General features: G+C 39.8%; 6 protein-coding genes and 1 long non-coding RNA gene across 18 annotated transcripts; 2 read left to right on the top strand and 5 right to left on the bottom strand.

Moving 5' to 3' along the window:
• Positions 1–26,390: 26,390 nt before the first annotated feature.
• Positions 26,391–40,196, top strand: LOC306821798 (intestinal mucin-like protein; the record flags this gene model as incomplete). Its single annotated transcript, XM_079340371.1, has 9 exons — positions 26,391–26,502; positions 26,584–26,615; positions 26,700–26,871; positions 35,099–35,394; positions 37,749–37,847; positions 38,060–38,188; positions 38,275–38,314; positions 38,428–38,548; positions 39,784–40,196. 9 exons carry the CDS (start codon positions 26,391–26,393, stop codon positions 39,986–39,988), a joined length of 1,206 nt encoding a protein of 401 aa, XP_079196497.1. The 3' UTR covers positions 39,989–40,196.
• Positions 40,197–40,730: 534 nt separating this feature from the next.
• Positions 40,731–48,901, bottom strand: tollip (toll interacting protein). Its single transcript, XM_079339248.1, has 6 exons — positions 48,647–48,901; positions 46,869–47,018; positions 45,967–46,149; positions 45,480–45,632; positions 44,775–44,859; positions 40,731–43,657 (listed from the first exon to the last, which is right to left on the bottom strand). Exons 1-6 carry the CDS (start codon positions 48,677–48,679, stop codon positions 43,434–43,436), a joined length of 828 nt encoding a protein of 275 aa, XP_079195374.1. The 5' UTR covers positions 48,680–48,901; the 3' UTR covers positions 40,731–43,433.
• A 1,779-nt stretch (positions 48,902–50,680) lies between these two features.
• LOC306821524 lies at positions 50,681–52,228 on the top strand. The gene is made up of 2 exons (XR_013778804.1): positions 50,681–50,874; positions 50,929–52,228. It is a non-coding gene; the product is annotated as an uncharacterized lncRNA (long non-coding RNA).
• Positions 52,229–52,553: 325 nt separating this feature from the next.
• On the bottom strand, positions 52,554–86,031 carry celf1 (cugbp, Elav-like family member 1). 9 transcript variants are annotated; one of them, XM_079339980.1, is made up of 16 exons: positions 85,797–86,031; positions 80,177–80,293; positions 71,550–71,654; positions 69,539–69,726; positions 69,359–69,441; positions 69,173–69,221; positions 66,700–66,831; positions 65,499–65,578; positions 64,398–64,559; positions 64,223–64,292; positions 63,833–63,955; positions 59,558–59,671; positions 57,924–58,109; positions 56,687–56,707; positions 55,790–55,933; positions 52,554–54,567 (listed from the first exon to the last, which is right to left on the bottom strand). In XM_079339980.1, the coding sequence occupies exons 2-16, from the start codon at positions 80,278–80,280 to the stop codon at positions 54,440–54,442; spliced, it is 1,689 nt and encodes a 562-aa protein (XP_079196106.1). In that variant the 5' UTR covers positions 80,281–80,293; positions 85,797–86,031; the 3' UTR covers positions 52,554–54,439. The 9 variants fall into 9 exon arrangements, with proteins under 9 accessions (XP_079196106.1, XP_079196105.1, XP_079196108.1 ...); XM_079339979.1 differs by having other exon boundaries at positions 66,700–66,834; positions 85,797–86,030; XM_079339982.1 differs by lacking the exon at positions 56,687–56,707 and having other exon boundaries at positions 85,797–86,030.
• A 712-nt stretch (positions 86,032–86,743) lies between these two features.
• On the bottom strand, positions 86,744–92,908 carry mtfmt (mitochondrial methionyl-tRNA formyltransferase). Of its 3 annotated transcripts, none has more exons than XM_079339997.1 (9): positions 91,769–92,908; positions 90,973–91,170; positions 89,233–89,355; positions 89,046–89,148; positions 88,515–88,590; positions 88,333–88,424; positions 88,159–88,237; positions 87,242–87,315; positions 86,744–87,052 (listed from the first exon to the last, which is right to left on the bottom strand). In XM_079339997.1, exons 1-9 carry the CDS (start codon positions 91,990–91,992, stop codon positions 86,900–86,902), a joined length of 1,122 nt encoding a protein of 373 aa, XP_079196123.1. In that variant the 5' UTR covers positions 91,993–92,908; the 3' UTR covers positions 86,744–86,899. The 3 variants fall into 3 exon arrangements, with proteins under 3 accessions (XP_079196123.1, XP_079196124.1, XP_079196125.1); XM_079339998.1 differs by having other exon boundaries at positions 88,527–88,590; XM_079339999.1 differs by lacking the exon at positions 90,973–91,170.
• A 136-nt stretch (positions 92,909–93,044) lies between these two features.
• cUnh16orf87 (chromosome Un C16orf87 homolog) lies at positions 93,045–99,991 on the bottom strand. The gene is made up of 4 exons (XM_079340009.1): positions 99,724–99,991; positions 96,744–96,843; positions 96,275–96,454; positions 93,045–94,251 (listed from the first exon to the last, which is right to left on the bottom strand). The coding sequence occupies exons 1-4, from the start codon at positions 99,787–99,789 to the stop codon at positions 94,133–94,135; spliced, it is 465 nt and encodes a 154-aa protein (XP_079196135.1). The 5' UTR covers positions 99,790–99,991; the 3' UTR covers positions 93,045–94,132.
• A 629-nt stretch (positions 99,992–100,620) lies between these two features.
• Positions 100,621–125,111, bottom strand: vps35 (VPS35 retromer complex component). 2 transcript variants are annotated; one of them, XM_079339975.1, is made up of 17 exons: positions 124,962–125,111; positions 122,169–122,267; positions 119,940–120,036; positions 115,763–115,886; positions 113,624–113,806; positions 110,713–110,932; positions 110,308–110,391; positions 109,242–109,351; positions 108,939–109,035; positions 107,701–107,849; positions 106,230–106,437; positions 105,593–105,748; positions 105,246–105,368; positions 104,975–105,154; positions 103,862–104,101; positions 102,819–102,962; positions 100,621–101,883 (listed from the first exon to the last, which is right to left on the bottom strand). In XM_079339975.1, exons 1-17 carry the CDS (start codon positions 124,962–124,964, stop codon positions 101,704–101,706), a joined length of 2,397 nt encoding a protein of 798 aa, XP_079196101.1. In that variant the 5' UTR covers positions 124,965–125,111; the 3' UTR covers positions 100,621–101,703. The 2 variants fall into 2 exon arrangements, with proteins under 2 accessions (XP_079196101.1, XP_079196102.1); XM_079339976.1 differs by lacking the exon at positions 124,962–125,111 and adding an exon at positions 124,760–124,924.
• Positions 125,112–144,179: the final 19,068 nt, after the last annotated feature.

Genomic DNA, 144,179 nt, shown 5'->3' with positions numbered 1-144,179 from the left:
ATGTTAGAGGATTAAAGGAGCTTTTTTGTCTCTTGATGCTTTTGTGAATAGTAGTACCGGGACTCCATTAATGTTGGCTTTTTTTTGTTGTTGTTGTTGTGGGGGGGCACAAGCTAGACTACAAGTAAAACTACTTAAAGTAAACAGAACAATCTCTAATAAGTTTTTCTTGAACCAGAAACTCAGAGTCTATCATCTTAGGGTAAATCAACTCAGAATTTAGAGTATTATACAAAAACACAGTATAAACTTGTCTCCTGTTGCACATTGGGGTCACTGAGTGGAGAGGAGTCTGGGCGGGGCCGAGTCTTGTGTTGATTGTCTCGTAGCTTTAACTTAAGCTGAGCAACCAGCAGGCGGTGGTCTGTATTGCTGAACTCCTGCTCCTCTGTACACGCGTTTGTGACAAACGACTTCCTGCGTTGAAAAATGAGGATGTGGTCCAGCACCTTTCGGGTTCTGCCATCTTGGCTGTACCATGTCCAGTGATGGATGAGTTTCTGAGGAAACCAGGTATCAGCGGTGCAGAGGTTGTGATATTGGCAGAGAAGGAGAACATTTGTAGACCTATCGGCAAATCTAGTGCTCACAGATGAGCCGGAAGGCTGATTGCTGCTTGATATAGTGGCAATGGCATCAGTGAGAATGATGGTAATGTCATGCGGTGGGGCCTGTTCAGCAGCCTGATGGAGGAGGTCAAAGAAAACATCCTTCGCATCCTAATCAGCGACATCGGTGGAAGCATAGGCAACAATGATTGTCATCTTGCTGTGTTGGTGGAGTTGGTTAGTTGGTTGAGTCTGTCACTCAAGGGTGTCCAGCTGATGAGGGACCTATGGATGGCCTTTGGAATGGCAAATGCCACACCATAAAGGCCTGTCCGTTTATCGGGCCACTCCAGATGTAGCAAAGGTCACCACCTACTGTTGTCTCACCATTGCCTTGCCATCGCACTTCACAAAGCCCTGCCAAAGTGATGTTATAGCGGGAGAGCTCTCGAGGTAGCTGGGTGGCAGCTCCGGGATGGAGGAGTATCTGAACATTCCTTGTGGCTATACAGGTCTTATGACGGAGATTGATCAGTACTCGTTGGTTGGGCTCTGTTACCGTGGTCAGTCCGGTTTCTTAATCTGTTTGGTTTCGTAACATTGTGGTTTCTCCTGGGTGGGTTTTAGCCCTCCAAAGGATACTTGGATGGTGGGGCCGCCACCTTCCAGCATACCGACACATTGTAGGTCTTTGTTTGTCTGGAACCTCACCAGAAGACAAGCATGCCAACGATGACTCTACCAGACGTTAATGCTCTCTGGATCATTGGAACACACAAGCCCCCTCGTCATGCCAAGGCCAGACCCACATCTCTGCCGTCCGTCTGCTAATAGAGAAGACCTATGAATTTTGTAAAGATTGCCATCTCTACATCAGGTTCATAGATCTGTAGGCCGCCTTTGACACCGTCTGCCACACCTCACTGTAGAGCATCCTACAGACCCTTGGAGCACCACACAAGATAACTACCCTGTTCAAACTACTCTACAGCAACCCACAGAGCTGTGTCCATGTTAATGGCACAGACTCCGACTGGTTTCCCATCTCCAGTAGCATTCAGCAGGGTAGCCCCTGACCTCTTCAACTGCATCATTGATCATCTAATGTCCAAGGTTTGCAAACAGGTGCCTGGAGTGTTCTTCGGCAGCTACCATCTGACTGACCTGGAGTATGCTGACGACACCATCCTGCTCAGCTCATCCTACAGCCAGTTAAGGAACGCCCTGGACATATACAGTGAAGAGGCCGAGAAGCTTGGCCTTCAAATGAGCTGGACAAAGCAATGTTGTTGAGCTTTTTTATATCTTGGCTCCACAAAGACAGACAATGGGGACCTAAAATCAGAAATCACTTGCAGAAGAGCCCTGGCAGCTTTAGCTCTGGAAACCACTCTGGCGGCATTGCTCCATCTCTCCAAAATGAAGTTTCGCATTTACCACTCTGCAGTACTCTATATCCTCTATGGCTCGGAGACATGGCCCTTGACCAAGACTCTGGCTGCAAGAATAGATGGTTTTGATTGTAGGGCTCCCAGAACCATTGAAAATATCAGGTGGCCCCAGCGGGTTTCCAACAAAGTGCTAAGAGCCCACACTTGTCAGCCCAGATCTGCACAGCGACGCACCAGCTGGTTTGGCTATGTCTTCTACCTGCCTCCTGACTGTCGGACAAAAGCCATTATCCAGTTCAACCCAAAGACCACAAGGCCACAAGACAAGCCCCCCCACGCGCTGGGTCAACATCATCGCGGGTGACCTCAGACAACACAGAGTTGCCATGGAGGACACAGAGCTGCTGGCACTAGACCGCCAGTACTGGTTGGCTCAACACAAGGGGACGGGGGACCGTCCTCTACCAGTGGTAGTAATACTGTTACACATGAGAGTCACCCTTCAACAAGGGTGTCTTTAATGAATATTTTGAATTGACTTTTTTTTTCACCTCTGCTTTGTTTTTGTCTTTGATTTGTAAGGGTGCTTAGGCTTATCTTTTTCTAATTAAAATATAAATAGTATAGTTTTTGTGTTTTGTAATTTTTAAGTATCAACATATTGGATAACAACTACATATAATTTATTTTATTTCACAGTCCTTGTACTAGCAATGGAATAGAGTGTAGCTACAATATGGCCTGTAAGTACACATACTACTTCTATTTATCGATTTATTAATTTATGCTAGATATTTTCTCTCTTTGCATATGGATTTTTGAGACAGAGTGCTCAAATGAGAGAAGAGATCTTCTTGTTTGAGCTCTCTGTCTCAAAAATCCATATACACAGACACAAACACACACAGACATATTCTAATAAATAAACAAATCTGCAAAACTGAACACATTGAACAATTGTACTCTTTATCTGCAGATTGTAAATGCTATTTTAATGGACAATTCTACAATTATTGGGACGTCATCTACAACACCAATGATGGGATAGGAGGCTGCATGAGAGCTGTATGTGGAGCCAATGGGACAATTGACAGAACCGCATACACGTGCATAACCACAACTACAGGCCCAACATCAACCCCCTTCACATTCATCACTGAAACTTCTACCTCAGGTAAAGAAATCTACTGCGCATTACAAGTTACTTGATTTCAATGCAACAATAAACTAAGAACAATCCTTTTATTCAGATTTAGAAACAACAACAGAAGAAACAGAGACAACTAAAGTTACCACAATATCTGCCCCTCCTTCAACTACAACAACCCCCCCAACCACAACAACAACTGAAGTCACAACCCCTCCTTCTTCTTCTACGCTGGCTACAACAACCTCCCCAACCACAACAACCACAGAAATCACAACCTCTCCCTTTCCTTCTACTACAACAACTTCCCCAACCACAACAACCACAGAAATCCCAACCCCACCCTCTACATCTACTACAACAACCTCCTCAACCTCAACAACCACAGAAATTACAACCCCTTCCCCTCCCTCTCCTTCTACTATAACTACTCCAACAAGCACAACAACCACAGAAATCACAACCCCTCCCTTTCCTTCTACGACTACGACAACTACAACAACAGGTTTAATAACAACCACAGAAATCACAACCCCTCCCTCTCCTTCTACTACAACTCCCACAACCACAACAACCAAAGTAACCACAGAAATCACAACCACTCCCTCTTATTCTACTATGAGTGCTACAACCATAACAACCACAGAAATCACAACATCTCCCCCTCCCTCTCCTTCTACTACAACAACTCCAATAACCACACTAAGCACAGAAATCACAACCCTTTCGTCTCCTTTAACTACTACGACAACAGGTACAACATCAACTACAGAAATCACAACCCCTCCCCCTCCGTCTACTACAACAACCTCCTCAACCACAGCAACCAAAGAAATCACAACCCCTCCCCCTCCATCTACTACAACAACCACCACAGAAATCACAACGTCTCCCCCTCTGTCTACTACAACAACCTCATCAACAACAACCACAGAAATCAACACCCCTCCCCCTCCGTCTACTACAACAACATCATTAACCACAACAACCACAGTAACCACAGAAGTCACAACCCCTCTCCCTCCTTCTACTTTAACAACTATAAAAACATTCCCAACCACAACAATCACAGACAAAACAACCTCACCATCTACCATTACAACAACAAATGGAACATCTACCATATCTACAATAACCCAAGCAAACACAGCAACTGCATCTACTGGTGTTGTCACATATACACCAGAAAAAACAACTGTTATTACACAACCTCAAGTAAATGGAACAACAATTACTTCACCAGTAACTTCAGCTTCAACTTTCAGTTCAACAACATCAACTGTGTCAGGTAGCACAACTGTTTTCACAACTGGTGCATCCACTACATTGGTTTCAACCAAATCACCTTTTTCAACTACAATATGTGTGTGCACTGCCAACGGAACAATATACCAACCTGGTAGGTGATCTTCTACTTTCATTATACATTTCCATTATTATATATTTTATAATTAGATAATAGGCTTGATAATTTTGGGCATTTTCATGTATTTTATTTCAATTGTTGTTTTTTCTATCCTTCCTTTGGAGATTCCTAGCCCAAGCTTAAGCCAATCTGTTTTTTACTCAAAAACAAGTTGGTTTTTTTTATTTATTTAAAACGCAACTGTGCACATTAATAAACATTAACATTTCCATCTGTAGTCTCTTGGCAGGTTAGTGGTAAAATACATTCAATATAACCACAATGAAAAGCAAATACCAATTCAACAAATATTGAGCAAACAACAATAATTAAAGAGCATATTGCAGGTTAAAGACAAAACTTAACTAATCATAGGAAAATACGTTAACAATACTGTTTTTAAAGAAATTCTGAAATTAATAACCCACAGGGTCTCCTGGAGACGTTTTAGTACGTTTTCGCACGTCTTTGCTTTTTACTTCCGCATTCGGCTGTGACGTAACATAAGGGAGTCCCGCTGAATCCCTGCCTGTTTAACATTGAAAATCATGGATCAGAGTGTCACTCCCGTCAATAAATAGGAAGAAAATATGTATTCCTTTACATATAATGGTCCACTGGCTTATTATTCTGAACCTGTTAGATGTGATAGAGAGCAGAAACAGGCAGGATTAGAGGAATAACGGCCTCAGGAGAGAGGTGAAGATGTGGTGTGAGGAGAGATCCGGAGCAGGCGTCCTGCTGAGTGACAGGTGTCAGCTCGCCATATATGGGCTCGTGCTGTGTACACATCAGCTTATGTAAAGTATATAATCACATTCAATCCATTAAAAAACAATTTGTAGAAGGTGCGAGTGCCGATCATTCACCTTTACATTGTATGGGAGTTAATCGTCAAAACTGCAAATCTGTACAACGTATTACGGTGCCGCGCTGTGTGCGCGCGCGAGAGAGAACCCGATTACACGGCCTTTGCAAATGCAGCACGATGTCTTTATTGTTTATTCCTGATGCAGCCCAGTGCTCACGTTGTTATAGAAAATACAGTTTATGTTGCAGGATTGTCCTGACGTGAGTTCACAGCGCACGTAATCCACACAAATATGCACAACAGCGCACACACTCCACAGTTTAATACGTGCACATATATTAGGCTACTACAAAAAGTTTAAAGTTTTAATGGGATAGACGACCGACAGACGTAAAGCTTGTGTTTCTGTTTGTTTCCAAACCGCGCGTGCCGTCTTTCCCCACTGCGCACACACACGCGCGCGCTCTCTTGCAACAGAGTTGGATTTATAATAAATCGTATGACTACATATATTAAAACAGACTGTCCGGTGTCTATTACGCTCACACTAGAGAATATAACAGAGGATTCCAGCAGATCAAATCATTAAATGCTTGTCTGCGTATATAATATTTTATGTTAAACACCCAGAGATTTAAATCATTAATAAGGAAACGCTTTTGTGTCTGATGCCGAAATATTCAACGTTTCTGTTCGATCGTTTCTGAGGTTGTGGGAATAATTCACCAAAACACACTATGAATAATCAAGCCACTTACACTATGCACCTGAATGTGCACCGCGCAAGTTACACACTATGGCAGTGAAGAGTGTGTGCTGCAGAGAGGCATCTGTTCTCACTCACTACCACGTATCATCACACCTCTTTAATCATGTTTTAGCCTGTTTTTTGTACTTTAATTCTTTTGTGCTGCCTTCTAAATGTTTGTTTGTAAAGTGTTTCATGCTCTCGGTGCAAGACAAGTTCCCCCAGGGGCAATAAAGGCTTCATTCATTCATTCATACACGTACGCATAAAGCCGATCAAAGCAGAGTAACAGAACGCGACTCCCTTATGTTACGCCATATGACGCATTGTTGAAAAAAAAGCGAGTTCGAAACAGCGACCTAAAAACAGCCACTTTGTCCTCTAAATTAGAGCACTTATGTGTTGAAGAATATACAGAAAATTGATGTACTTATTCTACAGCCCTTATCTGACAACATGAAGTGTTAATTTCAACTTTTTTTTAACCTGCAATATGCTCTTTAAAATGGACTTGAGTTTAAAATGGTAAACGGACTTGAGTTTATATGGCGCTTCTTTAGTCTTCTGACTACTCAAAGCGCTACCCATTCACACACTGATGGCACTTGCTATGTACTGTATATTGACCAACAACATAAACATCTATCCTCAACTCTGAATCAGTAAACCAATTCATTTTATGTTACTTCATTATAACACTCACTTGATGTATTCAGTCTCTCTTTCACCACACAAACAACACAAGGCTAGTTACGAACATAAAATCTCAAAATCTTGAATGAAAAGGATGAATTAATTTCAAAAAGAGCAGTGGGCATGTTTGAAATTGTGTGATTATATGCATGTTTGACATTAATTGATCGAATAGCAAGCAACTTTGATAGTTCAGTTGTGTAGAAAATGTGTCCAAAAAATTGACAAAATGTGTCTATTTTACTTCTCTAAACAGCCAACAACAAACCCCACATATACACATGACATAACTCTGTCATTAGTGACGTACTTTGAGTGTGGGCCTAAGTCCCTGCAGACTGAGTTACTGCTGCCCTCATTGATCTGAACTCTGATTTCACAGGGGATTTGGTGTACAATGTGACTGATGGTTCAGAGTGGTGTTATGCTGCATATTGTAATGCATCTTGTGAAATTGAGAACCAAATTATTCAATGTCCCACAACCATCACCACAACTTCTGGCCCCTTTATGACTACAACCATCACTTCACCCAAAGACTGCATCTATATGACTGAAACAAGACCGGTATGAAACATCTTTTTTTATAAGTGATCATGTTGACAAAAGACCTTAATGACTGTATACCAGGAGCTGCCCTGTGTGAAGGAAATAATCAAGTACAAATGGTTTTGCCAATGCATTACACTCTAATAGATGCAACTTTCTGCTCCCCCACACTTACCCAGCATGGAGAGTCCTGGTTTGTTGACAACTGCATGAACTATACCTGCAATAATGGCAAAATAATAAAGACGCCATATACCTGTCCACAAGTAGATCAACTCATATGTGCCAATGGGCGCTTGCTTATTAAGATCTATGATGAAAGTGGATGCTGCTACCACTACGATTGTCAATGTAAGTTGTAAATATAACCTTTTTATAATCATAACAATTTTGACTGTATTTAAAAGATGAAAAGCAAACATTTATGTTTTTTGCGTTCCTTTTTCCCTTGAGCCTTTAAATCATTGATTTTGTGTGAAAGAATAACTATCACATTTTAAACTTCAAGAACACAAATATGTTGTTTGTAATATTAACATTTTTACCCTGGTACAAACATGATTAATTTTTAAGTAGTGTAAAAAGTAGTGTATATGTATACATATACGTAACATACAGTGAGTTCGAAGACTGGTTCTTGGAAAAGGTGGTGGTTCCCCCCTAATTGGCCCAGACATTCATTAACATTATGTGATTAAGAATTTATCTTCAATCAATCAATCAATCTTTATTTGTATAGCGTCAATTCAAAACAGGCGTTATCTCGAGACACTTTACAAAAGCAGGTAAAGGACCTTACTGTTTGTCTGTTAACATTAACGAAAGAGCAGGTAACAAGACCTTGCTCATTGTTATGTTTACAAAAAGCAGGTAAAGGACCTTACTTATGGCTATATTACAAGAGCCCAGCTTAATCAGTCATAGCGTGGCAAGAAAAAACGTCCTTTTAACAGGACTTACTCCTATCCACCTCACCCTGTCTTAACACACAAAGTGGGAAACAATTTTTTAAAATACAACAGTTCTACAGTACATTGTGGAAAACAAAAAAGAAAAAGGCATCATGCTTTATATGATCACTGCGGGCCTGATTCATAAAAAGAAGGCACAGCTTTTGCACAATAAACTTGTAAGACAAAAATACATCTTCTAATTGAAAAAACACAAGCAAAGTTTTTAAATCCAATCCTAACAGAAAAGCAGGATCTATGCAGGATCAATGATAGCTGATGGCCCTCTTTCAATACAAACAACTTCATTGTTAAAAACTTCTTGTTCATAAATGCATCCATGTGATGTAGTCGTATACAATCAGCAGCAGGAAAAGTAGCTCTGAAGAAAACCAATTAAAACTAGCTAATTACTAAAGCAAAACAGTGTAAAGTAAGCAAAAACCACTGGAAAAAATGAATCAACAAACAGTCTATGGCAAATGTGGTTAAGATGGGGAGGCCAGTTGGAGAGGACGGCGAAGAAGTAAGCTGTACAGAGTCAGTGGAAGGGCCGAGCCCAGGGATGGAGCATCTAGAACCGGCTAGCAAAGAACTTGACTCGTTTGTATTAATGCAGCTGCACAAATTAAGGCAAGAGCATGCTGAAACAGCAAGTGACAACAAGAGAGCAATGGCTAGATTCGAAACAAACATGAAAGAGCTTAATGGATAGAACGGCATCCCTGGAGCAAAGAGCGGGGCACATGGAGGACAGAATTGGAGTAAGCCAGGACCACATGACTGGAGCGCTCTGCCGCCTTCCTACTCCAGCAAACGGCCAAACTATCTGTTAAGTGCGATGACTTGGAGTCAAGATTGAGACGCAAAAATTTACGGATTCACGGCGTTCCAGAGGGCGCGGAGAAGAACGATACCATAGACTTCATAACAGGACTGATTAAGTCCAAAATCCAAATCGCAGACGACCTGGAAATATGCATCGAGAGGGTGCACCAGTCACTGATGGCTAAACCCAAGGACAGAGCGGCCCCGCCGAGAGAGATCATTGTACGCTTTTTGGATTACAAAGTTAAGGAAAGTGTGTTAAGGAGAATGATGACGCAGAGCAGCTGTACCACGGGGACGGGATAGAGAGGGAAGCAGAGATGGCCTGATGGAGTAAAGCCGATACTCACCACCTCTACTTGTATCGTAAGAATAAAACATAACTGTAACTAAATGGATAAATAAAACGACAGTAAGTGTAAAAAATTAATAGTTAAAAATCTGCCCTCAGTATGTGAATGAGTGAGCATTAGAAAAGATAGGTTAGACACCACTTATTTAACTGACAGAAATATTGGTTTTATGAAGAGTGAATTTAAAACGTTAAGTTCTTAACAAGCTAGGTTGTGATAGCACATAGTGCTTTTTCCCCAGAGAAAACGCCACAACTCTCTGAAGATGGGACTTTTAGAAGACAAGTTTATGTTCTTGTTTTATATTGGTTCTGGTTCTGATGGAGATGTACTTTTTTTTTTTTTTTTCATTCAACGGGTTTAAATGTCTTTCTTTTTTCTTCTGTAGGTGTAGAGCTTATGGGTCATATTTAGAAATAATATGAATAAGCTTAATCTTGTGTCATATAATGTCCATGGTCTGAATCATCCCATAAAGAGAAGATACTGATCCAACTCAAAAAATTACAATGTTCAACAGCCTTACTCCAAGAGACTCATCTGACAGACACTGAGCATAAGAAATTGAAAAGGGAATGGGTGAACCAGGTTAATTATTCCTAGGAGAGGGGTAGCTATTTTAATTGGTAAGCAATTGCAGCATCAATCAAAGTGGAGAAAGAAACTAAAGATAATGCTGGATGATATGTAATGATCTATAGGAGACGTGGTTATCTCAGAACTGAATGTATATGCTCTAAATGAAGAGAAAGAGACATTCTTTAAACAGATAGCAAAAATAATAATTAGCGAAGCAAAGGGGATGATGTTAATAAGGGGCGATTTTAATACAATACAAAACATGACTGAAGAGCTGCGTCTTAAAGCTCCATGGAGGTATACTATACATTTTACTCAAATCCCCACGGTAGTTATTCAAGGATAGATTGTTTTTACGTATCACGGCAACATTTACACAAAGTATTGAATTGCGGAATAGAAAGTATTACTATAAGTGACCTGTTACCCTAACCTGTTACCCTAACCTTTCAGATACTGGAGGATGAATGTATCTATTCTGTCGAATGATAGTATAGTTAAAGAAGCAATACTTTCAATTAAATGATATTGGTGAGGTAACACCATCAATATTATGGGAAACAGGGAAAGCTGTGATACGAGGGAAAATAATAGAAACATCATCTCGACTGAAGAAAGCTCAAGTAAATTAACAAAGGGAACTGGAGAATAAGATCAAAGAATTAGAGACAGAACATAAAAAGACATCAGATGAATCCATATTTTGTGACTTAAAAACAGTAGAGGGAAATTAGATGAACTCCTTCCATTTAAAGGAGAAGGATCCCTTCGTTTTACAGGCCAGAAATACTACGAGATGGGTAATAGAACCAGTCGCTTATTAGCATTCCAACTTAGAAAGGCCCAAACAAGTAGAACAGTATCAAAAATAAAACATCCCACATCTAATCAAACTACAAGAAACCTAAAGAAATTGCAGGGGCCTTTGCTGAGTATTATAGAGGCCTGAATGATGACTCTAACTCTGTCCATGACGATTATGATACAAAAGCCTTTCTTAAGAAATTACATTTACCAACACTGTCAAGTGAAGAGGCAGCTGAAATGATTCAGCCAATTTCTACACAGGAAATAGTGGATGTTATAAAAACTCTTAAGATTTATAAATCACCGGGGTCCAATGGCATTCCAGGAGAGTTTTATAAAAGTCTTAGAGAAGAGATGACCCCTGTGCTAAATAAAGTATTTAATTATGTTCTAACATCGGGTGACCCGCCTAAGTCATGGTCGGAAGCCACCATATCGGTTATATATAAATAAGGAAAAGATCCAACTCTGTGTGAAGGGTATAGACCTGTGAGCTTACTCTGCAATGATGTAAAGATTCTTACAAGCATGATGGCAAGACGAATGTAAAAATACATAACTAAATTAATTGAAAGAGATCAGACTGGGACAGACTTCCCATACCCAGGAGACAGGGCGCAAATATCATTAGGAGAATATTAAATGTCATTTCAAACACAAAAAAAAAATCTCAGGCCTCTATGTTGATTAGTCTGGATGCCCAGAAAGCTTTTGACAGGGTGAAATGGAGTTTTATATACCAGACTTTATCAGCTTTTGGATTTCCCTGGAACTTTATAGAATGGGTAAACATAATTTGCAAAGATCTTATATCACGGACCAGAATTAATGGATATTGCTCAATTTCTTCTACCTCAAAAGAGGAGTCAGACAAGGTGACTGTCAGAGTCCGTTGTTGTTTGCATTGAGTATTGAACCATTGGCCGAATCAATAAGACAAAACAATCAAATACTGGGAATAAGGGACAAAGGGGAGGTGGAACACAAAATATCATTGTTTGCAGATGATTTATTGATACTTTTGAGTGACCCATCCTTGTCAATACCAGCCCTGCTGGAGAATCTTACAGAATACGGAAACATTTCTGGATATTTGACTAATGAAAATAAATCCATGGCGATGATGATTTCAGGTAATTATCTGGCGGAGCTAAAAGAAAAGGTTGGGTTTAAATGGACAGACAAAGGGTTTAGATACCTGGGCGTTATTATTACTCCAAATATCTCACAACTCTACGATGCAAATTATGGAAAACTGATAAAGGAAATTGGATAGATGGGCAATTTTACCTTTGACTCTCATGGGGAGGTAGAAATAATTAGATAAATCTCTTGCTGAGATTATTGTTTCTGTTTCAGTCACTTCCAGTTATGATTTCTGGTACCACTTTTAGAATGCTAAACAGAAACTTGACAACATTTCTGTGGCAAAACAAGAAAGCGAGAATGAAATACAAGACACTTTGGGCCCCCAAAGATAAAGGAGGGCTAAATTTACCAAATCTGAAGAACTACTACTGGGCTGCTCAGCTAAGAGCTCTTATATTTTGGATAACGAAAGACAAAGATGCAATATGGGTGGAGATGGAGCAAAGAGGCTGCCCTAATCAGTCCTTCCAGGAATTCGCAGAATTTTTTGGGGATTGTTGCGGCCTAAAATGCCTGATTTCGCAGCAGCTTTTCCAAAAAATTGCAATGTATGTTGCGATGTTTTTTGCAATTAAATTGCAGCAGGAAGCAAAAATTGCAAAATTCTTTTTCATGTCATTTGCTTTTTTATACACACACTTTGATGTGATTGAGTGATATTTTAACCCGAGCAGTACGAGTTATTTTGTGAAGCATATTCATCTGCCTCACTCAGTGACGTCTCCCTCTCACATACGCACGCGCACACGCGCACTCCGTGTCTGCTGGGTTAAAAAATGATCTCAAATATTAAACATGCAGTAAAAAGTGACGGAGCAGTGTCAGCTACACAGCGGCACTTTGTCAACAAACAGTTGTCATGGAGACAGAACGGCCATGCAGCGCTTTTCTTTGCGGCGCACAGATGCTTCATGCTCACTCTCCTGAGTGCATATAAACAAGTGTGTTAGGTCGTGGTCATTGAACTTTGGTGACGTATAACTCGCCATTTTCGTGGGGGACTACTCTGATTGGTGAAAGTTGCGGGGAAAATTATTTTGATTGTACAAATTTGCAGAAAAGTTGCGGCGATTGGACAAAATTGCAAGGTCGCCCAGAAATCGCGGGGATTGGTTGAATTTGCGTGAATTGTTGTGATCGCAACATCGCGACTTCCTGGAGGGACTACCTAATGAGCCTTTGGAATCACTACCATTTATACCCAGGCCAATACCTTAAGAGGAAGCCGTAGGGGTCGGGTGCAGTGTGGATCGGGCGGCAGTCGACGGCGGGGGCCTCGGCGACCCGATCCCCGGATGCAGCTTCTGGCGTTTGGGACGTAGAACGTCACCTCACTGGGGGGGAAGGAGCCTGAGCTTGTGCAGGAGGTTGAGAGGTACCGGCTAGATATAGTCGGGCTCACCTCCACGCACTGCTTGGGCTCTGGAACCCAGCTCCTTGAGAGGGGCTGGACTCTCTACTTCTCTGGAGTTGCCCGCGGTGAGAGGCGGCGGGCTGGTGTGGGCTTGCTCATAGCCCCACAGCTCAGCCGCCAGGTGCTGGAGTTCACCCCGGTGAACGAGAGGGTCGTGTCCCTACGCCTTCGGGTAGGGGACAGGTCTCTAACAGTCGTTTCGGCCTACGGCCCGAACGGCAGTGTGGAGTACCCGGCCTTCTTGGAGTCCCTGGGAGGGGTGCTGGACAGTGCTCCGACTGGGGACTCCATTGTTCTACTGGGGGACTTCAATGCTCACGTGGGCAGTGACAGTGAGATCTGGAGTGGGGTGATTGGGAGGAACGGCCTGGACTTCTGTGCTAGTCACAGTTTGTCCATAACGAACACCATGTTCGAGCACAGGGATGTTCATAAGTGCACGTGGCACCAGGACTCCCTAGGCCGGATGTCGATGATAGACTTTGTGGTCGTGTCATCTGACCTCCGGCCGTGTGTCTCGGACACTCGGGTGAAGAGAGGGGCTGAGCTGTCAACTGATCACCACCTGGTGGTGAGTTGGATGCGCTGGCAGGGGAGGAAGCCGGTCAGACTCGGCAGGCCCAAACGTGTAGTGAGGGTCTGCTGGGAACGTCTGGCTGAACCCTCTGTTAACGAGGTCTTCAACTCCCACCTCCGGACGAGCTTTTCACAGATCCCGGGGGAGGCTGGGTGCATTGAGTCCGAGTGGACCATGTTCTCCACCTCCATTGTCAAAGCAGCTGCTCTGAGCTGTGGTCGCAGGGTCTCTGGTGCCTGACGTGGCGGCAATCCCCGAACCCGGTGGTGGACACCGGAAGTAAGGGAGGCCGTCAAGCTGAAGAAGGAGTCCTATCGGGCGTTGCTAGCGCATAGGACTCCTGAGGCAGCTGACGGGTACCGGCAGGCCAGGCGTTCTGCAGCCCGGGCGGTCGTGGAGGCAAAAACTCGGGCTTGGGAGGAGTTCGGGGAGGCCATGGAGGAGGACTTTCGGTCGGCCTCGAGGAAATTCTGGCAAACCATCCGTCGCCTCAGGAGGGGGAAGCAGTGCTTCACCAACACTGTTTACAGTGGAGGTGGGGAGCTGCTGACCTCAACTGGGGATGTAGTCGGACGGTGGAAGCAGAGGCTGAGTGCTCAGAGGTGGATTCGTCCATCACCCAAGCCGAAGTCACCGAGGTAGTTGGCAAGCTCCTTGGTGGCAAGGCACCAGGGGTGGATGAGATTCGCCCTGAGTATCTGAAGTCTCTGGATTTGCAGGGGCTGTCATGGTTGACACGCCTCTGTAATATCGCGTGGAGGTCGGGGACAGTGCCTCTGGACTGGCAGACCGGGGTGGTGGTCCCTCTTTTCAATAAGGGGGACCGGAGGGTGTGTTCCAACTACCGGGGAATCACACTCCTCAGCCTCCCTGGGAAAGTCTATTCCAGGGTACTGGAGAGGAGGTACCGGCTGTTAGTCGAACCTCGGATTCAAGAGGAACAATGCGGTTTTCGTCCTGGCCGAGGAACACTGGACCAGCTCTACACTCTCCAGCGGGTGCTCAAGGGTTCATGGGAGTTTGCCCAACCAGTCCACATGTGCTTTGTGGATTTGGAGAAGGCATTCGACCGTGTCCCTCGCGGCGCCCTCTGGGGGGTGCTCCGTGAGTATGGGGTTCGGGGCCCTTTGCTAAGGGCGGTCCGGTCCTTGTACGACCGGAGCAGGAGTATGGTTCGCATTGCCGGTATTAAGTCGGACCTGTTCCCGGTGCGCGTTGGCCTCCGGCAGGGCTGCCCTTTGTCACCGGTTCTGTTCATTACTTTTATGGACAGAATTTCTAGGCGCAGTCAGGGGCCGGAGGGGGTCCGGTTCGGGGACCACAGGATCTCGTCTCTGCTTTTTGCAGATGATGTGGTCTTGTTGGCTCCATCGAACCCGGACCTTCAGTGCGCACTGGGGCGGTTCGCTACCGAGTGTGAGGCGGCTGGGATGAGGATCAGCACCTCTAAATCTGAGGCCATGGTTCTCGACCGGAAAAAGGTGGTTTGCCCCATTCGGGTCGGTGGGGAGTCCTTGCCCCAGGTGGAGGAGTTTAAGTATCTCGGGGTCTTGTTCACAAGTGGGGGGAAGATGGAGCGTGAGATCGACAGACGGATCGGTGCGGCGTCTGCAGTCATGCGGTCGCTGTATCGGTCCGTCGTGGTGAAGAAGGAGCTAAGCCGAAAGGCGAGGCTCTTGATTTACCGGTTGATCTTTGTTCCTACCCTCACCTATGGTCATGAGCTTTGGGTCATGACCGAAAGAACGAGATCTCGGATACAAGCTTGAGAAGTGGGCTTCCTCCGTAGGGTGGCTGGGCGCACCCTTAGAGATAGGGTGAGGAGCTCGGTCACCAGGGAGGAGCTCAGAGTAGAGCCGTTACTCCTCCACATCGAGAGGAGTCAGTTGAGGTGGTTCGGGCATCTGGTCCGGATGCCCCCTGGACGCCTCCCTAGGGAGGTATTCCGGGCATGTCCCTCCGGGAGGAGGCCTCGGGGTAGACCCAGGACACGCTGGAGAGACTATGTCTCTCGGCTGGCCTGGGAACGCCTTGGGGTCCCACCGGACGAGCTGGAGGAGGTGTCTGGGGTGAGGGAAGTCTGGGTGTCTCTGCTTAGACTGCTGCCCCCGCGACCCGGCCCCGGATAAGCGGTAGAAAATGGATGGATGGATGGACAATACCTTAAGATTAAAATAATAATTTATACATAATTTAAATGTATCAGCATCTGTGAGTGAAGCTACAAAAATAGGTAAAAACCCAGACTTTGTACTGGGGACTATGGATACAGGATTTGAGAAATGGACAAACAAAGGGCTGATATATATATAGCACAATTTTTTACAGGGCGAATTTTAAAATCATTTGAACAACTCAAATAGGAATTTGATCTACCAAATAAGGATTTTTATAAATATTTGCAATTGCGACACTATCTACAGACTCATAATGAATGGGAAAGAATTAGTAAAGACCCAACCAAGGTTGAAGAACTGCTCATTTTCTTTCGCAGAGGAAAAAATCTAAGAAAGGGCTGATTTCAACAATATATAAAGCATTGCTTTTTTAATCTAACGACAACAATATCGATAATGAATAATAATAATAATAACAGATGATGATTGGTAGGAAATGTTCAGGTCGGGACATACATTTACTAACAGTCCTACATGGAGGGAGTTTTATTGGAAAGTACACACCCCATCTATCATCACAAAATATAACAAAACATCAGATTTGTGTTGGAGAAACTGCGGTATGGTGGGTGACTTTACTCATATATTTTGGGACTGCCCGAAGGTCATAGACTTTTGGAGGGGGGTGAAAACAGAGATAAAAAAGATTCTGGGTATTGATGTACATCTTGATCCAACCTTGTATGTACTTGGGATATTACCTGAAGATCTGGTTGACAGGGATAGTAGCTACCTATTGAAGGTGCTGCTCTTGATATATATAAAATGATCACATTCAATTGGTTGAAGCCTACTTCCCCTAATATAATACAGTGGACTGACAGAGTATAAAAGGTTTTTATTATGGAAAAAACTACAGTAAGATTACATCTGAAACTAGAAACATTTGAGAGAAGATGGAAACCAATAATACAAGCTATACCTAACTCTACATTTATTTTAATTTTATTTTTTTGCGTTGTTTTTTCATTGCTTACTAAATTGTACCAGTGTATATGAAAGAGATGTCAGGACTGTTTGAATCTGTGTAAAATAGGTAATCTTGAATTATGTTGGACTGGTACGAGGTGGAAGTATTTTATGTAGGCCTATTTGTGGGTGGGGATAATGTGTTGTGGACTGATTTATGTACATATTCATGTGTTTACATGTGTGACTTGTGTGATATAAATAAAAAGTTCAAAAAAAAATACTTTGACTTTTTTTCTGGGGGATTTTTCTGTACAAGCTGCCCTTGCTTGCCACAAAAACTAGCTCCATCTAACCACTCAACTTGTGAGGGTGAAACTTCTGCTCATACATTAAACAAACAGTTTCTTTGTGGAAGAATTATGTGATGTTTGTTATGTTTTCTTTCTTACCATGTTTTATTTTGCAGGTGTTTGCAGTGTCTGGCATACACTGCACTACAATACATTTGATGGAAAAGATTACATTTTACAGCAGGACTGTGATTTATACCTGGTCAAAGAGATAATTACAAAATACAACCTGACTATTATAGTGGATAATCAGGCATGTAATCCTGCAGACAGCATGTTCTGTCCCCAGGCCGTTGTTGTTCTTTACCAGTCATTCAAGATCGTTTTGAATCAGTCGAGGTTTGAAGGCCTTCTGGTAAGCACAATTTAAAAATGTCAATAAGAAATTTGTTGTTGAAATGTCAATATCCAACTGGATCCGTCAGTGATAATGGTGTGACTTGTTGTTGTGTTGGAGTTATAAATTACCCTTTTGTCCGTCTTTTTTCTCCCTGACCTACAGGTATACTTGGGTGAAAAAAGAATCTATCCTGCCTTTAGTAATTCCCACATGTCCTTCACTAGCACAAACATGGAGATCACATTGACTATACCAGTGATTGGTCTAACAGTCGTCTATAGAACCAATTCATTCAGTGTTCACCTTCCTTATAATCTCTTTGGTGGGAATACTGAGGGACAGTGTGGTGAGTAACCAGAACATGTATTGCCATTGCCTTTTTTTTTCTTCAGCTTTACAGTAATATAAATAAGCCACTCATTTATTAAAATTAAATTCTTGCTATACCCACCTTGCAGTTAGGATATAATTTAAGATTACTTGAGTAATGAATATAAAACATAAAAAGAGCAATAGCATCGTCATAATTTCACTTCTCATGCTAAGCTATATGTTTTATATACTTTAAATTACTGTAAATTGTATCCACTTCTAGATTACTTGTTGCCACTATTTCCTGAGGTTGTGCATACATTTCATATCAGTAAGAGTCCAACTGTATTTATATTTAGATATAAACTTCGGAAAATGTTGAGGAGGTGCATGTGATTCCCTTCCTGTACTTTTATGTCATGGGACCCCCTCCCACTCCTCTCTAACAGTGAAGAATGAAGGTTTTTACACTTGCAGAAAACTTCTAAAAACACTCCTGTTGCTTCCAGAAGGAGCTGTATGTGTGAACACAAGCCACATTTTTCACTCGGTTCTTGTTCTTGTTCTCCTGCCAGACCCCTAGCAGTATATTCTCTGGTGAATTCACCACTTGCCAATCATAGGAAAGAGTGACATTTATTTTCTCTGACTGCTGCACACAGTGGATAGAGTGTATGCATAAGACAATATCCGAGGACATAATTAAACCTCTGCATTACGTTTTCCTTTTTCAGTATGTTGTTCTGCGCTCTTTTTGTCACGAATGGAAATAGGGAACTGTACCCAATTGCAGTAGAACCAAAAATCAACTATTTGTTTTCTTAAACAAAAACTTATACAAACCAATCCAAAAGAAGAAAACACAGTGAGCCATGAGGAATCACAAGGACTAGAAAAAACTGACAACTAACATGGACTCACAAACGACGATGACCTGACCACAGAAGGGAAGAAACACAGAGACTAAATAGATACAGGGGTAATAAACATGGGTGAGACAAGTTACACAGGTGCAGACAATCCGGGCAATCAGACAGGAGGAAAACACACAGAGAGGCAGCAATGAACACAAGACCGGAAACATTATGGACAACTATTAAGTAAATCTTGACTACTAAAGACACAGAACTCAAGAATGTAACAAGACGAACATAAAATGACCAAATAAAACTGGAAACAAACAAGTGAATCTACAAACTAAGACATGTAACACAAAAAAAGTTGGAAACTGGGGAAAAAAATAACACAAGGTAAACAAGGAACACTATGGAAGAATGGAGATCTTAAACTATGGAGTTAGATTTGTGTCTTTACACATGCACAAAAAAATGATCTGAGAGAAAAACATGTTTGAGAAAAAAGGTTTTCCCACTAATGGCAAAAAGAAACATTTTATGAGGGGAAAAATATATATTTCAGAGAAAGAAAATTCAAACCAATAGCAAAAAAAATTATTTGAGTTTCAAAAATCTTACTGAAAATACTTTTTAACTCTCAAATATATATTTTTGTTGCTATCAGTGTAAAAACATTTTCTCTCTAAAAATTTTTTTTTTTCTCTCAAATGTTTTTCTTCTCTCTCAAAACAAAGCTCTCAATGCGATTTCTTGCTCTTGAGTCAGGATTTCGCTCTCAGGGCCACGTTGCTATTGGCCATTCGGGAGAATCGTCTTGGGAGTCAAACAGAATCCTTACACCCTTGTCTGTGTGATGCAAGCGGAACGCAGAGACTCCAATATTTGGGTTAGATGATGACACACATGGACCAACTTGACATACAAAACAACCACTAATAGGTCAACATATTTTCAGACTTTGACTGACCGTGTGTCAGTCAAAGTCTGAACAAATAACTCCAACAAATAGCATTAGCATGCTGCCATTGCTAAACCAGGGGACCATAATGTTATTCTGCTATTCTGCTATTAGAATGTTTGTGGTGATACAACACTATAACTATCATGCAAAGACAATCATTTTGAAACAAGTTACTCACCAATCCTCAGCATCACAGAAATTCTTCTTTGATGTTTACTGGAGATGCTTTGCTGTTATTTGATGTTGATTTTTTTTTTAAAACTTGTTATATAATACCTTGTTAATAAAATAGAAAAGGGGTGCAGATAATGGAAGTTACCGTTGCAATAATTTTCCTGAAACAACGTTGAACAATCTTAAACCCAGAGATGAACTCTGAACGTGATGCTTATTGTCAAGAGTTACGGGCAGAAAACAGGGGAGGGGACCCAATTGCATGTTAAGCACTACTTTGAGACATTGTACACAGCTAAAGAATGTTAAATAAAAATTTGGTGGTAAAAAAGGTTTTTTGTGCTAATTTAAGAGCAGTTATAACAGACCAGTCAATTTTGACTGGGAACACGAAAGTAAGGGGCGGGAGGTGAACGCGACAGGAGGGTTAAATTTACAAACTAAGAAATGTAACACAAAAAAGTAGGAAACTAGGAAAAATTGACACACAAGGTAAACAAGGAACACTATGGAAGAATGGAGAACTTAAAATATGGAGTTAGATTTGTGTCTTCACCACAAAAAAATGATCTGACGGAAAAACATGTTTGAGGAAAAAGGTTTTCCCACTGATGGCAAAAAAAAATCATTTTATGAGGGGGAAAAAATATATATTTCAGAGAAAAAATGTTCAAACCAAAATGTTCAAACCCCATGATAACCCCACATTATCATGGGGTTAAGGTAAAGTGGATGAAAGTAAGCACACAGACGGACTAACGAATTAGCCACCTCATAGCCTAAGTGCTCCTAACTGCAGTAGTGCCGTAAAGCGGCTGGTACTTCTCTCAAGAGTTGCACAGGACGGGGCCATAATCTTATATAGTGTGGGTTTGAGGTGAGAGGACCACTGTGCGGACCTTAGAGAGTCAACGTTCTCTCCGCTGAAAGCTGTTGCGCTCTTAGATCGATTTTGAAACCACATATACTATAAGTCAAAAAGTTACATATTGTTGCTTTAAGAAAATAACAATTAAAATGTGCAGATAAAATACAGAGTTGTGAATGACAGATTGCAATTTAGAAACACCCAGCATTGTTCGATTGTCTCACGTCTTTTGTTCACTAAGATTGAGCCAAAGGCTGCAAGCGAAATATGATCTGCCATTTTCAAGTCATTCCAAGCAGAGGGAGCAGCAAAACAAAACACTCTGTTTCCCAGCTCAGTGCAGACACGAGGAACAGACCATTAAAAAATATCACAGGAACAGGGGTTGCCGGTGGCGCAGCGGCAGTGTGCGCGATCCCATGTATTGAGGCTCAGTCCTCGCGCGGGCAGCCCGGGTTCGCGTCCGGCCTGTGGCCCATTTCCCGCATGTCTCTCCCCACTCTCTCTCCCTGATTTCCGACTCTGTCCACTTTCCTCCCTCTATAATAAAGGCATAAAGGCCAAAAAAAAATCTTAAGAGATCCAAAGAGCTTCTGGCTCTTTGGAGGTATACATATAAATAAGAAGGAACTAAACCAAGAAGAGCTTTATAAATTAGACTCAGCCCGTGTAAATACCTTCACACCTAAAAGATGGCCAATCAGATTTAATATACAGGTTACAGTGATGAGTAAGGTGTCTACAACCAATATAAAATGACTGTAAACCCATATACAGCACATCTCCATAATCCAACAAAGTAAGAAAGGTTGATGAAACGAAAAGTTTTCTCGCTCTGAGGGAGAAGCAGGATTCATTTCTATAATAAAATCCCAACTTCACTGTGAGTTTAAAAAACAATTTGGTGACATGTCCTTTATAAGAGACCTCACAGTCAGTAAGAAAACACATGTATTTGAAGCTTTTGTCAAGCTCCATTGGATTTCCTTTGGAAGTTTAAATTGAAGGAACATGTGTTGGTACTTTACTTGAATGTGAAAACAGCCTGAGCTGTTTGGTCAAAGTTTAAGACAGGACTAGACAGCATTGAAGATGCTGACTGCATAAACTCAAAAGCATGTGCAACAGATTTTTAAAAACAATAGATGTCATCGGCATAAAAGTGATACATGGCAACCGACCCATTTTTACAAAGATATGGAAAATAAAATAGGTCCTAATATCGAATCCCGGGGCACCCCCTTTGGGACCTCTAAAAAGAAAGTGGTGGATCCTGCAATTTGCAAGCACTGCATTCTATTTGACAGATAGTTACCAAACCATTGTGTTGTTTGCTTTGATAAACCTATTTGATGTAAGTTGTGATCAATAATCTTTGGTCAACTGTACAATAGGTCCATAAAAATGGCTTCAGTGATGTCATTGATATTTACATAGGACCCTGTCATCCAAAAAGTCCTACAGTTGATCACTTTTTCAGTTGAGCAATTTTTTTAAACATAGTTTTTCACAAAGTTTTGAAATTGACCTTTAATTATTTAAATTAGAAGGGTCAAAAGTAGGGGAAGGAAAAAGTAGATTTCCTTTGGAATTTCATTACTTAAGACATAGACATAAGTTTCAGAATTTTTATCAGACTTTTCTAATCCAGGTTACAAGGAGTCAAAAAAATATATAATTGAGAATAAATGTTCATTAAAACAATTAAGCGTGGCTGATTTGTCAGTCAGGATGCAAGAGTCTTTGACTGTGTGGCACATCAGTGGCTTACAAATGGCCAGAAGAGGATAAAGTGTCATTTTGGTTTAGACCATCCCATAAAACATTTTCAAACAATACAACCATGAAGGTGGATTAAATTGTGGATTCTGTAGACCATCCAGTTTTTCTTCGCCAACAAACACCAACAGCAGTCATAATCCTAAAGCGTATATCAGTCAAAACAGGTCGAGGTCATATTTGTTGTGACTTTACCTAAATAACCCAAAGAAGACCAAAATCTGAGTATCAGCGATATTCACTGAGTATTCTCTGCAGTTATTGTTATTCTTCACTTGACACTGCAGTTGTTTCTGGGGTGATTTAAATTAAACCTATAAACTTATAAACTTAAATTAAAATTACTGATTTTAAATACGATCGAAAAAGTACACAAAAACTGCTCAATTACAGAAATGTGAAATGTAATTTGCTACTTTTCACCTCTGGCTACTGCTACTTCTCGTACTCCAGGAACCTGTGACAACTCCCAGGCCAATGACTGCCGTTCTCCAAATGGGATGATGTTAAGCTGCTCAGCCTGTTATGGCCACTGGCTCGTCCCAGATACACCCTGCGAAATTTCCACACCTCCCCCATTTCCAACGACAACACCAGAGACCACAACACAGCTCTCCTGTAGACCAGCCATCTGTGAAATCCTAATCAGCAGGTGAGGCGGACAGGCAGCTGAAGTAGCTGCTGGACTATTTACTGTATGAATTAAAAGTAGTTTTCTAACTTGAAAAAAAAAAAGAAGAACTTTAAATAAACACAAAATTCAACAAAATTTGCCTTGGTCTCAATTAAAAGGCAGGTCAGTTACAACATTGTTGTTTTCAGAATTATGTTCAGTTTTATAGAAAATAAAATCATCAAGCAAAATCGAAACCAAAATTCTTTAGGATCCTAACAGTTCACTTCACTGTTCACCAATCTAAGTCAATTTAAGAGTCAGTCAATTTCAACTTATTAAATAAGTGTAACAATATAAAAATGTAACCCTGAATTGCTCCCCCTGCTCTGTCAGGGTGTATGCAGTTCGCTGCTCCTGTGGTCGAATGCTTGGTGCGCTAATTGCCCCACGGGGATAAATAGAGTTTCGAAAAAAAAGAAGAAAAAAAATGTATCCACTAGATTAGAGTGGCTACATAAAGTTATTTGTGTTGCCTTGAAAAGTCTTTCAATAACGTCATTGTAGTGGCACTCCGTCTCTTTCTTTCAGATTACATAATTTACATATTAAGCAATACTACAGTTCTGTTGGGCAGTGGGCCCATCAGAGATTAAACCTTCATAGAGGCAAATAAGGTGGTGAACAAACACGTTAGAACTCTTTTTTCGTCCTAACGCAAGGTCAAAAAACTGTGTAGCTTCCATAAATATCCGATTTCAAACAGTTTACGTTACGTCTATCACAAATTTAACCACGCAATAAAGTCATAACAGAAACACAGAGACACATGAAAATAAAATGCTTTTTTAATAACTAATGCTTTTAAAACAATTTTAAACATTATGAATTTATATGAAATTAATGTTATCAGATTGAAATCATCTTTAACTAGATATCAGTTGGCTCTTACAATCATGAATATAAAGATATTAGTTGGTTGAAGCAAAATTTTGTATTGTATTTTGTAAAAAGAACATGCTGCATGATGCAAAGTAATGGAAGTACTTGGATTAGCAAGGCTAATGCAAATGCAATGATATAAAGACTACACTGGCAGCTGATTTTGAATATTTATATGCAGTTGTTACAAAATCAGTGTCAACTTTCAAATGCATGAAGTGCAAATTAAGCAACAATGTATTTTGTTGAAGAGGATGATTCAAATATATTCTGAAACAATATCAGTGAGTATCACCCTGAATCAAGATAAAATGTCAACTTATATTGATACACAGTTTCCCATCATAAGCTTAAACCACAGACTATTAGAAATTATTAGTGACTGTGCCATCATCCATTGGTTTGTCTAGTAAACGGCACATAAATAGCGAAGGGATGTTGTTCTGTCTCCGACTGGTCCTATGACAAAGTAATGCTTGCAAAAGGTATGTATTGAAAATGCATCAACCGGCAATGGAGAAATACGAACGCTATTTTGGCTGCATTTCTTTCTTTTGTGTTCTCACCAATAGTGACAGGGCCCTGGCCAAGTGGGCCCCCCTTCCAATAAGATAATAATAATAAAAAATTACAATTACTAACGAATCAAATGAACAGCCTCTATCACACAGCCTCTGTCCTTACACATGCACAAATCCTCCACTCCTCCTGGTCACACACACATTATTGTATTATAGTATGTTCATATCACCACAGTAAATTATCGATCTGTATAATATGTACATATTCTGTATATTATCTGTACACTAGTATAAGCATTTTCTCTGCACCTTAATCTGTATATTTAATCCTCTGAATACACTTATATTTATAGCATTTATTTATATTTATAGCATCCCAATAATCCATCCAGCCATATATACCTAATAATTCACTTTTTCTTTAACCACATCTGTAAATTTTGTAATCACTGTACATAGAACGAACTCTTGCACTTTCTGCTTATTTGCACTTCTGGTGAGATGCCAAACCTCATTTCGTTACCGTATACTTGTATATGTGTAATGACAATAAAGTTGAATCTCATCTCATCATCTCATATCTCAAATCCATTAAGAGAATGTGTAGATAATGTTAAACTTGACGGAAAATAGTCTTAATTCAATACTGATGCGTCGTTATAAACTTCAACAGCAGCCCATCACCTATAAGATTCATTTTATAGAAGTTATTCTGTATATCTGGCTTTCCCAATAAATCAGATATGTGCAGAATTGTTTCACTATCTGTGACCTGAAAAACATTAACTTTTTCCGCTCCAGTCCATTACTAAACCCTATTTACTGTTTAAACCTCAAACACTGTAAAAATTGACACATAAAGACCAAAACACCACATAGATGCTAAACGTTGAGTGTCTGTTTTATTGCTATGATATAACCATGTGTTTTGGCTTGTTTCTAGTGTATTTCAGATGTGCCATTTTGCCATATCCCCAGCGCCATACATTGCAGCATGTCGCAATGACATCTGTACTACTGGCAATATCACCTGCAGCAGCCTGGAGACCTATGCTGCTGAGTGTTCTGACAAAGGGATCTGTATTGACTGGAGGGATGCTACTGATGGGCTGTGTGGTGAGATATATGTCCTATTGTGTAAATATCAAACTTGTTTTGTGAAGTGTTCAAAAATGTGTATATACATTTATATACACTGAGTTTATATTTTACAGAGCACAAGTGTCCAAGTGACAAAGTATACAAGGCCTGTGGCCCTGCTGTAGAGCCCACGTGCAATCACAGGTAATGTAAATAGTAAATTTCCTGATATTTGTGACCCTCTTTCTTTGTTAGCAAACAAAGTAATTAATTTCTGCACCTTTATTTAAACATTTTCCTCATCAAAAGAAGAGTATAAACTGTGGATTGTTCTAGTTCTGCTCCATGAGTTAATGTGATAAATATTTATTTGCTACACTCTTAATCAGTGTTTTCTTTTACGAAACCCTATTGTATGGGTAGACAAACTAAAACGTATCCAGTTGATGATATAGCTTTGCAAAGAAGGTTTTAACGGTGTTAGTGAGGATTTACTGTATTTGTTAAACTACTGGAACAATAATTAATCTAATTTCTGACATCAGATACAACAACATGTACGTTGCGGGATCTGCTCCATCTACAAAGGACATGAAGGAGGGTTGCTTCTGTCCTGATGGCACCACCATGTTTAACCAAGTTTATGACACATGTGTCCCCTCTTGTGGTAAGAAGACACCCTTTAGGAGACATACTTTGAGTGGGTCACAGATCTTTTGCAGTTCAATCGTTTCTGTTTGAATTTCAGATTGTACTGGACCTGATGGGAAACCAAAAATGGTGAGAACTCACATATTAGAGTATATCATTGTGCAAGACAGCAAAAGTAAAGCTGGTTCTCAATTTTTGTTGTCTGTTAATTAGCCCGGTGAGACATGGACAAGTGGCTGTGACCTTTGTGTCTGCGACAACAACACCATGAGTGTCCGGTGTGATCCTGTTCCATGCCCAACAATGGGGTTCCCTGACTGCAGCCTGGAGCCTGGAGAGAAGCTGGTCACCAGGACAGACGGCTGCTGTTCCCAACATTCATGTGGTCAGTTTTAGTTTTGTAAACGTATGTCATTATGTCACTTTGTATTTGTCGAATCCTCTCCAACTTCGTCTTTGCCACCTGTTATTGATGGATCCATTGTTTCCTCAGCATTTATACTTTTCAGTCCCTCGAGGAAGTCGCAATGTTGCGATCACAACAATTCACGCAAATTCAACCAATCCCCGGGATTTCTGGGCGAGCATGCAATTTTGTCCAATCACCACAACTTTTCTGCAAATTTGTACTATCAAAATAACTTTCCCCGCAACTTTCACCAATCAGAGTAGTCCCCTGCGAAAATGGCCAGCTATACGTCACCAAAGTTTAGTGACCACGAACCAAATAGTAAGGGCATATTGCAAAAATCTGGGAATAAATTCCTTACCAATAGATTTCTTCACAAACGTGTTCATAAAGGTGTCTTATAACACATAAAAAAAAACATTTAAATCCAACTCCCATAGGAAAATCTGTGAGAGCGGCTCAAAGTCGGGGTACCTGGAATAGTACTTTCTTGGTACTATATACTTATTGGTGAAAATTTGAAAATGTTAACCTTTGCTTTTGTTAGCTTGTGAGGGGTCAAACTAGGGGTTCTTTAGGATTCTGGATACATTGCAAACATTTGTTTTCCAAAAAAAATCCACTCCTTGGTTTACTTTTACATGTAAATTTACAATAGCTCTATATGTTGATTTTAATATCTCGAATACTAGTTAAAAAATATACTGCACCACATAGATCAATGTATTTGGGGTCCAGGTCTGAGCTTTCTTCACACTCTACTGTTCTTAAAGTGGGGACTGGGGCCCCCTGGGGGCTTATGAGACACTGAGAGGGGGTTCACGAGATGCTTTCCATCACTAAATACAAAAGTTGAATGATCTATAATTTAATATCTTACCCATTATGGTGGAAAAATACCCCATTCAAATATTAGTTGAATTTTAACTAATGGTTCAAAAATGGTTAGCAGTGGCAAAGTAATTTATGCTTCCCATAAGTGAAACAATGCAGGTGTCTGCTGCTCCCTATGAATGACATTTGACACCTCCATAAACTGAGTGTCTGTTAAGGAAATTCTGAATGTCCACACAGTCCTACAGTTTATACATTATATTATTATACAGCATTTCTTACATTACGCTGCTGAAATAGGGACAGTCGGGTTCCCCAGTCTTTAGCACAGTTATTGTGGGGGTCCAAAGCTGAAATGTATGGTAACCTCTGCTCTATATCATCATTGATACAGTTCTTGCAAGTCACACCTTTGTCATAGCTTACACTATGCCCAACTGACCTGAGCCAATGCAGGTTTTCTCTGAGCCCAGTCTGTCCTTTCAACTGTATTTATGGGCTGAGCCTGACCAAAACCATACAAGGTGACTTTTATAATTTGAGTTTGCACTTTTCGAATCAGATATCTGTTTAGATGAGATCTTAATAAGCACAAAAAAAGAAGCATCTATTATATAGAAAACAGCATATTTATAAGGTTCCCTTAGAAACACCTATCAAAACACAACAACATACTATTTTTACAAACTGTATGCTCTTCTCCGAGTTTCTAAGCAGTAATCTAATAGTGTGAGTGTACCTGCACATTTAGCTCTGGATCACTGTGGTCCTGTGTCTCTGCTTGTGTTGTTACTATTGGCTGTAGTGTAAATATGAATGGCAGAAGCCTGAGTGACGTCACATCACCTATCTGTTACTGCAGGGGGCTTTGGAAGCCGATCGTTTCTATGCTCGAAATCCTGTCTCAATCTAACTTTGAGTTAACCTAACTTTGAGTTAACCTAACTTTGAGTTAAACTAACTTTTAGTCAACCTAATAACAGGATAAGAGCTGGGGCTGAGGCAGGTTTTTTGAGCATTTTGACACCAGCTACACCACACCTGCCAATCAATCAGCTCAGAATGTGAATAACTCTTATCCTTCATCCAATCAAAACTGATGAGTCATCAACCCCCCCCCCCCCCCCCCCCCCCCCGCCCTCCCCTCCCCCCCTTCTTGGTTTTAATAGTGAACTTTTTGCAAGTTACTATAGCCATTAAAGAACTGGTATCCACATTTTCCAGTACACATATCATGTACCATCTGTTACTCTATACCTGGTGTCAGTGTGTCTGGTTTGATACAGGTTCTTATGGAAGGCGGTGGCTGAGTTAATCTAACTCGAAACTGTACCTCCAACAGATAGAGGGCGAAGCTGCAAAGCAAACTTACCAGGCCTATATCAAAACCTGGGACTGGAAGGTTTAGCAGAGTCTTTTGGACCTCAGTGACTATTGATGGGTGGGAGGAGTTTATGGTTATAAGCTGGTTCAAACACAGGACCCAATGGCTCCTGAGAAGCTTTAATTGTATGGAGAAAGGTGTTGAATGTATCTTGGCATGCAGAAATGGTAAAGGTACAGCGTGCAAGAACTGTATCAATGATGATGCAGAGCGGAGGTTACCATACATTTCAGCTTTGGACCCCCACAATAACTGTGCTAAAGACAGTGGGGAACCCCACTGTCTCTATTTCAGCAGAGTAATGTAAGAAATGCTGTATAATAACATAATGTATAAACAGTAGGACTGTGTGGACATTCAGAATTTCCTTAACAGACACCCAGTTTATGTAGGTGTCAAATGTCATTCATAGGGAGCAGATGTGATGGAAAACATCTCGCAACCTCCCTATCAGTGTCTCATAAGCCCCCAGGGGGCCCCAGTCCCCACTTTAAGAACAGTAGAGTGTGAAGAAAGCTCAGACCTGGACCCCAAATACATTTATCTATGTGGTGCAGTATATTTTTTAACTAGTATTCAAGATATTAAAATCAACATATAGAGCTATTGTAAATTTACATGTAAAAGTGGGCGTGGCCATTTCTCCACCAAGGAGTGGATTATTTGGAAAACAAATGTTTGCAATGTATCCAGAATCCTAAAGAACCCCTAGTTTGACCCCTCACAAGCTACCAAAAGCAAAGGTTAACATTTTCAAATTTTCACCAATAAGTATATAGTACCAAGAAAGTACTATTCCAGGTACCCCGACTTTGAGCCGCTCTCACGGATTTTCCTATGGGAGTTGGATTTAAATGTTTTTTTATGTGTTATAAGACACCTTTATGAACACGTTTGTGAAGAAATCTATTGGTAAGGAATTTATTCCCAGCTTGGCCAAATAGCTGATTAAACACCCTTACTAAAACTCACTTCCTTGTTTATATGCTCTCAGGAGAGTGAATGAAGCGTTTGTGTGCTGAAAAGAAAAGCGTTGCAGGTCCGTCCTGTCTCCATGACAACAGCTTGTTGACAAAGTGCCGCTGTGTAGCTGACACTGCTCCATCACTTTTTACTGCATGTTTAATATTTGAGATAATTTTTTAACCCAGCAGACATGGAGCGTGTGTCAGTGAGTGAGGCAGATGAATATGCTTCACAAAGTAAATTGTTCTGCTCAGGTTAAAATATCACTCAATCACATCAAATTGTGAGCAAGAAAATAATTGACATGAAAAAGGAATCGCAACTATTTTGCAAATGTTGCTTCCTGCCGCAATTTCATTGCAATTTTTTTTTGGAAAAGCTGCCACGAAATCAGGGATTTTAGGCTGCAACAATCCGGAGGGACTGACTTGTCTGTTACAGGATATAAGCTGGCTCCTGAGCTGTAGCCTGCTAAAATGGACACTACTTCCTTTAGATCTTTGATCTGAACAAAAAATATCAGCATAGCATTTGTAAATTCTACCAATGCTTTCTGTTTGTGTGAAATGCTTTAAGAAAATAGCTTTCAGACAACTAAATGAATTATTGAAACAATACAATGTTGTTCATGTTATATCTTCTGTCCACATGCAGGCTTGCTCTCTGTCTTGTTTATCTCTCTCATTGTATTTATTGATGTATTTCCTTTTGCAGTAAAATAAAGGAACAGGAGCTTTTTATGGATGGGTAATTTAGAAAGAAAAAAGTAAACTGTAGTTACGTAAGGTTCACTTGTTTTGGAAATTATTGATACATAAGCTTTTTGCATTCTTTTTGCTTTCCAAAGCAAAGAGAACATGTTTTGAGTTAAAATATGTTTTATGATATGTTTTTATCATTGAGTAAGACAAATTTGTCTCCAAATCAGACCAGTCACACTGTAATATTTAATTTAATATTTAATTAAATGCATGCCTGTTACTCAACTGATTCTTAATTGATAACTTGTTATAAAGAGTAAACATTAAAGTACATTTAAAGAGCATATTGCAGGTTAAAAAAAAAACGTGCAGTTTTTACGAGCAACTCCCATACAATGTAAAGGTGAATGATCGGCACTTGCACCTTCTACAAATTGTTTTTTAATTGATTGAATGTGATTAAAAACTTTACATATGCTGGAGTGAACACAGCACTCGCCCATATATCGCTAGCTGACACCTGTCACTCAGTAGGACGCCTGCTCCGGGTCTCTCCTCACACCACAACTTCACTTCTCTCCTGAGGCTGTTGGTCCACTGGTTTATTATTATGAACCTGTTAGATGTGATGGAGAGCAGAAACAGGCAGGATTAGAGGAATATTATGTAAAGGAATACATATTTTCTTCCTCTTTATTGACGGGAGTGACACTCGGATCCATGATTTTCAATGTTAAACAGTTGGGGATTCAGCGGGACTCCCTTATGTTACGTCACAGCTAAATGCGGAAGTAAAGAGCAAAGACGTGCGAAAACGTACTAAAACGTTTCCAGGAGACCCTGTGGGTTATTAATTTCTGAATTTCTTTAAAAACAGTATTGTTAACGTATTTTCCTATGATTAGTTAAGTTTTGTCTTTAACCTGCAATATGCTCTTTAAAACACAAACTCATACTCATCCTATCTTCTTATCCAAAACAGAATGCGATGTTGCCTTGTGTCCCGCTCCAATGACCTGCTCGCTTGGCTTCCGTCTCACCTACACAAATAGCACCTGCTGTAAATCCTACCACTGTGGTATGAGACTTTATCAATGTGCATCTGTCAACAGAGAATAAAAGAATCATCTGATTTATAATGTGATAAATGTGCAGATAAAACATGCTTCAGTCATCTTATACAGATGTTAGAGTTATTTTCTAAAATAACTTAACTGCAGATGCCAAGAAGAATTCAATGGGATGGAAAAAACAGAAATGTTTTCAGTAGCGGGGACAGCTGGTTTTTCCAGGGCAATGTTTTTTTTTTGTTGTTGTTTTTTAAACATGTATTAATGTTGATCTGATTCAAGCCTTATTTGTTTTTGCAGAACCAATTGGCGTGTGTGTGTTTGAAGGTACTATGTACACGGTAAGTGTACAGCTCAATACTAATAACTCAATATTAATAATCCAATATATCAGTGGTTAGGTACACAGACAGGCAGGGCATGCTGAGTTACAGGTTGTTGACTTTGCTACAGTAAAAAGCTTCAGCATACAGGTGAAAATGCTAATAAGTTTTGCATGTCAAGCTAAAGGGGTAACTGTTACCTGTCACTTCTCACCTATGTGCCAACGCGAGTGGCCACAAGTTCAGTAGTTATAATCACCCTAATTATGTCTGGTTTCACCCTATTGTATTGTTATGCTCCACCTGTAATGTAATGATCTCTGTGCATCCGTTAAATACCGTTCATAGCATGCGTCATAAATTCCTTCCAGCTTTAGATTCCTCTATACATGGTGCGGAGAATCATATTACCTTTACTCTAAGAATGTCAAGCATCTATTTAGAACAATCTCTTATTACACTGCTGATCAAGTCAGTATATTTTGCTTCAGAGACATTACATGTGATATACGTTTCTTCAAGTATGGTCATAGCTCCTCAGAATAGATTGTAGTCTGCTGATATCAAGATCACTTCTTCAGTGTACCCATACTGAACGAATACAGGAAGATTTGTACTATCAGATACTTAATGCTGGTTTTACTTTATTGTTTTAGATACTTAATCATTGCTCCTTTATTTTTCTGGGCACTCTAATGACTCAGCCTGCACTTTAATCTGCATCCCTACTGTCTGCATTGACTGTTTAATGCCTGTTCTCACACCTGGCCATACCTCCACCTGAAACACCACTGTACATGCACAAACAACACTAACTTCTAGAAGGTTAGCACTTTGTTTCTGAGGCTCTTTAACTGTTTACAGGTCTCTTTTAATTAGCACATATGTTATATAAGCATAAGTCTAATGTTAATTGCACATGTTTAATCTGTAATTATTTTTACTCTTAGTCACATCGGGTGCTGCTGAATCTTTTTTGGGGCTTATTGTATACAGAAGGGTGGGGGGATAGCGGTTGTGTATTGTAACAAATGTCTTGTGTCCTGCATGTCTTGTATACTGCTACTGGATGCCTTGAATTTCCCTCGGGATCAATAAAGTATCTGCCCGTCCATCCGTCCGTCTGTCCATTTTCTGTCGCTTATCCGGGGCCAGGTCGTGGGGGCAACAGTCTAAACAGTGACGCCCAGACTTCCCTCGCCTATGGTCATGAGTTTTAGGTCGTGACCAAAAGAACGAGATCCCGGCTACAAGTGGCCGAAATGGGCTTCCTCCGTAGGCGCTGGGCGCACCCTTAGAGATAGGGTGAGGAGCTTGGTCACCAGGGAGGAGCTCAGAGTAGAGCCACTACTCCTTCACATCGAGAGGAGTCAGTTGAGGTGGTTTGGGCATCTGTCCGGATGCCCCCTGGACGCCTTCCTAGGGAGGTGTTCCGGGCATGTCCGTCCAGGAGGAGGCCTCGGGGTCGACCCAGGACATGCTGGAGAGACTATGTCTTTCGGCTGGCTTGGGAACGCCTTGTGGTCCCACCGGATGAGCTGGAGGAGGTGTCTGGGGTGAGGGTAGGAACAAAGATTGACCAGTAAATCGAGAGCTTCGCCTCTCGGCTTAGCTCCTTCTTCACCACGACGGACCGATACAGTGGCCGCATGACTGCGGACGCCGCAACGATCCGTCTGTCGATTTCTCCATCTTTCCCCACTCGTGAACAAGACCCCAAGATACTTGAACTCCTCCACCTGGGGCAAAGACTCTCCACCGACCTGGAGAGGGCAAGCCACCTTTTTCCGGTCGAGAACCATGGCCTCAGATTTAGAGGTGCTGATCCTCATCCCAGCCGCCTCACACTCGGTAGCGAACCGCCCCAGTGCGTGCTGAAGGTCTGGGTTCGATGGAGCCAACAAGACCACATCATCCGCAAAAAGCAGAGACAAGATCCTGTGGTCCCCGAACCGGTGACATAGGGCAGCCCTGCTGGAGTCCAACGCGCTCCGGGAACAGGTCCGAGTTACTGCCGGCAATGCGAACCAGACTCCTGCTCTGGTCGTACAGGGACTGGACCGCCCTTAGCAAAGGGCCCTGAACCCCATACTCTTGGAGCACCCACCACAGGATGCCACGAGGGACATGGTTGAACGACTTCTCCAGATCCACAAAGCACATGTGGACTGGTTGTGCAAACTCCCATGAACCCTCGAACACCCTGTACATCCAGAGACTTAGGTACTCAGGACGAATCTCATCCACCCCCGGTGCCTTGCCACCAAGGAGCTTGCCAATCACTCCTTCAGCTTGACGGTCTCCCTTACTTTCGGTGTCCACCACCGGGTTCGGGGAGTGCCGCCACGACAGGCACCAGAGACCCAACAACCACAGCTCTGAGCAGCTGCTTTGACAATGGAGGTGGAGAACATGGTCCACTCGGACTCGATGTCTCCAGCCTCCCCCGGGATCTGTGAAAAGCTTGTCCGGAGGTGAGAGTTGAAGACCTCGCTAACAGAGGGTTCAGCCAGACATTCCCAGCAGACCCTCGCTACCCATTTGGGCCAATCTACTAAACTGCGCTGGGCTGAAAATGGGATGGGGAGCGATAGGATAAAATGCAGAAAGAAGGATAGGATAGTAAAGGAGGGCAGGGATTTGGTTATTTTGGGCCGGCTACCCTCACCAACAGTCTCGAAGAACCTAATAGAGCGCAGGAGCTCAAAAAAAGGAGTGGTTAGTAAATGAAATGTAATTCTTTGGAAGTGTGGAGGGAGTTATATCATAATGTATATTTTTACCTTTTTTTACGTATCTTACGGATGAAGTCTACTTATTGTCTATTATAAAAACACTTGTATCTTCTATTTTACAACATTAATCAATCTTCTTTTTATTTTTTAAAGCCTGGTGCCGAGATACCAATCCCTGATTCACCATCAGGATCAACTACAACACCAGGACAACCAATACAAACAACAGTAGGATCTGGAGAACCATCAGGAACAACTGGAGGAGCTGGACCACCATCAGGAACAACTAATGGAGGAGCTGGACCACCATCAGGAACAACTGAAGAAGGAGCAGGGCAACCATCAGGAACAACAAGTGCAGGAATTGGAGAGCCTTTTGTACCTGGGTCCTGCCAGAAGTGTTACTGTGGCCCAAAAATTGATCCAGTCACCAAGCTGAACACATTTGAATGCAAGCCCATTGTTTGCAACACCAACTGCTCTAAAGTAAGATGATTAATTGGTTTTACAAGAAATAGTTTAGGAGTCATTTAGGATTGTTGTCAGAGCAACTCTGAGTGAGGAAGGGACAGAAAACATTTAGCTAAGTAAGGAGGTATGATAAACGGTACACCGTTGTTAGGTATGACACATATTTTCAGAAACTGATGCGACTGGTTGATAAAACCTTTTTTAAAGCACTCTTTAAGCAATAAAGGGCATAGACAGGGAAATCGATTGGGCCTGATCATAGAATCTTATTGACCTTGTGTAAGTATGAATATGTTCAATTACCGTCTCTGTTAAATATCGATGGCTGTATAAAAACTTACTTCTGCCAAAGGATATTGGAGACAAAGATGGTTAGGTGATAAATTAAATCCATTATTCTAAAACGATGCCTTTGGCACATTTTATTGAATTCAATTTCAAATAATAATGTTAATCCAGTATAATCTGTGTCATTTTAAGCACAATGTTTTGAGGGCAGGAATACGTGGTAAGGAGGGAAAAATTATATAATTTTAACAATATCTTATAACACTGAATAAGAGTGTAGCAAATAGCAATATCTATTGTGTGCTTACAATGTTAGTATTCATGTAGGATAAGACTAATCAAAAGAAAATGTGTTCAAGGACCACAAGGAAAATGTTGCTACATAATTAAAAGAATAGAATATTAGGGACAAGCAGTAACAAGTAGAACTAAGCAAACCTGGTTTGTTATTACAAACCAGTATTTGTAATAACATAATTAACTAAAGAATAACAACCAAATTAAATAATGGCAACAGAAAAAAACAATATAAAGAAGAAATAATGTAAGACAGTGGTTCTTAAACTTTTCACAATGAGAACCATCTCAAAGACGTTCTGGCTCCCCAAGTATCACCATTATGACCAACATTTAAAGCCCCCCCTCCCCCCCAAACCTATCCTATCCTATTTTTCTTTCTGCATCTTGTCCCATCTCCCCCATCCCATTTCAAGCCCAGCACAGTTTAGCAGATGGCTGTTCCGTCATGAGCCCGGGTCTGCTGAAGATTTCTGCCTGTTAAAAGGAAGTTTTTTCTTGCCACGCTATGACGGATTAAGTTGGGCTCTTGTAATATAGCCATAAGTAAGGTCCTTTACCTGCTTTTTGTAAACATAACAATGAGCATGGTCTTGTTACCTGCTCTTTTGTTAATGCTAACAGACAAACAGTAAGGTCCTTTACCTGCTCTTGTAAAGTGTCTCGAGATAACGCCTGTTATGAATTGATGCTATACAAATAAAGATTGATTGATTGATAGTTTATTATTATTTACTATTGACCAGACACCACACACTGAGGCCTGAGCTTAGAGCCTCAAATGCAAAATAAAATAATATTGGTCATATTTGCTTCCTCTACTTGCCATCACAGCATTCATCCATTTGATTTGTACATCTTTATTTAAAAATAAATAAAATCAGAGACACCTAAAAGAGGGATCCTGAGTACCACCTGTGGTACTCATACCACAGTTTGAGAATGAAATATTTAAGAAAAGGAGGATGAGAACAGTTTTAGTAGGTGATGTTTAAGACATGAGTTTCAAGGGATTTCTTGAAGATGGAGAGTGAGGGTGAGTCTCCTGATATTTTTTAGAAGTGAGTTCCAGAAGGTGGGTGTGGCAACGGAGAAGGTCCTGTCCAGGACCAAAAGTTGGTCCTGCACCGCAGGGGATGGACAGGAGCAGACCTGAGAGTGCAAGTGGGAGTGTGCTGTTGGGGGAGCTTGACAGGTAGAGAAGAGCATAGTTATGGGGGCTTTAAAGGAGACAATGAGGAGTTTTTAGTGGCTATGCTAAGAAATGGGGGCTCAGTAGAGATTACGAAGGACGGTGGTCACAGATGTGGGAGTGTGAGCGAAGACAAGCAGGAAAGGCCTGGATATAGTATAGTGCATAGATTGTAGTTGAGTGTTTTGAATGATGAATTGTGGATCAGACTGTTGCTGTAATCTAGTGTGGAAGTGATGAACGCCTGGATGAGTGAGGAATGAGTGAGTGGTAGAAGTGATGGCTTTGGTGTGGATGTGGAGGTGAATATAATCTGTAAAGCAGTGAAACTGAAATCCATGGCAGAGAGAGAGAGAGAGAAAGAGAGAGAGAGAGAGAGAGAGAGAGAGAGAGAGAGAGAGAGAGAGAGAGAGAGAGAGCGTAAAATGAGGACTGCTCCAGAATGGGTAGTGGGGGTTCAACCTCCAGAGCTGTGGGGGGGACAGGGGTGTCACTGATGTTTTGAAATGTATCATTATTGATAACCATTAATGATAACCTCATTGCTACGAAACCTGTAAAAGTCCTTTCTTTCTTCTTACTGTGTCTCTAGGGTTTTGAATACCAGGAAGTACCTGAAAAGTGTTGTGGGAAGTGTGTTCAGAAGAGCTGTTTCCTCATCGCACCCGACAACTCAACACAGATAATTGAGGTTAGTTATGTTAAATAGTAAGCCTTTTTACACATATTTTAAAGTTATATAAAGCTATTCATATGACCTTTCTTAAATGTCATTGCTTTGAGTAGTTAGTAAAATGTCTTTGATTGTAGTTGTTTAGCCCAAGTTGGATTGACATACGAGCAGAAAACTTTAAAGAGGATTAATTTACTAGCTGAAATTGTTTCTTCTCTTCCTTCATGTAGGTCAATGAAACGTTTACACTGCCTGATAATAAGTGTGTGCAGTATGCCTGTGAGAATATCAACGGGCAGCTTGTGACAAAGGAGATCAAGACTGTTTGTACAACCTTTAATCCCTTGGACTGTGAACCTGTAAGTTAGTCAAACCTCTGCAGCACTGCACTGTCTCACCAAATAATGTTTATATCTCACACATAACGCATGGTTTCCTTTTCCAGGGTACAGAGACAATTGACGATAGTGGATGCTGCAGAATCTGTAAGTTAGATGTTTTTTTAATTTCATATAAATATTGAGACATAACTAACTCTGTTGTTTAATGTTAGTAAAAGTGTAAGAACCATTCAAATGACAGTTGTTTTGTCTTACAGGCACATTGCGGAGCGTCTGTGAAGTCCTAAGTAAGCAGGAAGTCATCAAGGTGAATGACTGTAAGAGCCCAGGGCCGGTCAACATTACGTACTGTGCTGGGCACTGTGGAAGCATGTCCATGTAAGTGAATTTATTCCCAAATAATGAAATTTAACATAATCAACAAAACAACGTCAAACTAGCTTTGATTTATTAATTTCCATTAATATAAGTTTAAAAAAAAATTGTGTTTGTATTCAAAATCTCTGATGTTACCAAGAATACATATAACCAGGTGATAACCAGCTCAGGAGTGCCTCCGGGGGCCACTCCCTCACTCTGACATCTCTCAATTAGTGCATGTCGATAGGATGTTGTTTGTGCATGAGGATGGTGGTAACAATAACATGTAAACCAAGGGGAGAAGGTGTAACTAAGTATAAGCAAATAACATTATAACAAGACATTATTCACAAACTATGGAAAAAAGTATAAACTCTAAATAAGATGATCCATTATTTAATAAGGTCTAAACACTATAAACTAGATTAAAACAACGAATCACCAAGGCCTTGGAGAACACATCTTCCTTCCACAAAATGAGTAAACATTGTGCATTGACAAGTAGCATGTTATTTGTGTTTCATTAAGTCCACTACTTATCTGGAGCTCTTTGTTGAAGCTTAATGCAGAGGGTGATCTGTCATAGTGTTTTAACCTACGTGAGCCATAAACAGACTGCATCTATAGATTTTAATTACTCAGTTTTGTGGCAATAGATCCTCAATTTAGTTGTTTTTTCAAGCTCTTATCTTATCTCCCAAGAATTGCAAACGCCTAAAACTAGCATATAAGTAATATGAACCTACCTTGTGGGCAAAAGCAGCATGGCATGTTTTGCTCTGGTCTACCACAGTGAGACCTTTATCCTCATCTTATTAGAAACTGTTGTTATCAAGATGATTAGCATGGACATAAGCTATTCTTACACTAACTTTACACTCATAACCTGGTCCGCACCAAGTTATGGTCAGTGTGAGTGATGGTGAACTAGGTGGGTTAAAAAAAGGTCCAGCTTGGCTGAACAGACCAGGATTACCCTTTAATCTTGCTTCTTGGTACAACCCTCACCTACAGTTTCAGCACTACAATAAATCAACAAAGCAAAATGAATGAATGAAAGCTTTGAAACAATGACATATTGACAAACTCTCCATCAAACTATAGTTTTGGTCTTTATTCATATCTGTACTCTATAGAGTTTGATAATAACGTAATATTCACCCAGGAATTGTGTAAAGATACTTCAGAGATTGACTGGAAATATTCTTCCGCTGTATATGTAGCAGATATGATGCTGTTTTATGTCTGTGCAGGTATTCTGCTGCAGTTAACATGATGATGCACCAGTGCGAGTGTTGCCAAGAAGCCGTCACAAGTGAGGGTCAAGCAGAACTCAAATGTACAAATGGCACAACGATCCAGCACAACTACACCAAAGTGGAGAGCTGTCTGTGCAACAGAGCAGAATGTGTGGAAGGAACTACAATTGCTCCAGTGGGGCGCGGCAGGAGACGCTGATCAGTCACTCCCTGGTTTACGCAAGTCTTGACCCCTTCAGACACCTTTCAGGACAGAACATTATAGCATCTTATCCTTGTATGTTTCATGATTTGTGGCCAAAATGTACTCTCTTATAAGTGTCACATGACATTTTGATGCAAACTTCTTTCCTTCAAATCAATCAAAAATAAAGTTATAAATATCTGCAGAAAGCATAACTACTAGTGTGGACATATTTTAGATTCAGGTTTGTGATAGCTCTTGTTGGGGATATGCTGAAGAAAAGATGAAGACCAAAACATTAAGATATTTGGCAATTGGAAATATGCAACATTGCATCATTGACTACTTGCGTAGGTCTGTTGCAACTGTCGATCACTAATATCAGTTACATTAAGAATTAATTTTGCCAAACTGCCAATAAAATACTGTAACCACCATTCTGTAGAGAGGACACTGTGTAGGCTTTATAATGTAAAATGATAAATTATAAGTTAAATTAATTAAGTTCTGACATTAGTCTACGATTAGGCAGATTGATTTCACTGCTCGTCAATGCCATTTTCCAACCGATCAACGCTTTGGGAAAAATGTGTCATATTTATGTAGCAAACTGGGTCAGCCATGCCTCCCCACTATGTGGGATATACGGGTTATATCTCTTTCTGCTAGATTCACTCTGAGAATATTAAATAACTTCTAAACAATCTCTTAAACTATGCCGCTTGTTTAGCTCTCAGAGAGAGAAAGAGAGAGAGTGTTTGTGGATTTAGCTCCTGGACTTTTATTCAAATTCAGGTCTTTAAATGGCATAATGAATCACATGAGAAAGATTTAAATAACTTAGATCAAAGGATTTCAACAAAGTAGGTTTCAAAGTTTTAGTCACAACATACAATGCTTCTTAGATGAAGCCTTTGGCCCGAAAAATTTACAACAAAACTTCCTATTCATTTACAGACACTAATGGAAAAGCACAACAAAAACTCAAGCTAAACATGTTAGAGCTCTGCTTAAATCAGTCCACCTGGTCCACACTGCATACCTGAGCAGTGCTGTTGAGGGTGCCAGAGTAGAGAAATGATGTCATCAAAACTTCCCAAAGCAAGTCCCTGGGGGCCATTAACATCCAAAGCACATTCCACGGAAGAGGTCAGACGTCTGTGCAGGGGCAGAATCTCCAGATGTGACAGCTGTGTACTCTTTGCAACTTTAATTGACTGTTTCAGGCTTGCAGACTCAATAATTCAATAGTTCAATAATATGTGACCTCACATATTATTGAACATCATAAATTGGACAATTTCATTATTAAAAATTGGTGTACCATAACACTTTGCAGTTATATTTTGCATCTCTGAATACCTTAATGTTGTAGAAGGATACTTCTTCCAAGCATAATTGCCTGAACTGTTGCTCTGTCCCCAGGTTAAATAATTACATTTTTAAGCGCATCCATAATCTAATTAAAGATCACAAAACATCTTACAGCTTTTGAGCAGCTAACTGCAGGAACTCCACATATCATTAAAAACATCATCCAGGTGAAAAAAATGTGTAATATACATGACTCATCCAGTGTTAATGAAATCCTGGCTTCAGGTGTGTGTGTGTGTGTGTGTGTGTGTGTGTGTGTGTGTGTGTGTGTGTGTGTGGGAGGGGGAACATACGTGTCTATGTAGCAAGGTTGCAGTGAAGGATCATGTCGAATAATAAATGAGTTGGTCTGGTAAAATTTGCTGAACCCATCAAGTGACACTCTTACAAGCTCAATATTTTGTGTATACTTTGGTGACAACAACGTTAGTGATTATGCCAAGACAAACAATCTTTCACACTAATCTGCAAATTTTTCAGCCTCGGCCCTGTTTACACCCTGTTCATTGTAGGACAGATTTAAGGAGTGTAAATACAGCCTAGACATATTAAGGGCACATTGAAGTCGCAAAGACAGAATGAATGCGACGTGTACATACATTATGTCCAGAGCTGCATTACAAGACTGCTTAGTCCCTGTAACCCCATGACATTGTCTCACCATCATTGAATAATAGTTTAACTGTCCATGTCATTATTCCTGATTATTCTATTGAACTTATTTTCTTTTTCTGGATGGTTCAAACCAAAGTGAGGCAAATTTCAGATCATTTATGTACATTTGACTCATTTAACACAACCCAGGAAATATTTGAACTCTATATATCTACTAATATGTTTCGCTTGGCAATATGTTTCGCAACTCCCTGACTGAGTTGCACCTTTCTACAGTAGATACATTTTCCCTCCTCCTGTGTTTATATGCACTTTCCTGCTGCTTCCAGCTACTTGGGGCTAACCAGGTCCCAGTTTGATGACATGTTAGTTAGTATCCGTACCAACATTTCTCTGAGAGACACCATCAACCAGCGTTCCGTTTTTCCTGTCGAGGGCCTGTGTATTTGTTTTCACTGAGCGACAGTTTCACTGTATACAACCAGTCAGAGGTTGGCTGAAATGAACCCAAAATAAACCTATTTACTATATTTTCATTACAATTAACAGGTTAAAAGAATGCTGACATAACTACACCATGATGCAGATTTATAAAGAAAGAAAATCCAGCTTTTCAGTTCTGTCTGCAAACAAGAGAAGCAAACAACTATTAAAACGTTTTCTGTTTTGATTGACAATTTCAAAAGTAATCTAGGATAGGGTAGGATGTCAAAGAGTTTATAGGATTTAAAGATACAGCTTACACTAATTTCAAGAATACGTATAAGACTGTGTAAGTGACAGAAACTATGCAAATCTGCACAATAGATAGAATTAATTTGCTTTTGTTCTGAACACACCTTTAACGTTGAATTATTTCTTATGTTACTCATAGCATGTGGTAGTTTCTTTAAAGGCAAAGCAGTGAGGATACAGTTGTTTCATGGTATAAATGCAGACTTATCAATCTCTTGCCTAACAGAGACTGCAGCCATCCGTGCACTTCATTCATAAATCACTCAACTTTAAAGCAACATTAGGTACCATGAACAAACAGATGTTTGTATCATGTCAAATCTTGTATCCATATTCACTGTCTGCTGTGACTCTGACTCATACATTCTCAAATGAATGTATGCATTTCTTAAATTGTACATATCATGCAAATGATATGCGTTACATGTTGAAAAGTGGAGACTGATTTTGAGAACGCATTTGGAGCTCTACTAATAAGGGAAGCAGGACACACGTTACTGCCAGGTGTAAACAGGGCCTTGGATAACGGCCTCCAAACACCCAAATAGAACACATTTGTTGCTTTCATGGTCCAGTATCAGTCTGATAAACAGCTGTATGTCATCTGAAACAACCAAGCTCCATACATGCATTTGTGTGTGTGTGTGTGTGTGTGTGTGTGAGTGTGTGTGTGAGCGTGCGTGAGCATGAGTCACTAAGTGTGTTGGCATGTCTGCTACAAGCTTTTGTTCTGCTTTTAGAGCTCCTCAGCCATCTGCAGCAGAGAGTTAATGGCAGCGTCCTTGTTGCCCTGCTGTGCATCAAGCACAGTGCGGACCACCTCCTTATCAAGGTTTGGGAACATGTCCTGCAGGGCCTTCAGGTCCTCTTCACTGCACACTGGTCCCTGGACTCCAACAGCTGGCATGGCTGCTGGCATTCCCATTGGTACCATACCCTGGTTATAGACTGCAGGCACTCCTAGAAACAAAGACGTGCAGCTTTTATTGTAGTGAATAAAAGATTTACAGTGGGGTAAAAAAGTATTTAGTCAGCCACTGATTGGGCAAATTCACGGGGAAAAAATTACTGTCATAGTATGCTTATTGATGCTTTTATACATGTATCAGCTTGTTTTCACTGCAAACATGTACATATAAAGAGGACATATTGAAAATAATGCTTCTGCCCTCAATTAACCCTCAGCAACAGTTGCAGACAACAATCTATTACCACAGAACGAACCTTAAGCCCTGTTTCCACCACGCAGTTTAGTTCGGTTCGCCTCTGTACGGCATGCATTTTGTGACGTTTCCATAGACTAAAGCCAGGAAAGATCCCCAAATAACCGACCCGTACCGTCCTACTTTTTGGGACCCTTCCGTTGGGGTGCCAAAAATATCTGAATTAGCTGTTAACAATTAGCTGCTATCATGTGACGTTATTACGTACAGTAGCTGAAAGAAATTCCAGCTATCTGCATCCGGCTTACACAACGCCTACCAAATTTATTCATTATTATTTATTCATTTATGGCTGTAATTGATTAAAGTGACTCAAAATAAGACACACAGTCAGTAAAGTAGGCGTCATGTTCTCTGTGTTGTTCTCCGATGTGCAGACACAGATCAAACTGCGCGTTCCTTTTTGTTAATATTTTTCTTGAGTCCGCCTGTTTGTAAACTGAGCATGCTTCATATAACATAAAGCCATGCATGTGTTTTATTATGACGTTATGTACGAGAGTTATTCGTGCAGGCCATTGGGGGAATGGGGGGCCTTAAAGACCACTAGGCTAATATATATGATTCAGTTAAAAAAATACAAAGATTAAGGTTAGGTACAGTAAAATCGATTCCTGCTTCAGCGTCTCAACTGAAGTCAGAAAGCACAGGACAAAATCTCTGCTCCAAGGCCACAAATGAAAGAAGTGCCAGGAAAACTAAGGCCCAATGTATTTAACATGCAACCTGCATAATAAAACTGATATTTTTATTTTATCTCAAAACAGCAGGCAAAAGACCTTAATGAGTGATTGAGTGTGTTAGCATTTGTGTGTGTGTGTGTGTGTGTGTGTGTGTGTGTGTGTGTGTCTCACCTGCAATGGGCACATATCCTACACCTTGCTGGTACACAGAGGGCATCAGGACAACAGGCTGAGTCATCATTCCGGCTGGTAAGGACTGACAAAGACAGATTCATGATTAAGAGCTTAACTATCAGTCCTCTTAGTCAATGATTCCTTGCTCCTTATTTGAACCAGGGGTTAATCCGGTCCACCATCCGAAATTCCCAAAGCTTGTCATCAGAAACAGACACCGTCTCATGTGAGACTAAATATGAGGTAAACACAAGGTGCTTTTGCCCTAATAAAAGGATAAACATTCATGCCTACTCACTGAATAACATCATCCTAATAAGAATAAATATCCTTCTGTTCTCTGATATCTCTGGTTTCTAGTTAAAAAGAAAGCGTGTTTACCGGGCTGCATCACACCAAATAAATGACCTTCAGTATGTGTTTTCTCTATTCAGTAAAAATTCAATATTAAACAAAAACAGAACTTACAAAAAAACAGGAACAGCAAATATGTACCGGTATTTAGATTTTCATGTTTAGATAATTAAGGTGAACTTTATTTGACTTTCACTCATCATCCCCACGTCCAGATGATGTGATGGTTGTTTAACAGAATTTTCTTTTCTTTTCTTTCTTCCCCCAAAGAATGTCATGCGTGGAGCATCTATTTATGTCTTTAAACAAGTATACACTGTTTATCGAGGTGTCAGTAAATTTACTCACGGCAAAGGACATGACTAGGTTGATCATGCCCTCCTTGTCGTCCCCCTGCCTGCCGCTGAGGCTGAACCACTCATCCACAACGCTACCTTCTCTCAGGCCCTCTGGGATAGTGACATGAGTCCATGCTATCCTGTCGTCCATGGAGAACGCTCTCTGGATGGCACAACAGCAGAATTATTTTTTTTAAATGAATGCTCAAACTGCATTTCCTAAAAGGAAGACACACATTGGATGTGTCTCACTCTAAAGCAAAGTGTTAAGACTGCAATTTTAGTAATTTAATAACAGAGACTGAGAAAGAGAAAAAGAAAGACAAGGCATGGTTCAGCTGCTGCCTGCAGTTAGGTTGATTTGTGTGTGTGAACTGAAATAAAGCAAGCCGATTGAAGTAGTACAACATATGAACATGAGATAAAACAAAGTGATAAATAGTGTAAAAATATTTAAGTGCCCCTTCGTTGCAGCAGTCCACTTGAATCCTTCTCACCTCATCAAAGATCTCCAGGTAGAAGGAGTCCACCCCTGGAGGCACAGTGCACTGGATCACCTTGTTCCATCGTGGGTTCTTGGCACCATTGTGAGCTGTTGGTGTCTCGTAGACTGCATAGCCAAGTCGAACTCTACAGTATGGATCCATCCGGGTCATACCGTAGTTCTTTGCCAGCTTGGCCTGTTTAGAAATACAAAAAAAGGCGGCTTCAGTTAGGCGAAAAAGAGCCTCTTGTTTGAGTTCATTTCAGTAGATTTGGTTTGACTTATTCTTTGACTCGTCTTTCCTTTAATTTGTGCGTTTATTCTACCATTTTTTGTTGTGTTTGAAAGTGATTCACTTTTCCTATTCTTGCTCCTTATAATACGAGTGATCGCCTATAATTTGACCCTTAGAACAGCTTTGCTCAGGTGCACATTGCGTTAATACTAATGTTTTTTTTGTTCTCACCACTAGGTCACTCTGTGACCATAACTTATTATTTGAATGTAGATTTGTTAAGGTCTAGACTCTTAGCATATATACTAGCAGACTGGAGTTAGACTACTAACACTAATTTCTGGAAAAACACTAGGTTTCAAAACACTGCTAAGCCTGATTTTGGCAAACTGCTACGTTCAAAGAAAAACTCTCAATTTGAACCACTTTTCCTGGTTAAACTCTTCTCTAAACAATTACAGTTTAAGGTAGATTGGCAAAAACAAAAATACAATTCACAAGACTGTGGCTAGTAATAAGTCAAAATGTGTAATATTGTCTACACAATGTAAGGTGCTTTGGTCTGGAAGACACAATAGAGTTCTTCCCATGCTCATAACACAGGCCCTTCCTACGTATACCTACTAGTATCATTAAATGAGACAGTTGTTTATCTTACAGCAAAGCAACTATACGTTTACCTGGACCACAGTGATGCTGAGTCGCCCCACAGTACCTATAGAGCCTCCATACTGCAGCTGCCGGGCTGCCTGAGCATCCATCTGGACCTGGTGCTGTTGCTGAGTCGGAGTAATGCGCAGGAAGTCCTGCGGAAGCTCACCAATATAAACCTGAATATACAAACATATAATCAAAGATAAAGACTGACAATTTAAAGATATAGCCGACAACTGAGACATTAGAAAACTAGTTGACATACCATGATGGATGCACATATTTTCCATGTTATGTAATTCATGTGATCAAAAGCATAAAGGCCTATATTTGCTTAAAAATATCTGTCCACATCTGCTTTCATACATGACCTGTATTCAATAAAAGCTCTATAGATAACACTTAAACATTTTTTTAGGATATTTCAAAAATAAATAAATAGATGAATGCATGTCTGTTAAAACCCACGAAAACATTGGTGATTAAATTCAGAAAGAAATGTATTGCTTGAAGTTAAATATTCTAAACCAGTATCGGTGTTGTTATTAAAAACACATACATTCTATTTGAGGCATGCGCTAAATGAATATTTACTGTCTATAGCTTAAATAAGCACCTTGAAAGTAGAGAGCATGCTGTGTTAATGTATTACATAATTTGTAATCTGACATGAGAACAATCTGCTCATGTTTAATTAAATGGATCATCAGTATACTGTATGGTCAATGTGTTGTTAAAGTGTGGGGCTTTCATGAGCTTGGACAGTAAAAGTTAAGGAAAATACGTTTACTTTAATGAGTCATTGGCCATTGGCATCGTTAAATGAGCTTCAGAAAAGTCATGTATTCCTTCTTTACTCATGTCCCTTCTCATCAGATGTCTGTAATGAAAAACTACACAAAATAGCCTTCGCCTTCAGCCTATAATTAAGACAACCAAAAACCTCATACGACTGAGAGCCGCCGGTTAAAATGGTCTCTCACACTCTCTCTCTCTCTCTCACACTCACTCTCTCTCACACACACACTCTCACTCTCTCTCACACACACACACACTCTCTCTCTCTCTCTCACACACACTCTCACTCTCTCTCTCTCACACACTCTCTCTCTCTCACACTCTCTCTCTCTCTCTCTCTCTCACACACTCTCTCTCTCTCTCTCTCTCACACACACACTCTCTCTCTCTCACACACTCTCTCTCTCTCTCACACACACACTCTCACTCTCTCTCACACACACACTCTCACTCTCTCTCTCACACTCACTCTCTCACACACACACTCTCTCTCACACACACACACACTCTCTCTCTCTCTCTCGCACACGCGAACACACACACACACACACACACACACACACAGGTTAAAAATCCCCTTGGTGTCATTTTTTTTTAATCATTTCTTGTCTTTTCCACCGTCACATCAAAAGAACGACAAAAACACTAATTTAGAAAGGAATTTAAGTGACAGTAGTTGAATTAGCATACACATCCACACACTTCTGGGTGTATACCACCAAGTGTTAATTTAAGTATAGTTATTTCGAATCAGACAAGTTGTTTACAAGGCAGTTTATAAGCTGCTGTAGCGGGTCATTAATCCCGTTATATAACGTTAACACAACTGAACGTTTACTCGCTATGGTAATGTCGTTGTCACTGTGTGTAACTATATAGGATGTTGCTGTTTAATGCATAGAAGAGGTGAACTGTCAGAGATGTTGATAAACTTAAGTTTAGCTAGTTCCGCAGTGCTGTCTGTCTGTGATTGTCATGACAACATTGAGTCTGACCCGCAGTCTACCTGTCCCCGCTGAGTGCTGATGGTGGTCGTCATCTTGTTTCGTCAATTTACGTTGAAGTAAATTCTTGCAAATCCTCTCGAGTTACAGATGTTTCTCGAAAAACAAGTAGCCCTCAGAGCCTCTGCTTGGATTACCGTTAACCTGGAAGTGTTTCCTTTTTCCTCTTCTTCGTTGGTCTGAATCAAATCCAACTAAAATGCGCGAGCTCCCCCTTCCGGCCTTGACAGACATGACTAAAACAACCGCAGGTAATCTACGCTTGATAAACATTTTTTACAGAAAGATACTCTTAACTCAAAATTTGATTAACCTCGAAAACAATACTGTTTAACTTTTTACTGTTTAACAATACAATACTGTTTAACATAGTTTAAACTATTAAGTTTTAAATATCTACACGTTTTAGACATGTTTGACCTTTTATGAATTGTCAGTGTTGTTGTCCTATGGCCCATTTAACTTTTTTCTTCTCAATTTGCCTTTACATGTATTTATTAATGATTATTTAAACAGCCTACATTTTTATGGACCTAACAATTAAAATGGTTTTGTAGGTTTTTTTGTTTGTTTTTTTACTGTACTATCAACTATTATTTCTGGAAAATTCTGACATTATTGTACATAACTGTTTAATGCTGAACTTTAACTTATGAAATACTGTCAAAGTGTGGTACTTTAATAACCATCCCTTCTAGCATTACACGAAGGGTAACAGCTTTCACCTCAAACAGCTTTTTCATAATCTTACATCTTTCAAAGAAAACCTCATAGTGTTTATTATATTATGAAACTCTACAGACCTAACTTTCTCAGGCAAGATGATCATTATCTTGTAAACTCTATGGCCTCACTCCCCTCGTGTTCCAGATATAGTCGATCACACAGCTGCTCCCTGTTTTCTATCTGGCAGTGCCACACACTCCTTCCCCAACTGCTCCTGCGTGACAGTGGGGCAGGGATAGCAGTTGAGGATAGCAGACCAGGTCTACTGCAAGGACTGCAGTCAGACAAGCTTACATATTATGATTTTTTTTTGTGTCAAGAATATCTTTATCTACTCCTCTCAGTTCCACTAATTCCCCCCTCTCCAACAAATGACCAGATCTCATTTATTCAGTCTGGCTTTCATGTAGTACTTTATTGTTGTTTGGTTATTTATATTTTCTTAGATGACATGGTGAAATGATATAAGAATTGACCAGAAGTGAGCAAGCAATCATAGACTGTATGTGGTCCGTCGATTGATTTAATTTCTGTGCATGTAATGAACTGCTTCATTAAGTTTTCACTATGTATGCTAGTATATAATTTTGTTGATATTGATATTGTCAGCCTGTTGCTTCTGCAAGCACTTTCAACATGTCCTTTCTCCTGTGACTCCTCACAGTCCCCCAACCAACATAAATACAGTATAGTCTCCCACTGTGAGCTTCCTGAGTTGCTCACAGTGGGAAGACAGTGTGCCTGAAATGTTTCAACTGTGCATGTGTGAAAACAGCGTTAGTATCCAAACCCTTGATAACATTCAACTTTTGTCAATCACTTGTCTGCTTGCCTGTAAAGCACTTTGAACTAAAATTAAATGTGTCCTAAGATGCTTCATAAATAAAGTTTGATTGACTTTCTAAAACAACTGTTTTCAATGATAGATGATGGGCATGTACTACAGCATGAGCTTTCAATAAATAAAACATTGAAGAGTGACTGGAGTTGAACCCTTTTCTGATACAGTATGTGAAATCATGTTGACATTTTTTCATCTCCACTAGTTGTTTAATATTTAATTTTATATACTTTATTAATCCCCAAGGGGATTATTTTAGAGACATGCGTCTCACACACACAGGCACAAGCAGGACCTGGGGACATGCATTAATGGAGAGATGCCCCCACTTCAGTGCCTTGCTCATGGGCAACTCGGCAGTGCACAATAAGTGGTCTGGCACCTCTCCAGCTACTTTGGTCTGCATCGGGACCCAACCCAAGTCCCTACGGACTGAGATACTGCTACTGAGCGACTTGTGTAAAATTATTGTATTTTAAGAACTCTTTCTTACTTCATCCATCCACCCACCCATGTATCCATTGTCTCACCAGTGAAATTAGTCCAATCAGAGTGGAAAATACTGATTCTGCAAAACATTTGGCACCAGTTTATTCATATTTTTATGACATTTTTATGACATTTTTGCCAAGAACTTCAGTGCAGTTGTAAAAAAAACAAAACGTGCATCCTAAATAGTGACATAAGTCTTTGTGTCTTATTCCTCCACAAAAAAAGCAGAACTGCATGGTGTTCTTGTGGCTTTGAGGCAAAAAGTAAAAACTACTTTTATTTACACAGACAATCAACAAGGCTGCCTCTTCGTTTACATCACCCAAATTGTGAAATTAAAAGGATGACCCTTCAGCTAGAACAAAAATAAATTGCAAGTGTTGAACAATGAAAGATCAGCAAGTTGCATGAAAACTCAATCAACAGACAACACACTCATTTACCAAACATTGCCTAGAAAGTCAATAGCTGCATTCACAAAGAAGAGGGAAAAAGGATAGGGCCTTGTGAAAAGAGAAGTGAAGGTTAGACTTGTGTCAAATAGATTTTTTAAAAACCTAGTAGTCATGTCAGTCAGTCCTACCAAAAAAATGATTCTATCTAATATTTCTAACTTTCCAAAATGTTTGATGGCAGTCTTTCTAGTGCCCAAGGTTTCAACACAGATAGCAAATGGGAACCAACAAAAAAGCACTTCTGGTTATTAAAGTCAAAACCGACAAGGTCAAGGTGAATATGGAACATCAGATAAGTGTAGGAGATAAAGATTGGATGATGAACTGTGACACCACATCAACATGTTAGGGTAGATATCTAGAGAAAACAAACACAAAAAGCACAACAGGGAAACAAACTTGGGTTAAACAGCAATGGATCACAGACAGGAGAGGAGAGTAAAGACAATCACCTTACACTCAACCATTGGTGTCAAGTATTGAGTGAGGACATGCCACATGCTAATGTGTCACAAAATAATGTGAAATACACAACATGCACAGCAAACCAGGCTTTGATTTAGGACGTAGCTGTTGCAGTCCAACACAATATATTACAGCTAACAACGCTAAAATAGCTGCAATTGATTGTCAGCATAACTTTAGCTTCCCTGCTCTGGCCTCCAGTGTCTTTCAGGATTTATTTTAACATTATTACTCATTTATAAAGCTCTTTTGCATATTCCAAGTTTGGGTCGGACTGCAAATACTTATCAGTGGATAAAGTAAAAGTCTTCTGACCTGTCTTTTAAGTCTTAAGCTGTGCTTTGGTATGCTGATGGAACTTTTCAACCACTCAAGGCGTTAACTAGTTTCCTAATATCTGTAGGTTTTAGACATAAAAACCTCTATTTACAGACTGACAGTTTAAAAAAATAAAATAAAGATTGGCTGAATAAAACAAAACATAACTGACAGAGAACAATGTAAACTTGCTATTGCCTTGGAAGAAGGAAATAATTTCAGCAACAATTATTTTGAAGCATTAAATAAATAGATTGAGAGTAATGGCTAACTGTAACAGAGTAAAATTTGTTTGAGAAATGTTGAGTAATATTGCCGTTTTTTACACATGCATGGTAAGTATTTTTTGCGGGGGAAGATTCTTAAACAATTTACGATTTCCAATGGATAGTTAACATTATTCTACAATTTTAATCATTCTGCTGTTATTCCCCAACTTGTGCTGACATTTCTGAGAGGATTTAAAACTTTGGAATCAGGGAAGAGCTCTGCATCAAAATCCAACAAGTTTAAAGAGTGAATGTCTAAAACAGCCCAGGCATTGGTTTTTGCATTAAAATGTTCCGTTCAAATACTTTTCATATTGGCACACAAGTTTTGGATACAAATGTATCAGTTGGGCTTTCATGAAGTTTATTTAAGAGATACAGAGATTGGCTTTCCAATTACATGTATATAATGTCAATCTTACAATGTATGTGCCCTTTGCCTGTCTAAAAGCCTCCAGAATTTCAAAGCACAATAGTCAACAAATCATTGATAAAAAGCTTGAAAAACAACAACAATAAACCACATCCTACTAGTTGACCAGAGAGGGGATTTTTATAATGTCTGTAGCAGCACTGATGGATCCTACACTCCTACACACACAACCCATGCAGCAATGACACAAACTACACTTCACTGAAAGGAAAAACACTTAACAAGCAAGAGCGAACATATACCAGGATATCAAACAGTGTTGTTAGACTTTACATTTGTCTGTCAAAATAGTTTTAATTCAGATAAATAATTTAGGCAATAAATAGTTCCCCAACACAAGGGGAAGTATAAAACCTATATAAAAATAGAAAAGGCATCATAGTTTAAATAAACATTTCATTATCTTGCTTCTAAGCTCTTAAAAAAAACAGGTGTTTCTATGCAGCTAACAGTTTTGTCTCGAGCAATTTGGCATGCATCTGAGATCTTCAATCATAGAAGATGTGGCTGTGGGATGTTGTTATTGCCAATTTGCATCTTAAAAATCAGTTAGGGCTGATAGTTTGTCTTCATAGCCACCTTAGGGCCCAGACCTGTTACTCAACCTGTGGGAGGCGCACCGTCAAGTCTAGGTTTGTTTAGTTGGGACTTATTGAGGAATTGTGTGAGCCTGAGTGTGTGGGCATGATAGGGGTTTGAGTCAATTTACACATTAACTTTAACGTTTATAATGTTTACATATTCTGGTTTGACAGGAGGAACAGCATCTTCCAGAGAGAAGGAGAAAGCTCTCCTGTGACTGTCAAGATCTTATTTAAGCATAAACGGCTGTCATTAAAAACATAACCTGTTTAAAATGAGTCTCCTGCTAAGTCCAACAATTATTACCTTCTAATTCTAACAATTCCTTTGTTTCAGTGTATTAGAAATGTGTGTCCTACTAGCCCTTACAATGTTTATATTCAACATAACCCAAATGTGTACCATCCACATGAGCCATATCTTTAAACTTATCTAAACATATGCCTGAGAAAAGTAAATGGAAACAGCAATCCAAGCACAACAGCTTTTCCCTTTCTTCATCTGACAGGATGTGTTCTGCAAACACAGAATGAGGCCAAACATGTGCCTGTGCATGATTTGGTGGGGCTCCTCCTTATAAAAAATACTTTTTCTGCTTCTTCACTTTTCCTTACCCTGAACAATCCAACACAGTACCACATCCATTGGCTCCCTTTCACAAGGTATTATAGATACCTAATACATAAAAAGCAGTCACACAGATTTTGTTTTGTGACAATGCAAAGGAAAACCTATGAGTTATTCTGATTTCCTTATCTTTGAAAGCTCTGTATTATACAGACTTTCATTCAGAGTCTGGGTGGTGCACGGGATGGTCAACACGAAGAACAACAAAAAGGTATAAATTTGACTCCTGAATGTCAATATGCAACACATCCTAACAATCAACTAATATGTGCATTATGTACCACAGCAAACTGATTACATTTCAACTTAAATAAAATACACCTGTTTGTCATTTTTTGTTCAAACAATAACAAAGTGCATAAACCACACAAAACACAGAAGGAATCCAGTATAGCTTGAAAAATCTTGCATATAGCTTCAAGTGTCTCTTTTCCTGGACATGTTAAAATCATGACCAGGGGAGGCAGCGCAGCCTCATCACCTTAATGCACAGACTCATTCTGACTGACTGGTCTCAGTTAATTAATCATACTCCACTTACCATAACACCACCCTGCCTAACTAAGTCTGCAATGCCTCGCCCACTTTCAGTAGGGCTTGCTGTCGTTCTTTGAGCGCTTCAGCTGCACCTTCAGCCTCTTCATACCGATCTGGAAACCATTCATTGATTGAATGGCTGCCTGGGATGACACAGGGTTGTCATAGCTCACAAATCCTGAAGAAGGAATGACAACACTCAGAATGGAAAAGAGAAAATGTAATGTTTAAATGTATATTTAAATAGAACATCTTAGCACAGAAACTTTTTTTAAGGACTTGCAAACATTGATTATACAGACTAAACCCACATTTGGTTATATAATATATAGTTTACCATTTCAGGTGTAATCCTTCATAATAGAAGTGAAACCTAGTAAAGGGATTTTTATATACATATGACTAATTGTCCAAATCTCTGGATCTATAGACTACAGTGGACAAGCAAGAAACTGCAGGTAAGGCGAGAAATGTAATTGTTTTGAACTAGGTGCACACAAGCACATGACGGCTGCTGTGGCTGTAGAGGTTCTCAAAAAAGTCCCAATTTTAATGACTTACAATTAATTGGTGCATACTGCATGAGAAGTAGAGGAACTGTAGATGCTGAAAGGATGTGATGGGTCAAGACAGCAGCACAACAACAGCAATAGCAATTATCAACATCAGTCTGATTTGTCATTATCACTGCTCAGAGACACGCATGCTTGTCAAAGCAGTTGGTGAAAAATCCTTTCTGTTTTGGAGGAACTCCCCCTAAACAACAAACCCAGCGCCTCCGCGTGGGCGTCCCCACTGCCGGCAATCAGCGTCATGGGCTACCTGGTTGATCCTGCCAGTAGCATATGCTTGTCTCAAAGATTAAGCCATGCAAGTCTAAGTAAACACGGCTGGTGGAGTTAAACTGCGAATGGCTCGTTAAATCAGAATCGGAAGCTTTAAGTTTAAGGAATGACCCTGTAAACTGGCGATTTTCAACTAAATACATTGCCCAACTGATACATTTGTATCCAACATTTGTTTTTCACTTGATACATTTCTGGTGAGTATATTTTGACAAGTGTAATAAAAACTAAACAAAGAGGCATTCGCGTCACTTACCCTAAGAAAATACCCGATTTCACCAATAGATATAAATATATGAGACGTGTTATTTGATTAATAATGTCCATGTCCCATCTGATAACTGTCAGTCGACATGGGCAGCTCTGAATCTTTTGGCTTCACTTAAGGTGAGGTATCCTGTTGTAGATACTTTATAGCACAGTATTTAAAATTGAGCCATTAAAAAAATAGAAGCTGCAGTTTCATTAATTTTAACAGTACTCCAAGATCACATGAGGTTTGTGGGGAATTGATCTAAACAAGGCTTATTTTTCACATTATTTGAGTGAACTCACCAAAACACTTGCTCAGGTTTGTCTGTTTGTCAATGAAGACTTTAGCAGATATTACATTTCCGAAAGGCATAAACATCTGGAGCAGATCCTGGTCTCCAAACTCCTGGGGCAGATGGTAAATGAACAAGTTGGCACCCTCTGGACCTGCCAAAGAATGAGCCATTTTACCAAATACACATACATTGAAAACAGTTAAAACAATTTAAAGAATTTATTGATCCATTTAATTAATTACATGTTCCAAACTATGATCCTGTGGCTTGCTGCACCAGTTACCTGTAAGTTCTGTTTTAAGCTATCGTTTAAAGTCTACAATGATGTCGCTTAACTCCATGTAGAAACATGCATGGTAAGTTTGTGTCATAATTCATTTGCCCCAATGAGACTCAAGGTTCACCTTAATTCAGAGAGCGTGATGTCCAAAGTACTAACCAAATTATTGTGGCAGAAATGTCACTTTAACTTCATGTGACCAATCAGTAAAAAGCAGTGCATGGTAATGCACATTTGTTATATTGTTTCCTCTCGTGTCTAATTGTCTGTGAACAGACTGACCTCAGAAATGTCTTCAGTTAACTGAACTTTAGCCACAAACAAAAATGCATTTATATATGACAAAGCAATATGATGAGGTTAGACTAAAGCCCACATCCTAAATCAATTGTTAGGGTAAAAATATTTACACTATTGATATTTGTTGACATTAAGTGGTAAAATCATCAACCACAACTAACGTTATGTATTGGTATTCTTATTCTAAATAACTACCTACTGATGAATGCAACAAAATAAAATCACCAGGACAAACCCCCCAACTCTGTGTAGATGCTGTTTCAGAGAGAGGCCACTGACATGATTGTCTGAAGATTTGTCATTGAGAAGGTTGTGATGTCTTACCAGTGCTGTAACTGTCCCCAGCTGATGCAGCAGATTGAAAATGAGACATTATTCTTAGCAGAAGGTGAGACCAACACACAACAAAAAACATCTTTACCATCCTGTCACAATAGTTCTCAAACAAGACACACAGTGCGAGGCTATCCCTGTCAGATAATGGTGGGGGATGTCAGAAGGCAAGACATGACGTAAAACTTTATCAGTACTTTTTGTAGTTAGACATTGTAGCGATATCAACAAAAAGTAGAAATAATGATGATTAGAAGAAACAATGAGACTCTATTTTGTGCATGGAGATGCACTGATGCTCTGACACTTAAAAAGAAAAAAATAGTTTGGTTTATTTTTTCTGAAAGCGTTTCATGTACTCATTCATAGCCTTTTAATGAAATTTAATTATTTTTGTAGCAGGTGGTGTTTGACTATTCTCCAATGATTTAATACATCACTCTTTTAATTAAGGAAACTCCTTGTTTTATTTTCCTGCATGATCATTTTCTGTTTAAGTGAAAAGAGAAAAATGGCCTTGTAATGATACACTCAACTGATATTATGTTATATACAATATAAAATTATTAGTCATATAATATATTACCATTATTATTATTATTATTTCATCATGACTTTTTTATTTTTATTTATTTATTTTTAACAGCATTTACATGGAAGTCAATTTAAGTAAAGATATGATTCCAAGGCAAAGAAAACTTTTATAAAGATACTGCTGACCATCTGGTGACCTGGTGCAGCAAAAAAACCCTAAAACTTAATACTCTGAAGACAGTGGAGACGGTTGTGGACTTTAGGAAAAACTGCGGCTGCAAAGTTTCACTTTCTGGGGACCATCATCGCCCAGGACCTCAACTGGGAGCTGAACATCACCTCCCTCAACAAGAAACCACAGCATAGGATGTACCCTCCTGCAGCAGCTGAAACTCAGCCTCATGAACAATGTCCCTGCCCTCCATCCTCGCCCAACAAACTCATCAGCCCCACAGTCAGAAAACATCACAGTATTGTGAAGGCTCAAACTGATTTTTGAATTACATTACTGGAGTTTAAATTTTATTTCTTACAATCACCCTATTGCATCTTTCGAACATTTTGTGTTTTTGTATTATTTCTAATATTTGACATATTTGTCTTACCTTATGCCTGAGATTCTAATAAGACCTTATCCTGCTTGTTTGATGTTTTAAATGAAATTTAAACCCCACCCCCAGTTCTCAGAACTCACCTTCTTTTTGGCTGCCTGCTGCTGAGACGCTCTGCTGGGACAGCAGGCTCTGGTTATACAGGCTGGGTAGGGCAGCAGCAGCGTACTGCTGGATGCCTGAGTAGGCCTGGCTGAGCGCCTCCATGGTGCTTCCTGAGCCATTGGACAGGCCTCCAGAGCCAAGACTTCCATTCAGAGCTGCCATGCCTGCAAAGTTATCAATAAAACAAACATGTAAAGTGTTCATTGTAAGCTCTTACCACGTTGGGTTTCTCTCCATCTCTGTGTATTAAAAAGGAATGAACAATGGAAAAAAAGAAGTCGGCTGTAATTAAGTGAGTAGTAAGCTGTTTGGATGACAGCCTTGAAGAAAGACCTGCACTTGTTTGAATTCTAGCTGCTGTATTGACAGCATTACACTGTGAGAAACTTTCAGTAGCAGCAGGATGAAGACAGATGGGTCATTAACTATTATCGAATACTGTCACAAGGGCCATATCTATTCTGTAAGTCTTCAAGAAAACATCTAGTTCTTCCTCACAGCCCTTTAATAAATGGGAATTCTCACTCCAATAACAGGAAAGTTTAACTTAAAGTAGTAAGTTATTTTCTTTTGAAGATACACATTTAATGTCCAATGAGTTGTTTTGTAATTCTATTGTCTGGATTATTTTGTGTAAAGTTTCATGAAACTGTCATTCATTAAGTCTGTGTCTTTCTCATTTTGACATTCTGATAAAAAAACTCATTTAAATAGTTCAATTCAGGGAACACTATTAATTAATGTGTGCACTCCCTTCAGCACCAAACAGGAAGCAATAATGCAGTTGGTAAGTAAACTTGGGGAACTCAGCTCTCAGTGTGTTCTCACTTTATGTGTCACACTAACGATGGATGCTTGCTAGTCGTCTGACTCTATGCACAGCGGCTATAAGATCTGGAGAAAAGCAACAAAAAGTTGGATTAAAAGGTGAAAAATTCCTGAAATAAAAGTTGATTTCCATTTAATCCTCAGTCACCTAGATAACACAAACTGATATCTGGTTAAGGTAATTTTGTCTCTATGAGTGTGTCAAACAAGTCACAGTAGACAGGAATATTTAAACTGTCTTTCCAGAACTTGCATAGATCAGGAGAAGGCATCCTTTGGTATGGGCCAGTGTGTGGTTTTCTTGTGGACACACACACACACACACACACACACACACACACACACACACACACACACACACACACACACACACACACACACACACACACACACACACACACACACACACACACACACACACACACACACACACACACACACACACACACACACACACACACACACACACACACACGGAACAAAAGAATGGTCCAGGAGAAATTCAAAAAATAACTAGTGCACTGATCAGCAAATGATGAAAGGGGGAGAATTTTGTGCTAGGCATAGTAGTGGCATAGTAGTGTGTGTGTGTGTGTGTGTGTGTGTGTGCGTGCGTATGTCGATGGATTGCTCCTGGACCATTCAGATCTAAAAAACTTACATGGACTGAATTAAAGTAATCTGAAATTTGACAGGAGGTGTCACACATAAATCTTTAAACGTCTTTTGGATGATTTTGAATTCATGTTACATGTTGGTGTATTGTAGACATAGGGATTGGTACCTGCCAGGGAGCCCATGTTAAGACCTGCTCCAGCACCAGCAACCAGAGACTGCAGCGCCCCCAGGGAAGCAATGGTGTTTACTGAGGAGTTGCTGCTGGAGGTGGGGGACGACCCTGCAGGTAAAATATTTAATTCAATTGTTTTTATTTGTAAAGGAACCATGTACAACAAGAAAGATAAATGTTGCCATTTAATGCAGTGTATCTGATTATGTTTAAAGCTAGTTTATACCTGCAGTCCCTTAGAAGGTCACAATTAAAACATTACATAAAATGCTTTAACACTGGCACAGAATCCTGTGAGCTGCAAGTGTGAACCAAACATGAACATTTATTCCTGGGTCTCTCGTACCAGCACCCCCAAAATACACAACTCAAACTAGAATATTGATATTGTTATTTACATGAGTTCTTTATCTATTTCTTTATTTTTTAATGAAATAAATAATAGTTCCCTTTGATATTGCTATTAATAAATGACAAGAAGCACTATTTTCATCATTTTCGTGCAATATTTATTAGCCTTACAATTTAGACAATAACAAAGATAGCCACAAATAACCAAAATTGACAAAGTCCATAGCCGACGTTTCCAACATTTGGTACAATGACAGCGATGTCATAGCATTGTCATAACCATCATAGCCTCATGATGTTGTTCTGACGTAATACGTTTCATTCCTCCGCAAGTGCTACACGCAGTTCTGCCAGGTCAGGTGGGGCTGGGGTACAAGCATCCAGTCGCAGCTTCAGTTGGTCCCAGACGTGCTCTATGGGGTTCATTGCTGGCCATATCATATGAGGAACTCCAACTCCCTGAAGTCGAGCATTATCATCCATGAACAGAAAATTGGAGGTGTGCTGGCAAAATGGGGGATGATGATGGGTTCTATGATGTCTCAGTGGTAAGAATGTGCAGTGACTGAGCCATCTACAATCACCAAATCTGTTTTGCGCTGACTGGTGATGCCTGCCCAGACTGTTGCACCTCCTCCAACAATGCCAACCATGGGGACCATGTTGACCTCGGAGTATCGCTCACCTTGCCTTCTCCAGCAATGCTGACAACCATCGTTCCTGTGCAAGGTGGCCTGACACTCGTCAGTGAACAGGACATTAGACCACTGCTGCAATGTCCAGTTCACATGGTCATGTGCCCACTGAAAACGGTCACAGCTGTGTCCCCTCACTTCTGGTAAACAGGCCTGCAGCTGTGTAGCAGTAGCATAATGGGGTCTGAGTGCAATAGGTCCTTAGGTGCTTGTCATCATTGCGGTCCATCACTCGTTAGGCTTCACTCCTGGCTCTGTCACGAACAGTGACAGTAGTCTTGTGTCTTGCTGCAAGTCTGCTGACGACACTTTGAGACACGAGCAACATCTGACTGCCTGGTACTGACCTGAAGGCGTGCTATGGCCAGGGGGCGCTTCTCGTCCGTTAAGTGACGTTGTGTGTTCATGGCTGCTTGAATGATGAACTGGGAATAACTTACTGACAATAAAAGTTTTTTTTATATCACCAGAATGTTGAAACTGATGCCACATTGATAAGGGTTGTCTTTTTTTTTGTATCTTGTTTTTTTGGTATTGGCCCCAATATGTAAGGCGCACTGTACACAGTAAGACCATTACGTGAAAGACACAAAATGAGGTGTTTCTATCACCCTAATACAATTGCCTCCCTATCCTCGTTTATTTATTTATTTGAACAGGGGCAGTGTACAATATACTGTACATTAACCTCAAAAGGGAGAGATGCATTGTACCAGGTTGCAGCACTTGTGCTAATTTCCACCTGCATTCCCTGGGCAGGCTGTTGTCATGTACATTGCATTTAAAACTATCACATACACACTAATTACATAACATTGTGGGAGCAGGCTTGTTTTAAAAGAAGCCATTTTTTGGCCTGGTGTGAAAAAGTGTTAAAATGTACACATGTTGTCAGCTCTGTTGGCAACTTATTCCACTGGAGAAAGCTGAGCTGCCGAATGCTGTTTTACACTGAGGAATCCTTCACTGGCCTCAAACAGTCGACCGAGTGGTTCGAGATGTAATTTCTGAGCTGAGTGAGATCAACTTTTTTAACGGAGGAGCTACCACACCATTAACTATCTTGAACAACAGGCAAAGATTTGAATATATGATTATATTTTCAAAAATTAACATACTATATTTATTAAGAATATGACAGTGGTGATATAGCCGCGATTTCTTGTCATGGACCTTAAGAGAGCTTTTGTATAATGATTCCAGGGGCCTTAGTGCTGTTTTACATGCCTGTGACCAACTCGTAATACAGTAACGAAAGTGCGGAATTATCATCGCATTTAAATATAAATTGGAGGCATCTAGAGTAAGAGAGTTCCTAATATATCTAAAATTTGACATGTTAAATTTCAACGTATTGGCTAACTTGTTGGTCCAGTCACAGCATAAAAAGATGGATCTTTGTTAGCCTAATCTGACACAGTTACCTTTGTTACAGACAAAAAGATTGTGTCTGACCTTCCACAACAGTGACAATATTGCTAGTGATTAGAGCAGGGCATGGCCAACATTCGGATCCTGAGCCACATGCGGCTCTTTGCCCAGTCTAATGTGGCTCCTCAGGTCATATCAAATTGTGTCTTTTTGCGAAAGTATTCGGCCCCCTTGAACTTTTCGACCTTTTGCCACATTTCAGGCATTAAACATAAAGATATAAAACTGTAATTTTTTGTGAAGAATCAACAACAAGTGGGACACAATCATGGAGTGGAACGAAATGTATTGGATATCTAAAACTGTATTAACAAATAAAGAACTGAAAATTGGGCATGCAAAATTATTCAGCCCCTTTACTTTTAGTGCAGCAAACTCTCTCCAAAAGTTCAGTGAGGATCTCTGAATGATCCAATGTTGACCTAAATGACTAATAAGGATAAATAGAATCCACCTGTGTGTAATCAAGTCTCCGTATAAATGCACCTGCTCTGTGATAGTCTCAGAGGTCAGTTTAAAGCGCAGAGAGCATCATGAAGAACAAGGAACACACCAGGCAGGTCTGAGATACTGTTGTGGAGAAGTTTAAAGCTGGATTTGGATACAAAAAGATTTCCCAAGCTTTAAACATCCCAAGGAGCACTGTGCAAGCGATAATATTGAAATGGAAAGAGTATCACACCACTGCAAATCTACAAAGACCCATCCGTCCCTCTAAACTTTCAGCTCATACAAGGAGAAAACTGATCAGAGATGCTGCCAAGAGGCCCATGATCACTCTGGATGAACTGCAGAAATGTACAGCTGCGGTGGGAGACTCTGTCCACAGGACAACAATCAGTCGTATACTGCACAACTCTGGCCTTTATGGAAGAGTGGCAAGAAGAAAGCCATTTCTTAAAGATATCCATAAAAAGTGTTGTTTAAAGTTTGCCACAAGCCCCCTGGGACACACACCAAACATGTGGAAGAAGGTGCTCTGGTCAGACGAAACCAAAAATGAACTTTTTGGCAGCAATGCAAAATGTTATGTTTGGCGTAAACGCAACACAGCTCATCACCATGAACACACCATCCCCACTGTCAAACATGGTGGTGGCAGCATCATGGTTTGGGCCTGCTTTTCTTCAGCAGGGTCAGGGAAGCTGGTTAAAATTGATCGGAAGATGGATGGAGCCAAATACAGGACCATTCTGGAAGAAAACCTGATTGAGTCTGCAAAAGACCTGAGACTGGGACGGAGATTTGTCTTCCAACAAGACAATGATCCAAAACATAAAGCAAAATCTACAATGGAGTGGTTCACAAATAAACATATCCAGGTGTTAGAATGGCCAAGTCAAAGTCCAGACCTGAATCCTATCGAGAATCTGTGGAAACAACTGAAAACTGCTGTTCACAAACGCTGTCCATCCAACGTCACTGAGCTCGAGCTGTTTTGCAAGGAGGAATGGGCAAATATTCCAGTCTCTCAATGTACAAAACTGATAGAGACATACCCCAAGCAACTTACAGCAGTAATCGCAGTAAAAGGTGGCGCTACAAAGTATTAACTTAAGGGGGCTGAATAATTTTGCACGCCCAATTTATCAGTTTTTTATTTGTTAAAAATGTTTGAAATATCCAATAACTTTCGTTTCACTTCATGATTGTGTCCCACTTGTTGTTGATTCTTCACAGAAAATTACAGTTTTAAATCTTTATGTTTGAAGCCTGAAATGTAGCATGTTGTGTGAACTCATTGACTGTTTGTACCTGTCCGAAACTGTACAGTCGCTGTAAAAACATTTACCTGAACTTGTTAGTGCACTTAGAGGGCTACTTGATGTTGTCATGGTGTTGGTTCCTGTGGGTGTGGCTTGTGTGGCAGTTGCTGCTGCTGCTAAAGCTGCCAGGTTCTGCATAGCATGAAGACCTGAAAACAGATAAAGGATAAAAATGAAGACTTCAGTCACACCCTACTCAGGATAGCTCACTAGTTTACAGTTGCTTTAATGATGTAAAAGTCTGTATATTATAGTATATTATGGTTGTTGTATAGATATATACAGTTGCCAGGTATTCAGAGAAAAGTTTAAGCCATTCAACACAATATCAAAATTCACATATTTATATCATAATCTTACCTGACTACATGATATTTCATGGTGGTTTTTCTACTTAAATAGATTATGGTGTTTACCTGAAACAGGGTGCAAGTTGTTGAGTGCGTTCCCTGAGGAAGCTGACTGCTGCAGCAACTGTAGGTAGAGCTAATGCCAGGAGAAGGTATGAAAAAAATCATGGCTTTTAACAGGTTAAATGGCTGTAATAATATTTGCACAAAAAACATTTGGAGGCTCAATAAACAAACTCACTGCTAGGTACTGTGGACCAAGGCTGTTGAGTCCAGTGAGGTTTCCCCACATTGAAGCAGCACTAAGTTGTTGCATCTGCTGCTGCAGCTGTTGGGCCATGCGCTTCTGTTCCTTGTCCTTCTGAGTGTCTGCAAACTTCACCACAATGGGCGATGAACATCCCTAAAGACAAAAAAGTTTGTATTCTAGAAATGTAAATATTTGTGAAAAAGGTAATGAACATGTAACTTGCAGTCTAATTACACTATTTAACATATTTCAGGTTCCCTGTGACAGCTGTCTGAAAATTTTGGAAGTTGATGCAATCTATAGCATCAGCCATGCACTAGAAATATCATTTTTGTAATCTTGTCAAACACAAGAACAAGTGCAAGTCTGGTAGTTGTAAAAACAGACACTTTGAATGGACAAGTGTTTGTGTTTTAGCAGTAACAGCCCATTTTGCAGTTGTCCTCCCTTGTAGTAGAGTAGTGATTAATCGGTGTTGGAAACTCCACACTAAGTGCAACCCATATAGTCTAATTGGTTTATCTTTAAATGTTCTGTTGGTTTTGGGTAATGTTATTCCAAAGCAAATATATTTGACCAATTCTGGTTAGAACTTAACAATTTCATCTTAAGCGTTGGCCCCCAGACCTTCCTGGTAAGCCCTTAGACCCTCCTGAGGGTCTGGGGGCTGATATTGCAGGACTCGACCAAAGAAAAATAATAGCATCACCCTCTCCCTCAATCTTATCTTCAAATCAACAGCAGTGGATCACACCACATTTATACACACAACAACATATTCAACACGTAACATAGACCCTTTGCATTTCCCTGTTCTCCTTCTCAAGTTCACTTTACAAAACACCATCTCTACTTCCCCCTCTCTCTTTTCAGTCTTGTATCCTTTTTCATGTATTTTGTATTGTTTTATAATATCTTTGCTGGTTGAAGTCCATGTCAGTTGACGCCTCAGTATTTTTTTGTGTATTTGCTGTCCGATACTCTGTTTGTTTTTTTGCATTGTTCCGTTTGTATCAACTATTACTCATTCTGATTTTACAATTGCACAATTAAAAAAATAATATTAATAATAAGTGTGACGCTGATGTTCACCTCCATAGTCTGGGACTGATGCAAGGACTTGATGGCAGATTGGGCCATTTGTCTCGCTGTGAAAGTCACAAATGCACACCCTGAAAGAGAAAAAGAGTATGTCATTTATATGTTAAAATGACATACTATGAAATACATCATACTTCGTGACTGACAGCTCTGTTGAAAAATGTGAGGCTGTTTGCACCAGATTAGCAGAGTAGAGGAATGGTGAGAGGAAACAAACACTATTCACAAGAGCAATTGACCTTCGTTAACTGTGAGTGTCTGCCTAAAATCAACACAATTATCTGATCTACTGTGTTACACTCGCTCCAAAATGCATAACTTGCACAAATCTGTAGCCAATCTCTAGCCATTCCCTTTCTCCAGCAGTGTGCTTTATGGATTACAACAAGCATTATTCTCAAGCGGTGCTGCTCGAGTGACCATCTTTTCTAAATTATATATTTTATACCACTATTCGATGACTGTATTTGAGGGATCAACCCAAAAAATGTTGTGCATGTCTTCATATATTTATCTCTAAAGATGTTGGTCAATATATTGGTATCAGATTTTTCTCTCTCCCCAATATCGATATTGAACCAAAAAAAAGCCCGCATCTGTCAGTTCCTAGCATTTTTGGCTTCATCTCTTTTTTTTTTTAACAGGGGGAGGCGGGGACATACTTTCCATTATTTATTTTGTCTATGGGCCAAAATGGCATGAACAATAAAATGCTATTTGTAGTCCATTTATGGTACACAAGAACAGTTATGTATGAGGTTGTGCCGAAGATAAAGTGATGACACTTTATCTTCTGCACTGAACGACAAGTGTAGGTAGGTAGGTAGGTAGGTAGGTAGGTAGGTAGGTAGGTAGGCTTTATTGTCAAATATGCTCAATGTTAAACATACAGCACAGTGTGATGTTGAATCATGTCTTCATCTGATGTACAGTATAAGCTTTCATCAATGTAAGCCATCTGAGTCTAAGAAGTCTTATTGTATGGAGTCAAGTCTTGATAATTTCCTCGACATTGACACCTTATCATGTTTTGTCCTGTCCTGTAATTTGTATGTAATAAAAGATGTTTGACTCCCTCACTGTAAACCCATTTAATCACTATCTACAAATAAAGTTATCTTACCTTTACTTACAACTATCTTTCCTGACAGATTATTTCTGTGTCTGTGTATACCAGCAGAATTGGTCATACCTCGGCTGAGTCCATCAGGGCCTCGAAGTATTCGGCACTCCTCTATCTGTCCGTATGGGGAGAACATCAGTCGGATGTCGTTCTCATTACACTTCTTTGAGATCATTCCAATAAACAGCTTTCTGTCCTCCACTGCTGCATTGGCCACAAGAAAACATCAAACACACCTGCTCTATGTCAAGGTAAATGACTTAATGCAACATTAAACACACACACACACACACACATATATATATATATATATATATATATATAAAACTTATAAATAAAAGATCTTCAGCAAATGAAAACGTCCTCAAAGAGACATACTAGATTAAATAAGGACAGTAGGTTTCATTAGTTCTGCTCAGCTCCATGCCACAAGACATTTGAGACAAGTATAAAAAATGAAACATTGTGTCCATAAACCTTTATTTAACGTTTGCTTAGTGTAATAATTCCTGTTATTGCTTTATATGGTAGTTTTGTGTGCTTCTATAAATCTTGTTTTTCGAGGGGGAGGAGACTTCTGCAAAAAAATAGGCTCACAATTAAATAATTTTTAACAATTAACTCTGAAAGAATCCCAAAACTAAGAAACATAGCTCTTCAAACAAACAACTAATCTGGAGCTCATTTGCAGTTCCTCCAGACATAAGAATGAACACTGGAGGATCGATTTGAGTCTTCACATGTTAAGTCTTAATTTCTCAATAATGCTGCAACTGCAATGATCTCTTTATATTGATATGCAAGAATTCAGATATTTGGGAATCAGCTTAAGGTCATGAAAATTATTTAAATAATTGAGACAGCCCATTTTGACCATTTTAAGTCGGGCTGGGATCAAAACCTATTAAGATTGAAGCACGATGAAGGACCCTGTTTAATAACGTTATAACAAATCAAATCACAAAATTTAAAACAAATCACTGGTGCACAAATACCTACAGTTTTTCCTGTCAGCTTGTTGGTACATTTTCCTATGAAATATGGGTGAGCTGATGTGAGAAATGAGCAGGAAATATTAAACAAATTCCTTGCAAGCGACCAAGAGGGAATGACAGTGTTTATAACCCGTGACTAGTGCACGACAAGACTGGTGTAATCTCTGTGTGCAATGAAATAAAGGTTACAAAGGTAATCACAAAGCCCTGTCGAACTCCTAGGGACATTCTTTCTCACTGGGTATCTCTATCTCACACAGTACTTCACATCACCAAGTTACATGTGACCTCTGATGACACCCGGACAGGTGTAACTACAGTTCTCATCTGAGCACTCATTCCAGCCTGTGGTTGCCAATAGTGTGGCCATCAACTTTTCGTTTCTTTGAGAACATTTCCACTGTGCATATTATTAAACTTGAGTGAGAGCAAATACAATCCATCAGGGATTAAAAAAACTATAGGCACAGGCATTGTACTTGGTTGAAATTTCAAACTGTATACAAGTCAGAGAACAACTTTAACCAGTTTTGATTCTGCAGGTGAGTTGATGACACGCATTCAAGTGAAAGCTATTCAACCATTCTTTGGGCATAGCAATAGTATACAGGTACATCTCAAAAAGTTAGAATATCATACAAAAGTTCAATATTTTTTGTCACTCATTTCAGAAAGTAAAAACCAATTCATGCAAAAAGAGGCCCAACCAAGTACTTAGTGCATAGAAATTTGTCACACTTGTCAGAAACCTGACATCTCTGTTTAAAATAAATTTTTGTTTTATTAATCTTATGCAATATTACAATTTTATGAGGCGCTGATTTTTTGGATGTAAACCATAACCATCAAAATTGCAAGAAATAAAAGGCCTGAAATATTTACTCTTTTTGTAATGAAATATAAATATATATAATGTATGGTTTTCACTTTCTAAAATGAGTGGGGAAAAGAAATTGAACTTTTTCATTTTAAATCAGATTTTTTGAGATGTACCTGTACATGGGGTAGAACAGTTGACAACTATGCTGCACCCCTTTGAAATCAAGGCAGAAGGTTAAGGATGTTGTCCATGCACTGCTGTGATGGACAGGCCATTATATCATATGTATTAAGTGTTTGCCCTGGAATGCAAAACACAGGAAACATTTTTTGCAGACGGAAATTAGCAAACTGCTATAATCTGGTACGAAGCATCTTTTCTCTGTGAGATTAATGTTATTGTTTGTACATGGTCCCTGACAACTAAACAAATAAACTAAACTAAACTAAACTGATGAGGCACAATGGGAACATTAAAATAAGTGTCCTTTGCACCTACTGAAGTGAACCATTCCTTCCATACCTTTGTTCTGGGTAAGGGTTTTTGACAAGTAAAATGACTATTTGGTAAAGGTAAATAAAACATCATCATAATGGGTTAAAATGTAAGGTCAAGACAAAGAAAATTTAGATTTGGCAAGAAAATGTAAGTTATCCTAGCATTATAGTGAGTTGCATACCAGTATCAAAAGACAGTAAAGACAAACAGAACTGATCAAAAATCTTACCATTGTTTTTCTCACTGTCAGCTGGCTTCATTTGGATTGGGTGGTGCATCTGAACAGGACATAAAAAACACACCATTCATAATGGTGAAATAGGCATGTCCATATTGTGGGATGGATTTGCAGAACAAAAACACGTCTTTATAATCTAGCATGCATTAATTAGTGTTTAAGGAGGCAGTCCCCTACCCCTGGAAGAATCTTCATGTTGTGTAGAGCATTCTGTGCTTCCAAGGCTGACTTGCGAGTATAGTAAGTTATAAAACAGCAGCCTGTGGAGGGATAAAAAAACCAAAAAAAAACCCAACATGTTTGCCATCAGATTGCTATAGATTCAAATGATGTGTTCTATGTGCATGATATGCTGACCTTTGCTCTGTGGAGGATTCTGGCTGCGGTCTCGAAGAACATTGATCTCATAGACTGCTCCGTAAGGCTCAAATAGCTCCCGAAGCTGCTCTTCAGACCAGGACCTTGGGATCTGTCCGACAAACATCTTAATAGCATCAATGTCTGGTTGGTCGGGGTGCTCCAGAGACCCATTCATCTTCTTCCCACTGGAAAGACATAAATATTACACAGAAGCTTCAAACAGACATGATGATTTCCTGCTCATTCAATTGCAGTAACAACAGTATATTGGATCAAGACAAGAGGGTTATGCATCAATTCCTACTTGCTATCAGTGAAATGGTGGGGTTAACAATCAGAATGGGGTTCACTGTCTACACATAGAAGGATTTTAGTTGGTGTTTTAGTGCAAAAGCAATGAACAAGGATGTAGTAAAAAGCTCTTATAACTGAAAAAAATATTCTCACTAAGTGGTGGTAAAACAGCGGGTTTAACCAAACAAGAAGGCAGACAAATGAAAGACACAATTAACTTTGTCAGCTGCATAGCAAAGATGCAATAACCTTCCCAGTGATTGTTTAATCAACAAAACTCTCGAAAACCATATTACAGTTTGCCATCAGCTTTGGTTGCTTTTCACGTGTAATGCAGCTCAACAAGGGTTCACTGTGACAGCAGAGGATGAGTGATGCTAACAAGTACACAGATTGTGGAGCAGACTAACAATTAATTCAATTCAATACCCAATGTCCAGGTATCAGACAGTCCGCAGTGTACTGTATGTGCTACAGATGGGTATAAAGCGTAGCGTACTTGTTTGTATGGTGATATTATACGGCTTCACAGCAACAACTATCTATTTTCTTATGAATTGCAAAGGGAAATGTGACACTCAGTCTGTAGAAGGAAGCTAGTACATCAAAGATGGAGGCATCCAAGAAAAGAAGTAAAGAAAGCACTGTCAGCTTTTATTTCAAACCTGTGGACTTATTTTGTATTTTTCCACACAGAAGGAACAGAAGGGATGGATATGACGTATGAGGTTTACAAGGAGTGTCACATGTATATAAAATACTTGGGGAACAACAGTCAACCCTGGATACACTGAGCTTGGCAAAGCTGTCTCTCTATTGAGAGCTTAACTGTCAACCAATTGTAACACAGATTTGCTCTTTCTGTAAGCGTTCTCTTACTTTTTTTTTTAAATCAAAAATGTTATGTATTTTATACGAACACCTTTTCAGGGACAGGCATTGAAAATTAGCATTAAATGTTGTGGCGCAGTGCAATGGAACAATGTTGTTTAGTTCTCGTTATGCATCTATCCCTGCCAAATATACCAGAACAAACAACAACACAATCCATCCTCTATCTTATGATAAGAGACTTGTGGCACTGGCTATACAATGTTATGGATAATATGGGCTTTAGTTACATGCTTAAGACATTGGAATCCTGGTATATGAACCTAATGCGATATTATTTCATGGACACATCTGTACAGAGGCTCTATAGAGCAGTACACCTTTGAGTAAAGGGTTGCATCAATTTCAAGGTGTGGACGTCACAGACAGTAAATGGTAAATGGAATAGAGCTTGTAAAGTGCTTTTTCTAGTTTTCTGACTATACAAAGTACTCTTTTATACTGCATGTCACCTGTCCATACACACCAATTCACACACTATTGGTGAGACCATCAGTAGTAACTAATCCCATTCATACGCTGCCGATTTGGGGTAAAGTGTCTTGTTGCAAGCACTGGGGATTTAACCCTTGACCTTCCGGTTGAGAGACGATGACTCTACTAACTGACAGCCACCCATGGTGGATTCATGTGACCTTAAAATCTCGTTCTGTGACAGATCAGCCATCTAATGCTCACCAGTAGTACAGGAAAGTCACATCAGGTTAAACATTACAGACGTCTAACAAAACATGGGACAAGAAAAAAACAGAAAATGTCACAGCTTCCAACCCACAAACTCAAGACTGATATCAGTACGAGATTGAAAAGTGCTTATGACAACCTGCTATTTGTGCAATGCTGTTGTCTCCCGAAATGTGGAAGAGTAGCACGGACATCTTCTTCCTCCAGGCCTCTGAGTCGATGCAGGTGGCGACTACTGTGATGACTGAAGAAAAGAACGCTACTCCGTCATCTGTAGCAAGGCTGCGAGTACAACTTTTACATGACACACAGGACAACACAGGTGACATGACGCTGGTCAGAAGCATCAAACAATCAAGATATTAAGAAGAGGAACAGTGTGCCTCAGTAGAAGAGAAGAACACCATCTACACAGCATAAACCTTGATCCCTGGTTAAAGATTCTGCCATTCCTGTACCAAGGGGAGTAATAAATAATGCCAGAGTGGTTGCCAAGGACGTAACCATTCATGTAAACAAATCACAATGATAGAATGTATTCAACACACTTTAGAATTGTCACTGTTTGACTTATGTTCAAGCTAATTGAGCTGATGGTTTAACATTATCTATCGTATAACCATAAATAACCATCAACATGACCAAAAACTGATATACAACCTGGATAATTAACTAGTTTAAGCCAAGTGTTCTGGTTCCTGGTCAGTAGCTCTAAAACACAGAAGACAACTGGAAGATTCTGCATGCTGGACATAGAACGTAATGCAGCATACATGTTCTGTTAAATGGAAGGTTGATTCTCTCCCATTTTGCACAATTAAAACACACAAGGCTATATAGCAAGCCCGCTGATGCCATGGTGATTTAAGATGATATCTGACAGTTTGCGCAGGTAAAATAACAAACAGAAATTCATCCAATTGGTCGAGAGTAGCTGTCGAGCCACGATCAGCCCCCATGCCTACCTGTAGATTGCTCCGCAAACAACATGCAATCAGGCTGAAATTTGGTCCCCCATCAAAATCAGCTGTGGGACTCAAAAATCATGTCAGAATTTACTTGATGCACAGTGGACTCAAGACTTAACATACCCTTAAAATGTTGTTGGGAGTTGATTTACTCTTGTATGTCTACCTAAATAAGATCCAAAATGGACAGGTGGATGTGGGCATGCTCCACAGTTCACCTGGAAGTTTCACAGCATAAATAGAAGCTCGTCAAAAAGCAAAATGACAAGGTATCAACATGGCAAGTTTCTTTAACACAATTCTCCCCAAGTGCACACTGTTATTGCCACACTTGTCACTTTACGTGATCATGGTACATGCTTAGTTTACAATACAAATGGACTCAAAAAATAAAATTAAAGGGACTTGTAACCGTCTCTGCACATCGGGAACAACACATAATATGACTGCATTTAACGGCTTTGAGTTTTTTCGTTTGTCAATTTGGTCAGATACAGCCTAACAATCCGAGATTTTATGATAATGGATGCAGGGATCAATTATACTTCATGTTCACATTGTGTACCCGTGCTTGAGGATGAGCAACTGTACAGTGCTAAAGCACACCTCTTAAATGCGTGAGAGGGCCAAGAAAGTGCAAATGTAGCACTTGTACTAATCAAACAAACTGGAGGGTCAAACTTACTTAGGCACATTACAGATTGTCTAATGTGAGTGCAATCCAAATTGCTTCAAGGTCCTCCACTCGAGCCCCAAAGACCACAATGTTTAATTTTCCTATCAGGTATCAATAAAAGTCCACAACTTACCCAAATATATATTTAGCAAGGATTTTTTTTTTTTAACTGAGGCTATACAGTATTAAAGCTATACTTTATCCATTTGTATTAAACTTGCTATCATAAGAAACCTGGTAGTTGTTTTTTTTGAATGGTCAAGCATCCCAGCCTCATTTTCCCAAGATCGAAAAGCGGCATAATCACGGTACGCGACAAAAAAAGTCATTTTGCATCATTGGAGGTAAATAAAGTGAGGTAAATAGATTTCAGCAAAATGTACTGCTTTTCTAGTCTTCTGACTCCTCAAAGAGCTTTTACACAGCATGTCACACCTAACCATTCACACACTGATGACAGTGGTCGCTATGGAGTGAAACCATCAGATGTAACTTATCCCATTCATACGCCGCCGACAAAGCAGCATGAGCAATCAGGATTAATTGTGTTGCCTAAGGACACAACGACTCTACCACTGAGCCACAGTCGCCCAAGGCTGCTTTGGTAAGAGGGGGTCAAACTACATACCGTAAATTCCGGACTATAAGCCGCTACTTTTTTCTCACACTTCGAGGACTGCGGCTTCTACTCCGGTGCGGCTAATGCATGGATTTTTTATGGGGGACAATGAGCTTCTGCCGCAAAAACATTTGTCTTCGTCACGTCGGATCTTAATATCAGTCATTTTGCGCTTCATGCACGCACCCTCATGATGGAAAACACACGGAGAAATACATATGATGCAGCTTTCAAGTTAAAGGCGATCGACCTGGCTGTCAAATAAGCTAACAGAGCTGCTGCACGTTAAGATGACACTGACAGCGACAACAGAGACTGAGGAAGTGAGTAATGAAGTCATTCTGAGGCAGTGAATGGATGGACTTTTTCTTGTGAAATATATTACGGTCATCTTTTTCATCAGCCGTGTTACAGACACCGTCGGCTAGGCTTCGTATTGTAACGGTTCATGTTGTAAAGTCAGTAGTTGATAATGTGTTCATAATTCCGATTATGTGGAGAGTCGTGAATGCACCAGCGAGAACGTGTTGAGTGGCTGTATGAGAGAACGCTGGGGGAGAGAGTTGGATTGTTACGGCAAGTTATGTGTTGTTCTCTGCTGTAAACGGCGTGGTCACGGCCGACAGTGATCGGGTTATTAAGTTATTATTTGAACGCTCTCGTCGTCCTTTAACGTTCGTACGGACGCTACAGTATTTGCGGATGTTACCGGTAGCCTAGGTCTGTGTAAATAGCTCTTGTTATAGCGTGGACACCTGCGGCTTATAATCAAGTGCGGCTTATATATGTACAAATACATTTATTTACTTATTTTTAGCCGGTGCGGCTTATATCCAGGTGCGCTCAATAGTACGGAATTTACGGTACTAGTTCTTCATGTTTTCAACCCACTGAAGCTACAGACCTATTACAGGTCAGTGGCTGGGACCACACTGCCAGAATCTAAAAGTAACGTCCGCCATCTTGCTAGGAAGATATACTAACTGCTTTGTCAAGAAAAATTAAATGAACTGACAATTGCAAAATAAAGTATATTTCAACTTAAAACTGGTATGGACATAGGGGATTTTGAAGATCTTGCATAGATGTTTGAGGCAATCTCTACATTGCACATTTCACATTTCTACTACAAAAATGAACCAATTTCAAGACAGAATCATGTTTCAATGGCTGAATTATCCCTTTAAGCACTATAATGCAGCCTCCTACTACACCTCACATTATGACAAATAATTCCTTTATAACAGTTATGATCGAACCCACTGTACATGTTAACAATTAATTTACAAATTCAGTTTTGCACAAAATACAAACATTGAGGTGATGGTTTTCCATCCAACACACAAGTTATACCTCTCTTCTAAATGTATCAATCCTCCCCTAAAATCATGACCTCTTTCAATTAGGTTGCAAGAGAACAAAAAACACAGAATTCAGTTTCAAAAGAACTACTATCACTTATTAAGGATCAAAACAAGAGAGTGCAGAGAGGGGTATCTGCTAATGAAAACAAAGCAGTGAAACAAAGAGTTTTTATGTGATTGTCAAATTCTTACACACTAAACAGCTTTTAAACATGTCCACAGCTCCGCACTTAAAAACAGGAAGGAACAAGATTTCATGCATCTGACGCAGCGATTTTCATTCATTGCCGCTGAAGCTGCGCTTGACACCTGTCAAGTTTTGCTGGGCCAGTAACATAACATATCTCGAGTCGAGTTACGTACTGTATTTTAACTCAAATCAATGTCGCAGAAACATACATCACTTCTCTCCAGGAGGAACAAAATCTCTGAGCACATCAACATTGTGCATCAAATTGAACCAAAATGCAGCATCTTCAACTATCTTTGGGTGAGGAGAAAATAACTGTCAACGCTTCTTCAACTTACAGAAACAGTGGTAAACAAGCCAAAAACTTTGTCGTAAGAACCGGGAATCAAATGGTGAAATTGGCAGGATAAAAACAGGTTAGCTGATTCATAAAGGTGACATAAGATTACACTATGTAGTCTTCAAGTTTGTGTCAGTAAAACGACTAATATGGGCAAAGATACTTTACTTTACTATTTTCTGTAATGTATTTTTCTAGAAATATGTAATAGATATTATGGATTAAATGTTGACCTGTTAATCTTCCTAACACAGGTTTTACTAATCTTCAAAGGGCATTTTAATTCCATACAAATCTTAAAGTGTGCCTTGGATTGTTTTTTAAGGACTGCTGTATTTTGACGGAATTCATTTGTTGCCCATACAACCCCTTCACATGTTGCATTAAAGATAGCAAACCTGAGGTACCTAAAGAGTGACAGCTACAGAGACCCTACATATTGTATCGCAATTCAAAATTCTGGCATCGAGACAATAAACCTGTGTCAATTAAGCTTATTATTGCTAATTTGGGAACATGAATTATTGCCTACTTATCCTGCCATCCTATTGACTTGTTGGTAACTTCGTTTTTGACTATTCACCGTTCCTTTAAAAGACTATGAACTTTTTTTTATATAAGGAATCACCATTTTGTTTATTGTCATGCATTATCCTTTTTCAGGAATAATAATTAGAAGGTTAAACAGTATATCAATATATATATATATATTTATTATTGGGATGCAAACATGCAACAGTGTAGGCCATAATAAGGAGGTTTAAAATTGATGTGAAACATGTTTTAGTTTAATACTGATGTCACTCTTCAACTGTTAAAAACACCTTTTTTTTGCACATTTTTTTAATCCCACTTCCACCAAGGCCAACTGGGCCAAAAAGCCATGCACTTTTTAAAAAAAAAATAATATATATATATATATATATATATATATATATATATATATATAGGGTATAAATTGTACCCTAAATTATTTATTAATCGTGATTAATAATTGTGATCTCAAAATGGATCAAAATAATTAGTAACATTTTTGCTAAAATGATGCAGGCCAACTTCTATGTCTTTTCAGCACTTCAGCAATAAACAATATGACTTTCCAGTCATTTCTTCCAATTGGTCAATTCATTCGCAGCAAACAATATAGACAATTCAATCAAAACAATTAGCAATTGGGCACTATTAAAAAGACCTCAACATATTTCTGTGTATGAGTTTGCAGATCTATAAAAAAAAAACCTTCACCTTTTTGCCACAATAATAGCTCCAAAAAGAGATGTCAAACTCTTACTCATCCTTTTGGAGACAGAGAAAAGTTCTCTTCTTTTGAGTTGCTGTCATGATTCCCAATAGTGGGGACTTCATCAAACATCTTGTTTGTTTACATCATCACTGATGATGTGCTTTGAATCTACCATTAATGGTGGACTGTATCTCAGTTTCAATCAATCTCTCTCTCTCTCTCTCTCTCTCATAAAACTTTCAGTTTTGCAGTGCTGATTGTTTAGCATCCAACAACACCTCATAACAATCAACCTTTTGCCTTCCATGAACAGTATGGGGATGCAAAACAAACACTTTGCTACAGTTACGTCGGACAGGACAGTCCAGCCTAATATGCCATTACATCTTCAAGTCTTCATTCTGGTACCACCAGAGTAAAGACCAGCTTCTCTCCGTCAACTGTAATACCTGATTCATACTTTGCTTTGTAACGTCACTGCTGCTATGCACTTAGTACTGCATAACTATAGACCATATAGAGAAAAAAACCTTCAAGGTTTTGCCTATCTCATGGAATTCTTGATTTGAAGTTTGCAAATCAAGAAATCTTTGAGATAGGCAAAGATTAAAGGACCAATTTTCTTAGGCAAAAATACCCCTTTCTATATTAACATACACAAAGAGCAAACTTAGAAACATGCCATACTCTGGCCAGAAAGGTACTTACACTGGGCTTGAATTCAAAGAGCAGTGATCCACCATCATCTCAGGGAGAAAATCCAGTTTAAATGAAGCCATGATCGCAAAATGTTTTTCTCTTGAACACAAGTAATCAGGTGATCAGTTGTTGGTGGTAAACTCCAGATTGTACACTTGTTGATAAGTCCCTGGCGAAGGTATAACAAGGTGATCAATAAAACAATGTGCTGAACAAAACCAATCCACATAGAGAAGCTGTCCAAAGGACAACATATACAGCACACAACAACTGACCAAGGAACCACCTTAGTTTGAGACTCAAAAGGAGCACAAATGACAGACACAAAGTCACAGGCCTTCAGGTCAGCTTTCCAGGCTCTGGGACAGGGACTAACCACAGAGGGCTGCTGGGATCACTGGGGCCATAAAGAGTAATGGCCATTTGGGGTCCTACAATCAAAATGCTGATGGTCCACAGCCTTTGTGAACATTTCTCCTAGACCAGCAGATCTGGCTGCAGCGTCAGATAAACAGCATGTCAGATTGATGGTGATAAGGCCCAGTGGACAGAGGGAATGAAAGAGGGAGTGAATAGTCCTCCACAGCCAGTAGCTAATCCCTGGACTAGCCATACCAGGGGCGGACAATTAGGTTCCGGCCTGAGGGGGGCTGTGTTTACCCTGTTGTCCTACAGGCTGCACTGTTTGTATGTGATTTGTGTGTGTAAAAAAAGTTGGAGCCAATGTTAAATGACACAGGCTTTTGTCTGTGTGCACACTGCGGCACTTGTATATCCACATCCTTAACTATGAAACAAAAATACTACAGCTGAGCAAACATTGCCAGTTTGTCATTCCGCCTTCAGAGTGCTTTTATATATATATATATATATATATATATATATATATATATATATATTTGTATTCAAACAGGTAGTGTTAAGACAGTTCAAGATTTTATTTGCCCAACAAAATTAAAACTTTGTCTTGGCCTCTGCACTTGTGTTACATCCATAAAGAGACAACAATAAACATCATTACCATTAAAAAAAAAAATCAAACAAAGATTATGTTCTTATGTAAAAAAAAAAATCAGAAAAATACAAAAAACCTCATGTTCTTAAAATGCATGTGCAAAAATGCCAAGAAAAAGTATAGTCCAGTGCCTACCCGTTTTAATTGTCATTATTTGAAAGTTTTATAGACACAGGGATATTAAAAGCTGTTCAGTCTACAACGGGGATCTCTGAACGCCTTACCAGAGGGCAGCAGCTCAGACTCTGTATGTAGAACATGGGAACGGTACAAAGTACAAAAATCAAAGCCTAACAAAAACTGTTTTTAAATGCAAAATAATGAAATTAAAAACATGATTAAAATGTGATTAAATTGTTGAAATTCAAAGATTAATCCTTAAACATGTTATTTTTTCACAGCCCACAAACATTTGTGCTCGAAATTAAACTATGTAGAAGAATGAGAAGAAGAAAATAGAAATTTACTCATGGAAAAAAAATAAAATAAAAAAAAATAATAATTAAATAAAGACGCTCCCTGCTACTTCCATATCGGCTCACTGAAGATTTCATCTCACACATTTTTCATATGGTCATTATAAAACTGAGCAGGTTAATGTACAAACCACAACTCACAAGGGAATGCTGCTTTAAACTGAAAATTACTGGACTTGTTTATGCTCTTATTACAGATATAGGAAAGTGGAATCAGAAATCAGGGTGAGAGAGTGAGAAATTATGGTCAAGGAGCCACAGGTACGATTCAATCCCAGGCTGCCCACTTTGATGACTGAATCCTTTGTACATGGGGTGCACAAACTAACTCCTAGTCCACCAGCGCCTTTTTTACATTAAACCTTGAACAGAGTTTTCAACTTAATTTACAAACCTTATGTAACAGCCAAACACAAAATCCTCCAACACGGAAATGTATTTATGTTTATGTTAAAGTGAAACATCAATTGATCATTCTTGGTCTCCCTCAGTGCCTAACAGACAGATTGTGTCTCCCATTTTAATTATTTATGTCTACAATGCGCACTATGAATCTTCTTGCAGTCTGTTGTTGTTGGAGCTTTTCTATCACACAAAATGTTGATTTGTCAAAGTGAGGATGTCATTGTTAGTCAAACTGTATCATTAGAATTAACAACAGAAAAATAATTCTGATAAGCATAATGTAATTATCAAAGCATATTCACAGTAAGCATAGTTGCTGCCATATTTGAACTCCATTGCACTGGTTCCACCTATCGGTAGTTACTCAAAGCATCACTAATTTAAAGGGATGGTTTGATTACTTTGCATTTAATTTCTATTTGTTATGTACACATCACAGTTTGCATGACACCCACTTTTCATTATATTTTACCTTCACTCACCAAAACATTATGTTTCACTTTTTTTAACTTCTCTATAATTTAGCTGTTACATGACTTTCAGGAACTTAAAAAAACAAACATGATAACACCAAGCCCACACGCTTTCAGGACATTATCTGAATATGTTTCTGGGTTCATAATGTCACCACATTCACACACAGCCCCGTTAATATAACCTCGTTCTTAAGGGACAGTGCATGCAGGGTAACTTTACTGCTGTTTCCAACTACTTGAAGGTGAAAGAATTCTGAAATAAGGACATCATAAGATGCACGGTAAGGCTTCTTACCCCCCTAGTGCCAAGTTAGAGCCTTCTAAGTTGGGGACAGGGAGTGTGGGCTGTCCAGTCTGCTCCAGAGGCACATACAGAGTCTCAGACTCCAGGCTTTCCATCCACGGCTTTAAACTAGTGGAAAAATGCAGGATCAGACACACAAAAAACAATAACAATAAATACAGTGACTTTAATTATTTTTTAGCCACAGACTTTTCCAAATATTACAGTAGTACAATCCTAAATGCCAATACACTCATTTGGGCTCCAACAGATTAGTTCCCAAATTAAGGCAGTCCAAAAAGCAGACATCTGATAAATTGAATGGCATGGAGATTGATTGCACCTGGTGTTTGTCAGGAGGTGTAGCTAAGCATTTTTGTCAATCATTTGAAATTCCCTTGAAATAAGGTATTTCATAACCTCCACTGAACTTTAAAGTAGTTCATGTATATAGATGTTACATACTTAAACATAGTTTGGACTTCAGAGCAGTTTGTCTGTTGTATGTGTAGTTGTGTTTGTGTCATAAATGTTAGCTTCTGTGTCAATTTTTTTGCTATCACCCTACAGGTGTCTCAACCTGACTGTTCAAATACATAGATTCCTTCAGAAGGAGTTTCCTCTGCTCCATCACTTACTTGGGACACCGATTGAGCAGTTAGTTAGTGAACTACCATTTTCTGCTGTTTTTGCCATACACAGGTTAACACTTCACAGGACATAGATTTTGTTAGTCGTTTTGGTCTTTGCACACCACAATTTATCTTTACAGTTTTGTTTGAGCCTTTGTTTTGGGTACAGGGAAGGAATACTTTTTACTTGTGTGTTGCAGTGAGGGTGTGAGACTGCTTGCCTCTACTCTAAGTATCAGAATGAAAGACCGAGGGATTCAATCTGTAATCACTGTGTAATGCTACTTCTGTTTGCCACTGTGTTTGATAGGATGAATATCAGTATTGAGAAACCAGAAATGTCAGCATTGCTAAAACCAGCAATGTTGATGAGGGCCAAATGCAGAAAAATGTGTCCAATGTTGATCCGTGTGCTGCTGCTCCACCCACATAATATATACTTTAAAAGAACATCAGTGTGCACTCTTCCATTTTCTTTAAAGTATTTTTGAGGTTGTCTAACTCAGATTTGATCATGTTTTGAAGTTGCTTCTTTTTTGCAGTTTTGAGCATTGGTATTGTCTCCTTGTGTAAACACTACAACCAAACATATATTTAAACTTAGAGATGCATCAATCCACTTTATTGTAGTTCTGATATAATTCTAATTTTTGATCATATATAGAAGTAGTTATTCCATCTCATCTGAACATCATAGACACAATTGCATTACAGTCTAGACCTGAGTGCTCTGCTGTGCCCTACTGCCCTCTAGAGGTATTCTGATAAGTGAACAATAACTCTCATGACGCAGGTGCTTATGTATAATAGGTTAAAAACAATTAAGTAAGACTTGATTGCAAACAAAGGCATAATACTGTATGTAAAATGCAAGCGGCAATCCTGCAATTTCATTGAGTTTTCCGCTTGAGGCTGGTTCCAGGAGCCCCTGAAGTCACATACACTCAACAGTAGAGCTCAGCGATATGACCTCAAATCAATATCATGATTACTATGCATGCTGCCTGTTGCTGTTAAGTTAGTTGCTTTTATTGTCTCCCTTAGGAGAAATTTGTTACAACCAAGCGCCTCTGCTCTACAGATGCTGACACTAACCATATTACTGACAGGGTCCCAAATTAACTTTTTGACCGGCCAAGGTGGTGGTTAGATGGCCAAACATGTTTTATACCAGCCGAAATGACAAATTGTGTAATGTGTCACATGTACATCTGTTGCATACATTTAACTGAGAGAGCATTATGTTCTGTTGAATCAATCACAGATTGAAATCACAGATTCAATCATTTTATCAGATCAGGACATTGAGAAATTAAAAAACCCATTTGCTGCCATTATTTTTTAAATAGGTACCTGCATTTAGCTTGGCTGGTATTGATTTCGGACCCTGTTACTGTGATTCATTTTTTAAAGTATAATCTGAACCGTGACACCTTTGAATCTATTTTAACTGCCTCAAGGTTAATCTTTACATCCCTTCATATAACATAAACTTCCTAACAGCACAGAACACACACATCACTTCATTTGCACTTTTTGCACACGGTCCTCCTATTGCACATATAGCCATATAGCTGGGCTCTTGTAATATAGCCATAAGTAAGGTCCTTTACCTGCTTTTTGTAAACATAACAATGAGCATGGTCTTGTTACCTGCTCTTTTGTTAATGTTAACAGACAAAGAGTAAGGTCCTTTACCTGCTTTTGTAAAGTGTCTCGAGATAACGCCTGTTATGAATTGACGCTATATAAATAAAGATTGATTGATTGATTGATATAACATCAGTAATGTTGTTTACTTTTGTATGTTTTTTGGACAATTTTTAACAGCTCTACAACATCAAAAAATGTTTTATTTGCTTTTAAATCTCTAAATGGCCTTGCACAGCCCTATCTCGTTGAGTACCACCCTAACATGTCCACCCATATCCATTGATATTTACAATCTATAGCAAAATGTCATGGGACAATTTATTTTTGTGATTTAGCATTATAAAATTAAAATCTGATAAAGACATTTATATGACTTATCTGGATAATGATTTCAAATTGAAACTACCAGTCAGATTATTTAAATGCTTCACTTTTTTTCAATTACCGGTATTCATTGTTTGCAGGAACTTGAGAATTATGCTTTTGAATGTATTGTGTGTAGGTTGTCAAAAATGTTTAGTACTTTTATACTTTTAGATATCAAGTTTTAAAATGGTACAATCTGTCATAGCTGTAGTGTTGCCTCACAGCAAGATGTGCTCGTTAATTGGTGATTCTGAAATTGACCGGAGGTGTGAGTGTGGCTTGTTGTCTGTCTGTCAGCCCTGTGATTGACTGGCAAACAGTCCAGGGTCTACCCACCCAGCCTCTCGCCCAAGGACAGTTGAGATTGGTTCCAGCCCCATGTGACCCTGAACGGAAAAGCAGTATAGCTAATGGATAAATGGATGGATAATGTGTCATTTTAAAAATTAAGGGCCAGATTTACTAAAGGTTTGCGTGTATTAAAACATGTGCAAACTTGATACCACCAGAAAAAAATGTGCTATCTGATCTACAAACAGCGTGCAGTGAGGATTGCGTCTTTCATATGAGCAAAACAACACATACTGTTCATTTAGTACGCTTGCTTTAATGAATATGCAAAACGAGGCATTTCTGCCCAAGTGCGCAAAATACTGGGAGGAGAAAATGCAAAGAAGTTAAGTTTAGTACACGCAATGTGATTTAGCAAGCCAGGCAAAAATTGCGGTGGTTATGACGGTGTCTGAATTTAACACCTTTGAAAAGAACGTGCTTATCCAAGAGCCCCAGTGTTACACACTGCAGGCTGCAGTTAGGAGGAGACATAGGATCGACAAAAGACGTGTTAACATGTTTAAATGACAGAAAATAAATGGTATGCATTTATTTTGTATCTTGCTTCAATAATAGTTAAAAAGAAACGCCATGATTAAACTGTAACTGAACATTCACAGCGTCTGCATTCTAAAGAATTTCAACATTGACACTAATGTCGTCCTATTTCCCTCTTCTCGCCAACATTACATTTTAAACTGGGCATTTCATTTTCTCGGGTTACGCGTCTCTGGTGTGCTCCGGAGCGCTTCTCCAGAGCGCGCTCGTCTCTTCACTGCGCTGTGGGACACTTGAACAACTTCAGTACCTGTTGCCATGAGATTTATGTCCGATCAGACACAGAGCTGACCAGCTTCTGGTGCGCAACGATGGCACGAGTGGCACACACACTGCGCACCAGTGCCAGAGAGGACCGTGTTTAATTTAAAAAGGTTTTCTTATAAGCCACTTTTTCCTTTTGTTATATTCAAATTTATATGCTATTACTTGAAAATACCGGACGTTCCTTTGCCTCTAACTAATATCTATTTTGCGCTTGCAGTCGTCCAGCTTTCCGTCCAAACTCTCTGTGACGTAAACCAGTAGAACACGCAAAAGCCTGACAGAAATACTACCGCCTTCACAAGGTTTGCACCTGACGTCATTCACGCAAATGTTCTTAGTAAATCACCCGCAAAACGCCCACAAGCCAAACGTGCAAACTTTTGCGGTGAACACGCAATTTATACTCTTTAATTGAGATCTTAGTAAATCAGGCCCTAAGTGTATTAAAAATCCCTCTCATTAAAAAGGTGCATTGGAGAGGAATTGTCAATTTCATTACCAATCTTACCAATGTCTTTGTGCAATTTAGACAGTATGCAGGAGTTAACTTGCAAATTTTGACAATTGGAAACAACAATTAACCAATATTGGGTGCCTAGGAGTTCTATTATATTACTGTGGTATCAAATCAGGTATTAAATCTATAATTCAGGTTAACATGACAACCCCTGAGAACTGTGCTAGTGATTTATGTAACATCTTTTAAAATAATATCAATACAATAACTAGACTATTTGTAAAGTGTCTTGAGATAACAATTCTTATGGATTTGTGCTATAAAATTAAAGATTGATTTGTTGATTCAACCCTATGCTGTCTCGAGAACTAAAACATGCTTATTATTTTGCCGACATAGGCCTACTCATCCTGATTTATGCTCGCTTTGTATGGAAGCTCTAAGTGGATATGCATCCATGCATTTATGTTTGCTCTGTTATCCCATGAGAATTAGTAAATAGACTGTTATCTACAGATGTAAGTATATTTAACCTGTTATTTCCGGATAACAATGGTGTGTTTCCTGCCAGAGTTATTTCATCTGTTTTTTTCCAGAACAGGAGAAATTGATTTGTCACAGGAAAACGAGAATTATAACCCTCAGAGTGCAGGATAAACAAGCTGAGCTCTTTAGAAAACAACCAAGATGTCCTTGTTATGATGGGAAACCCGATCTAAATAAAATGTAAGGATGTTTGTCTTCATATGCCGGTCTTCAGTAGTTTTGGGAGTATGTAGATTCATTAGAGTAGACTGACCTTTCTATTTGGATATAATTAAATGCTTGTCATGGCCAAGAACTATGTGAGTTTTAGAAGATTTCAATAAATATACAATAAATTACTGGACGACTTTTTGGCTCTGTTGTGCGGGCAATGGTCCATCATAAATATTGCTATTATATGATATACATTATGGTCATTTTTTTTTATGAAAAATATGAACTTGATGTATAATTCGGAAATTATGAAAAAAATAAGCAGTCCCCTTCCTTATTCGACAACCTGATTTGGGATAATGTTAATTATTGCGTAAAGTATAAACCTTTTAAAATCATAGCAAACCCCATACCATACTTCGCTTTACGACATTTGAAAGGTAAGTCACATCTAAGGCAAAATATGCAACCAAACTAAATGTCATGACGTCAACTGTCATCCATATAATGACTATCATTTATCGCGAAAGTTAACTTGAAGCCCGACCAAGTACTTGCTGTAGCTTAATGATCAGGCTGACAAGTACATGAACACTACAGCTGCTTGGGTATGTTATGGTAACATTAGCTAGCAAAAATAGCTTTTGGATAACTTCAACAAACTTACCCTTGTTCTTTACGGTACTCTTTATTCGACTTGTGCTTGCAACAAAAAGTCGGGTTGGATGTTTACTTGACCTGTCACGTAATTTAATCACTGCAAGTAGACACTAACTGAGCGCTACATAGGTAATATAATGGTCTGTCTCTTCATAGAGTTAGCTAATGTTAGCAATTACAGGGTAAAATGGCAGGCATACCATCTGAACCGTTACCACTCGACAGCTGCAGGGGGGATAGGCAAGGAAGAGTCTGATGAAAGCCAACATGATGTCTGGTATTTTCTTAAAAAATGTCATATTAAAGCTGTATGCGGAATTTATTATTTTAGTTAGATAACTTCCTCAAAAATCAATCTTTTGGTTTTAATTGTTCTTTGGTAATGCATTAAAAGTGAAAGTGATAGTACCCTTAGCTGCACTGTAATGTGGTACAGTCCACAACGAGACGCCTGATGACAGTCCTTAAATTGCATCCACGTTTTTCTTTAATTGCCCCTTTCTTGGCCATCCAATTATTGAAAGTAATGCTTAATAAGGAATACTTTTTCTCTAAGTGTCAAGGGATTGTGGTTTCTTTATTTTGGTTGGCAAATAAACTAGGGCTACTTGTTTGTAGACTATATTAGTTGAGAATTTGTTGGAATAATAAATTAATGAATAGAACAACGATGAGAAAGTGAAACATAATGAAAGGTTAGAGTACTCTCTCTAGACTGCTTTGGGTAATGTTAAAATGACTAGCAGCCAGAACCAAAATTAGAAAGTTAGTTGAAATGTTTCACTTACACAAATACTTTCACATACACATACTGTAAATGAAAAACAAATAAGATACAGCAAAATATCGTAATACTCATCGAGTACACTCATGCCTATTGAATTTTAAGTTTAAGATCTCCACAGTTTGCAGTTATAGAAACATTTTTAACTTATATCAGCCAATCATCAGTCATAACTCTCTTTATTTCTGGCACCTATCCATCAAAGAGTCTTTATTTAAATACAAATATACAGTACAAATACATTTCTTAAGTACATGAACTGTGCATGTCTTAAAACAGACACGTTAAAAATAGTTAAGAGTGAAAGCTGCGGTGTTGTTGGGTCACTAACTCAAGTTTTCTCTTATTTGAAGAGGTTCAGAAGACTTTTTTTTACTAACAAAAAGTCCTTTGTCTGTCTGATGCAGGTAGCCGTTATAGAAGTCTGCTGCTGACAGACGCTTTTTAAGAAGCACTTCCTTAAACCCCACCCAGCCATCCTGGAAAAGAGAACATTAATATTAATGTTTTAGCATTAAAAGTATGGAATCATTTCTAAAGGAAAATGACTGCAAGACACAGAAATGCAGAGATAATAATGTAAATCGATTTGTTTATGGAAAATGAGTTTTGTCTCATGTGTAGTTGAAGCTCCCTTTACTAACTATATAAATAAAAGTTAGACTGACCTTACAACAGACGGCCAGAGTATTGGACTCCCTCTGATAGCTTACTGAACCAGGGACTGGTTTCCTCCTTTGATCTGCAAACAACAAGTATGTCATTAATAATTGCTCAGGAGTGAAACAGTGCCACAGCAAAAACTCAAATGCAAATCAGAGCTCCATTAACCTTGAGTCCAACTCTGCTCCTGAACAAATGCCAAATCTAAAGTTTTCATTTTAATAACAAAAACAATGGTTTCCATCTTTCGTTTAAGTAAGAATTCCTGACTTTAGTTAAAGAATGCCCAGGGTGAGAACAAAGAAAAGCATCACATCCTTTGCACCGCAGAGCTGCACAACAAACAATATGAAGTAATTTGCTTCTTGACACCCCTTACATGCTATAATGCAATGCTTTATGTATTAATGGTTTTGTTTCATTTAATTCTGTCCTGTCCATTATGGTTGTTGATGTCTTTGTCTCTTTTCCTATCATGCTCTTGGTGCAAGACAAAACCCCCCAGGGGCAATAAAGGTTTCTTTTAATTGCATTTCTCAACACAGACGTATGTCAGTTTTCCATTGAGAAAGTACTTCTGGTGGACATTTTACATAAATCCACATACAAATTAGTCCTGCACCATGCAGTTCACTCTTTATTTGATTCTGAATTTAGAGAGAAGCTATCAGCACCTTACTCTATGTGGAGTAGTGTTCTCTTGAAGAAGGAGCACGATTTTATCCAAATAAAGCTCTGAGTCATTTTGACTTTAATGCTCACTGTTAGTATACCCATTAAATAAGGTTAGAGCCATCAAAGTACGTGACTAAGAAATATTATTTCCTTTATTTGGACACCATACAGGACTGACACCAGAATGAGTTCACATTCACAAATATTCGGAGACTCTGTTTAAGGTGGAATTAATTCACAAATTTACCTGACAATGAAATGTGACATTTTCCCACAAAATTCAGAAGTTTAACTGTCCTGCCCATCCATATGGTCTTCAAATGTGTCTGATAATAGAAAAAAGTATACATTTAGTGACAATCAACAGAAACTATCTTTTTTTTTTTTTTACTGAAAAATATTTCACATTAGGCTCCATTACACGAGATCCGATGGCACGATACAGACGGCTGATGTGGTCACAAGTCTGCTCCTCCCACACCATCCAGCTCATGGATGTACTAATTTTTGGGGCTGTTAAATGAAATTATAAAATCAGTACGCAAGTTCATAGTTCCTTATTTTTTTATATTTAGTATGACAATGTTATTTGGACTATCATACCAAAGGTTGCACCTGTCTGTCCTTGCTCCTTTTTATTCACCATGCGCTCAGGCAGTGTCATCAAGGTGTCAATCAGCTGCAATTCACAAAACAAACACAAAAGTTGTTTTTCAGACACGCATTCCTGAAAATATATGATCATTTCATGCAGACTCCCCCTGAAATCTTACTGAGTTGCTTCATCACACATGTCCCTCACAGCTAAAGACGATCCCTGGTGGACGAAAGGGGTTCAAAGCAAAAGACTCTTAATATCAATATGATATGATGTTTGACACATTGACAACATCAACAAAAGTGCAGAGAAGAATATACTGCTGACCAGATAACATAATGAAGCAGTTTCATGACTTGCACTCGGCTTGTTCACAGTGAATTTTCCCTGGATATTTCTTGTTGTGTTCTCACATTGACTAAGTCCAAAAATTACAGGAAGCTTCCAGGAGTATTGTGAAAAAGAGAGCCACAGAATCCTTGTCCTATTAGTTAAACCATAGGAAAATGACAACAGGCATGTCAAAAAACACTGACCATCTGTGCTCCCTTCGTGGCTAGGGCAGAGCCGAGCTCATCAGCAGTGCAGTCCTCAGGGACATGTTGGACCTCCTGGTTGAGAATGGGGCCCACATCAAACCTGGATTGAAGAACATTTTTTCTTTTTTATATTTAAGGAAGAAAAAAACAGAAGAAACATTACGATACCACCGTCTCTGTATACCTGTCAGGACGGATCTGCATGATGGTAACTCCAGTCACAGTATCACCATGCAGGATTGTATGGAAGACAGGTGCTGGTCCTCGCCACCTTGGCAGAAGGCTAGGGTGAACATTTAAAATCCCACTGAAAGAGAGCGAGCACATACACCCAGTTTAATGAGGTTAGTAATAGCCTTAGATAATTTACACTCAGATTTCCATCACTGCCTGAAGTCCTGAAAAGAGTATGCAAATCAGGCTGTATTGCTTTGCAAATGACTTTATTAATTAACAATTGAAGGGAAACGAGTGCTGTATGTAATGTATCATTAGAAAGGAACGAGTGTTCCAATGAAAAGGTTAAAAGAATTAACCCCCCCACCAGCATCACTACAACACCTAAGAAACATATTTGAAGAAGATACATTATATAAACCTTTGTAATGAATTTCTTAAAGTTGATATTGGGGGAAGTCTTTTTTTGTGATTATGATATTGAAACTTTAGAACATCTGATTGTCAATACAATCTTTGTAGGGACAAATTCGATATTGTATTTCTGACAATGATTAACAGTCACTGAAATTAGAAAATAATACAATCACAGATGGTACATTCATAGAGAATAAAAAATGGTACACAACTCTCTTCTTTTGGCCAAACAATTAAAAATATAAATGTAGATTCTTTCTGCAAAAGTCAAACCAAGTTCTTATATCTTCATGAGTGAGTTAAAAACTTTACAAACACTTTAATTAAAACCAAATAAGCTTAAGAGAGAAAAAGAACTATATACAGGTTTGATTTCAGATAACACTGTGGAATCAAAGACTAATATGTACATGATTAAATAAAATAATAGTGCAGTGGTGAGTAGTGCAAAAGATGCTTAAGTAAACATGATTACAAAAAAGATGGTAACAGGTGGGATAACTTACGTGGGGAAGAGTTTTTCAGTATTTACATTAAAGGTTTGCATAGATTAATCATTCAGATTAAATAATATACAGTATATACAATACATATGCATCTATATCTACATTCAAATTGTGTGTTTGGTTACAGGGTTATTTAACAGTCAGACAGGTCAGACGTATAGGAATAGAGCACCCTGGTCAAACAGATATCATAATGGAACAGTTTCATGATATGCACAGTCACATAATACTTTAAATACTGAGTGTCATCACCCCCTTCTGCAAACTGGCAGTGTTTTCCTGAATATTGTCACACCAACAACATTTCTGGAAGTTTCAAAGAGTTTTTTGTATATGCAAATAGGGCTTTTAACTTTTAACATTTGCATGACACATGTGACAACATGTGTCTTCAGAGCCATTGAGGGAGTTGCCCCTGGCAAGCACTGCTGAGCTGGTTGGAGGAGGGGTGGGGGTGGGGGGGGGGGGGGGGGGGGGGGTTAAGTGTCTTGCCCAAGGACACATCGGATATGTTGCTAGCAGGAAGCTGAGGATTGAACCCTCGACATTCCGATCGACAACGACTCTATCAACTGAGCCACCAAAGTGTAAAGTATGGAGCAGATTGGTTCGGCAAAGTTGTTCCACCGTATCAGAGATAGTAATAAGGGGAAGGCAGAGGTGTTGTATAATGTCGGTGCTGACAGGTGTGGTACAGCACTGTGTGTTTTTGTGTTTTCCTCACATTCAAGACAGCATAACTTGTAGTGGATCATGTGGCCTAGACTAGGACTAAATATCAGTTCACCGATTTTAGCACCAGATTAATAAACAAAGATACTCACAATGGAAACTTGTTGATTAGTCTCTCTGGGAGTAAACAGCCAAATGACACCACCACCCCAACATCAAAGCGTCCATCCACACTGTCAGGGGGCCAGCTGTGGGTAGGGAGCTGGTTCTCTAGAGCAAACCTCTTCACTGGTACATTACCAGACAGAGTAACAACTTCAAGGGACTCCACTAATCCATCACTGGAGCTTCTACAAACAGAACACAGAGCTGAAGTCATCCTGCACTCCTTTTTCTTACTCCAAGATGATAAAAACGAGTCATTTTATGGGCTGTAGAAACGATGAGCAAAAAACACTAACGTTAAAATTATAATGGATTTAAAACTAGAGATCTTTTATCAAACAACAAAACACTACTCTTTACCCAGAGTCACCTTTCTAAACTGCTAATTCTGACAATGATTTGCAGCAGGAGGATTTTCTGAGTGTATGATGTATCAGCAGCTAATTTCTCAAGATTTTGAAAACAAAACATGTAAATGGCATTAACTTGTTACAATGAAGCAGCATTTACCCCCAGACAGCCATATTAATAGGTGGAGGTCTTAAGAAAACGACTGATTTTTACTCATTATCACAAAACAAGTGTAGTAAAATGTATTCGTGCATGCTGGCTGAAAGGCTTCCATACAAAGGGATAGGGGCATCAGGTGATTCATGTACGGTTCAACGTTTTTGTCAGAAAATTGTCCTTTTTCCTTAAACAAATACATGTTTACCTTCCTGTGACGTTATATTATGCTTCCTCTACTAATAAAGTCCCTGTGTGCTTTAGGCTCTATCTTACCTGCTTACAGTGAGGAGTTTGAGAGACTCCACAGCGAAATGGTCAGAGCCGAAGAACATAAGTCTCCAAGGGGGTCCTGATGACGAAAGAAATCTGCAAAGCTGTCGCGGTCGCCGGTTCGCCCCCCTTCCTCCCCACGTCTTACAGCCTGTCTGTAAACTGCAGTGCTGCAGAAGGTGAAGGACTCTTAGAGAAACTCCTGCTGTCGTGTTGTTTGTCCACATAGTGACACCAGCTGTGCGCTTTGGATCAGAATACTATCGGCGTCGCAGAGCTTAAAATTGATGTGTCTTAGACTGTTAAACATCAGTCACTACTTTATGGTCACTACAGTTGACTAGCCAGTAATGTGTCCCCATTAGGCGCCGCCATGTTTCCGATCACACTTCCGTCCCTATTTCTTCTTCGTGGATAATTATTTTTTAAAATCTGATTTGTGCTATTCAGAGAAGCTTAGTGCCCCCAACTGGACACTGGCAGAAGTAAAAGGATGCTCTGTTACGCATTTCTTTATGGATGACCTTTCCAAAATTATAAGTATGCTTCACAAGATATTTAAATTGATGGCATCGAAATACTACTGATGTAATATTATCTATTCAAACAAGAAACGATATCAATCGTAATGCAGGAATAACAAAACATGGCAATATAATAATAAAGAAAATGGGCAAAGATAAAAGCCCAATTTATAGAAAAATGTACGGAAGCCCTGATTGGCCATACATTTTATTTAACTCAATTTTTCCATGATAGTGAGTCAATTTCAGTTGTTTTCTCAAGATCTGAAATTACTTTGGTCTATTTCTCAAGAGTAATGACACATAAATTAATTTCTAGGGATTTGATATTTACGAAATGGGAAAACCAGCGTTATCTTGAAAATATGACAGAAATCAGTTGAGATCTCAAATTAAACACAACAAAATATAATCAATATCAGAGGAAAACAACGCAAAATAAAAAATATATCAGCAAGGGCTTCCATTAATTGTCAAGTGACTACAAAAAGTCAAATACATACGAGATCCCAAGGCTATGGTAGAAAAAACAACTTATGGCAAGGCTTATGAAAAGGTAACAGCTTGGGAGCCTGACATTAAAAAAATATTGTGAATGATGTTATGTATAGGTCCTTATCTGGAAAATACATTTTACTGTAACATTCATCCTCATCTATTATTCTACACGATTTGACTTGTTTGAGTTTATCTGTTTACTAGATTAGTGTTGGCAAAAACCTGTTGTATCAAAGGAAGGTCTCAGGATCAGTTGCCATGTTTCAGTAAGTCCATTTAATATAAACCCTGTTTTTGCTGCAAATTTGGGATCAAAGTTGACAAAATTTTCTAGGTGGTCACTCCAAAAAGATGGGGTTTGCAAAAATGTCAAGTTCAAGGTTTCTAAATGCTGATTCACAAACCAATAAGGTCACTTCCGTTTCTTACACACCAACAGTGGTCTTAATTGCCTTATTAAAAACTCAGAATTTAGTCAAACTAAGCAAGATGTAGATTATTCAGTTGTTCTCTTAATGGACTCAATTATTGACCAAATTGTCAACAAAATAGGTGTAAAAATTGAGCGCGTATACCAGTGATTCAAAAATTACTGGTATATACGCTCAACACTTCTGTGTCCTGGAGTAAGACAGCTACTGTTTTTTGTATTGACAAAAAAATAGTAGCTGTCTTGCTCCTGGAGCCAAAAGTGTTGGTCTTGCTCAGGGACAGAAGTGGATTGAAATATTTTACAATGTGATGGTTGTCAACAGTAATTTAAAAAACTGTATTTATTTATAGCTGATTAGGTCTTAATAGACTTTAATCATTTTCACTTTAATCACTTTCACTATAATCACTTTCACTAATATGTCTTTGTCCCTCCAACTAATTATGGAGTCAACCAAAGACATGCATGAGGGAACATTTCAAAAGGTATATGTATTTCTTTAGTTGCTCTGTTTTCATTAATTTAATTCATACTTTAAAGGCCTTCTGAACACAGTATTACTCTGACCATTTTGGATTTCTTCTCTCTAATATAACACAATGTCATCAACAACCTGTGTTTTTCCTGGTTTTAAACAACTATTATGTTCTTGAAGCACCAATACAATACTCTTTATTTTACTCCAGGAATTTATATCTGAATGTCTGTTTGGTGGGACTACAGTTCAAGGTGCTGAAGAGCGGAAATCTGCATCCACTTCAGTGTGGAGCTTCAGCCAAGTTCAGGATATTGTAGCATCATCCAAGCCACATTGACGTTGAAGTTCAGCTCAGCCACTTTCATCTCTTTGGTCTTCCTCTTGCCTTTCGACAGTTCTTTTCTTATATGAGTCCTCAGTTCTTAGGTGCTGATTTATAAGATGAGCCTTTGACCCAGGATCTTGCGATTGATTTCAGCCAATGCCACAGAGAACACAAAAGCCTTTTCATCAGATAGACTTGCATAAATATCCACTTCCTTCTCTTGTTTCTCTGTAAACAAAATGAAAAACAGTCAATCACTGAAAGTCCAGTGGCAGTATAGCACTTAAAGTTTCAGAGAGGAACCTTTTGTTATGTCAAAAAAGTAATACATTTACTTTAAAAGTTACACTGCCTACTAAGACATGCTGAGTCTATTGGATTAACACTGGGATCTTGCAGTGACAATAAAGAAAACAATACACTGCTTGAGATATAAATCAAAGTCAATGTGGCCTGTGGTATTATATCGGAAAAGCTCTAAGCACAGCTGTTCTCCAACTTTGTGTGTAATGGCACACTCGCTCATCTGTATCAGCTCACTCCCTTTCAGAGGTTGCTCTGTAGTTATTAAGTTATTAATCCAAATAACATCTGCTGCATTGTCTGACAGGATGATTAAACACCTTTGGATTATCTGATTATGTTGAAAAGTTCACTGCCACACTTCAACTCGTCTGCAACGATATACAAGCTCTGACCAGCTGGGAGATGTAGGCCTACCACTTCACACTTGGTTAGTAAGTTTAAATGTTTTAATAACCTGAGAAATGTAATTGTGCCTGTTTTAGCTGGTGCTGCCTTATTTAGCAACAATTTCATAACCCCCCTCATCACCCTTCTTAACAAATATAAACACGACATTGCAGCACAGCAAAGAATAACATTAAAAACCTGTTCCTACCTTGTAGGACAAAAAAAAACACTGATCCTAAGACATTGGCAAATTCGCTGTACTCTCATGAAGTGCATAAAACTCCCGCTTTGTGATCTGACCTCTTGCTCTGTACCTCTTTTTGTATTTAACAATGCATATAAAGCAGAAAAACAACAGATTCCCAGTTATTTAAATCCAAAAAAGAATGTCAAAACAAATAACATTACCTTGCAGCAAATGTAATGAAAGATTTGAATAGTGACAAAGGCGCTAGATCCAATCAAAAAAGTGCTGATCTCAATTTGGTAGGTGCCAGATCTTGTTCTGGCACAAATTAAGCCCTGCAGAAGACTAGAAAATAATTTGTGAAAACATTATGAAATACTTAGTTACAAACTTTTTGGTAGAGAGATAGAAAAGTATGTATAAACTGACAACTTTCCCACTTTACGTTACTAGTCAAATCTGTTATGACAGGTAAGTAAAAAGAATTGAGAAAGAAAGGGAGCTTAAGGCCCCATGTCCACCTAGCGTTTTTTCTCAGTGCCAGCATGTTTTTACAGTTGTTTTCAAAGGGTAGTGAGCATTTTCAGAAGAAAGCAGCCGCCTGGATGAAAAGCGCAGCTCCCAGCGACTTTTGAACAAGTGCTCTACTATTTTTGTGTGTTTAGAAATATTTCAACTTTTCAAAAAGGCGCTGCTGACGTCACGAGCGAATTAACCAATCACAAGGTTGAAAGGCCGGTTCTCATCTCCTTGGCAACCAAAAACAATGAAGGAGAAGTTGGTCTTGGCCAGTTCAGTTTCATATTTATTTAATTTTAGTAAGCCTGAAATATGACTGGAACCGGGCTTCATCCAGTAACGACTCCTGGACAAGGCGGAGATATTCCCTGTATTGTTGTTTCCTATGGATTGTGTTGTAGCCACATCCTCCTCACTCTGTGTCTGATCAGAGCTGTGATAGTGGGGCCGTCATTAAGAAGTTCATCATCCAGAAAAAGTAGGAGGTGAGAATATTGTGATTGATGCTTATCGTAAAGGGAACAAATAATCTCAAATATAATAAAACATGCAGTAAAAAGTAACGTAGCCGTGTCATTCAAACAGCGGCCGTTGTCAAACAACTGAGACGGGGTGAAGTGCAGTGTTTTTTCTCTCAGCACACAAAACGCTCATGCGAGCGCTTTCAAGCGCACAGCCAGCGCTTTTCTGCCTGGAAAAAAACGATAAGTGGAAACGGGGCCTTAGCCCTCTTTAACTTACCAACTAACCCCAATTTTTACATTTTGAGAACATATGAAAGCATACATTTAAGTGCAGGCTGCCATTATGGTAAAAAGGATAATCCCTCTTTTTTTTTTTTTTTTTTTTTACCCTTTTCCTCTTCCTGCTTCTTCAGTCCCACTGTTTTTGGTCTTCCACGCCCCCTACGAATAGGATCTGATTGGCTGTTTGCCCGAGGTCTTTTCCTGTTCTCCATGTCGTTCGTTAAAGAAGGATCTATTCTCTCTCTGCGAATGCGCTCCGTCCTCCTCCGCTTAAAGTCCAGTTTGTCTGCAGCAGAAAAACAAGCAAACATTGAAAGCCCTTTTCTGGACTGAAAGTCTGCTACCGAGCTCAGTGGCAACTGTGTTACGAAAACAAGCGTGACAATCATAGGCATATATGTTGACTTTAAATGTCTTCACTCAATTTTTTTGGGATCAATGTAAAAATGTTAGCTGCTTTGACATTAGGTGTTACAAAGAACAGATATTGGAATATTCTCCCTTCAAGACATGCTGAAAACCTTAATTTATTTTTTTAAGCATAAATCATTAGTTTCATTCAAGTGGAGTCTTACCTGCTATTGCTGGAGAAGAGCGCTCATTTAATTTGGCGTTTAGCAGCTTTCTGCTAATAAACACATAACCACATGGACAGGACTTGCACGCAACTGGGATCTAGAGACAAAAAGGAACCATAACAAATAATGAATAGCTGTGTTTCCTTCATACAAAAGTATCTACATGAGCCGCTCAACCAGGTGAATAAAATCTGTATTCTTTGGTGTTCTACAAAGTAAGATGGAGCATTGATCCAAGTCCGTAAAGGCTCTGACAGACCAAGAAGACACAGGTTCGGTAGGGCCCATTTAGCATGCCCTTTCTAGTCTTCTCACTACTGGTGCGGTGCGGTCACACTGGCAATCCATACCGTGTTGTACTCAAGCCTTGTGCAGGAAGTGTACCGTGCAGAAGCACACCTCTCCAAAGTGTGCCAAAGCCAAGAAGTGCACCGTGCCTGAACCCTGAACACTGTGCCCGAGCCCGGTACAGAGTGGTCTCAGTGGCTACACGAACTGGACTTTAGTATTTATTTCCCATTTGTTCCCATGGAGCAATGAGGGAACAGTATACCAGGATGATGGGGATTGATTAGGATAGAAGGTAAACCAGTGTCAGTAATGGCACCAGTGTTCTGAAAGAGCATGGATTTTTGCAACACCGTTTTAAATGCAAACCTTTGGTTGTTGTGCACTAAGGGATGCAACAATTCTCAATATAATATTGAACCGTGCATCCATGGTTTGATACAACTTGTAAATTGTAGTATTTTTAGTTTTGCTTCAACTAGCTTCCAAGCATTACATTTCCATCTATTTGTGTGTGCCTGTGCGTCCACGTGCTGGTGTGGGGAAACTCCTCTCAATGCATAACTATCCCATCACTATGTGCTAAAACTGTGGGAAGCTGCCAACACTGGTCATTTCACACATTATTTTTACATAGCAAGCCTTGACGAGAGACAGCAATATAAGGAAGTATCCCCTTCTTTGAATGAGTGGTGTGGGGACATTTATGTTTGGGTGTGTCATCTACTCAAATGGAAACATTTACGGAGTTTGGCGGAGGACATAGCTAGACTGTAACTTAACTGACGTGAAGCTACTGATAGCTGTCCTACATAGCAACCAACTGATACCTGCATGGTGCAGACGGGGTGAGCGTGAACGGAGAAAAGACACAACAGTGATTGAAGCAGTCATTATATACATGAAATACCAACTCTTTACAACCCATTGCTGTGTGAAAGTATTTGAAAAGTACAGAAAAAAAAAAAAATATATATATATATATATATATATATATTTAAAACACTGTAATGTCTTCCTATTTTACATGAAATTACATTAGAAAATTAATGGGAGTGTATGGGAGATGTAATGATTTCCTTAAAATAAATTTTCTTTTTATGATGACGTGGTGAGTGACATATGAAATGCCTTAATTTTTTTTGAGCAAGCTCAAAGCCTGAAGCCCTGATAGTCTGAGTTAGTGGAAACAGCTCATGAATCAGCTTTGTGATACCTGATATCTCTGGAGCTTCAGGTTTAGTCGAGCCAACCCAACAACAATAACAAAAAAAGCCTGGACAAGCTAAGCATGCTTTGTATTCTCTTCTGACATAAGAACAGAAAGACTGAACTGCTTTAGCCTTTTTTGTTGCAATGACTTGAGTGGGGATGAAACTTTTAATGTTGTAAACAGAGTTGGTGATAAACTGACCCTATACAAATCCTAAAACTAAATACGGTGAATGATATACTGATAAGTAAAGGAAATAAATCATAATCTCTTGTTTTCCATATTAAAACTAGAACACATTCTAATCTTGTATTTATAGTTTTTTTTCCTTTATGGACTGTCACATGCTAACTTTGCTAAATGTAACTTAGTATTATGTTGGGTAATGTTGGGTCTCTGTAAATAACATAACGAGTAATAAATATTGATTGACATGAAACACTCTCTTACCACTCTCTTAAGATGATAGGAGAGATATAGAAATCTATTACAGTATTTTGAGACAGAATTACTATTAGAAATACTGTGACTGTAGAGATATGCAGTATCATACACATAGACCTGAAGCACTATGGCACACAAACATATACTTGTGTATTTGCTCATAAATAAGTATATACTTGACTGCATTTTGGGATAAGAAAAAGTACAAATGTTTTTGGACAGTAAGTGGAATTGGTGTGGTATAAAATTGTTGTCAGATATTAGCAATCCCCTTCAGTAATAATGGTTTAAAAACAATGATAAATTAATTAAATGTTGATACAGTGTTGTATACTGTACTACAAGGAATGACGTGATCTACAAATCCAGATTTTGATTGAAACATCATTTTTCCCCGTCAAATTTCTTGCGTATGGTGGGGTTTTTTTGTACCATGACGGATTCCCTCAAATAAGATTAAAAGTTTTTATGCATTACCATTACCTTACATCTATGGCCTATTTCGCAGTCTAGGCCTACTGAACCCATACAGACAACACATTTCAGTTTAAGGACAAGTTAACATGCTGACAGAAAATAATAATAATAAATAAAATTAAATGTGCTAGTCTTTTAAAATCCCTCAATAACGGTTGTTTTTGCGTAAATTCGTCATTTAACAATTCCCCAGAATACGTTGTATACCATGTTTGTTCTCAATATAACACCATTATAATAACAACAGCACATTGTGTCGAAATATTACGTGTCAATTCAAGAATGTTACGGCACAAAAGTGGTGTTAATAAGTACTCATATGCACATTTGGGGGGGATAATTTAATCAACAAGAAGCTAAGATTGTTCATCTTCATTTAATTTAGCGATATATTCATTTCCAAAGAGCTGCTCATATTGAGGCTCAGTGGGAGAGAGAGCAGCAGCAGCTCGGTGTGAGCTGCCATGACAGTCATCAGTGAAAGAAATAAGAACCACATTATCTAAACAATTCATTCACAATGCCAACAATTAAAATATAAAAATATTATCTCACCTGTTGGTCGCATTCAGGACAAGATTTAGTAGCCATTTTGACTTTCTTTGTTTTATTTGCCGACATAGTCCGTTTCTTTCAGCGATAGACCGATGGTTCAATGGAACTACAACTTTTCTCTGTAATACATGGACGGCTACTGAGTCATTACTACCACCATAAACTTCATAGGCAAACAAACTTTTATCGGTTTAGTTTAACGCAAACGTACTTATAGCAGGCAAAATACTTACTGTTGGGGGAATGCAACAGCAAGGCGCATGCGCAAAGCAAGTCCATTTTACTGCTGCGTTGCATTCAAATTCCATGGGAAAAATGGCAGAGAACTGCAAAGTCCCTCACACCCTTTTATGAAGGTAAAGTTACAGAGCGAGGCATACAAGGATTTATCGACCGATTTCATTTCTGTTGAAATGTGAAAGAACTTTGCATCTAATAAATGAATAATGGTCTCCCGAAACTGAAACAGCTATTTATGACATTGATGTGCTGGGATAATTAAGTCCTGCTTTTACCAATCTGATCTGTGGTTTTGGTATGGGCTATATGAGTTATATACAATAACCGTTACAACCATGATAAATCGTCAATGGTATGGACATAGTACAGCGGACTACTAACTCAGCTGTATGGACATACACACCAATACTGGATTTTTTTTTTTTTAAATTGATGCATCAACATTTGAGGATCATTATATCCCAAATCCCAACGAAAGCACAGCCTCTATGATTGATTTATGAGTCTTTAATTTGTCTGGAAACGAATTGCTCTCCACACTTTCCACACCCAGAAATGACACACGATTCTTGACAGTGTAAGAACCCTAATTAATTAAATAAAATGTTTTCATTTTATTTAAATATTGTGCGTAAATTTCACAAAATAACAACTTGGTATTGTTAATTTTAATTTTATTTCAGTAAGTGACAACAATAATTGCTATAATCCGTCTTGATCTGATTCACAAGTGGGTTTACATAGGTTTTAATAGGGGACAGAGAAAGTGCTCCATACTGCCTTCAACAAATCAACTTAAGAGCTTAGAAAGAGATCAGCAGGAACTGTCAGGCTGCAGCAAACCATTTCAAAACTTTACTCAAACTTTTACATCATTAAAGCAACTGTTAACTAGTGAGCAATCCCAAGGAACTGTTGCAACCCCTACACAAGAGAGGGATCTGAAAGGACAGCATCACCAAGAAAATACTGTTTTACTCACTGATTCTGACAAAGTTGGACATTGTGGATGGTTGGACTATTAGATAGTAAAATCTGACCTTATGCACACTAAAGCATACAAACACATGCTGCAGTTCTTACATGTCAATGCAGGAGTCCATAAAAAAACAAATGAAATATGGAGCCAAAAGAGACTAATTTGGTGTTGTTCAAAATAACTATGCAAGTATGAAAGGATAGGATCTTCTTAAAAATATGATGCCTATTTTAGTTATTTTATTGATAAGGTTTTATTTTATTTTCATCTCAGCTAAGGTAGCAGAATAATTGGGGATCATGTTAAATGCTTTACAATTATTAACTTAAAATTCAAAAAAGTTTAAAAAGGTGAAAAGATGCTGCTCTTGAACAATGGGCACCTACAGTGTTTGTATGTGTGGTCCTAATCCGTTTCAAACTTCACACATAATGAACAGCACTTTCTGCAGACTTTATACACAATGACAAAACAGTCACCCTCCTGATGGAATGATGTGAAAAAGCAAGCACGGATAAACCAAAATCTGATTATAATTCTAAAAAATACAATGGTACAGGTTAACACAAATTGGTCAAAAAGGAATTCATAAAGGATTGCTTGGAAGTCTTGCCTCAAATACCTCTGAGCTCCTTCATAAATGTGCCAGTGAAAGATGATGAAAAGGAAATGAGTGACTTCTTTTAGCTCTTCTTGACTTTTACTTTTAATCCTGGCCTACAGTTTTATATTCATAATATTGTGAAACATCTTAAACAGTTTTAAAGGACCAGGCCCTCATAGGCGGGGCCCTCAGACTCTGGGGATTCTCTCTGCAGACGAAGGTGCTCCAGTGTGTTGTGGAAGTGTTTGTTGATCTGCTCTGTTTCTTCGCTGGCCTCCAGGTTGGGGAGATCTTCCCTGATCTTCTGAATCAGCTGGTTTAATACCTGGACGGTCACCTGGAAAGGTGGAGAATGAGAGAATGTGTGAAAGTAGTATTGACCTTTATTTTAGGGACTTCATTGACAACGATGTCGGAGCACTTACGCATTTAAAGCATCAAAACATTTCAACAGCGTCTAAAAGTAAATTAGCAGTTAGCTTTAAAATCAACATCTTTAAACTGAGTTCACAATTTCACAAAGGCAAACTTCGCCCTTGCACCAGTTTGTTCACTTGATCATTTAACTTCTCGGGTAGGAAAACATCATTGCTTTTGTGTCTAGCTTTAGAGAAGCATCTGGATAACACACACACAGGCTGTAATCTGGATTACTACATCACCATGATGGTACATATTGATACAAATACAATTATCTTAATCACACCTGGACAAAGCAGTATTGTCTTATATTAAGGGTCTAGAATTTCATATGGCAAAAGACAGAGCCGCTGATCTGTAAAGCGAGCCTTATGCACATGACTAAGGCCAGCCAGTCACTCACAGCTGCCGTACTCGGGGGAGACAAGGTGATCAACCAGAACAAGGTACCTCAAAAGAAGGTTATCGCTATCTAAAAGCAATACTTGCAGTAGTACTGATTTTAGAGGAGGATCTGTATCGGAGGATCTGCATCGGCTCTCTATCCTCCAGACACATGCTCTGCAGGATAGAGGAAATCAAAGCAAGAAAGAGAGCGAGTGTGGAGTATGGAGCGGAATATGGAGTAACAGAATCGATTGTGAAACTTTTTAAGAAGGTAGGGTTTTTTTTTTTGGTGACTACATGAAATGTCCACTTAAAGAAGACTGTCAAAAGGAGCAGGCACACAGAGTGCTGTTTTGTGTTATAAACAGACGTGAGATGCAGGTGTGTGTAGATATGAGAACTTCAGGGAAACAAGGTTAAAAGAGGGCCATGACCATTTCAGATATAACATTTGTTTTGTCCTACCGCATCGTTTTCCCTCTCGTAGAAGCAAACATATCTGTTGAGGATTTCAATGAACAGCTGGACTTGCAGCGATGGGTCCATGCACTGATTTGCAATCTTCAGAGCTTTCTTTAAACATTCCATCACCCGCTTACCATCGCGGATCTGCGGATCAGTTGTTCAAAAAGACAGTTTTGGAATTGATTTGTGCATCAAAATATGTGAAAACAGTGATACAACAAACCTACCGTATTTTCCGCACTAGAAGGCGCACCTAAAAGCCTTCAATTTTTTCAAAAGCTGGCCATGCGCCTTATAATCCGGTGCGCCTTATATATGGATCAATATTGAGCCACAACAGGTCTCGCAACTACGGTAAGCAGCCGCCGACTCAATTTTCCCCCATAGAAGAAGTAGTGCGCGATGCATGCTGGGATATATAAAACGGTGTTTCATTTCCATTTGTGTGTTTGTGTAAAGACCCTGAAATGGCTCCTATTAAGAGACACGCTTACAACGCAGAGTTTAAACTCAAGGCGATCAGTCACGCAGTAGAACACGGGAATAGAGCAGCAGCGAGAGAGTTTAACATTAACGAATCAATGGTGCGGAAGTGGAGGAAGCAAGAGGATGAGCTGCGCCAAGTAAACTAATACGGTACTTTACCTCGGAGAAAATAATAAAACAGTTGTTTATTCATTTTGGGAGTGAATGGAGTTGTCAGAAAGCTGATTTGTAATCTATTAATAAAGTTTGATCTGACTGTTTTGTTAACATTCCCTTTAGCGCAGCACCGTCCAATGGATGCATAACGTAACCCAAGCCTCTACTGTAGCGCCTTATAATGCGGTGCGCCTTATATATGGAAAAAGTTTTAAAATATGTCATTCATTGAAGGTGCGCCTTATAATACGGTGCGCCTTATAGTGCGGAAAATACGGTACTAAAATATTAATAGGCACAAACACAGAATGTCTAAGGTGTTTACACGATATTCCTTTTTTTTTTTAATTTTTAATCAATTGCATTTATAACATATATTACAAGAACAAATCCATACACACCTCTTCACCATTTTTGTCAGTACTGCGGCCTGACCAAAAGAGATGAGCACAGATACTGACGGCTCGGCACTGATCAGGCTTTTTCAGCAGCTTTGAGGCAGCCAGTGCGCACTGGGTCCTCAGCGGCTCATGGTTTTCTTCACTGAAACATCTCATCCGCTCAAAGGTACCGATGATCAGTGTGATGGCTGCCAACTGGGCTTTGGAGTCACTGATCTCATCCTCATACAGCGAAAAGGCCTAGTGAGGAGACAAAGGTTGGGTTAAAGGCAAAGTCGGGAGAGAAGACTATAAATGAGACAGTGTGGAAAAATATTTAAGGCTCACAGAGGTCCAAACTGATAGAGAGGTAAACATTTTTTATTTTTGCTTATCTGTTTTTTTTTTTAAACTCAAATTACTCACTGCTACTCATCTATGACCACATGCCAAATATTCACTTCTGCAAACTCTCTCTAAAAGAATTAGAATTAAGGCGAGACACTACAGGTGAACAGGGTAAAAAAATCCACTAACAGATATCCACATTAACCTCCTCCAGTTGATTACTTATACTTACTTATCAAAATAAATATTTTAAAATTGAATTGTTATTTAAATGTGCAAATAATGCATTATCTAATGAAATATGCACTAATTTGCATACATATTGGGGATATAAATCTGAAAATTGGATAAGGTCAAAATTATGTTTTCATTTTGTTAACATATTTGATACAAAGGAATTTACAGAAATTTACAAAATCTTCATTTTTGCCTTCCTTGTCTCACCTTAAGTTCAGAGTCTAAAATGGAGTTCTGTTATTTTAATGTATTTCAGTTTTCTTTTTTTTTCAAAGTAATTTTACAGATCACTGAAGCCTCAGTTGCTTTGTTTGTTTGTGATATACCGTGTCTCTCAAATGTTACATTGCAGTCACCACAGCCCATATTAGAACTGCAAGCTCCTGCAATCTACTACAGCAACTTTAAAAGAGTTAGTTCAATTTATGATTCTAAAATATTGTAAAACTAGGCCATCCAACTGTCAGACAACTTGTCTGAACGTGCGGCAAGTCTGAGGGCCTAATAATTCAAACAACAGAAAGTTTTATAAAATAGTAAATGGTTTACCTGTGACATGAACTCATAAGCTACAGTCTCATGGTTCTCAAAGCCAATCTCCCCTGCAGCCAGCGCCCCCTGCAGGAATAGTCGAAGAGGAAGCTCGGCAAGCTCAGCCTTGATAAGTGCACTGATGGTCTGGTGGGCGAAGGAAAAGATCTTTTGGCACTTTTTTTCCCACTTGTCATCCTGATGTGAGACAAGTTTGAAACAATGTAAATTAAAGATAGGCAGTATTACAAATGCAGCAAGTTAAATGCAGTCAAAAATGTGTGCTCACCGATGACGAGTTTTCTTTGTATCTGAAGGCCAGCTGGTAGGCAGCAAACACCAAAGGAGGGAGTGTGTAGCGAATCCTTTGGTTTCCACCTGCACCAAAATGTTTCCTGGCTGTGTTCAAAATCTGCCAACAAATAAGAATAATGACTTTAATGACGACAACAATGGGCTAATCTTACAATTAGTTAAAGTTTGGAATAAGAAAGTTGTAAAATTCTGAGCAACTTGACACATTTGAATCTTCTTGTTTTTTCTAAAGAATGCTGTAGTTACACAGGTTTTTGGGGTTCATGAGATACATGTGCAAAATCCTCCCTCAACTTTTTTAATGCGGAAAAAAACACTCACAAGGTATTGTTGATCAGGATCGTCAGAGTGGAGCAGGTGAATGAAACGACCCACAAGGCTCTGCTCCTCAGCAAAGTCTTCTGGGTCAGGGTCATCGGCTGGTTGGTCAGGCTGGTCCTGGATCAGTGTTGATACCAAGTTCAAGATGGCGTCCACCTAGAAAGAACAGTGACGGAGAGCAAAGTGAAGAAAATATGAACTTTTCTGGGTAAACCACTTTGACAAGCTAAGCACATACAAGTAAAATATCCTAAACAAGGAATGATGGTCACACTCATGAATAGACAGAGCCTTCCTTTAATCCTATGACTTCATTATCATAGAGAAATGCTTCCTTGATACAGACCTGCATGATATGGCCAGATGCTTTCATGAGTTTCAATTTAGTTTTAACCAGCAGTAGTTGGTTCAGTGTTACATTTGGTTTGACAAAGCTCTTCTTTAAGTGGAGATTAAGGTTAGAAATATATTTGCTTTTAACTATGCATGCATGTGAGCAGGCGTGTCTTTGTAGATAACTGTGAATAACAGAAGAAGGCATAGAGGTCAAGTGACTGTCCAACTGTCACCATCCCCAAATGATTGCAGTCTACATATTTTCTGTTTTTAAACAAAGAGAAGTAGCTAGCAATCTGACCTGTTCCTGTGCCACGATGGTGGTGCTGTACTCCAGCGTGTTGCTCAGCACATAGCAACTCATGCTCTTGCGTGACTCATAATCAAAGTACTCAAAAAGTGGTGGAAAGTGCTTGAGCTGCAGCACTGTCAGTATGTTGTTGTAGGTATCCACTGGGATCTTCAACAGTCGGGTGAGTTCCTTTGACACTGCGCTGCTTGTTGCTATGCTGTAGGAGGGAAACAATGGTAAGGTTCAAAGTCATACAGCTAAGCCAAGCAAGCAAATACTGTATTAGGATGCCCTAGTCATACTGCTTAAATGGTTTACATTGAACATTGTAAAAATGTGAAATGTGAAGTGATGGTTTATTCCATTCTCCCTTAAATACATCTGTTTTCATTTTTTTAAGCTGCTGATACGTGTGCACCTGAAAATGTCGAGAACATTTCAGGACGGAGAAGAACTTGGTGGTGAACAGAAAAGATTAAGCGGTTTCATGACGTCCTTGGGGATTGCACTGGACGGACACATACAATATATGGTCTAAGGCTGGGCAATTTAGTGAAAATTAATCAAAAGGGAAATTCAGAACCTCTAACTGACGTTATCTTGCCCATGTCAATCATTTTCAGGGCAGAGTCAATTAACAACACGCCCATGTCAAGAGTTTGAACATATTTTGTCCAAGATGTCACCGAGCAAAAAGGTGACAACCCTTAAAACTGTTTGTATGAAAGCCAAGTTATTATTTTCTACTGTTTTAGAGAAAACACTTTCTCATGTAAAAATAAAATGTGTCGTTTTCAATTCAAGCAATGCTTTGATTTCAGTTCAAAGTCAATATAGTGGTGACTTTTCCAGAATGATTTCTGCTGCATTCTCATATCAGCTCACTACAAATTCACAACGAAAATCTACTTTTACACTGGCAGTAAACATTACAGGGTGAAGTCGGTGTGAAAATGTGGCTGTTGTGATCACAAATGCAGATCATATTGGAAACTACAGGAAGAAAGCACCAAAAGACTTCACTTGCGATGGTTGTAAAAAGCTGCTGCATGATATTTCTTCAAGGGGTATTATGATGTTTAAACCTAGGTCCAAATCTATGTCACAGCTGTGGGCTGAAGCAAACTGCTAGAGGATCTTAGTCACAATCTATCATATAGACCCCAAAATATGTAGAAACATTGCCTGGGTTTAATTATATTGAAATCACCTATTAAAGCAAAAGAATCTACCTTTTTTTAACGTAGTATGAAGCCAATTAGCATGTCTCTGTACCATTGTAAATGGATTTGAGCTTGTCGAGCACTTTTCTAGTCTTCCGACTACTCAAAAGCACTTTTACAATGCATGTCACACCTTCCCATTCAACACAAATTCACATAGTGTTGGCAGAGGTTATTATGTTGTGAGACCATCCGAAGTAACTGATCCCATTCATTTATTGCTTTAATTGCAGCATGTCCTGACTTTGAGGACTTACTGTTCCAAGTTGAGCTTGTTGAATATCTCCACAGTTCCCTCCAGGACTTTATCGACATAGTCAACCCGGTCAGGGTAGCATTTCATGGCCAAATTGATGAGCGACACCTGAAGAGAGACCACGTCCTCAGACGGCATGTCCTGGCGAGACTGAAGAACAAAAACAGAATAAAAACATCCAGTGTCAGCCCACTGTTTGTTTGAGACCAAAACTTCCAGTTGACATAGCTTTGGAGGGAGAGATTAGTAAAAACATTTCCTGCATTATCATACCTTTAGTCCCTCATATAAACCAGAAGAATTCAGTTATAATTCTCAATCATAAAAGTACTTATTTTGTAAAAGTGTTTAATCTTGTAAGTCTCCATTTTTCATCCACTATTTTCACATTTTGTATTCTAAATTGTTGTTTATTTTATACTTGTTTTCTAACTTCTGTTTGTAGTAGGGATCACCAAGGCAACTACTAATATAAATAACAGCACCCGACTGACATGGGTTTTTGGGGGTCGATATCGATAATGGGGAGAAAAAAAAAAAAGATCACATACTGATATATTTGCCGATATCTTTCTAGATCTATGTTTGATCTGTAGAGATAGATATATATACTGATGCCCCAAATCCAATTTATGAAATAGATTTATAATGAAGACAAGGTGGTTCCTCAACTAGGTAACAGTGCATATCTGCATCACCACTCTGGAGCGTGATAATGTTTGTTGAAATCCATATAGCGCCCTCTGCTGGTGAAAGAGAACTGCTAGTGTATTATAAAGAATCTATAAAGAAGAATTTAATGCTTTTTTTTTTTTAAATATTTATTTTTGGGAGTTTTATTGCCCATATTATGGTGGAAGACAGTGGATAGGGTAGGAAAGTGGGGAGAGATATGCGGGAAAGACCGCCGGATGCGAACCCAGCCTTGAAACTATATCCGAACAGGCACCTTCTTCTGCAACTATAATTCTCAATTGTATGAAGTAGGCGAGAGAGCACATACATACATATTTTGACTGCATTCGTCATATAACAATAAAAACTTACACTGCAATTAAACAAGGTCAAGTTAAAAAGGCTTTGAATCAAGTGATGTCGGAGGGAAATAAATAAAAAACCTTCAATAGTGAGGGGATTTGAACAAAACGTAAATTTGTGTCACATTAAAATCAACCCACCATCGAGCCTTTTGTAAAGCCTGACTCGCCTTACAAGAGCAGGTAAAGCTAATCTTCTTACCTGAATGACTGTAGCCACCTGCTGAGAGAAGATGTCAAACAGTTTGATCTCAGCTGGGATTCCAGGGCCATCTTCTCGATGAGCAAACAGAGCCAGTCTGAAAAACAATCCAATGTTTACCCTGATGACTCTGAGACAGAAATGGACCATCACTGCCTACATTATTGTATCTGCTTTTTGTGCTGACATTTTTTGAAGTAGCTTTAGACTTGTGCTATTAATAGAGTCATTACAAGTTTAAGATTATGTAGCCATTACTGGCTTAATTCAAAATCAAATAGACACTAGTGTGTCAAACTGTACCTGTCAATCAGGGCAATGATGATGTTCTTGACATTGACATGTTGATGGAGCTCAGCACATGAGCGCAGGAAAGGGTTCAGGGTCTGAAGGTGGAACTCGTCTGGGAAAACCTATCAAAACATACTCATTAATTTCATTCGTGCTTATACTTCCTATTGTCAATTTATCAATAGAACTAAACCAAAACAGTTTTTTTTTAATTCAGTCTGACAAAAATCATATTAAAGACAGGGAATTTATCTTTGAATAATTATTTAAATATTATTCTGTAAAGTTTGAATATGTATTTCCATTTTTTAAATCAAATCTTTTTAAATCTAATTGTAACAATCCTTGGAACAAACACTAAAATGTTGTGTTTGCTATGACTGCAAACTCTTTTAGCCAGAACAAAACAACAAAAGCCAGTGTTTTCAATCCAAATCTAACTAATTTATCTTCCTCTACTGACGCGGACATTGAAAGAATATTAATCTAGGACTGGATCCAGGGCAGTGATGCAGACTAGTCTACTCTTTTGCTCAGCTGCATTTGGGGATTGTGACAATCAGCTTTCCCACGCTACTTACGACTCATCTCATTCTACATTTTGACAAAGACAGGCCACTGGTAAACATGAAAACTTTTTAGACCAAACATTTTCTTAGTGTTTTGAGTCAATTCTGAGTTTATTTTTCATATATTTGATCCACACTAGTGAGCTATAAACCATAGAATTACATTTGTACCTCTCCGATTTTATATCTACAGACACTCTTTTTCCTACTAACTTGTCGACTTGTAAATGTGTAGATGTAAATCAAATTTGTCAAACACTGAAAGAAATAGCGGTTTGCTACAGTCAAACCCCAGTACAAATAATTAGCTAGGAAGGGTTGGCTGATGACCACTTCAAGATTAAAGACATGGTTGATCAACAGCACCTCTCTATATTTACAGCTGATTTAACATAATCTTGGATGAAAAAAATACTTTACAGCTTAAGGAGGAGAGAACACTTTAGAGAAATCACTGCATTGAATATAAAAATGATTCACATCTGGCTGAATAAACCCCCGGTGTCTACCTGAATAATACACTCCATTAAATACTCTTGAGCCAACGAGTCTCTGCAGTTCACAACCTGCTCCAAGACTCCAGCAAGAACAATCTGTGGGAGGGAAAAAATTAAGATGTTAAGCACACAGGTAAACATGGCTCAGACAACAGTACAGCTGGCGAAACTCACTCGTTTATGTGTACAATGTTGTACACTCTGCCTTTGTTCTTCCTAATGCTGTAAGTAGCTAATTTGAAAATAACTTTTAACACACACACACACACACACACACACACACACACACACACACACACACACACACACACACACACACACACACACACACACACACACACACACACACACACACACACACACACACACACACACACACACACACACACACACACACACACACACACACACACACACCTGTTTGTACTTCTCCACGTTGACCCCCTCCAGCTGGCTGAGGCGAACCAGGTTGGTGCCCACCAGAATCCGAAGTTCTTGTCGTTCCTTTTCTCTCTTCTCTCGGTCTCGGCTGTGACCCTGATGCTGCATTCTTACCCATAACTTGTTCATTTCCGCAAAGTTCAGGAGGACAAAGTCAATGGAGTCATTGATGTCACCAGTCATCTCCTCTGTTCCCCTATGGAGTAAAGAAAATACAAATAAAGACAAGGATTCATGTATAAATGTCTCAAATAAGCATTCTCTGTCATTCAAGATGAACTGAGAAGCGAAATATTCATCTTGGCTGTAAAAGGGGTAGTTTTTTCAGAAAGTAGGGTTGCATGAGGTACTGTATTAGCCATAGGGGATACTGGTCAACTCAGTCCCATTATTGAGAAAAATTGCTACACAGCTGCAGACCGGGCCATTAGTACAACAGAAATGAGCTATTTTAAAAAACTGACCGAGAAATCTATGACCATATTACAAGTAAAAAAAAGTAATTTTGAAAGTGACTATAAACATAAATGTTTTACAAGAGGACATGCTGTGGATACATTTTTTGAGTGGGGTACACAGAAAAAAAAAAAAGATGCTAGATAGAGATAGAGAGAGACTTCTGTTGAAACTCGAGGAGAGAAGAGATTGACTTGATGGTACATAAAAAACGTTGAGCCCATTTTTCCAGTGGGACTTGGTAAAAAATAAATAAAAATACTTCTAGACCATTCTGGATCACGGTATACCAGCAGCTCATATATGCTAGCAAGTCTGAATTTGAATTTCCCTCGGGATCAATAAAGTATCTATCTACTCTGGATGGTGAGTAAAGAAGACGAGACAAATCTATCTAGTCTTCTTCACTCAACATTCAGAGTTCCTTGACATACTGACACTGATGTTTCACAGACCTTAAACATTTAATTTGAAAACTAAAAGACTTTAATGAAAACATGTCTTTAAAATTTTTGCTCACTCTCCTTTTCATTACATAATGTGTCTGTTGTTGAGGAGGGAAGAAACTAAACGAGATTCCAACTCTCCAGCAACTACTGTACTGTGTGAGCCAGCCGAAACCTCCTAATCTCCGACTGAGCAGTAGTAATATCAAAATTCACAGAACTTAAAAAATCTAAGCTTACCTGTACACTACAGACCCAGTGAACTGCTGAAGGAAAATGTATGTTGTGAGATGAAGTAGCACTCAAAGGGGCTTGCTGTCTGGAAAATCCAGGACTGAACATTTCTAAATATAGCATCCACTTAGATCTTTTTTTTTTTTTTTCAAAATGGCTTAACAGTGATGTTTAGCCTAGCTTCTGTCCCAGCACTCGGACTACTTTCCCAATAAAAGGGGCCTAGCTGACCTGCATCTTCTGCGGGTAATAAACTTTCTATTGACAAGTACCTCATACAACCGAACAACCTCTAGTGCCGATGTAGTGGGGTGTCCTTCCGCTCCCTGCCATGCTATGGCACTGTGCCAGATTTGGCACACCCCAATGAGGGGCTGGTGCCATACGCACCATTAAACGCAGGTGCGCTCGACACCTGTCCCTCTTTCTTTTCCGGCTATCCTCCCAGGTGGATGACTGCTGTGGCCTGGCGGTGCCCGTTTGTTGGCACAGTAAGCCGTTGGTGCGTTTACCAGGCCCACTCCTGGCCACGTTACTGACGCAGCGGCACATTAAGCCGCGTTACGCGTCTACCAAGGCCGCTGTTGACGCGCGGTTACTCCGTCTTTGCGCGGCTGTCTGCTGGCGCCACGGGAGACAGGTTGCCGAGTTGGTTTGGAACAAGTGGTATGCGCTCTTGTGTCTCTGCGCTGCGGCCAGGTAGGCGCTCTTTTCCTCTGTTGTTTGGAGGCGGTGCCTGCATCCCAAATGGACCTGGCTGGGGTCGTCAGTGGTTTCGGCCATCAGCTACAGCATTGCTGTTTTGGCTACCTCGTGGAAAACCAGCTCATTTAGGAACGAGCTGTGCGGTCGGCTCGGCTTGTGCGCGGCCTTCAAAAGATAAAAGACTGGTTGCAGGCGCAAGACTAAAATGAGCTTGGACATTTTTAGCATCATTGCCTCCTGTTCTTAATATTGGTGTCTCGTGGTTTGGTTGGATAATTCATTTTGTTTATTTCTTTTTTTGGTTATTTTCTTATTTACTGTCAGCATTGGTTTACCCTTTTGTATTGGCTTGATTTTATAATAACCTTTGTTTTTTTGATCAGGTGCTGAGGACCCAAGGCGGCAGTCCGTTCCCCTGGTGGTGGTTTCTTCACAACTCCCGTTTTTGTTATTGTGGTGTGTAGTGTCACGGGTGGTTACTTTAAGGAGCCCTTCCTCGTTTTGGTCCCTCCCCCCTGTCGCTTGGTAAGCCTCAGCCCTGGTCCCCCCCCTCTTCCCTGGTTCAGTGTTATTTTCTTATGTTTTCATTAGTTCTCTTCTGATCGATTTTATTAACTGAAGTATTTTGTTTGGTTTAAATGTGGACGGACCTGTGTGACCTCTTTAAAAAAAAAAACAGAGGGTAAATAGCATTTCCTGGGAGCAACCCCCCCCCGGGTGGCATTGTCGAGAAAATAATACACTGCTCATGCCACACCTATTTAAGCTGAAAATCTGGAAACAGAATGTGGTCATCTTGGCTTAAAGACTAAAAACAATTATCAGCTCCTAGAAGCAAAGGCTTTGCTCTACTAGGCCCAGTTCTAAATAAGGCTGCGTACTCTCTCTTAAAGCCACAGTTCACTTTTTGAGGAAATTTTTCACTGGGAACATTAATTCTTATTTCTTATTTTAGTAGGCAAGCATTGGATTCTTATCGAGGCACACAGCATGGCATGTTAAGTCCAGATGAAGAGAAACACAGAGAGAAAGCTGGACTTGCTTACTCTGGCTGCTCTCCATCATCTGGCAGTATGTTGCGGGTGCACTGCAGCAAGTAATTTCTGAGGAAGAGACCCCTTAGTGGATGCTGGACACCACGACACATCTCAACAAGGTCCTTCAGTATGTCCTTACGAGACTGGGGGAAGGAGCGAACGTACACCACACCCACCGTGATTAGCAGGTAGCTGGAGGGAAAAGGAAATTGACTTATTAAGCTGAGAAGTTGAGATTCAACGATACTTTAAAGTGTAAACAACAAAACAAACATTGTGCTTCTATATCCGAGTCTGTATCAACTCGTTACAGAGGTCAGTTTTAAAAATGTAGAAAGAGGCTTGTTGATGGGGTGTTTCCTGATGTCCAGTTAGAAAAATGGCAGTTTATCACTATTTATCAGACAGAAAGGAACGGATATCCCCAGCTGGCTATGAAGTGGACTTACTAAATGGGTGTTCAACAAAATACTGTTTCAAGACTGAATATTTATATCATGTAAAGGGACAAGCATGAGAGCTTGCTTTATCCTCGTCTCAGAGCACGAGTGCCTAAAGATGGCTCCCTTTGGAGTAGTTTTTCAGTCTTCAGGTGCACCTGACTATTACCTGGGATCTACCACCCTGTTACATTGAAAAACAATATATATATATATATATATATATATATATATATATATATATATATATATATATATATATATATCTCGCTGGGCCTGCTGCTTATGAGTCTGCAGATGGTATCCTGGGGTATGTTCTCCCAGACTTGGATCAGGGTATCAGTGAGTTCCTGACCTGTGGTTGTTGGACTGAGTCTGTGGCGGTACTTGGTGGTGTTCAATGCACCATTACATATGCCAGAAAGGCTCCAATTTGGATTTAGGTCAGGTGAATGAGAGAGCCATTTAATGGAATCAATGCATTCATCATAAATTGTAATTTTTGAAGGGCTCTGGCATTGTTTTTTCATGTCCCTCCAAGCACCAGGATCGTCTATATTTTCTCAGTTACACAACACATGCATAACCATAAGATATGACAAAATTTTCTCTGAGTTACTTCCTTCTTAAATACACAGGTTCCCCTGCTGATCACTGACTAACATTAGCAATATAAGGTCGAAAAGTTGACAGATCATGGTCAGTTTTTCATGTTCTCAATTTGTACTAACTATGTGATAAGAAGCATGTACCGTAAATTCCGTACTATTGAGCGCACCTGGATATAAGCCGCACCGGCTAAAAATAAGTAAATAAATGTATTTGTACATATATAAGCCGCACTTGATTATAAGCCGCAGGTGTCCACGCTATAACAAGAGCTATTTACACAGACGTAGGCTACCGGTAACATCCGCAAATACTGTAGCGTCCGTACGGACGTTAAAGGACGACGAGAGCGTTCAAATAATAACTTAATAACCCGATCACTGTCGGCCGTGACCACGCCGTTTACAGCAGAGAGCAACACATAACTTGCCGTAACAATCCAACTCTCTCCTCCAGCGTTCTCTCATACAGCCACTCAACACGTTCTCGCTGGTGCATTCACTGACTCTCCACATAATCGGAATTATGAACACATTATCAACTACTGACTTTACAACATGAACCGTTACAATACGAAGCCTAGCCGACGGTGTCTGTAACACGGCTGATGAAAAAGATGACCGTAATATATTTCACAAGAAAAAGTCCATCCATTCACTGCCTCAGAATGACTTCATTACTCACTTCCTCAGTCTCTGTTGTCGCTGTCAGTGTCATCTTAACGTGCAGCAGCTCTGTTAGCTTCTTTGACAGCCAGGTCGATCGCCTTTAACTTGAAAGCTGCATCATATGTATTTCTCCGTGTGTTTTCCATCATGAGGGTGCGTGCATGAAGCGCAAAATGACTGATATTAAGATCCGACGTGACGAAGTCAAATGTTTTTGCGGCAGAAGCTCATTGTCCCCCATAAAAAATCCATGCATTAGCCGCACCGGAGTAGAAGCCGCAGTGCTCGAAGTGTGAGAAAAAAGTAGCGGCTTATAGTCCGGAATTTACGGTAAGTTTATTCAGATTTAAGTGACTATTTGAATGAAACTCAAAACGTGTGTGCAAGGATCTATCAAAACTTTTTTGGAATGAAAAATGGTTGAAACTTACAGTCTGGGAATGATGTTGCCTGCATACTGGACCAGCTCATAGAGATCTGCCACCTTGCGCCCCTTGGCAAACTCATCAGTCAGATAAACTTCCAGGTAGTGAAGTTCATCAGAGATAGCCATATCTGAAAAGACTGTTAGGGACTGCAAAACAATCATAATGGTCCACAAACAAAACACTGTTGCTGGTACAGCGGCCTCTATTCTCGTTGTTAGGCACAGCACTGTATACAGTCGCCAACTGCTGATGGCACTGATCACCCAATACAAACACACACACACAAAAATGTGACAGACGTTCATTTGTACAAAAACGAGACTAATGATTTGATTGAAAGTGTATAAAGTATGTGATCGTTTGAAAAATATATGACCAATGATTTGTTTGGAAACTTGACAAATGGAAGGATTGGTGACGTGATGAGTTCAAAAATGTCATTTGTAACATGAAAGGTCAAAGATGTGAGGACTATATTTAAAGTTTTCAATCTTAACGAGTTTCTTTCCTGGTTAAATAAAGGTTAATTAAAATTTAAAAATATGTTGGAACTGATTTCAACTGGTTTCAAAGAGAAGTAATTTTAGTTACATGTTAAAATAAATGTTTTTCCTATGATTGGCAAATCCTAAATTCGGGAGTGTGGAGGATAATTTACGGTAAAAAGTGCACTTTTGAGTCTGCTAATGATTTCTAGCTTGAACACCTTTTTTATTTATTTAAGTTTTTTTCATTAGCAAGTTTTTTCCTTTAAGGCAGTGTCAGAAGCACTGATATGCACAGTCTGTTGACTTAACAGTTAAAAGTCACCAACCTCACTACGTAAAATTACTAGAATTACTTTTTTCGGTTTAACAAATTATTTATAAATGTGTACAGTATATACTGACCAAATGTTCTGCTCCCAACTGAAATGCAGCCATCCTCCACTAGATGGCACTGTAGCCATAGAGTGACCAAAGTTTCAGTTAACAGTAGAACTGGGAATTGTCCACAACCTCACAAAATCAATTCCATTTCGATTCTTTGGGTCAAATTGATTCAATAATACACATAGATTACAGGCATACATGGATAACTCATCACAGTACTTTCTGATACTTGTTAAATAATCATGTAACCCACATGAATATGGAGTTACTAAACCGACATATCTCAGTTAGAGGTGTTATCTCACACCAGAACAGTGGGTGGCGCAACTACTCTGTATCCCTATGTTAGCGCGCACTTTCAAGGTCTCTTCCTTTTCAGGCTGAGACGTCGTCCTGAAAGGTCTCTCTGAACAAGCTTAAGACTTCCCGGAACTGATTTGTGAGTGTGAAAGTGAAGCTGAGGAGCCGCATCTGTCTTGTTGGTCCTCGTGAGCTCCGATTGTTTTTTTAAAAAATTTGATCATAGACCTGGATTCAGAATCTGAACTTTTGCGGGTTCAGTGGCGAGCCATCCCAAGAGATGATTGACTGTGGACGAACCAGAACCTCGGTGTGGCCAGCGGTGGGTCCGCCCTCAGAGGACATCAGGACCATCAACTCATTTCATTCATTCAGGAACCAGCTAAGAACTAACACATTCAAACTACCCAGGTAGTGTTAGGAACATATAAATAAATAAAGTGTGTACACAACAAGTCAAAGGAAAATCTCCCTTCCCTTAAAGGGATACTTCACACATTCACATGAAGCATGAAACATGGTAGATGCAAAAAGCGTCATATTGCATCACATGAAGAAAACTTCCAGGCAAAGAAAAACATATTTTTCTCGTCTCAGGGCAAAATGAGGGTTGGATTCACGACCATTCAACACTACTACCATGTTTCTAATGATACAAAGCTTCATGTAAATGGCTGAAGTGTCCCTTTAAAGGAGAACTGCAGCAAAGGAAAAGCAAACTTGGACCTACTGTTTTTCTTTGTTTTATTTATTTTAGTTTAGATCTTTTGTACTTTGGAAGAGCTCTATTTTGTATGGTAATATCTTTTGTTCATTCACTTGCATTGCCATATGTTTGTTGCTGAGGCAATAAAGGTGGTCACTGTTCACTTTCACGTCTACTCCCTCCTAGTGAGTCAATAAAGTAATTCCAGGTATCTTTTCCCGAACCTAGGTGAATGTTAGTACTCATAAGTTTAGTTATCATCAGTGTGGTAAAGCTAGGGGGCGCTACAATCACGTTTGCATTCTTTGTGTCGTTTGTACAGTTTTGGAACAAACTGACTAAGGTATTTTATTGTTGCATTATTCTTTAATAAACAAATAAAACATTGCAGTGCAGTACACTCTAAAGTGCACATTTGTGCCTGAGTTGCATTTTGCTGCATTTACAGCAAGATTGTAATCAACATAACATTGCTGTAATTGCATGGACAAAAACTATATGTAATGTGCACAACTATGCCTGTCCTGAATTGATGTTTAAAAAAAAAAAAAAAAAAAAAAAAAAAAAGGTAATTGCAATGCTTTGATGAACCGATTTTTAATAATTTAAATATCTGTTTGGCCAACCAGGACAGGGGTGGCCAACCAGTCAGAGACTAAGAGCCACATTTTTCACTGTGTTACTTTTAAGAGCCACATCATAAACACGGGCACAAATGCTCTCTGCCTTCCCGCACTCTCGTCCTCCCCCAAGTTCCTCTATTTATCTCTTACACACATAGATTTGAAATCTAAAAATTAACAATAGCTTTAACACACACACCCTCATGCAGAGACACACCCTCACACAGACAGACACACGGACACACAAACACAATGAGTATTTTGTGCATTGTCTCATACACACAAAATCTCAGTTTAATCAAGACCACAAACCTAAATTTAACAATTTACAGTAGCGCCCATACCACACAAACAAAATGTGTGAAAATCATAGCGATTATGTATATTATGAAAAATCTGCAAGATATTGTTTGTTGAGTGCTATAGTACTGGATTGGTGCAGAATTGTGGAGGAGGGTTTGGTTAGAACTAAGATTTAGATGATTTGTTTTTTTACTTGAAAAAGATTTATATTAGTTGGTGACTGTTCCTGCAGGTTACCTCAGCCGTCAGCTGTATGGGCTGCAAGTATAATCTTTATTAGCAAATAAGCCGATTAAAGTGTGTCCACTAAAAATGCTTGTTTTTTTTTTTCTACTGACATGTTAGCATTATTATTACAACAATAATCTCCCCTTATAACAGGAGTTACTGATAATATATAGCACTGACCTGATGTTTGTGTTTAGTTAGTAAGTCTGACAAACTATCCATAACACCTATGTTATGCAAGGTATTACTGTTTCTGCCATTGAAGTCTAGTTAGTTTGAGGAGTGTTGATAAGGCTGCTTAAAAAACTTCTTACAGTAACTGTGGTTAAAACTCGAAAATAAAAACATAGATTGTAAATGGACTTTAGCTTGCCAATTGCTTTTGCAGTCTTCTTACTTCTATCTAAAAATAATAATAATAATTTCCCTCGGGATCAATAAAGTATCTATCTATCTATCTATCTATCTATCTATCTATCTATCTATCTACTTCTCAAAGCGCTTTTACACCACATGTCACACCTACCCATTCACACCCACTGATGGCAGGGGTTGCTATGCAGCTAGACCATCAGAAGTAACAAATCCCATTTAGACATTCATATGCCGCTGACGAAGCAGCAGAAGCAATTCTGGGTTAAGAGTTTTGCCCGAGGACACAGACATTTTGCTGCAGGAACTGGGGATTAAACCCCCAACCTTTCAGTTGAGAAACGATTAGCTCTATCAGCTCAGCCAAAACCACATCCGCATATCAGACAATACCACAAGAACATGAGAGATTATTTTGTGACTTTGTGGCTTATTGTGAGTCATTTTAGTCAGATACAGCCTTTAGTCTCCAGAATTTCTCCATATTGAAGACTGTCCACGTTGTGTATCAATGCTTTCACTGGTGAATGAACTGTACTGTGCCAAAGGACACCTCTTCCAAGTGTGCCAGAGCCAAGGAAGTGTAGCTTAGACCTTATTGCCTAGTGTGAGTGTGCCCCAACATTCAGACAATCAAAAAGTTTTGAAAAAAATAAAGGTTTCAGTAATCCACAGGTTGAAAAAAAACAACAATGTAGCAAAACTGTGGAAAGTGCGTAGAACGTTGCACAAATAATGCATAAGTGCGATGTATAAACACTAAGTAAAAAGGATACAGAGCTCATAGTAGCTCTTTGGAGATAGCATGGAGGTCCTGAGCTCACCCAGCATATTAGAGGCATGCTTCAGAGCATCCATCAGCTTGTTCTTGTCCTACAAGCCACACAATAGAGTCAAACCTTGACATTTTCATTTTTTAGACTCAAAAAAAATTTACACACTGCTCAAAAAAATAAAACGAACACTTAAACAACACAATGTAATTCCAAGTCAGTCACACTTCTGTGAAATCAAACTGTCCACTTAGGAAGCAAAACTGACTGACAATCAATTTCACATGCTGTTGTGCAGCTAGAATAGACGAGTGGAAATTATAGGCAATTAACAAGATACCCCCAATAAAAGGAGTGGTTCTGAAGGTGGTGACCCCAGACCACTTCTCAGTTCCGATGTTTTCTGGCTGATGAGACGGAGTCTACAACTGACACAAGTGGCTCAGGTAGTGCAGCTCATCCAGGATGGCACATCAATGCGAGCTGTGGCTGGAAGGTTTGCCGAGTCCGTCAGCGTAGTGTCCAGAGCATGGAGGCGCTACCAGGAGACAGGCCAGTACATCAAGAGAAGTGGAGGAGGTCGTAGGAGGGCAACAACCCAGCAGCAGGACCACTACCTCTCCCTTTGTGCAAGGAGGAACAGGAGGAGCACTGCCAGAGCCCTGCAAAATGACCTCCAGCAGGCCACAAATGTGCATGCGTCTGCTCAAACGGTCAGAAACAGACTCCATGAGGGTGGTATAAGGGCCAGATGTCCAGAGGTGGGGATTGTGCTTACAGCCCAACACCGTGCAAGACTTTTGGCATTTGCCAGAGATCACCAAGATTGGCAAATTCGCCACTGGAACCCTGTGCTCTTCACAGATGAAAGCATGTTCACACTGAGCACATGTGACAGATACGTGACAGAGTCTGGAGACACTGTGAAGAACATTCTGCTGCCTGCAACATCCTCCAGAATGACCGGTTTGGCGGTGGGTCAGTAATGGTGTGGGGTGGCATTTGTGAGACCATATGCTGGTGCTGTTGGCACTGGGTTCCTCTTAATGCAAGACAATGCTAGACCTCATGTGGTTGGAGTGTGTCAGCAGTTCCAGCAAGATGAAGGCATTGATGCTATGGAGTGGCCCGTCCGTTCCCCAGACCTGAATCCAATTTAGCATATCTGGGACATCATGTTTCGCTCCATCCACCAACGCCACAATGCACCACAGACTGTCCAGGAGTTGCCAGATGCTTTAGTTCAGGTCTGGGAGGAGATCATCCGCCACCTCATCAGGAGCATGCTCAGGCATTGAAGGGAGGTCATACAGGCATGTGAAGGACACACACACTACTGAGCCTCATTTTGACTTGTTTTAAGGACATTACATCAAAGTTGGATCTGCCTGTACTGTGTTTTTCCACTTTAATTTTGAGTGTTACTCCAAATCTAGGCCTAATCTAATAAAATTGATTTCCATTGATCATTTTTGTGTGATTCACCTATGTAAAGAACAAAGTATTTAATAAGAACACTTCGCTCGTTCAGAGCTAGAATGTGTTATTTTAGTGTTCTATTTTTTTGAGCATTGTATATACTTAAAACAAGATTTGACAAAATGTTATCACAACAGTATCTGCTAATCCATACTCCTAAAATACCGCTAGCAAGTGAACTTTTGTGAATAAAGGAAGGAAACCTGATGCACTAAACATACACAGCAAATATGCAGAGGAGGACAAATTAATTTCTCTGCAAATAGTGCCAAGGTGAAACAGAGGGCACATTACACCATCTTTTTGAGACAAACAAAAACACTGTATCCTGGCCACTAAATGTACATTGACGTAGAACAGGGTTTTCTTGTGTAAAAAGCAATTACTCTTTGTGATGAATAAACTCACCGATTCTGAATCAAACATTAGAAAAGTTATGTTCCACTTAAATTCATATTTTTAACTATTATAACATTAAAAAAGCTGAGATCTTGGCAGTGCTTCAAAGGTCTGGAACATGGCTTTCGCCCATGGGAAGAAAATAAACCAAAATATATAAGATAAAATGATTGACCTGCCATTGACTTGTAATATCTGATTAGCAATCATGATGTTATTATTAAGTTCCCAAGGAAAATGTCTATGGGATCCAAAATATGTGCTGGAGATGGCAGTATTTTCCCTTTAAGCTGGCCAGAAGCGGCTGTCAACAAAACACAAAATGAAATTTAGAAAAAAGTAAACTGAACCTACCAGGCATCGCTTCATCTGGAAGGACTGGACCTTGACAGCCTGTACAGCTTCATCTAGAAGCTTCTCTTGCTCGTCATGGGGAGACTGCTGAGTGGTTGGCTGTAATGCAACAAGAAAAAAAAAATCATTACAGTCTTTGCTTGGTCTACCAACATTTTTTAGAGAGTTAATCAACACAGACATTAAACTTTATTGTTATAACTTTTGAATTATAAACTGCTTTGTTATCAGGCGTAAGTTAAGTAGAAGTTGACTTTATCCACCAGACTTTCCAAAATGATGCCAATTCATGATTTAGTCAAGTTCACTAAGAAGCAAAATATATTTTAACAACATTTTGGTGCAGCATGTAGTTTTCATACAGAAAATGTGAAAGTTTTAGAGAGAAATTACAAATTCTCTAATGTATGTCCATAACTCTATTAGAGATGTACAAATTTATTGTGAGGCTGAGGCAGTTAAAAATCGATTCAAAGGTGTCACAGTTCACATCAATACTTTAAAAAAATTAATCGCAGTAACAGGGTCCAAAATCAACACCGACCAAGTGTTCATAAAATTATTGAATCTGTGACTTAAATCTGTGATTGATTCCACAGAACATAATGCTATCTTAATTAAATGTACTGTTGCAGATGTGTATGCGAAACAAAAACACTATTCGTAATTTCAGCCATTGAAACACGTTTGGCCTGTATTTTTCATCAACCTGTCCTCTTGTCCAGGAAGTCAATTAACAGAAAAAAATAAATAAATTGTAAAATAAATTGTGAAAGAGTCGTGTGTAAACATGTATCGTGAATCGTATCACGAGTTGAGTGAATCGTTACATCCCTACTCTATACACAAACTGCTCTAAGAGGAAAATGTGGTCCCTGTAACACTATATGAAGATTAAAATGATGCACGAGAAGTTAGAGTGGAGTGCCCACAACAGTGAAGCCGTAACCCTCCTGGTAGCTTTTTAGCTCATGGAAAAGTGTTCAAGCAGTTATTTTAAAAGATTTATGACAGGGCTTCAACAGCAAACCCAAAATTACCATCATTTATCAAAAGCTTTTCAGTGCCTAATATGTGAGGACTTCACCAACGATCTTCATATCCCTGTTTGTTTAAAACAATCCTGCAGTCACGGTGTCTTTTTTTTTTTTTTAATGTCTGGCTATTCGTGCCTAGTTTAAAATGGCTGCAAAGGGTACATTTTCTTTTTAGGATGTGAAATTTCTGCCAAATTCAAATATTGCAAACACACAAAATAAGAAACATGACATCAGGCAGTAATTACTTATCAGGAAATGTGAACTATATAGAAGTAGGGCTGAACGATGTATCATTTTACTTAGCAATTGCGATGTTTCATGTGCAATATTTCTATCGCACAACATGTGATGTCAATCATGTGACCTGTTTGTTTATGTCTTTCACTAAAGGGCATCATTTTTAAAGTAAAGGGGAAATTAACAAAAACAATTTAACATGACTATTAACAACTTAAAATGAAACAATTGTAAAAACCTTCAAGATGCTCTGAAACAGTTAAAATGCTAAAAGATGCATTTATGTCATTGACTAATTTATTGTTTCATTAAACTGCAGTAATTGTTCAGGATATAACCAAAGTTTAGTAATAAAATAAGTCAAATCAATGTTGAAAATCAGATAATATTGATACCTGTTTTGATACCAACAAAGTAGAGGTCCTCCTAGGCACAGGTAGGTTATTTATTATTTTTTAATGACCAAATATTAATAACTAACACTGACTAAAAGTGACACATCTGTTTTGAAAAGTGTTTGTCCATTTCTTTTGCTTTTACATACCTTCCTGCTGAAGTACAGTTTTCTTCAAAACCTCAGTACTTTCGATAGTCAACCATATCGTATTATTTACAAATGTGTGATATTGAAAAGTATTGAACTGTCAAGACATTCCTTCGTAAACTTTTCTAACAAATCTGGGGGCCAGAAATCCTCTTATTACCACAGGCCCTTTCAAACCCAGGTGATGCAGTATATGTGATTTAGTGCAACATTACGTTTGGAACAATACGACTAAAAATGTAAAGTCATAAACAGTGTTTCAACAGCAAAATATGTGTGACGCAACAAAACATAGCATATTTTCTTCGACGTCCGTGTTGTTTACATTCGACATCTTGAGCCTGTGATTATATCGAAATTAGGAGGACGATTTCCAATACTCGGGACATCGTAGTTGCACGTGAATGCATCATAAATGCTCCAACTTCGCAGCTCAGTCATGGTTTCCATTAGAAGCTGGTAAATTACATGTAGCACATTGAGTGTTGTCATCACTGCCTGAGCAAAATATGTGCATCTATTTTGCTTATTTTGTCTGGCTAACGTTAAAGTAAGATCAGGAATCAACATTAAGATGAAGTGCAAATGACACAGCAAAGCGGAAAAGCATGCTAACAACGGCTAGCGTTAGTTGTCAGTTGTCACCAAGCCAATAACACATCTGAACCAACGCATAACACGGTGTATTGTGTGTGTTTAATCGAGAACGTGAATAAAAAACAAGTTGATAATTTTAGTAGCCTATATACTTTCTTGTTGTCAGCTGGTACCTTGTTATCCTCCTAGCTAGCAGCTGTCTGACGTTTCGTCAGAAGCGTTAGGCCACACTCACTCATCCGCAAGTCTCATTTTGGCTAATTTACGTTAACGTTAGACGCCAGAGGTCATATGCTCCATTATTTTAAGATAAATACGTATCGTAAAGAAACGTGTAAATGGATAGCATCTAAGTTTCTAGAGAAATATTCTTACCATGATTGTTAGATGTGTATCTGATCAGTCGGAGAGGTTGGCCTGTCATGTGACTCACATTAATGCTGCGTTCACGGTCTGAACTCTGTTGCAACAGCAGAGGAGAGGCGTGGCCACTTTTCCAGCAACATCACTGTACTTGTGAACTTTGTTTCCCTATTTAACTCACGTTTATGACAACTAAGTAAAATATCTTGATGCAGCAGCGCTAAATCAAATGTAATCAAATGTAATGCTGCCACCAATTAAGGATTCAGAAGTGTGTGAAAGGGTAACTTTGTGAAACAATAATGTACGATGGGGAGAGGGGAGTAAACTAGGAAAGCTTGAGGCCCTAAAATCTTCAATTCAATTAATCTCTGATTTATTAGCATGACAGATTAGCAGTCTATGTTGCAAATACAGTACAGACAGTAATAACTGATAAGTTAAAATTAAACAAAATACAAACGTAAAAATTACAAATATAATCAAATACCTTCACAATAATTAGAAACCAGTTCGAACAAGCCAACCCACGCTGAGCCATCCATTTCACTGCAAAACTCATGTTTTTAAATCTTGTTATGTAAAAATGTTAATTATCTCCTTTAAGTTTTTTATGTTTTTGTTTGTTTTCTTAAACCCTGCCTGTAATGTGTCCTTGGGTTTTTTGAAAGGCGTCCTTAAATAAAATGTATCAATGTTATCATTATTATTTGTGTGGTTAGTTTCACGATTTGGATCAGTTAGTGCCCTCCCACTTGTGTGTGTTGTCTGTTTTCCCATGTCTGTCTGCTCCTCCTGTGTCTCTTCCCCCGGTCTGGATCTGCAGCAGGTGTGGTCTCCAGGTTCAGCTCATCAACTAATCACCCCCAGTATATAACCCTTCTCTCATGATTCAGTCTCTGCCGGATTATTGTCTCTTCAATGGTATTGTACCCCGTATCTTGGCTCTCAATATTTTTGCTCGTTGTAGCTCTTTATTGGATGTTTTGTACTTGCCCTCCTCTTGTCTCTTCCCTGCGATCAGCTTCCAACAAGACTCACCTGCTTCCCTATCAACCTGCCTGCCTGCTGTTCGTCACGCCACTTTTCACCTCACGCATTCGCGATTCAGGATTTTGACTAGGATTGTCACCAGGGTTACACTCTCACACAGCTCACGGATGAGCGAGGACTTTCGCACATTTCACATCACTTGTGTCACTATCCCGTGTTTATTAAATTGCTTTATTCACTGTAAACCTGTCTCTGAGTCGTGCATCTGGGTCCAACCATTATCGTAACAGTTCAGACCCCTTGAAATGTTTTGCTTTGTTTCATTGCAGCTATTTGCTAAAATCAAAAAAGTTCATTTTATTTCTCATTAATGTACACTCAGCACCCCATCTTGACAGAAAAGGAACAAATGTAGAAATGTTTGCAATTTTTTTTAAATAAAAACTGAGTGTTCAGACCCTTTGCTCAGTATTGAGTAGAAGCACCCTTTGAGCCATTAGTCTTCTTGGGAATGATGCAAATGATGCATGCAAGTTTTTCACACCTGGATTTGGAGATCCTTTGCCATTCATCCTTGCAGATCCTCTCCAGTTCTGTCAGGCTGGATAGTGAGCGCTGGTGGACAGCCATTTTCAGGTCTCTTCAGAGATGCTCAATTGTGTTTAGGTCAGGGCTCTGGCTGGGCCAGTCAAGAACGGTCACAGAGATCTTGGGAACTCTGGAAGACGTTTTGTTCCAGGATATCTCTGTACTTGGCCACATTTTTCTTTCCTTCGGTTGCAATCAGTCGTTCTCTCCCTGCAGCTGTAATATACATGGTCCCCTCTCAGCCCCCCCACCCCCACACTCACTGCTAAGTTGAGGATATTTATTATTTTCTTACATTTATAAACTATTTTTTCGACATGGGTTTTCCAACTTAGTCTTTTATCCATCCATACACCAAGAAATTTAAACACATTTACTCTAATGACATCAGAACATCAGAAGATTTAAATTGGGAATTTTCCTTTTAAGGCCAAAAATCATGAACTTAGTCTTAGCTGCAGAGATCTTGAAGCCCCACTTGTCCTCCCATTGAACTACCTGATCCAAAGCCTTCTGAGGTTGCAAGAACAAATGCTGAATATTTTTTCCTCGCCTCCAGATGGTGCCATCATCTGCAAACAGGGACGTACCAAAGTCATGATGGATTTTGAGAAAAATGTCATTTATCATAACATTGAAAAGGACTGGACTTATTACTGAGCCCTGGGGAGTTCCATTTTCAATGTCAACTGATTCTGAACAAGCGCTCCCAACCCGCACCTGGATTGACCAACAATTAAGAAAGTCTCTAATCCACTAAAACATTCTACCTTTAACACCTGCATCATGGAGTTTGATAAGCACACCCTCTCTCCACATTGAGTCATATGCTTTTTCAATATCTAAAAACACAGCCAGCACAGCTTCTTTGTTGATTATTGCTTTCCTAATGTCCTGACATGCACCGTGAGCTGTAAGGTCTTACACAGGTGTGTGCCTTTCCTAATCAAGTCCAGTCAGTTTAATTAAACACAGCTGGACTCCAAATGAAGGAACAGAACCATCTCAAGGAGGATCAGAAGAAATGGACAGCATGTGAGTCAAATATTACTGTCACGGCAAATGGTCTAGTCAGGGGTGTCAAACGTATGGCCCGCGAACAGATGATTTTGTAAAGTATAAAAATGAGCTGCAATATTCCAATATAATAAACTGCTTTTCGAATGGAGTCCACTGGGTGGCGCAATAGCAATTGTTTTATGCAAGCAAACTCTTTATACAGGGGCTGAGCAAGTAGGCCAAGCAAGTGCAGCTAGTCCTGATCATACAGATGAGCTATTTTGTTGTCTGCCCGCACAACTTATTACCCTTGTTGCCCCAATATGTAAAAAAATTGATGCCGAGTGTTTCAAGAAAAATGGTCATCCTCCTATTTATTCACGGGGAAAGCTGTATGTTTGGTGTGTTCACAGCATGTTTCAGTGCTGAAAGAATATAACCTTTGTCTTATAGAATTAGGTAGCCTGCCGCCAAGCCGCTTTTTGCACGGCCTATTTTAAAAAAAACACAGCCTTGAAATTATTGCACGGCTTGACCTAGGCCGTGCAAATATCTACATTTAATAGACGTGCTTACTACACGGGTTTCTGTACGGTGCACTAAATATCTGATTAGGCTACATTCTAATTCTGGCAAAGAATATGTTTGCCGAATACCGGTACTGAAAAGCTTAAGCCCGATCCCGTTTGTGTTTCTACAGCCACCCGTGCCCTATTTGGTAGATGGCATTTCAGCCGGATGATGATAGCCGCTATAAGTTCATCCTTTATTCATCTCACGAGCTGAGAAATTTATATTTATGTAAATAGCGTCACATGATAGCAGCTAACCGCTAACAGCTAACTAATAAATTCAACAAAGGAGAAAAACCCTACACAAACAAAACCAACGCTGGCACTTTGTCGTTGGCATGTGACTATTTTATTACAAAACTCAATCAAGCTGTGTTTCAGAGAAGGCTGTGTGCGGCGCAGAGAAATACAGACGTAAACAATCAACTGTTTATTACAGTCAATGGTTAACCACGACGGAGTTCTGTTTACCAACATAACACGGGAAGTGACGATTCTTTCAACCAATCAACGAACTGCAGGGTTTGGCTCCACCTTTTTGGGCTCCACATTCAAACATGCTGACAGATGATTGACTCTCAGATGCCCCCGTTCATAAGCTACAGAAGCTTCTGGGGTTACCCTTTTTTTACAAGATTATTGACTATTACTGGATGATACATGTAATATTATGTTTATTTATTTGTTTGTTTGTCTTTTAAAGGAAGTGCAGATAGAAGCAGTGGGCCAATCAACGTTATTAAGCTTGGGAAAACTAAAATGTGTAACAATGTATCTTATTGAACAGAATGCACCATTTAGAGACTTATTCAGTTTTCTTCAAAACCAGTGTGTTAGGGAGCACATAACCTCTGCTCCGCCATGCCGCGCCGCCGTGAGTGACACTGAAAAAAATTTGCACCCCCTGTATTGTTTTTTGCACCCCGTTTTCCCATTTCTGTCTAAATCACTGCTTTGTCACCACTATATGAGTCTTCATGCCAACAAATATGACAACCTTGAAGGACAGCGGAGAAGAGAGAAGGTGAATGAATTGTTCATCTGAAGAAACAGCAGTCTGTGTTTACTCATAGCCGAGACATCAGTGACACTGCAGTGAAAGCACCTTATTGCTAATGAAATTGCAGTGGCTTCAAAACCATTTAGTGAGGGTGAATTTGTGAAAACCTGCATAAGAAGACAGCGGAGATTGTTTGCCCTGAAAAACGGCAGGCTTTTGCAAATATTAGCCTGACAAGAAACACAGTTGCAGACAGGATTTCCGATCTTTCGGCGGATTTGGACAGTCAGTTGAATTGCAAAGTGAGGTCATTTATTGCATTTTCAGTGGCAACTGATGAAAGCACGGACATTACAGATGTTGCACAACTGGCTATATTCATCCGAGGAGTTGACGACACGTTGATTGTCACCGAGGACTTTGTGGAGCTCACTTCCCTTCCCTTTCAATATCAACCCTCTTGCATTATTATACATATTCTTTTAGTGGACACATATTGAAGTGAGTAAATGTTAGGAATAAATGCTACTTACACACAGTGATTTAGGCAGAAATGGGAAAACAGGGGGTGCAAAAAAAAATACAGGGGGTGTCACTAACGGCGGCGCGGCGGTTATGTGCTCCCTAACACACTAGTTTTGAAGAAAACTGAATAAGTCTCTAAATGGTGCATTCTGTTCAATAAGATGCATTGTTACACGTTTTAGTTTTCACATTTTAGTTTTCCCAAGCTTCATAATGTTGATTTACTGTACAGCCCCTACCCTGACACACCCCATCATCATTTGACTGCAACTCACTTGGTTCATGTTGTCTAAGCCCTTTGTTGGCCCACTGCTTCTATCTGCACTTTCTTTAAAAAACAAACAACAAACACATAAATTCATAATATAATATTGTGTCATCCAGTAATAATAGATCTCTAGACCTTGATAAGTCAATCATCTGGAGCTAAACCCTGCAGTCCGTTGATTGGTTGAAAGAGTCGTCACTTCCTGTGTTACGTTGGTAAACAAAACTCCACCGTGTTTAAACCATTGACTGTAACACAGCTGATTGTTTACGTGTGTATTTCTCCTCGCCGCACACAGCCTTCTCTGAAACAAAGCTGGATTGAGTTCTTGTAATAAACAGTCACATGCCAATGACAAAGTGGATGAACTGCTGGATGTTTCCAGCGTTGGTTTTGTTTATGTAGCGTTATTCTCTTTTGTTGGATTTATTAGTTAGCGGATAGCTGTTAGCGGTTAGCTGCTACCATCTGACGCTATTTACATAGCGGCTATCGTTATCCTGACATTCCGCCTACCAAATAGGGCACGGGTGGCACCGTACAGAAACCCGTGTAGTAAGCACGTCTATTAAATGTAGATTTTTGCACGGCCTAGGTCAAGCCGTGCAAAAATTTCAAGGCCGTGTTTTTTTAAAATAGGCCGTGCAAAAAGCGGCTTCGCGGCAGGCTACCTAAATCAGTGCTTACACATAAAAAAACTTTTCCGCCGCCATCTCATTGAAATTTCCCAGATGTGGGGACAGAGTTTGTATTTTTATTTTTTTAATATATACTTATTTATACACCAGGTGGTAATTACTTATTCAAAGTGAGAAGAGACATAAAGTAGGGTAAGCAAAATGGGGGAATTACAGTTGGGGGAGGGATAAAAACAATGGGGGGAAACAGAATAGTAATATTAATAGTAATAATGGTGATTATAAAACAAAACAAATAAAACATTTACAAAGCAACAACGAAAAAAAAACAAAACAAGCAGTAATAGTAACAAATTATGTATCATAAGTATAAACACTATCTTAATGGGGGGGGTGCATGTATCTTTTGAGGGGAACTTGTATGGGAAAGAATGAGAAAACCAGTAGTTGGGTGATAGGTATGTTTTGTAGTGCTATGATTGTAAGAGGGAGGGGTGTATTGACTGAATGATCTGTGGGTTCGGAGTATGCGGTTTGGTTTTGTGGTGAAATGTAGTCTAGTATGAGATGTTTCCATGTGGTAATGTTTAATCCTGACCTTGATTTCCAGTTTAGTAGTATGACTTTTTTGGCAATAGCTAGCGACACCAGGAGATGTTTTATGTCGCATTGATTGAGAGGAAGAGTGGATGTGTCACCAAGTAGACAGAGGGATGGGGACATGTAGCCTGTTTAGTGATATCTGTGGAGGACTTTGAATTGTATGAGTTGTAAATTTGTGTTATTGGTCATTGAGTGTATGTTTTTTACAGATCTGAGTCCAGAAATTGGCATTGGGACAGAGTTTTTATACCGTTCAGCTTAACTTCTCTTCCGGAAAGTCCGCTCTCGTGTCTCCTTGGTCATTGCTCCTTGGATCTGTCTCCTCTCTCCTCCGTTCACTAAAAGAGCTTTGGGACATTCCTTAACATGGCGGGTCTGGAACTACTTCCAGTTCAGCCGAGGAGATTGCAAATAGGGGAACTGGGATGTACCCTGTGTGCTCCTCCAGTCTCTCTTCCCCGGTCAGTAAGCAGCAGCAGGTGTGGCTTCCAGGTGCTACGAATCAGCTCATCAATTTATTATTATTATTATTATTATCATCATTATTGATTCCACAATTGGTACCAAAACTCTGTTGGGGTTTTCAGGAGCGAATACCTGACCAACAATTAGGTTGGGTTTTTATAATGTAAAATTTAGTTGTCAAAATAAATTTTATAATTAAGTTTATTTAATTATTAATATAAATCAATTTGTTATTAAACTGAGTTTAATAAAACCTCGGAGCACCACCCTGTAAACAGGGAACAACCAAAATATTACAATTATCAGTCTCAATTTAATTAATTAAATACCAATATCATTAATAATTAATAATCTGTATTTAATTGAAGGTGTGAAATCCGAACACAAAGCCCTTTCACCCAGCCTAAGTCACAAAGCAAATCCACAGTAATCACAAACAACGACTTTTTAAATTATAATAGAATTTATTCAACAAAGCAACATCAAGTTAATCAATGAAACTCAATCAAACAACAACTGTTATAAACTAAACTACAGGTAACAAGGTGTAACAAGTAAGCGTAGCACGTGTGTGTGTGTGTGCATGTGTGAGAGAGAGAGAGAGAGAGAGAGAGAAGGAGAGAGAAAGCAGATGGCGGCTTGACCACGTGTGGTCACGTGATGGCGGACACTGAACACAGGCCTCCTAACCTGGTCTATTGTCTAGAGACGGAGTTAAACTCTGTCTCTACCTGATCTATGTTTCCGCAGCGTCTGGAAAGCAACAGATATCTATGTGTGTGCGTCTGCCGAAAGGTGCGTGTGTGCGTAAAGGGAGAGAGAGAGAACTCAGAGCATAGTTTACTTCACTACCAGAAGCCAGTGGCCGAATTTGTATAAGACGGTGTTCACACTAGTCTTTCTGCTAATGAGTTATATTACCCGGTTATGACGTTAGAGTTCACAGAGAAACACACGGGACGTAACGGCCCAAATAAAGAAAACAAAAGAGGTTTCACTCTCGTCAAAGACGCAGTGGTCAAATACCAAGCAAATATTATTACAGTTTCACAATTATAACTCAGATATTAAACACACTCTCTATATCTAACTGCCCAGACCTAGCTAAACCTCACTTGTAACCGTTTGTCCGCGGTTGATAAAGAAGCAAAAGGGGTCCTTGGGACGGTCTTCAGCCGTCTCCCTGCAGTTGTAAGGTGATGGCGGCACGTCCAAGGGGTTGAGCAGGGGCCGTGATGTCCTCCGTCAAGTGAGGTGATCTCCGTGGATGTCCTTTCTTTACAGGACGGAACGAGACGTAATCCTTACAATCTCTCTCAATACCGTTTTAATACGGGAGAAATAAGACGCTCTTCTTGGAGATGCTCTCAAATGGATGATCTGAGCTCGGAATTCAAGATGTCGGTGTGCTTTAAAGCCTTGGGTTGGCTGCGCGCCAAAACTTTTGAACAAAGAGAAGTGTGCTGTGAAACAGGATGCAGAGAGGTATCTCCGGACGTCTCCAGACGACGTGTGGAAGAGAAAGAACAATGGGAGACAACCGGTTTTATCACTCCCACTTCGCACCTATAGGTGTTAGGTGTGGGAGTACCTGCAAGGCATGCTGGGATTAAGAGTCTTTTGTTCTCCAAAATGACACAGCCTGAACTTTGTCATCCTGGCTGGACCCAACAACTCGTATCTTGATTCTCGTATTACTCTGATTAATCTATGTTTGATTATATCCTTACTTACCTTCCTCGTGTTTTTCCTCCCTGCTCTTCAGCCCATATTCACCTGCATACCTCTCTCTTCTCACCTGTGCGCCGACGTGAGTGGCCGCACTTTCAGTAGCTCCGTCCCTGTCGTACTTGTCTGATATGTTATTCGTTTGTTTTGGCTCTGTGCCAACTTCTACTTTTATAGTTTTTATAGTACTATACTATATAGTTTTTATAGTACACCTTCAGTGTATAACTTTATGTATCCTATGGATACTTTTTCGTGCCTTCGTGGAAATAGCAGCGGAAAACTCTCTTATTCAAGGGAAACGCTGCTCTCGCTCCGGTCAGCGGGACAAGCCGACATCGTTCACCCGATACCAGAGGAGCTGAGGCGGCGGTATAGAGGCTGTAGAGCCGGGGCCCTGGTAAGGGCTAAGCTCGCGGCTAAGCGATGGAGGTACAAGCCCTCGGTTCCGGTGATAGTTATGGGGAACGTAAACTGTCTAACCAACAAGACAGACGAGCTGGCTGCTCTTGTGAGGAACAACCGGACATTTAGAGAGTGCAGTTTAATGTGCCTCACAGAAACCTGGCTGACTCAAAACACCCCGGACGCTAACGTGGATCTACCGGGCTTTACTACAGTGAGAGCGGACAGAGACACGAAACGCAGCGGCAAACGGAAAGGAGGAGGACTCGCGCTGTTTATTAACAACAGATGGTGCCACCATGGACATGTTACTGCGAAGGAGGCAACGTGCAGCAAAGACATCGAGCTGCTGGCGGTGGGTCTCCGTCCTTACTACATGCCGAGGGAATTTTCTCACGCGATCGTGGTCTGTGTTTACATTCCTCCGCGAGCACACGCCAAAACTGCGTGTGACGTCATCCACGCGACCACCTCAAGATTACAAACGCTGCACCCGGATGCTTTCATCGCCATCTCAGGGGACTTTAACCATGTTACTTTGAACTCCACACTACTGGACTTTCACCAGTTTGTAAGCTGTCCCACCAGGAAGAACAGGACAATAGACCTCCTGTATGCAAACGTGAAGGACGCCTACACTGCCACCCCGTTACCACCTCTGGGTAAGTCCGACCACAACCTGGTCCTACTAAAGCCACAGTACAAAACTATGATCCAGAGACAACCGATAACTACACGCACCTTCAGAAAGTGGTCTCCTGAGGCAGAGGAGGCACTCAGAGACTGCTTTGAGGCCACTGACTGGAGTGCCCTACAAGAGACCCATGGTGATGACATTGAGGGGGTCACACACTGCACAACTGACTACATGAACTTCTGTATGGACATTGTGGTTCCCACTAAAACTGTGCGCTGCTTCCCGAATAACAAGCCCTGGATCACCAGCGATGTCAAGGAGATCCTTAACAGGAAGAAAAGGGCATTCAAGGAGGGAGACCAGGCAGAGCTGAAGCGGGTGCAGGGGGAACTCAAGGTCAGACTCCGAGAGGCAAAGGAGGAGTACAGAAGGAAGGTAGAACAGAAGCTGCAGCAGAACAACATGAGAGAGGTCTGGGAGGGCATGAAGACCATCACAGGCTGCAAAAAGAAAAACAACAACGCAGAAGACGGGGACCCTGAGAGAGCAAACCAGCTCAACTTGTTTTTCAACAGGTTCGACAGCCCCGTCGCTGCAGCGAGTGCCTGTCCCCCCAGCACCCCTCCACACACCCCCTCCCCCCCTCTCACTCCCCCCAACACCTCCACCAGAACAGATACAACCTCCAGTGACAATCCATCCCCCCTCCCCCCCACCATCACCAGAGACCAGGTGAGCAAGGAGCTGAAGAGACTCCGCCCCAGGAAGGCAGCAGGCCCAGACAAGGTGTGTCCCAGGATGCTAAAGGCCTGCTCTGCTGAGCTGGGGGAGCCACTTCAGCACATCTTCAACATGAGCCTGCGGCTCGGGAAGGTTCCTGTGCTCTGGAAGACCTCGTGCCTCACCCCTGTCCCCAAGAAGAAGAACCCCAGTGAGCCAGGCGACTTCAGACCAATCGCTCTGACATCCCACGTTATGAAGACCTTCGAACGGCTGCTGCTCCAACACCTCAGACCCCAGGTACAACACGCACAGGATCCACTGCAGTTTGCATACCAGGCAAAGGTGGGCGTGGACGATGCCATCCACTATCTTCTACACAGGGCTTACTCTCATCTGGACAAAGGGAGCAGCGTGATGAGAATCATGTTCTTTGATTTCTCAAGCACTTTCGACACCATCCATCCCCTCCTACTGAGAGACAAGCTGACCGAGATGAGGGTGGACTCGCACCTGGTGAGGTGGATCACTGACTACCTCACAGAGAGACCACAGTACGTCAGACTGAAGGACTGCACATCTGACAATGTGGTCAGCAGCACCGGTGCACCACAGGGGACTGTGCTCTCCCCCGTCCTGTTCACCCTGTACACCTCGGACTTCCAGTATAACTCTGAGCTCTGCCACATGCAGAAATACTCGGACGACACTGCGATAGTTGCTTGTGTCAGGAATGGACAGGAGGAGGAGTACAGGAGCCTGATCGAGGACTTTGTGACGTGGTGCAGTGACAACCATCTGCAGCTAAACACCTCCAAGACCAAGGAGATGGTGGTGGACTTCCGAAGGAAGAAACCACATCTAGAACCGGTTTCCATCGGCGGGGTCGACGTGGAGGTGGTCAGGACCTACGGGTACCTGGGGCTGCAGCTGGATGACAAGCTGGACTGGTCGCCTAACATGGACACTACCTGCAGGAAGGGACAGAGCCGCCTGTACTTCCTGAGAAGGCTGGGGTCCTTCAACATCTGCAAAAAGCTGCTGCAGATGTTCTACCAGTCTGTGGTGTCCAGCGTCCTCTTCTACGCCGTGGTGTGCTGGGGAGGAAGCTGCAAGAAGAGGGACGCAGCACGCCTGGACAGACTGGTGAGGAGGGCCGGCTCTGTGGTGGGCACAGAGCTGGACTCACTGGTGACAGTGGTAGAGAGGAGGTCTCTGGACAAAATGCTCTCCATCATGGACAACACACACCACCCTCTGCACAGCACCTTCACCGGGCAGAGGAGCATGATCAGCGAAAGACTGCTGTCACAGTCGTGCTCCACGGACAGACTCAAGAACTCTTTTGTCCCCCTGGCCATCAGATTGTACAACACTTCACTGTCACGGCAGGGAAGAAGCGCACGGTGATCCCTGGACTCTTTTTTCACTTTTTTCTCATTCCTCATCTGCACTGCTGACCTCAGAGTCAGCCCCCAATTTGGACACTGTAATGCATATTGATAGTCACTTTACTGAGCACTGGTCACTTTAAAGATAATCACCCTAATCATGTCTGGTTTCATCCTACTGTTGTGTCATGCTACATCTGTAATGGCTGACATGATCACCCTAATTAGGTCAAGTTTCACTCTATTGTCTTCAACACTTAATGCTAATCTGCTCCCCAATAGTTGGGTACTCAATGATAATCACCCTAAGCACTCCTGGTTTCAGGTTATTGTCTAGGACACTTAATGCAAATCACTGCTCCTTTAAGTTGGTGAGCCAATTTACATTCCTGCATTGACTGTTTAACGACTGTACTCACACCTCTGGCACTACCTCCAACACCTCTGTACATGCACATGTAACTAGTTTCTAGAAGGTCAGCACTTTGTTTCTAAGGTTCCTTAACTGTTCACAGGTCTCTTTTAACCAGCACATGTTCTTCTCTCCTCACAGGTTATGTACATTATGCTATATAAGTTTTAAGTCTAATTGCTAATGCTAACTGCACAGGTTTAACATATAATTATGTTTACTCTTAGTCACATAGGGGCTGCTAAATCTTGTTTGGGGGATTATTGTATACAGGGGGGGGGGGGGACAGCGGGTGTGTATTGTAACTAATGTCTTGTGTCCTGCCTGTCTGTATACTGCTACTGGATGCCTTGAATTTCCCTCGGGATCAATAAAGCATCCATCCATCCATCCATCCATCCATCCATCCATCCATCCATCCATCCATCCATCCATCCATCCATCCATCCATCCATCCATCCATCCATCCATCCATCCATCCATCCATCCATCCATCCATCCATCCATCCATCCATCCATCCATCCATCCATCCATCCATCCATCCATCCATCCATCCATCCATCCATCCATCCATCCATCCATCCATCCATCCATCCATCCATCCATCCATCCATCCATCCATCCATCCATCCATCCATCCATCCATCCATCCATCCATCCATCCATCCATCCATCCATCCATCCATCCATCCATCCATCCATCCATCCATCCATCCATCCATCCATCCATCCATCCATCCATCCATCCATCCATCCATCCATCCATCCATCCATCCATCCATCCATCCATCCATCCATCCATCCATCCATCCATCCATCCATCCATCCATCCATCCATCCATCCATCCATCCATCCATCCATCCATCCATCCATCCATCCATCCATCCATCCATCCATCCATCCATCCATCCATCCATCCATCCATCCATCCATCCATCCATCCATCCATCCATCTGTCTGCTGCTCTTCAGTCCCAGCCAGTACTTCACACGTTTGGGACTTCTTTCATAGACACATTAAAACAAGGAACATGCAACTTGTTGAAAGCCAATGCAGAATAGATCCTGTTTTTATTGTTGCGCACATTAAAGGGGATTTTTATCCATTTTGATTATATTAAATTATGAGTTGTGCATTTGACACACTGACATTTGACGGGATTGGCCTGCCTCAGCTTCAGCCCTCTGCCTACCAGAGATAAGATAGTTGTGCAATTTAAACAAAATCTATTAAAAGTATTAAAAAACATGGTTAGATTAGACCTGTACATAAATAGTGTAGACTGGCTGATGCCACAGATAATATCCATGTTCTAGTCTACTGGATGAACCTGCTTATTCTGCACTTCAGACAGTAGGACCAACTTCCTGAGTGTCATCACGCACTGAATGTGGCTTTTAGCACAGTGTTTTTTTTTTAATTCAGCTTCTTCGCAATGAGACTCATTTGCACAAAAAGGGACCAATGAAGCCTGCATGTATAGCACCATATTTATTAACTAGCTAACAACACACGGGAGACCTTACACAGTATTTGTTTGGCAGCCACACATAGGGTACATTTCAACCATTGCTGGTGCTTTGTTATTAACAGTTGTTTTTTTATTTGTACATCCTTTATGACATAGCAAATGGGTTCTGCATAACATGTAGACTAATGTTTAATTGTGACTGTTGAAAATGTGGGAAATGCCTCATGTTTTAGTCTGCGCACAGAGCACAAAGGAGCAGTTAAAATGTTAGTGTAAGTTATCACAAATAAGAGCAAGCGCTTTAATGCCTGACTGATCATCAGTGCGAAACCCCTTGAGCTTCTCGACTATATACATACATATATACACATAAACACACACACACACACACACACACACACACACACACACACACATATATACACAAACACACACACAATGTATTTCGGGTGTACTATAGAAACAAGATAGCCTATACTTTATGTAAATATGCCGATTTTGTTACTGTCCCATATTTAAAAAATAAGAAGCAAGTACTAGGTTACATAAGAGCACAAATTGATAATGCAAATTGTCAAGCCGTTTACTGGGTTTCATATAAATTCTATTTCTCCGTTTTCCCATAAGAACAGATAGTAGGCTTACAAATAGTGGCAGCAGAAATAATCTGATTTCCATTGATCAGTATTATTCTGATTTTCTATTTTGGAAATAGAAGAGGACTAACAGCCTTAAAAAGCGCTTTCAGCAGAGCTCTCATCATATCACTTTCACAAGGAAAAAACCTTGATACAATTATAACTCTCTCAGATATTTCCAAAATGGTTGAAGTTGATATGCAGCCATAGGATTTACTATAGAGGTGGTTAAAAATGTCTTTATTCATAATCTTTTCAAAGATAGGGACAAAAGTATTACCAGAAACAAATAAACAAACCAGGAGAAAACATGTCATTATGACTGTTTAAGGTGTAACGTCTTGAATAGAAACCTGCAGCTTTAATAATAGATGTGATGCAGCAGGAAAAAAAAATTCCAGCATTTGACATAAAAAATGTAATGATTAAACTAATGTATTCAAGCATAAAACAAGATTGCAGTGGGGAGGAATACAGGATGCACAGATAAACGTGATTATTTTGTCTGGTGTGTGAGGGGTCTGCAATGAATGACTGAATTTCCACAGTTGCCCTGTTTAAACCTTACATTAACATTCTACCTGGATAATCAGATAAAGAGTGGATACTGATGGCACTTAAGTGCACAGGGTTCCCACTCTTTCCCTGAAATCATTTTCCATTTTCAGCTGCTACAAGTTATCACGTCGTACACATTCCCCCATCCCCCTCATTCTCTGGAAGTGTTATTTAATGCAGCGGGAACTTGCATTTAACCAGATTATTTTAAAGTTTATTAAAGACTTTTAATGTGGAGTCTATGGCTATTATTTATTGTTGGGGTTTTCAGGAGCGAATACCTGACCGACAATTAGATTCATAAACATTTCATAAAGTAAAATGTTAGTTGTCAAATTAACATTAATAATTAACTTTATTTAATTATTAATATAAATCAATAATTTGTTATTAAACTGAGTTTAGTAAAACTTGGGGCAATACTGTGAAAAGGTGAAATGTAGCCCATTAAACTGATCTGTTAAACGCAATTACCTAGAAGCTCCCGCTCTGCTGAAATCAGAAATATGTTGCGTCTCAGTGACTAACAGCTACTCAGTGAACGACCCGCCCACTAGAACTCTCCTCTACATGCTCTACCTGTCACCAAACAGAGGACAGAGAGGACCATTGTATTATAAAATAATTGTCGCACGTCATCGCTCGCAACAAAGTCAATGGGAAGAACTTCTCTTAGCTGAAATACAGTTTGATTGGCTGGTAGCGTCACGTGGGGCACTGCGCCGGCTAGATGCAAAAAAGCGCTGTCTTAGGGCCTGATTTACTAAACGTTTGCGTGTATTAAAATGTGTGTAAACTTGATGCCAGCAAAAAAAAAAAGTGCTATCTGATCTACTAACGGCGTGCAGTGAGGATTGCGTCTTTCATATGAGCAAAACGACACGTATTGTCCAAATAGTACGCTTGCCTTAAAGGGATACTTCACCCATTTACATGAAGCTGTGTATCATTAGAAACATGCTAGTAGTGTGTAATGGTTGTGAATCCAGCCCTCATTTTGCCCTGAGACGAGAGAAATATATCTTTCTTTGTCTTTTTCATGAAACGCGTCATTGTCACGATCGTGCAGGCAGGAAACAGGGAGGAGGACCCAAGTGCAGAATGACAAAATTTATTAACAAAAGATAAACAAAAACTTACGAGGAGAAAACTAAATCCAAAAACGAAGAACATCCAAAATCCAAAACCACGATGAGAAACACATTCCAGGACGACAGACCACGAGACATTGACATGACAATACAATGAACCGACAAGAAACTGAGGCAAACACAGAGACTAAATAGACAAGGGGTAATCAGACACAGGTGATACTAACGAGATAGGTGAGGAACATCAGGGTAATCAGGAAGGCGGGAAACACAAGGAACCAAAGGACACAAGACCAGAACACTGAAGACAAGTACAAAGTACAACTTGACACCGACACCACCAAAACCAGATATACAAAATAAAACAGGAAACACTAAAGACTAGACTTAAAACACAAGACAGGAAATAAACCAACAGGCAACATAGAACACAAGAATACAGGAAAACACACTAGGAACATAGATACACAGAACACAAGGGAAATAAATCAACACTAGGAAACAAGTACACTAAGGACAGAATTAAACTAGAAGAACCAGAAACAAAACCAAACCATGACAGTCATATTGCGTCACAAAAAAGATCAGGCAGAAGTTTAGGCTGGCAGTGAAGAACTACATCTAGTTCTCATGTTTTCATTCGCTGAGGCTACAGCCCAATCACAGATCCGTGGGCGGGAAACTTAACGTCAGCCATATTGCTAGTTGTGAAGCTACTATATGCTAACCGGTTCTGTGGAGTGTGGATACAGCTTTTAAGAACCAAGAACGGCAAAAAATATGTATCATCTTCAAATTGATCTGGATGAAGGGGATTTTAAAGATGTTGTGCTTGAATCGGATGCCACAATATAGTAACGAGCAGTTGAGTCAGATAGGGGAACGACACACAGCTGCAGCCCAGTACCGGGGCCTGCATGTCGGCCACGGCGAGCAGAAGAGGCCGCGGCCAGCAGCTGTGGGGACAAGGAGCGGTGGCCTGGGAACATACTTTAAAATCCCTGAAGTGAACTGGAAACGTCAGCCAAAGTCTGCAGGATTTAATGGACCTCTGTCTGTAAAGTGAGTGTTTTTATTTTCTTTCTGTTACTGACATGGCATGCATAGTAGTTGACTGTTTAGCCATAATGCTAACTGTGTGCTCAATGACTCTGTCTGATATCGTATCCATCATAGCACCACGGTCACTTTATTCTTCAGTATTTAATCTTGTTTATACAGAGCTAGTACATATTTAGTCTGTTCTTCTATTATCTGCCATGCACCACTATCACTTTATTCTTTAGTATCTGTCTAAATACATATAGCTTTATAGTTATATATTATATTTATACTCTCATTACTGCACTATAGTTCTGTTACGTCTGTTCATTACTTCATTAAATTACATTACATATGCATTATGTCTGATTACATCTTAGTCCGATCACTGTCCACTTATATCTTCTCTGGCACTACAGTTCTGTTTACATCTGTTTTAAATAGTACGTTTCAATAGTCTACTGCATGTTTGTTTACATCATATATGTCTGTTCACATGTCTGCTTTTTTTTAATATATATATATATACTTTATTAATCCCGCGAGGGGAAATTCGGTTTTCACTCTGCATTAATGGAGAGGTCTCAGAGTGAGGGGGCTGCCCACAGAGAGCGCTCCAGAGCAGTTTTTGGGGTTCGGTGCCTTGCTCAGGGGCACCTCGGCAGTGCTCAGGAAGTGGACTGGCACCTCTCAAGCTACCAGACCAGTTTCCGGACTTGGTCCGTGCCGGGACTTGAACCGGCGACCCTCCGGTTCCCAACCCAAGTCCCTACAGACTGAGCTACTGCCACCCTTTTATCTGTTTACATGCATGTCCTTTTACTGTCCTCTGAATCTAACTCTGTAACTTGTTTTTTTAACTTGTGCTAACATCTAGACCAGTGTTTTTCAACCAGTGTGCCTGACAATGTCTCGCGGCACACTAGTGTGCCCCGAGACATTGTCAGGTGTGCCGTGGGAAATGGTCAAATTTCACCTAATTGGTCTAAAAAAGAAGTCGAGTGTCTGTGCTGTCAAGTGCCTGGCAGTTATCATGTAATACTCTTCCATATCAGTAGGTGGCAGCAGGTAGCAAATTGCATTGTACTCTGAGACAAGAGAATTAGTGATGCGACAGACAGGTGGCGGTGACAGTGACATTTTGGCTAGCGAGTATATACGGTAACGGTGATGGAGAAGTTTTTGAAAAAGAAAAATGCTCACTCCGAACTGGACCCTGGACAAAATTCGGACCCAGATGAAGGCCCTAGTATAAGTGGAGGTCAAAAGAAAGCAAAGACTGTGAGCTCGAGCAAAGTTTGGAGGCAATACAGCGAAAGCTATCTTTCATTTGGATTTACTTACACCGGGGATGCAACGGCACAAACTCTGCTGTGCTTGGTGTGTGGTGAAAAGCTATCCAACAGTGCTATGGTCCCAAGTAAGCTTAAACGCCATCTCCAAACGAAACACCCTTCACTTCAAAACAAGAATGTGGACTATTTTGTTCGCCTGCGTGAACACACGGAGAAACAGGCAACTTTCATGAGAAAAACCACAAAGGTAAATGAGAGAGCCCTTAAAGCGAGCTACCACGTTGCAGAACTTGTTGCTAAATCAAAAAAGTCCCACACTGTGGCAGAGACAACTTCCCGCCTGCAAAGCCATTGTAAATGAGATGCTCGGACCTGAAAAGAAATAGCCAAAGTTCCTCTCTCAGATAACACAATATCCAGACGTATTGATGACATGTCTGCAGACATCGAAAGTGTGGTTTTGGAAAAGATCCGTATCAGTAAGAAATTTGATTTGCAACTTGACGAGTCTACTGATATTAGTGGACATGCTCAACTCTTGGCCAATGTGCGTTTTGTGGATGGAGACGCAATCAGAGAAAACTTCTTCTTTTGCAAGGCATTGCCAGAAAGAACAACAGGAGAGGAAAATTTTCGGGTCACATCAGAATATCTTGAAAAAGGAGGACTTAAGTGGGAAAACTGCACGAGTGTCTGCACTGATGGAGCGGCAGCTATGGTTGGGCGCACCAAGATGTTAACACTGCTGCATTGTGTGAGATAATAGTTAAACATTTGAAAACTTTTGAGGAGAAGATGTCATTTTATTTCTCTTCAGCCTTCACTGAATGCCTTGACTGGGTTAGGGACCCTTATAGCTCAGCATCAGTTGTTGGAAAGGACATGACTTTACAGGAGCAGGAGGACCTAACTGAACTGAGACAAAGTCGTGGTTTAAAGCTAAGCTTTGCAGATCTACCTTTGGATAGTTTTTGGTTGGCTACTGCCAAGGAGTTCCCTATTCTGGCAAACAAAGCAATTTTGACTTTGCTCCCATTTTCCACGACATATCTGTGTGAGGTGAGCTTTTCAAGCCTGACTGCTATAAAAACTAAAAGCAGAGAGAGACTGAGAGCTGTTGATGAGCTTCGTGTGTGTCTTTCTTCAATTCCTGCCAGGATATCAACTTTGTGTTCATCCAAACAAGCTCA

This window comes from Symphodus melops, assembly GCF_947650265.1.
Source record: "Symphodus melops genome assembly, chromosome: 3".
NCBI lineage: Eukaryota > Metazoa > Chordata > Actinopteri > Labriformes > Labridae > Symphodus > Symphodus melops.
The sequence above is the reverse complement of the archived record's forward strand: the minus strand, read 5'-3'. Positions and strand labels throughout refer to the sequence as shown.

What these genes read in the sequence shown, in the direction of transcription:
- tollip (XM_079339248.1), bottom strand. Translation starts at nt 48,679, where the DNA reads ATGACGACCACCATCAGCACTCAGCGGGGACAG. An exon ending in ACCTGGAGATCTTTGATGAG is followed by an intron (nt 45,633 to 45,966) that starts GTGAGAAGGATT and finishes TGTGCCATCCAG; the next exon opens with AGAGCGTTCTCCATGGACGA. An exon ending in ACCTAGTCATGTCCTTTGCC is followed by an intron (nt 44,860 to 45,479) that starts GTGAGTAAATTT and finishes TGTCTTTGTCAG; the next exon opens with TCCTTACCAGCCGGAATGAT.
- celf1 (XM_079339979.1), bottom strand. Translation starts at nt 80,280, where the DNA reads ATGGAAAGCCTGGAGTCTGAGACTCTGTATGTGCCTCTGGAGCAGACT. An exon ending in ATCAGTCCCAGACTATGGAG is followed by an intron (nt 64,560 to 65,498) that starts GTGAACATCAGC and finishes TTTTGTCTTTAG; the next exon opens with GGATGTTCATCGCCCATTGT. An exon ending in AAACCTGAGCAAGTGTTTTG is followed by an intron (nt 54,568 to 55,789) that starts GTGAGTTCACTC and finishes TTCCTTCTTCAG; the next exon opens with GATTTGTGAGCTATGACAAC.
- mtfmt (XM_079339997.1), bottom strand. Translation starts at nt 91,992, where the DNA reads ATGTGGACAAACAACACGACAGCAGGAGTTTCTCTAAGAGTCCTTCAC. An exon ending in AAACTCCTCACTGTAAGCAG is followed by an intron (nt 91,171 to 91,768) that starts GTAAGATAGAGC and finishes TTCTGTTTGTAG; the next exon opens with AAGCTCCAGTGATGGATTAG. An exon ending in ACAGACAGGTGCAACCTTTG is followed by an intron (nt 88,425 to 88,514) that starts GTATGATAGTCC and finishes TTCATTTAACAG; the next exon opens with CCCCAAAAATTAGTACATCC.
- cUnh16orf87 (XM_079340009.1), bottom strand. Translation starts at nt 99,789, where the DNA reads ATGTCGGCAAATAAAACAAAGAAAGTCAAAATGGCTACTAAATCTTGT. An exon ending in GTCCTGAATGCGACCAACAG is followed by an intron (nt 96,844 to 99,723) that starts GTGAGATAATAT and finishes TTTTGTCTCTAG; the next exon opens with ATCCCAGTTGCGTGCAAGTC. An exon ending in GAAGCAGGAAGAGGAAAAGG is followed by an intron (nt 94,252 to 96,274) that starts GTAAAAAAAAAA and finishes TTTTGTTTACAG; the next exon opens with AGAAACAAGAGAAGGAAGTG.
- vps35 (XM_079339975.1), bottom strand. An exon ending in ACGTGGAGAAGTACAAACAG is followed by an intron (nt 110,392 to 110,712) that starts GTGTGTGTGTGT and finishes TCCCTCCCACAG; the next exon opens with ATTGTTCTTGCTGGAGTCTT. An exon ending in CTGACAAAAATGGTGAAGAG is followed by an intron (nt 102,963 to 103,861) that starts GTGTGTATGGAT and finishes ACTGATCCGCAG; the next exon opens with ATCCGCGATGGTAAGCGGGT.